General features: G+C 31.5%; 2 protein-coding genes and 1 long non-coding RNA gene across 3 annotated transcripts; 1 reads left to right on the forward strand and 2 right to left on the reverse strand.

Moving 5' to 3' along the window:
* Positions 1–45,928: 45,928 nt before the first annotated feature.
* On the forward strand, positions 45,929–66,009 carry LOC139489110 (somatostatin receptor type 2-like). Its single transcript, XM_071275240.1, has 2 exons — positions 45,929–46,130; positions 63,099–66,009. Exon 2 carries the CDS (start codon positions 63,139–63,141, stop codon positions 64,357–64,359), a length of 1,221 nt encoding a protein of 406 aa, XP_071131341.1. The 5' UTR covers positions 45,929–46,130; positions 63,099–63,138; the 3' UTR covers positions 64,360–66,009.
* A 20,455-nt stretch (positions 66,010–86,464) lies between these two features.
* On the reverse strand, positions 86,465–91,646 carry LOC139489111 (uncharacterized). Its single transcript, XM_071275241.1, has 2 exons — positions 91,469–91,646; positions 86,465–90,914 (listed from the first exon to the last, which is right to left on the reverse strand). The coding sequence occupies exon 2, from the start codon at positions 90,905–90,907 to the stop codon at positions 89,909–89,911; it is 999 nt and encodes a 332-aa protein (XP_071131342.1). The 5' UTR covers positions 90,908–90,914; positions 91,469–91,646; the 3' UTR covers positions 86,465–89,908.
* Positions 91,647–127,009: 35,363 nt separating this feature from the next.
* Positions 127,010–128,885, reverse strand: LOC139490446 (uncharacterized). Its single transcript, XR_011656331.1, has 3 exons — positions 128,499–128,885; positions 128,064–128,142; positions 127,010–127,501 (listed from the first exon to the last, which is right to left on the reverse strand). It is a non-coding gene; the product is annotated as an uncharacterized lncRNA (long non-coding RNA).
* Positions 128,886–144,179: the final 15,294 nt, after the last annotated feature.

A 144,179-nucleotide genomic window follows, 5' to 3' on the forward strand; every position in this document is an offset into this window, starting at 1 on the left:
ATTATACAAGACATACTAAGTACATGTGTTTAAATGCACCTGCATTAACTGAAGTGAAAAGTACTGAAATATAAAATTGTTCTTTCCTTATTGTTTAAACTACTTCACCATTTTTATATTCTTTTATTTCATTTTTCCTGATTTTAAACTATATCAACAAATGCTACCATCAAGATATTAAACTTCAAAATGATAACTGGAAGAGGAAAACTGTTGGTATGGTTAAGAATCTTTTGGTGTTTTGATTTTTAAATGATTCGAAAAAAAAAAACAACATTGTAAATGAGTTATTTATAGAGATTCGTACATTGCACTCATAAACTCATCATAGATACCCGGATTGTAATTTTGTTTATGCGCTGGACGCGCGTTCCGTCTACGAAAAACTCATCAGTGACGCTGAAATAAAAATGATAAAAAGACCAAATAAAGTACGAAGTTGAGGAATATTGATGGTAAAACAATCCTAAAAAAATTTCACAAATACAGCTGAGGTTCCTCAAAAGGAAAAGCCTTAGTATTTCAAAATAGGTCATTTTTAATAATGACCATACCAATGATAATACAAGTCTACATAGAAGTGCTTATTATTTGGCTGGTGTTATATTAATCAGTGACGTTGTCATATAGAGCACGCGCAGTCATTAATGTTAAAATACAGAGGGGAATAAAGTTTGATATTGGAATTCCTTGTGATTGATTTCAGTATAGATTCTTATGAAACATACATGAAATGTATTTTTTTATATTAGAGTTGTCATCGTATTAACTGTTTTCCCAATATCATCTTTATTCCATTACCACTCATATGTACAATGATTTAATAACGTTAATAAATATTAAAAAAATAATACAGTTGAGCTCGTCCCTCTATTTCAAATATTAACTGCTAAGTAAATTAAACATCTCATGAATACGATAAAATGTATACAGGTCTATATATAGCTTGCAATTATTTAGTACATCTAATAACAAACGAATATAGCTTCATCAAATGCCGATGCACAATGAATTATTTACAATACCATTAAATGAATCTACAAAAGGTTTTATATTACTATAAGTTGATAATGCAAGTCTGGATATTTGTTTGTTGCGAAACAACATTAACTATGAATATATATGGAGTTATATGTTAAAGTAATACAAATATCTTCGCACAACAAACGGTCTTCTTAAATTCGTTAATGTCATTTTTTTCTATTTTCAAAATATGTTTATATAATGAGTTATTTGACACTTTTAGTGCAGTTAAAATCCCCAAAACGTAGACCGATTTCTTTAGTCTTGTTGGCTTGGGAAATCATGCATTATTTGAATAATGGCATCATTGGCTACTTAAACTGGTTATGAGGTTGATGGACTCATTAATCTGTACATATGTCGTTTTTAGCTGTCAGTCGAAAAGGCTGTTTTATGCTAGTATAATCTTAGATTTTGATTATTTTGAAATGTTTAATACAATCCATATTATCTAAATTGGCTGCTGGCTGGATATGCTGATACAAACTTTTGTTCTTTTGATCTGTATTTGGAAATTTTCACGAAACCATTTTATATGTATTTCTGTTTGGATTTAGTGTGAACATATACATATATTTCTAAGAAACTCAATCTCAGAAAAAAACCAATCAGACTTAATGTACTAATAACTTTTTTTATTTTTTTTTCAAAATGATCAACCCCCATGTGTTCTGGTAAGATGCCGATATACATGATATACAAACGAATTTCTATTATAATGCACATAACGTGCATTTCATGTAGAAGATTTATTTTTGAAAAAGAAACATACTAAGAAAACGATTTATGAAATACTAGACAAAACACGTAGCAGTATCTAGCTTTGAATGTTTATATCAATACAAGACACAGGTGACAGTACCAAACAACATAGACATTAATCTAAATAACTTACTTATAAGGTTTTGCAGGTGTTATTTGAATATATTCTTTGATTGGTTTAGAAAATAATATATTAGCTCTTCAGTAAATTACTAGGCCTATTGATGTCACATAATTGTGCTGAGTTTGCAATTGCAATCTCTTTTCACTGTAGGTCTCTGATATTATCGACATGGTATCATCAACCAAACGTTATCAATTATTAATGTAATAATTGAAATTAATTCAAATTTGCTAATCTGAAACTAATAAAGATTATTTATAACATAAAACAATGCGGGAATACGATAGATTGTCACACGTGTAGAAACTTTTTATATATTTACAAATTACAAACGAATATATATTCATCGATGTCAATGAGCCAGTATTAACAATAACATATAGTTACAAAAATGTAATATATTACCATTAATTTGATTTTCAGGTGAAAGATTCGTGCAGCATTACTTATATTAAAATATATACGAATAAGATGAAATTCTATTGTATATACTTCGGTAAAAAATGTGATATTTTGTATGCCTACATACAATAGTACGGGTATTATGTGTCCTTTCGACAGTTAAAAGTATTGGTCATACTACTTACCAAGTTGTGATAATTTTAGTTTCATGTAAAGAAAATAGATTTCACATGTATGATACATTTGAACGCTACAGATAATCATGTATTAATTTAAAAATCTAGTAAACATATAAAATAACTGATAGCTGAGAGGGTAAATGAGTCGAATAAATATGGTCAACAGGGGCAAACTCGATGTTGACAATCAATCTTTTTTTGGACTGATACATGAACAAATCTGCTTGATCATATTCTCAGCTATGTGTGTGATCAGGTCATACTGTGATAACTCCTGATTACAAGTCTACCATAACTTCATCTATGTATCTGATGTACTGATCTAATCCACAGGTTTTTTTTATGTGATTCACATTTTATATGAATTGTGTAAAATACAACAAGAAAAATCAACAGTATTCTGTTACTACTTCTTTAAGATGGAACGGTCACATACATTATGAATATCGAACGCAAAATCAAAGACGACTTTCTGTCAGAACAAAACATCAACATACATCATGTACATGTAGTATATAATAATTATCTGTTTAGATGGTAAAATTCAATTGAATTTAGAAAATCATTTCTGAATACTGTAATTGGCAAAACTGTTAGTAATATGTGGACATAAATGTATTGTGTGGTTGTTCCAATGTGGCTAAACATTGTTCAGGTACAAGCGAAAATTTGAAGATTGGTAACTAAGCTTCTACGAAAGCCTATCTACGTGGTTCAGAGTAAGTCTCAGTCGTACATCGATCGTTTTTAGGCTGAAGTTTATAAACATGTCTGTCACTTAATAGTAAATGAGCCACCTGATATTGCAAAGTGTTCCTTTTTATTTAGTCATTCGCAATAAGCTTAAACAAAGGACTGAAGACCATTTGTTTGTTAACGATTCAACTTGAATGAAAACGAAGGACAGAAAGAATTATCCACTATGGTGCACATTTCAGCTTTACTGACCTAATCTTAAGGGGTTGCTTTATAACACCAATTTTCTCAAGCGCATCTATTTGTTGTATCCCGTACTATATTATCTGTTTAATAGCAAATGTTTTTTGGTCAAATAAAATTGAAATTGAATGGGGAATGTGTCAAAGAGACAAAAACCCGACCATAGAACAGACAACAGCAAAGTATTTTTGGCTGGCCTCTTTTTCATAAATAAATCATAAATGTATTTCATAAACAAAGAATCGTAGTTGTACTATTGCAATACAGAGTGTCAGTATTTTTTGGCTTATGTAAATCCTCTTTCGGTATAAGGGGTTTGTAGTAGTTAGAATCATTACCTGTCTTTGTCAAGTCGTTTTAATCTACAAAGTCTATAGAGCAATGCTATTTATATATCAGTATATTCTATATCTATATTTTCTTTTATTGTAGACCTATGCGATTGGTTATTTCTGGTCACATGAAAACGAGACAAATTTGAAAAGTCTCAGTTTGTTGTTTTTTTTCCAATCTTTTTCAGATGTTACAAATTCATTGTACATGTCTTGGTCAGGAAAACTCCAAATATATTTACACTTTGCGATATGATTATTGTTGTTGACTCTATTAAATTGGATATGTCACTCTATGACAGTTGCATACAATTCAATTATATTGACTTCGGTATTCGAACTAATTCAAAACAAACAGATATAATAGATAAAAATGTCAAAAATTATGTTACAACATTGTGTTATAATTTTAAGCACTATAAATCAATTCCTTTTACATTTACCTTATCATTTTTTGCAAAGAAAAAACGCATCCATGACGATCAAGTACACAAACCATACGTCAAAATATTTCAACACTATTTATTGCATTGGCCTATAAGTACTGTTCATATAAACAGATCAAGGGAAAATCATTCGGATAAAGTTACAAAGGTATCAAGTATCGTTTATAAATAGATCTTTGTTAGAACTATTTTCCTATATCTTTTTATTTATTTTTACGTTCCTGTTAGTGCATGAATGATCTCTTTCCCCTCTACGAAATTAAAGAAAAAATCATGCAAGTTTAATATCACAAAAACATGCGTACAATGTACATGTCACGGACTCTCAAAATGAATGTTCAAACAATACGACCTACAAAAATGGAATGTATTCAATAACTTTAAAACGGGAGGAATACTTTTCTGTGCCTAGAACTGAATACCATTATTTTAAAAATTACATCATTTGTCAGACTTTTTAATAATATAGGGTTATTGCATAAATATTCCCCAATGTCCATGCAATAACCCTTTCATTGTATAGCAATATAATATTTGAAAGTAAACATTGGCTTAAACTAAGATTTTGTCGTTCATGACGTCATGAATTTTGAGATTTATTGCACTAGTGCAATATAAGAATTTATTACACGCTAACTTTGGCTATAGTAGGACATGCAAATTACTTATTAAAATATTGCAAGTGTATGAATAAAAGGCACAATAAACAAATAAATATCTTTCCCTTTCGAAAGTCGCAGCGTGATGAAAAATGCAGTTCCGTCAGTATCCGGCAGATATATGCTTTAATTATGGCATAATGAGGCTATGTTACGCAACTTTATAATAAGAACGATATTTACAGCCATTTCTGTCGGAGAAAATTAAGGAAGTATAATTGTAATACGGAAGACTGGCGTTTCATGAAGCTTTTAATTATTGGATTGATGTTTTAGGATGACTTTTATCGTCATTGTAAAAACAAAAACACAGTATTTGATATCGAACAAGGAGTAATACGGAACATGTATTATGAAAACATCTGGAGTCTAATATTGTTTATAAACAGTTAAGAATAAAGGCAGACACGCACAGTCCAAACAGTCTTATATTAATTCGCTTTAGAATTGATCGATTAAATTCAACTGAGATCAAACTTATATTGTTTAGTACCACCCAACTCAACGAAATTGTTTTTTCATTTGACGTTTTGCGTGGTTGAATTCAAATATAGCATGACGTTTTATTTTTATGGATGAAGGTCTCGACGGGGATTACAAAATACAGATTGATTGGACATTTATAGAATTATATAATATAATACAATAGGGCAAAAATAAAATAAAGCATACAGACACGGTCGAATTGATTCCTATCAATTGATGTCAATATTTCTAAGACGTTCAAGTTACATCTAAAATAATGCAAAACCAGTGTTAAGGTTTTACATACCATCTTATTCATGTATTACATGTAATTAAAAATCATTATTTTGAACATAATGGAAACTTTTACTTTTTTTGCAAGTACTAAAGGCAATATCTCCTTCATTGCGAATTTTATATCTAGCTTATCAAAACAATAAAAACAGAGAATGAAAATGGGGAATGTGTCAAAGAGACAACAACCCGACCACAGAGCAGGCAACAGCAGAAGGTCACCAACAGGTCTTCATTGCAGCGAGAATGTTCAAATTCAACAAACAATTCTCCATCAATTAGAACTCAAAACTCTTCTAAAAATATTGAAACTAGATCCCAATTCTGCATGAGAAACAAATAATCGATGTTTTCACTGCTAACAAGTTCATGTTAACAAGATCAAGAAAAGGAAGTATTCTCTTTGTAAGTTGAGTAAGGTGTCAAGTACTGTCTAAAATAAGAAAAGGCTTCCCGAGTAATTATATGTGATTAAATTTCATCGTGTTAGCTTTAACTAAACCATATGTATCTAGTAGACATCCATTAATGTGATTATCAATGTTGTGTTAATGTGGAGCAATAATTGTCAGTCAAATATTGCTATCAAGCTGCAATAACAAACGACGCAGCGAACGCACTGTAATAAAAAACTTATCCAGAGCAAGATTAACTTTTTCGTTATGTCTTATACATGTTATATCTTGCTTGATTAGTATCGCAGAAATGATTTATGACCCTTGTCATTGGATAAATGGAAGACAAGTGGCAAGTTCAATGCTGATTTCAATATATGGTTCTTGACCCTAGACACAATATTGGAAATAAAAAGTCAAATTGATTTATCTAGGGAAACACTTAAAGGTCTACATTATAAAAATCGTACATCCTGTATTATTGCTTTTTCTAGTAGTTACATTGACATTGCGATTGAATAAGCCATTAAAATGTATCAAGTCTCGGGACGAGTAAAGTAATGCAATTTATAAAGATGTAAAGAAAAGTCCTTGTGGTAAACTTAATGATTTAACATAATATTGTATAATGCAGTTTAAATCTAAAACGTATGAAAGAATTTGCGTGCGTTTTCTATGCTTAGCATACCCCTACTTGTGAATCAAAGTATCGGAAAACAGGAAGTAGTTGTATGGCAGATACACACAGAGACGATAAAGGAACGTACAATATGATTAAAACTAATATTACTCCTTAAGTGGGAGTACATTCTTTTCACTGTATTTACAAAATACAGCTATTCAAATCGTAGCTTTTACACAATAACTCAAACTATATCTTTGAATAGCATCGAAACAAGCTTTATAGCTAGCTTTTCGGTGTGAGCCAAGACTTCGTGTTAAAGACCGTACTTTAACCTATGATGGTTTACTTTTATAAATTGTAACTTTGATGGAGATATGCTTATTGGCACTCATACCACATCTTGTTATATCTATTTTACAAAATAATATGATTTGATTACCTAGTTGTTACCTTCCTAGAATCATTAGATCACAAAGCTTTAATCATATTAATAGTAAAAAAGAATGATTCAAAGACATGGTCGTAGTACTGTTCATAAAGTAATGGAATAAAATAAGCATATTATGTTTTTGGAATTGACAAACACATTTTTAGTTAAATAGATAAAAAGTATGACATGAAATAAATTTACATGAACTTTATACTACAAAACCGTACAACTACATACAAATTAACCTTTATCATTCTTGAGGGATTTGAATCAACAAAAATAGATTTTATTTAATCACTGTGCTAAAAATACGGTTAGCAAATGACGCGATATATGATGCCAATTAAAGTACATTTTCTTCGTGTGAGTGACTGAATATGTTCAAAAAGAAGCGTGGCGTTAATAAGATTGAACATAAAGTAAAATGCATCGTAGTAATTAGATTGAACATAAAGTAAAATGCATCGTAGTAATTAGATTGAAAATTAAGTACCTGTATGAAATATACTAAATAGCCAATGTTTCATTTCAGTAATGATCACTTTTAAACCTATTTTAGAAATCTAGGAACTTCTCTAACTACTTGTAGCTATTTAAGTATATGTCTAACTAAACGAGGTAAAAGAGCAATGTTCTTTCACTTTCATAGGGGAATAATGTAATAGCAATATGTACTGTTAGCTATTTCTGAAAAATAATATCCCGTGTCTAGGTTGAAGGACTTGTACCAGCTGAGAAAAGTATGACACCATAACCAAATATATAACGGGTATGGAATTTGAAACATAAAGTAAAACATATAAGGGACTTTTTCCGTAGGAGAACAAGGGCGTAAATACAATTTTGTAATGTTGTTTGGTGGTTATTCTTAGATGATGTAGTTCAAAGATATTATCGTTTCTCGTTTAGATTTAGAATGGCCCGCTAGTATTCCTGTTTAGATTGTTAAAGAATTGTCATTTTGGAACTTTCCATAGCTTGAAGTTCAATGTGATCAAAAGATCAGTGTCAAATGCCGTACATTGAATAATAATTGGCTACTTGTTACACATTGTGTTTTAATGGAGAGTTATTTCACTGTCACTATTATCATATTTTCTTATAACTACGCACGAGGTCTTCCAGTCTATGCCAGTAGCCAGCACTTATATGTTTACTTCGAATATCATTGATATGGTCATATTTATAAATTAACTGATTACACAACTTATATTTTCTTAGCTGTGTATGACAAAACCTTTCGGATTTGTGTGTTCTCAATGCTACTCAGCTTCGTATGATAAGTTGCTTTTAATGTTTTATTAATTGGAGCATCATTGATCATGTTGATGAGTTTTAAAGCCGAAACTTGCGTCTGGCATACACTATCTTATTTCAAATTTATAAAAAAATATCAAAAGCTAGTCCATGCCATCTAAAGTGGCAATACTGTGTTTGTTGTTATAGTAGTAAATACAAGCAGAAACAATGGAAGTCAAACGAGGGTTTATTGGATTGCAGATATTGGCCGTGCCTCTCAATAAAGTCTTTTAGGTTACTCATCTCCTCTATATTCTAAAATTCGACTTAGAAAAGAAAACAAAATACAAAAGTTTAATGAATTGAATTTGTATCATCGTCAAGAGAATGACGTGGTTAGTCTAGTAAGACATTAAAAGTATTTAATTAAGTTGGGCAATCAAATAAAACATTCTGGAAAAGTTGGGAATCTCATATATAGTGATACAGTTAATGACATGTACACCAGTTTAACATTTATATTCCAGTCACGTAAACCATATAGAATTATACTTTAGATTTACTTTGTCTTGGCTACGGAATTTGATTTTTTTTCAAATGTCAAGAGAGTTTATATCAATTCATGATCTAAAACTACAAAAAAATCCTGATTGTTCGAAGATTATGGACGAAAGTAGTTTTTTGTATTTCATATCATCGTAAGCTCTATACTCCAAATTTCGTACAATGACATACATTTATTATATTATTCAACTTTGGTTAAAGTTATAGAGACATGTTAGAATCTAGATGATTATTAATATTCATATTTATATATGATTGTCAAAAATATTGTTTCAATTATCTAAATCATTGTAATACATAACCTTGTCTTTCGTGGGCCATTTGATTTGATTATAAATATCTTACATGTCTTATGTTATGTTATCTTATACGCAAGACAAAACCTTTTGTGTGTCAGACATTTGTGTTATATTTTTATTTCAACCTTTGTACCAGATATATTGAACCGTGTGTGTTTTTCGATATCTTTAATTGCATTTAAGCTGAATATAATTTTTATTTCATATTATGCGCTTTGTTGTTCTTTTTTATGGTCATTATATACAAATAGGTACACCCAAACAGTTTACTTAAAACTAAGGATTGAGAGCAGCGCTTACCGTACTTACACCAGATATAAACCGAGGTCTACCTAAGGAGTATACAGTGCATGCCTTTATAAAGAAACAGGAAAAAATCAATATCATGAAATTTGTATTGCAAGCTCTAATCAGACTTTACCATAGGCAGCTTATGTTTAAATTGAAAAAAAACAATGCTTTAATAAACAACCACTTGCACAAAACCAAACACATCAGGATAATTTTGAAAGTACTCGTATCTACCATCTTTTGTATTGACTATTAGAATGAGAAAATATTAAAACGCACCGTACATATTAAATCAATAACATTTGGTTAAAAGTGGTAATGTTGAATTGCGACTATATCGGCATTACAATTTTCAACGTATTTATTCACAAGCTGTTGACCTCTACCACACATCTTCTTTTATGTATTTTCATTAATTTATCGGATGTTTCAAACTATCAAAATATATATTTAACAAAATTTCATTACAGGCAACATTATGTCAAAAAAGGAAGAAAACGGACAGAAAATACCAAGAGAAATAACAAATTAAATCAAGAGAACCGACAATAGTCTGAAAAAAATTATTATTATTATGTAATACGCTAGACGCGCGTTTAACACTAAAACTACATGTCTTTGCTCTTAGTATCCAGATAAAGAAAAATACCTGTGTAAAGACATCAAGGTCTTTAACGCATACATGTGATACAGAATTAGAATAACTTTGTATGCTATTGAGAAGCTTAGAAACTGTGTATGAAAATGACTTACACAAGCGTACCATTGACCTTTATGAGTTACGTCCCTTGTCTCGAATTCTGCCTCCTTCAATCATTCACCATGTTTTCTTAAATAAATAAACTTAAGGAGCCTGAAATTCAGCGGTTTTTGTTTCTTTATTTGTTACAAATTTGGTTTTCGTTCATTTTTTTATATAAATAAGGCCGTCAGTTTTCTCGTTTAAATTGTTTTACTTTGTCATTTCGGGGCCTTTTGTAGCTGACTATGCGGTATGGACTTTATTCATTGTTGAATGCCGTATGGTGAACTATAGTTGTTAATTTCTGTGTCATTTTTTTTTCTTGTGGACAGTTGTCTAATTGGCAATCACATCTTCCCTTTCTTTTTAATTATATAATAGTAACCCCCCTTTTGGTATGACTGACGCATTTGACTATTTGCCACTGCATTGACGTTTGATACATGAACTTGAAAATAAAAAAAATAAAAAAATGGCTTGTAACATACATTTTGCACATCCTATAGTCTAATTGTTATTATAAGTCAGATAATGACTCCTTAAAGGTGTACATTTTATGGATAAAAATTAAATTTTTCATATACTGAAATTGAAATATTAAGAGATTTAAATGCGCTCTTAATTTTGTTATTGAAAGAAAACATGACAATTAGTTGTTGTTAATCCTAGTGAAGCTACATGAACGATATTGAATGTTTCTTTAGATGTGCAAGAATTGTTTTAAATCATAACAATAGAATTGGTATAAAGTATGTTAATCAATGTTATATATTCGATCCTAAATGTTGGTTTAAAATGCATGATTAATTGGCAAACATTTACATTGGAACTAATCATCCTTCCAGTTAAACAAATTACATCATCGATGCATTGATAATTGTAGTTATAGAAAAAAATGTTATATATAAGCCAAACTGTTTCACTTTGTAAGACATATTAGGTTGAATGTTCTGAAAAATGCATTCATCACATAAAATATCCATCAAATTCTCTTCTACAAGTAAATATGATATAAATGGTTCAAATACGTATTATTTGAATGTGTTTTCTGCATCAGTCTGTAACTAATTTAATTTCCCACATTTTCTTTAATTGATGTTTTTGCAAATAAATAAGAATGGAGTCAATCCCAAAAGTAGTCAATTAAACACTTTCGTTTCTATTTAAATTTCTAATTATTCCATTCACATAGCATGCATATTACTGCAGTAGTAATAAATCTATGTAATTGCTAAAGTTGTGATTTGTTTGCGAATAGAAATTTCCGAACATAAAATAATAAATAAAAGCCGCAATAAATTTGTTATGCAATCCTTGGGTCGTGAAATCATCTTACTAGCAAAACACTATTAAGAGAAACGTGTTAATAGATAAACACAGCCTTTTATTTTGATCTCAGTTCAATATTATTTGTTTGCTAATACTTTCAATACATTTTGTTAGTGTGTGAGAAAACTAGCTATAAACTGTCAATAAAACAACACAACGTTAAACAAGAAAAGAAAAAAAAACATATTAAAAGGATGTATAGTACTAGATGTTTTTTTATTAGGTTTCAGGTATTAAAGTGTAAAGTTATATATTCATACTCACATTTAATACAAAAAAAATCGCTAATGTAAATTTTAAGGTTTAAAATATTTCTTGACTAAGATGACAAATGTATTCAAATAAAGTATAGCATTTGAAAATGAAAATAGTATTGGTTTATTTTTATTTTACAAGGACTTACATTTGTAAATGGAACTTATGTTTTACATTTTTTTTTTGGAGTTCGTAATTTTGTTTAACTTTTTATATCGCTAATTTAACCGAGTGTCATTTTATTTATTCTTTGTGTCAACACCATATGCGAAAATATTATTTTGCAGATCCATGGTGTAGTACACTGCACTGATTTTTTTTATATAATATCTTAGCATGAATTCCATATTTGATACTTTACATATTTTAAAACCGATATTGGACAAGCATCAAAGGTTGAGTTACAAACCTGTTTATCTCCCCATCATTCTTCAATGTGCGTATAAAACATTAGGACCTGTCAGTGGTATAAAAATATAAAGGTTCAATAATTTAGCAGTATCAAAATCATGGGAGACTATGTAAAGAGTGTTTTGTGCAGAAACACTAAATGTAAAGCATAATAAACAAATTATGACTGGAAGAATGTATATACAACGCTTTTAGCCCTTCAATAACAACAGCAACTGAATAAATATACCCTGTATCGTCCTTAACAATAGAAAACAGGTCTGACTGCGATATTACATAGGTCACGTGTTATGCCTTCATTACCGACATTAAAATGTATGAATAGACGGTGTCTAGTCTCTGGCAATATTAAACAACCAATTATTTTGGTTCCTTCATGATGTAGTCATCATTGTTCCATACATCTATTAGCAATTGAAAAAGATTTAATAACAGAAATATAACGTATTGAAATTATTTCGCGTGACTCTCAGATCATATGACGGTTATAACTCGTCCCTTAGAGGAACCGCATCTTTATTGAACACAAAAGAATCATTTTAACTGCAATTCCACATTGACCGAGACGCATTAAACAACAATTGTCTTTTGATTTGTACTACAATGAGTCAATATCGATATCTAGAACATCATTGCCTAGTTTAATTAACCTCTGTGTAATGATGTTCTCATTTCATAGCACTTATCAATGTAATATAAGTTTTGTTATTTTGTAGATATTACATTTAAATAAGTAAAATAACACTCCAAGTTGTCGCATTAAGCACCCTTCTCGTTACATTATCGTGAAGGAATTAAACCGTGTTAAATATATACAATGATATATGTCGGTAGAACTGAATAGTGACGGAAAACATATCGTTATTAATAATTTGAAATTTGTTTTCACAATTCCTATTAATACTAATATAATTTAAACGAGCTCACCTATCATTTTAAACAGTAGACGACTTTAAATAATGGGAAACGTGAAAGGGACAAAAAAGGTAAACAAAATAATTATCAAGTGGACAGTGCTCAACTCAAGCTAAAGAGGGATATCCGTTTGGCTATGCGCGATGTGCGAATGCGCAGCCACGTCCAGTTACTATTGGGACGTTAAATAAACCATTCTTTGCTAGTGGCAGTCCAAAATTTCCTACAAATTATCATTACTTTGAAATTTATGTAATAAAACAATTATTTTTGACGAAACATTTTCATTTAACTCTTCAATTGTACTTACTGTTCAATTGTCACTCCCTAAGGTCCACTTGACCAAACAACGCTTTCAATCATGTTAATAAATCAATTGGTATCCATTTGCCATGAACGCAAGTCATGAGTTTTGAAGTTATATACATATACTCTTGATATAGCTACAACAAAGATAGTTTTATGATGGTGAACTTTTATTTATAATATATTTTCAATATATACATTTTGTTTAGCTTTTAAAACTTGACCCGTAGAAAAAGTTGTCTATCACTAGCCTTTTACTGTTCCGTTAACATCTAACTATTTGACTTTTAGAAAACCAAAAAAAAAGTAAAATAAAAACAAAATAAAAACGGATAGTTCCCAAAAAAATGGCAAAATCAAAAGCTCAAACACATCAAACGTATAAATGACAACGTTCATATCATAAATGATTTACAGCAGCACGTTACCAGCGATGCAATCTTTATAAATTTGAATTTGTAATAATCATTTAGATACATAAATATCAAATTATTCGCCACTCTTTAAGCATTGCAGTCCATCGATTCTTCAAATTAAAGACACACATATTGGTTTGTATTGTTTACGATCTAAATAACAGAGCGAGCAGCAGTCAAACAACTCATTTATTTACAAAAAAAAGTAATTTCATTGTTTACTGTCATGTATAAACAATATCAATATATCCCTTTGGCATTGAATGACGTATGGTCCAATAAAAATAATCTGATCATCAAGTCATGTAGTGCAGTATGAGCACATGTGCCATTATCATCTGTTTTTATGAAAAACAATGCATCAATGTTTCATGATATTGACAACAGCTTTTACGAGTAGTTTGTTTATGTCATAATAAAATAATAATTTTATACATGTTATATGAGTTGCATATCTACAAACAACTGAATTAGATGGGTCCGTTACAATTTTCCATTTGATATACGATTATGTCTAAACTAATTTTGATACTCATGAATAGAATCCTAGTGTTCCTAGAAAACTGAAATTAACAGAAAAATAACTAATATTTTAGGAGGATCATAAGGAGTAAAACATTTTTCCTAGAAGTTATTGATGTCTGAACTGATTAAAACCGTTCACAGTTTACTCAGAATGTATACTTCGTACAAGACGATAATTAGAAATAAATGAAAAACTGAACAAATTTATTAACTATATAACTAGTATGTGTATCTTGTAAATATAGATAAATAATATAAAAATACACTAATAAAGTATTTTATCCAATCTTCATGTGCGTATTCAACATTACATGCATTAGGACTTGTCAGTGGTCTATAAATATTATAGTTCGGTTATTTAAAAGTATCGGGACTATAACATAAATATACCATTAGTGCATATGATTTATGTCCAAAAGAGTTGCAAATTTGGTGCAAACGCGTTTCTCCCCAAATAAAGGTGTACTCGCCATCAGAAGAAGTAAAGCCCACCGAAAGTCACTTAACTTCCTGTTTCTCAAGCTTGTCTTGATAAATACATATCTTCAAATAATTAACTTTTTCTGAATATTTACCGAGCATGATTCAAATTGTTTTCCCTCCTACTCGACTCTTATTATATTCAAACAATCAACATTATCTAAAAAAAAAGTTTCTTCCCAACAACATCGCATAGAATATCATGAATACGATTTAACCTTTCCGACAAAAATCAGGGGGAGTTAAATCCCGGATCAAGTTGCTAACATTGAATTTTTGCAGGAATTATTTGACATGTAATAATTTAGAAGATAAGGAAGTACCAGAGGCTTTTGTTGTCATCGAGTTAAAAATGTTAAAAGTACAATTAATTAGTTTTCCTACCGACCAGTCAATCTGTCTTTTCCGAGATTGTTAGAACAATATCAAATATACAAGATAGCGTAATCCAATATTGATTAATACTATGTTAAACAAGAGGGAGCTAACCTTTTACCGACACTTCTGTCATTCTTAACCAGCGATGTGGAGGCCGGTATCCTTTATATAATAAGTTGATACCTCATCCATCATATTTAATGTCCCGGATGTGGACATAACGCATACATCATGTATATGCCAGAGGAACTCGAGCAGAGAGAACCGACAAATTAACAAAGAGGACAGTTACTTTATTATTCGTTAACCGTAAATACGATGATTTTAATTATCATTAATAACTAATTATGATAGGAATGATCCACTATCAATCTCAAAGCTTGAAAAATTACTGGATTCAGTCCATCACTACACATTGCTTTACCGTAAACGAATTTGTTGACAAGATCCAAGTTTCACATAGCAAATCCAATGGTACAGAATATGATTAATTTATTTACAATGATAGACAAAAGTGATATTTTCTTTCCAAACTAACAGAACGTTTCATTGATGATTCCACGTTCTCTCTAGGACGTTACACAGATGCATAGAATATTAAAAGAAAATACAAACAATGAAATTGATAAAACTCGTCATTTCCTGTTTAAGAATTGAAAATACAATTATAAATAAAGAGAACAGTAGTATACCGATGTTTAATAGTAATAAATAGATTTGGAGAAAACAAATCCGGGTTACAAACTGAAACTGAGGAAAACACATCAACTATAAGAGGAAAACAACGAAAAAACACGAATCATAGAAGTGCAACAAACATAAATGACAATGCAACATACATACAAACGAACTATGTCCTTGGATAGTGTGAACTTCCTACTTACACTACCAAAGGGCTGTAACAACTGCCATACTCTTGCCTTGATACAGAACATTTTAAGAAAAATATGGTAGGTTGATTCTGGTTTTGTGGCTAGCCAAAAATCGCGCTTGATGGCAACGTGAAATATACCGCTAAATGACAACTTTACATGACAGGAAAACACTCTAAATAAGTGCAAGAACACACAGGCCAAGAAATACATACATAAATCATATAATAGTATATTACAACATGATAACCACAAAAAATCAGGGGCGGGGAAAAAACCCAACTAAAAATGGCATGACAAAAATTCGAAAAAAAAGAAGAACAAATGACAGATAGCAGTATACAAAACACAAAACAACCGAGAAAAGTAATAGCTATGCAAAATCAATCACCCAAACTGAAATATGGAGTGATCCCGGGTTGTTCTCCTTTAGGCAGATTCTGCTCTACATGTGGCACCTGTCGTGATGTTCATGCATGTTTAAATCCAATATTAAGTTTGATAAACAAAAATTGCATGATTATTGAAGTTTCGTAGTCGCTAGTAATGTTGAGTTGAAACCTATTAGGTTCATCTTATAATTCAGCGAGACGATATAATGTAGGAACTATGAAGCTTGCCCTAAGTGAAAAAAACGTACACAGCACACAATTTGTAGAAGGAAGAGCTTCCGCGCTTCAAACAATATATGCATCAGTCAACACATTTTCAACTGAACAAAGTTACTTGAATAATCAGAGGAATTTTAAGGACATTTAGTTTACAACGGTATACCTCTGTTGTCTATGTTTACAAGCGACTGTAGAAGACTACAATTAAGTAAACAAAAGATCAACTGTATATATTGCACTTGATTAAACGATTTGTACTAAAGACGAACCGCTAATACCAGAAATAATGATTAGCTATGACAGGACAATGCAATGCCTGTGTTATTGGACACTTCGTTTGCAGCCAGTAGTTCCTGATTAATTGGTGTTTAACAATTATTACCAAATCGCATTAAGAACACATGAATTATCTCAATTTATTGCACGGACATTTGTCATAGTTACGTAATTATAACCAAAAGAAAACAGAGTTCAACTTGATCGTTTGAATAAAAGGCATTTAAAGCCAGTTTCATCACTTTTGTGCTTTTTAGTGGCGGTCAGAGTTTAGTGGTACAGGCAGCGGGAGTGCAAAAATATTGAAAAAATCGTTTTTAAGAACAGCGTAAGAACTCTTACTTGTACCTGATTAGACATTCCAGATGGTATTATCATAAACAAGTTGGTATCAATCTATAATGTGTTAGCTATTTATTTAGCACATGCTTTTGACATAACATCGTATTATTTATGTTGGAGACACATGCAGAGAAATTACACGATTGATTGTTTGTTGTTTAACTGCAGTTGTAAATATCTAACATTTAACTTTTAGTAGTCAATCACGAAAAAATGTTGATGACGTCATGGTTATACATGTACGACTAAAATATGTCTATGATCTTATAAACAACTAAACTTTTAACCAATAAGAAGTCGTGTTCCATCAACAAATAAATTAATTGTTAAGGAATGCTCCGTTTTGAATTTACTTTGGAGTTCTATATGTTTGTTTTTTCACTTTATACTTCATTCTTTAATCAAAATATTCGAACAAAATAACAAAAACACATTAATATACTTATTAACTACAGATTAATGCTAACGACGACATTTTTCATTACATTTTTTTCGTACTGAATTTCCGTTGCGTACACGTCTGGTTAAAGCAATTTTAGAAATGACATATGCATAGTGTGACTAAGAAGGAGCCATTACACCGTATGTTTACCGGCGTAAACAAAGACATTATTCCTTTGGCATGAACGTACTAAAAAATCGAAAAGACAGTCACTTTTCCTTAATTAAGTAAGCACTATTGATATAATAAAGCGAAAAACAACCAACTTTTGGAACCTGAATCAATCTTTCTTTTAGTTAGGAATCCTTACTGTAATAAACCAATATATAACTAGAAGGAAAAAGATGTTAGAACATCACCATGACCTACATTAAATGCCTGAGATCACCACCAGTTTTGGCGGGGTTCGTGTTGCTTAGTCTTCAGTTTTCTATGTTGTGTCTTCTGCACTATTACTTGTCTGTTGGTCTTTTTAGTTTTAGCCATGGCGTTGTCAGTTTATTTGCAATATATGATTTTGGTTGTCACTTTATTATATTTCGTCACTCTTTTTTTTTTACATAGGTGATATTATCGAAAGGCATCCGATTATATTCAAAATAGTGACCAAACATGTCTGAAGTTCAACATTCCATCTTTCATCCTGATCTATTACTGGACATACCTATAGTATCAATTTTATTTTATTGGGTTCTTCTTTAAAGATACTTATCTTATCAGAAATATTTGACGCTGGATAAAACACATGCACCAACAATTAAAAACTAGTATACATATCAAAGACAAAGTTAAGTTAAGCCCATACCGCATAGTCAGCTATAAAAGGCCTCGAAATGACAATGTGAAATATTTCATACGAGAGAACTAACGGCCTAATTTATTTATAAAACATGAACAAAAAACAAATATGTAAATGATGTAACACAGTTTGATTATTCTTGACATATGCTTTATGCGTTTCCAGGACGATAATACATTTCAACAAATTGGATAACTTGGGATAAAACTTGTGAATGTTAATCATGTTAATTGGAAAACATGATAGAACGTGAGGTAAAGGCATGCTATTATTTTCTTGTTTCTGGTCTCTTGTTAAAGTTGTACAATCGTTTAGATGGCACAGAAATCGGTTAAACTGAAAATATGGAGTCTTAATTGGTTGTGAAGTACTCATTCCATTAAAAAAAGGTCTTTACCGTCAGATTGGTAATGTAAAGTGTTCTACATGGATGCATGAAATAACGCTATTAATTTCGTTTACCCGAGCCGCATTTATGATTAAACTCATAAGGAATGCTGAAATTCAAACGTTTGAAAAGATATATACTACCTAAACCAATGAAGAGTTCTAGAACCAAAATGGATCTACAATAGCCAATCAATTGTCTACCAACTTTACCTTAAGTAAGGGTTATTAATGCAAAGAAAATATTGACCTTCTTTGATTTAATTCAAATTCTTACTTCCAAAAACATTGAAGGAATGTTTCAGAAATGATAACAGATCGTTATATATATAGAGATTAATACATGGCCTTTTCCATATCAGCCTGGGTATCATCCCGAGACCCCCATATCAGCCCGAGACGGAGTATATAAATATATTTATCACATACTTAGCATTGATATGACAGCTTTTGCATATGTGTGATAAGCGGAAGCACACAAGCCATGCATAATTACCCATCCGGGCTGATAACCCATATCAGGTGCATCTCGTGCACAAAACCCATAATAGTGCATCTCGTGCAAGTAACTTCTGGTGTTTCCGGTATCGGTTGTTTTCTTTTCCATTGTGACGTCAGATATGTTTTATGACGACGTCAAAATTTACGGGAACTTTTGTGGGGATAGTTTAGTACTTGCTAACAAATCATGCAAATGCCATTGACAATTGTGATTCATTTTATAGTACAACAAACATGGATTACAAATGATCATAAAACTCTTTCAAATTTTCAATGTTTTAAAATGCCTCTTTAAGAAATGTTACCATACATATATATGGAGGTAGTGATGCTGTTGTTGGACAATTATAGTACATTTGATTCATAATTTAACTTCTTTATAAAGTTTTTGACTGTTTTAGTTATTGCATTTGTTTATTTGCCTTACATAAAACAATTGTCGGAAGTATATGATAAAGCGATTAATACATGACCTTTTCCATACCAGCCTGGGTATCATCCCTGGACCCATATCAACACCTCGACACCGTCTCGGGCTGTTATTGGGGTCTCGGGATGATACCCAGGCCGATATGGAAAAGGCCATGTATTAATCTCTATATATATCGGTGAATGCGTGAAATGCTCATTGAGGTGATATTTGGTAAGGCTTTTACTTGTCAAAGTTAATTTTTACCAGCTTTCTTTCAAATATATGCTGTCTTATTAAAACACAACTAATAACTCAATCAAACTATGCAATAAAATTGAGAATGGAAATGGGGAATATGACAACGAGACAACAACCCGACGATAGAAAAAAACAACAGCAGAAGGTCACCAACAGGTCTTCAATGTAGCGAGAAATTCCCGCACCCGGAGGCGTCCTTCAACTGGCCCCTAAACAAATATATACTAGTTCAGTGATAATGAACGCCATACTAATTTCCAAATTGTACACAAGAAACTAAAATTAAAATAATACAAGACTAACAAAGGCCAGAGGCTCCTGACTTGGGACAGGCGCAAAAATGCGGCGGGGTTAAATTTGACAATTGAAATATCTGTTACTTGTTATAAATACTCTGTATCTGGATATACTGTAGAATGCTAGGGTTGTGACGAGAAATGATAGGAAAATTATGGGCATTATATTGTCTGGACTGTGCGTCCGTTTGTCTGTACCTTCGCTCGTCTTTCCGTTCGTTTGTTCATGCGTCTGTTCGGCTTCAGGTTAAATATTTTGATCGAGGTAGTTTTTGATGAAGTTGAAGTCCAATCAACTTGAAACTTAGTACAGATGTTCCCTACAGTCCTTGGATGGTGTAAACTTCCCACTTACACCATACACCATTACACCATACACCATACACCATTACACCATACACCTTGTACCATCACACCATACACGTTACACCTCTGCAACATACACGTTACACATTACACCATACACCATTCCCCATTCTATCTACACGATCCGAAATTACCCATAACGCAATTAAATTTCAAATATTAAGATTATTATTATTGTTTATGTTTACAATCCAAAATATTAAAATAAAAAGAACTTCGTTTTCAACCAATGAAATTTTGTACACCGTTCATTCACACCATTCGTTAAACATGTTACACTATCACACCATTCCTCATACACCATTACGCCATACACCATAGCACCATACACCTTACACCATTGCACCATATATCATACACCATTACACCATATACGTTTTTTTAGGAAGTTTACACCATCCAAGGGCTGTATGATATGATCGTTTTCATTTTAATGCCTAATAAGAGTTTTTACCCCATTTTCACGGTCCACTGAACATGATAGTGCGTATGGTTCTTGCGTGTACTAGGGACACATTCTTCTATAAAGTCTACTAAGCCGGCTTTTTTTCATCAATGTAATGATTTTTCAAAAATAAGAAATTATATTCAAGAACCATTAAAGTTACTTTAAATTCTTTTAATCATCTTTAATATGATGTCCTTGCCAATAAAAAACATTACACTATAACAACAATATTTGTTACATTTGAAAACAACTTTTCATGAGCAAACCGTTGGTGCTGTTAGTTGGACACGAACTCCTGGTCCATTCCAGCTGAGCGTCATTATTTAGTGATGATCAATCGTTAATTGTCTGCTCGAGATTTGTTATTTGATGCTAGTTTTCTCGGTTTGTTATTTCTTGAAATTTTTATTGCAAGACATAGTTTCATTTTTCGTAATACAATAATATTAACAAATTAGTTTTAACAAAAAGATAATGTTTCACAGACGTAAAATATCATTACTGTTATTTATAGAATTACTTTTCAAGTCACCTCTTTACATAATAATGGATAATGACCATAATTTCAAACCTGAAAGATTAAATAATGAAGTTTATGATAGTAAGGAAGAAAGTTATAACAATACACCTGAAACCTTTGTATTCGTTTACTCCTTATTTTAAACTGTTATTGTATTTTTTATAAGTAAGATAGATACTATGTATTGCTCACAAAAAAATATCGCCCTTATCTCCCTTATTGTAATTACATCCCTCCCCTTTTCTCCAAATGTTGAAAGTTCCCCACTCACCTTTCCCCAAAGGTTGACCGTAGATGAATTTTTCTATTATGTCAAGGTTCATTTACGTAATAGTATTACTTTAAAAGAACTTATTTACTCATCCATTGTTTAGTTGTGCGTTTAAATTAAAAACTCGTCCGACCCTCTTGACATTGCGGATTTCTTTTCTAATTATTAAAGAGTAAACTATCAATTTTTATTAGAAGAGGTATAATACTTTTATTAATTTCCTAAATATAGATTTTGAGATTAATTACATGCTTAATAAAACTTAATTATTGATTCATATTTAATTTGCGTGCCGTTATCTTATGTCAATATATTATGTCCTTCAAGAACAGTCTGAAAATCAATCATTAATTTTTTTCGCTATACTCATTATGTTTATATGTACTTTAGATATAATGACTTCATCCCTAAAGCTTGTCATGTCGTTATATCTAGGCAGTGGCTTCCGTTGAAATTTCATTAAATCGTTGTTTCTATAAAACAAAACAAAATACAAGATAGCGTGCATGATACCAAAATAATCATATTTGCATTATAAATTAAACGATTTGAAAGTACAATGCAAAAACTGAATTAAAAAAAAGGTTAGTCCATAAGAACTGTCAAACCAAACGTTTGATTATACTATCATACTAGGCAACTCGAAAACAACTTTTATATGCACGACTTTGTGCAAATATTTTCGGAAGAAAACATGAATGTTGAGTCATTTTTCATTAAAATTCCATGTTATGCCGGTAACTTGTAAATATTACTTAAAATGTACATTGTATGGATCTTGCTTACAGTCGAAGTCTGCAAAGTGGCCTATTATTGCTTACGTCTTTGTATGTTTGTATCGGGTTGGTAGTTGGTCTAATAGACATTCATACCACCTCTCCCAGCGTTATAAGAAACACATGTAAAAGTATGTTGCTCAGAAAATAATCTGAAATCAGGGTTAAGCAAGCACACAAACATGTTTAACCCCGCCAAATTCTTCATGTGCCAGTAGTTCAGTGGTTGGATCTTGCCTATTATAACTGTTGATCGAAAATTGATGTGTTATAAATTAGGCCATTAATTGCCTATAATTGCTTATATACGTTTCATAAGAAAGGAGTAGGTCCAGTAAGGGCCTATTATGGCCTGAAATTTCAAATTCATCTGACGAAAGGTTTTGGACACTTTTTAATCACTTAAGTGTCTACATCAGCTGATTCAATAAGTTTATGTGAAATAATTTTACTGATTTAGTCATTAAAAATGCTCCGATTCAAGCTTAAATATGAAAAATCTATCAAACATGCCACAAAATGTCACTTTTCAGATAGGTTTTGTCAAAAATGAAAGTTGCCGCATCCGTGTTCATCCTCAACCTTTATATATGTTATGTCTTATCATCAAATACAACTTACATTTCAATATTAAAAATGAACACAAATGCGGCCACTTTCATTAAAGACGGAAACCGTCAAAAATTAGCATGAGTAAACGATGCTAGTACCCGATATATGTGCATTATATTGTAAAAAACAGCCCATATTTATGTAGCAGAAGCATTTTACATTCCAATAAATAATATGTGTTTTTTAACAATTTTGTAAAACTGCTATATTTGGGGCCAAAAAGGGGTCTTACTGAACCTTCTCCTTTGGTGGTTAGTTATATCATAGCAATTCGTAATCATTCCACATCTTATTTCTTTTTTATATGTACATTCAACAAATTGTGAACATTGTAGTTTTTGTGTTTGCTATATAATTTGGTTTCTGGTGTTCAATTCAGTATTATACAGATATATTGCTGGCCCAAATGTAATACGGCAGTAATGTAATTCTTCAAATACCGTTGTTGGTCATTATGTAAAAGTTTCCGTTCTTTACGATTAAGTACGAATAAACTCATCATAGATAGAACAGTAGTATAAAATAAAATCACAAAAATACTGAACTCCGAGGAAAATGAAAAACGGAAAGTCAATAATCAAATGGCAAAATTTAATAATAAAACACATCAAATTAAACGAATGGACAACAACTGTCATTTTCCTGATTGGTACACTGTCAGGCATTTTCAAATGTAGAAAATGGTGGATTGAACCTGGTTTGATAGCGCTAATCCTCTCACTTGCATGACAGTCGCATCAAATTCCATTATATTTACAACGATTCGTGAACAAAACAGAAATACATGTAAATGAAAAATAGTCAGAATATGGGTACTGCATATTATACCAATGTTCAAAAGTAAAGGATACCAGGATTAAAGTTGTGCACACTACACGCGGTTTTTGGCTACTAATGATTAGTCAGTAAAAGTCGAAGTATACATCGTCAGTGTTGTTTTATTTTCTAAGGGTTATTAAAATATATCATGTAGTTCCTCAGTTCCTGTGAATATAAGGCTGTTGTTTTACACGTTTCTTCAAATATTAGCCACATGTGAAGCAGGATCTGCTTACCCTTCAGGAGCACCTGAGATCACCCCTATTTTTTGGTGGGGTTCGAGTTGTTTTTTCTATAGTTTTCTATGTTGTGTCATGTGCACTATTGTGTGTCTGTTTGTCTTTTTAAGTTTTAGCCATGGCGTTGTCAGTTTATTTTCGATTTATGAGTTTGACTGTTCCTTTGGTATCTTTCGTCGCTCTTTTATTTGACAGTCTGAAAAATAGGGCGAATATATTATCAGTACTGAAACTACTTATGATCTGTATGACAAAAATCTACAGGGTTAGTTGGTACAAGTAAAATCACTAAAACTATTGATGAAAATTGAAAACGGAAAGTTTCCAATCAAATTGCAAAATCAAAATCTCAAACACATCAAACGAATTGATAACAACTGTCATATTTGTGACTTCGTACATACATTTTCTTATGTAGAAAAAGGTGGATTAGACGTTTTATAGCTGGCTAGACCTCTCACTTGTATGAATGTTGCATTAAATTCATTCCATTATATTGACAACGATGTGTTAACAAAACAAACAGAAGTTATAGGTAAAAATGACAAAAGGGTTACACTTGTTAACATTGTGTTATAAATTTAATCACTAAAAAGAAATGTGTAACAAACATATAATTCCGTGAGGTCAAATCAGTACTGTTCAGGCATTTAACTACTATTATAAAAAAAGAATGAAAATAGAATAAATAGGTATGATAAAAAAAGTAAACTGTTACTCTATAAAAAAGATTTAAACTTAGCTTGGCTAGATGATTTTAATCAGCTCCCAATGGCTCATCTTTAATAACATCCGTCACTAAGTTGAGTATTCGTGAACATAATGTAGAAATAGAAAATAGTAAAAGAAACAAAAATCTAGGGATATTCTAATAAAACTAACGTCGTTGTTCTCCTCTTATGTTTAATGCGTTTCCCTCAGTTTTAGTTTGTTATCCCGATTTTGTTTTTTGTCCATGGATTTATGAGTTTGAACATCGATATACTACTGTTGCCTTTCTTTATCTATTTGTAAATTAATCTCTTACTCATAATTTGTGTCTTTTACTGGTGGACACATGCTTAAAAAAAATAGACAAAAACACTCTATCCTGGAACATGATAAAATAATTAACACCTGTAAGAGAACTGAGGAAAGAAGTAGTATAATGGTTTTGTTTTCATGTGTTCATTTAATAGAATAGTTTTTTGTCGCAAACTAATTATGTTATTATAACAGTAAAGATATATATTGATTAAAGTATTTTCATTAACATTAAGTTAATGAATTCATGACGACTAATTGAAAAACCGAAGGACTAAATACAAGTACAAATGTAATACAGAGCTTGGTAACTGACGACTATATTGGTTCATATCTATAGATATACGGAAATACAATATAATAGCATATTTTTATGAATAACTTTGACGAAAAAACTCCATATGAGTTCTCCTTTGTATTATGATTGGCCCTATCAAATTCGATATATATATGTCTGTCAATATGGAGGAAAAATGATATAGCTACCAGTTATTAGTGTCTCAAAAATTGGAAAAATCATTCATTTTATTAATTTTAGTGATAATTAAACTAATTAAAACAAACCTGAATTTTTGATGCAGAGAGATCAGTTGTGATATCACCATGGCGTCACAAACAGGTCGTAATTGACATACTTTGCATAAGTGTAAACTGGTCATTACATTAAAAGAGGGACGAAAGATACCAAAGGGACGAAAGATACCAAAGGGACAGTCTCACTCATAGATGGAAAATAAACTGACAACGTCATGGCTAAAAATAAAAAGACAGACAAATAATAGTACAGGATACACAACATAGAAAACTAAGGAATAAGCAACACGAATCCCATCAAAAACTGGGGGTGATCTCAGATGCTCCGGAAGTGTAAGCAGATCCTGCTCCACATGTGGAACCCGTCGTGTTGATTATGTTATTATAAATCCGGTAAATAGTCTAACTCGGTAGGTCACATTCGTGAAAAGGTAATGATATTGTAGTAACGACGTACGAAACATATCCGATATCATCTTTGAAACAGTTTGTCCATAACGGTCAACCAATTCGTGATGGCGTCCGTAAAATTTACGAAGGGATAATTTTTACTTCACCATTTGGAACTTTTGGTTTGATAGCTTCCTTGTGAGCAGCAATCCTGTATCAATGAAATCTTGATAAGAATTACAAGCCAGAGAATATCGTATCAACTGGGAGATTTTAATCTCTGTATGCAGGCGCTGCTGGAATGTTGCTTCATAGAAATGGAAAATTCACAAGTAGGAAGCTGAAATGATATTAGGGCAGAGTTTCAATTCGTGTCTGGCAAAATAGATGTAAGCTTTATCAAAAAGTGGATACTAGTTTACACACTCGTACGTCTCGTGTAGCAGACTATCTTTTTTGGTTGATAGTCTTAACTCATATTTAAATATGGATGAAAGGGTTTTGTTTTGGTAGCGTTTACATAATTCAACTACAGATATAAAGGCGATAAGTTTGGATATATAATGCAAATATGAGACAAAACATAAGTATTAAATAAATACTGATATCCGACAAACTACGCTAATGCCTTTTGAATATTTGAATATTTTATTTGGTAGATTCATAATTCAATTTGTAATTGACTATTCAATTCAAATTGGAAAAAGCTATTGCTTATGAATGAATTTATGTTTAACGATTGCATTTCGTTCTTCAATCTATTATCAATATATAAGGTTTTTAACTGTATTTTTTCTATAAATCTATTCATGTGGTCACATAATGATTTTTAATTGTTTTAGTTCGCAGTGAGACTCGTTACAGAATATTCGTTGAGGTAAACGCCACATAAGTAAAAAAACTAATTGACCAACCTAAACGATGACAACATTATTAAATGTCAATGACATTATTCTACTAGTAATTACATGTTAAAGTTTCCAGTGGATTTATTTATTACATGCAAGACAAGTTTAACAGAACACAGATGAATAAAAGAATGCTTTTGGGAATTCAGCACTGAAGGCGATATTTACTTTTATGAAGAAACAGCTAGAACCAATGTAACATTAATTTTACTGACAATCTAAATGAACCTGGGGACAATAGAAGTGATAATGGATCGTAGGAAATAGAAATATATTCAACAATATATGTAATTTAAAGTATGGATGGTCTGGTGTTCGAATACGAGCAATTATGTACATAGGGAGGTACTTAATAGAAGTATGTGCATCAATCCATCACAGCAATCATCATTGAAGTATATATAACAGAAGTCTACCACAACTTGTTTCATAAATCACGTTAAATAGAATGAAGGTCATTATTCCAATATACATAAATTTTTGAATATGGCAATGTTTAATAGAAATCTCTTTAAATTGCTGAACAAAATTGAAATCTTAATAGTCTAAGAGACCTGACAAAATCTGTATAATGGGAATTGCAACTGCTTTGTTATAATCTCAATTGAGTAAAGGCTAAACGATTGCTAGGAGTTATTGCTGTAATGATGTTTGCACTTTTAGTGTACTTTTATACAGCTGCATAATTAGAAATCTGTCTTAACTCGGTGAAGATATAAAAATATGTTGACGAACGTTTGTTGGCATTTCATTAGTTTTTTTTATGAAAAATATATATAAAGCAGAATAAAAGAAAAATTCCATACGATATGTTAAACCGCTTTTTGTTGTTTTATGTTAATATATCCATTTTCGAAGGGATTTGGTACTTAAGAGTCTAGTGCATTATGGGTTATATTTTCAAAAAAGTACAACAAAAAAAAAAAAAAAAAAAGTAACGACTCACTATAACGTCATTAGTAAAGACATTTAAGCAATGGCGTGACGTTTAAATTTCAATTTTAGGGAACAAACACTGATTTGAAATTCTAAAACGACATTTAATAAAATTTTATTTGAAATATGCAAATTTAACACAGATCAGTCGCACATTTGTTTTTTTTTCACAAATTTATCATGGAACATATAATTTGAAAAGACATTTCATTTCAATACGATATACACTTCATATATTGCTTTACGATGTAGGTCTTGAATTTAGTTATATTCCCCTCAATAGTAAGATATTATAACTTGCCGTTTGTATGTGGTGTTTTTCTAATTGCCAGTAAGGTGTTAACTTTGTTCTGTTGTTTTCCTCTTATAGGTTATGTGTTTCCCTCAGTTTATTTCAGTTTCGTCGATTTATGACTTTTGCACAGTGATATACTATCATTGCATTTCTTTCTAAATATAAATATAAAACGCATTTCAAAAAGAATCGACTGAATTAATGGGAGGTGTCTGTTGTGGTTCTGCGGTTTACATGTTGTTATGTACTGTTATATTAAATATGTATGTATTTCTCCGTCCTGAGAGTTCTTGCGTTAGTTTGTACTGTCTTCCTGTGATGTTGTAGTTTCATTTTAGCGGTGTTTTATATTGCCATATAGTTGGGAGGTTGACTAGCCATAAAACCAAGTTCAACCCACCACTTTTCTTGATGCAAAAGATGAGAAATAGTAAATAATGGAATGACATTGCAGCAAAATATAGACTACAAAAACAAATAATAGAGAATAGTCAGATGCTAGTTATAAAATATGAAGAATAGACGAAACTGGGCATCAATTGTTTAATGGCTTAAACAATTAAATAACACGGAATTGAAAGACCCTAATCCAAACCGTCTTGAACTGTTTGACTAAAATGATTGCAGTGTATTTACATATGGATTATAAACAACCTTTTTCTAATAATAATGAATTGGATAGATTCTAAAATCGTGATATGCATGCTTGAAAAAAATGTTGAATCGTAGTATTTGGGAAGTTGGTACAATAAAAGAGTCTCGAATTATGAGATACGTTCAATTTTACCCTTATCCCTGAAAAAAGAGCACTTAAATGTGTTACGTCATCGTTTAAATAATTAAACAATTAACTTGAAAGATTGAAATACCAACATATCATCTGTCGATGACAGTGTAAAGTTGTCACTAAAATAATAAAAAATATTAAGATTACATTCATTGACATCATAGCTAAGTATGTAATTGATAGTATCGCCCTTCAGTTTACGGCTTATATGACATTGTATCAATAATTAAATACATGTAAGCTCTGAAAATTAATTGAAATGACAGGGGTACACGAGACTGTGTACAAGGATTAAATATTTTTCTTATGAGTGTCATGACAACACCTTAATCATGTAATTAATAGAGTTAGAATATTAAGATTACCACTTTAAACTTGTCTTTCCCTGTGTGCACAATTGAACCCAGACCACCATGTGACATTGTGGTACGTAAGCACTAAAGTAAACGAAATCCCGTTTAATATTCCCCCTATTTTTACTGTTATTTCTCAATCAAAGGTAGTTATGCCAATGATGTCAGATTTACATCCGCCTCTCCATTAAGTGGAAACTATAGTTATTTTGTTTTTGTAGATAAAACACTGGATTTTAAGCTACAAAAACTTAATGGTTTGATATACAGCCCGTAACAGAGAAGTGATCGAATTGATGTTTCTTTACCGTCACAATTAGCTACGTTATCGACAAACTTAATTGAGTAGTGACCGAACTATTGGTACTTTAACGTTAAAAAGATTGACAATGCTGACAAATGTTCATGTGTCGATTATCAAGTTTAATACCGATAATATTGAAAATAATTCTAATAATATGAAACAAAATATGTCCATGCACCATTTCGATTGGGCAAAAAGTAGTTATATCTTCAAAGTCAGAACAGAAAAAAAAAGATTTATGGAAGGACGTCTTGAAAGTATTATTTCCTTTACAATTTTACCCAAAATTAAAAGAAATATACTGGTAAACAATTAAAAAGGTGTTTGATAGGAATGAAGTCCTTTATTTTTTCGGACTACAATGTGTACCGTATGTGTGATGGATTTGAATTCAACCAATAACTGTGAAATGTGTTCTCATATGTATACACAAAAGGGAGGACTGGTATTTGTACTTCTGTTAGAATATGTCTTCGTCCGTTTCACATGCCAAACTTTTTTCTAGTACAGTTTAAACGGGAAAATTTTGTTGATAATTTTTTTTAATATGACAAAATAACGAGTAAAACTACTTCTTGCAATGGCACACACAGAGATATTTGTTTTAGTAAAAATCAGTAAAAAAAAAATTCTCCAAAATATACCATGGCCAGGACCTGACAGTTTTTAGCAGTGTAAAAATGAAAATCGTCCGGAAAACTGCGCTTGCTGTCATTTTGAGGGATCATGCAACATTTTACCTATTTCCCATAAACAACATAGGTTCTCAATTACTAAAAAAAGTTCTAAAAGATAATTTCAAATCAGAGTAAACATATTAACTTCCTTATATCCAGTCGAATTTGTCTATAGGTTACACAAATCTTGTTCTTAAAACGTTTGTATCAGGGAAAACATTTTTCTTTCACTTTTAAAACATGTAGGGGAAACGAATTTCCTAACCATTCACATATAATATTCCGTATTTCTGATTTTTTTATGACTACGTGAACTTGTGCAATTTATTTTTGCTGGTCTTTAGAAAGACAATTTACAATTGCAGTGAACGGAGGCACTTATTATAATTCTGTTTGGAAACAAAAATAAATTCACAATATATAAATATACATGTATGAATATACATGTATTATATGTCGTGTACATGATTGGATTTTGTAGATATAACTACCGCACAGAAAAAGTATCATGGATTTCGAGGCTTTCATATTCAAGGTTTTGAATTCTACCCTTGTTTCCATAAATGACAGATGAATCGGGCCAAGTTTAGTAACTTACAGTAAACAGACTACTGTAACATTGACTCACTCGTCGAACTGTTTAAAAGATTTGTGTTTATGACCAACAATTTATATACAACTTCATTTGTAAATTATTGTGAATTTCATAGCGCGTCTTTACAATAATGAAAGTTATAAAAAAAATCTATAATCAGCAGATCTATACTTCTATACAGAAAGTATTCTTGTACAAAAGGGTATTTATTATAAAATGGTCCTAACTATAGAATAGATAGTTTACCACAGAACTCTTAAACGGAAGTTTCGACAATTTTAAACAGAAGAGAGTTGAAAATAAATTTATTTACTGAAATAATTTTAATACCTCGAAGGTGTAAAGAAAAACCAACTATCTCAATCTTTAAAAGTGTTTTCATTGCACTAACCGACGAGTTCATGTTTACAGAAGAACAGTGGATGTGACTCCAATAAATTCATTATCATTGTAGTCATGAATATTTATCGCTTATATTAAATTGATAAAGATTTTATCGGGGTCGCACCAACTGTTCCTAAAGCTACATGTAACATGATCTCGTCTATTCGCACGACGAAGCCATTGTTTATGAAAGAACACACATTCTAGATTATGTATTTTTGATTCCGTCAGTTCGAAAGTATTTGATCATTTCAACTCCTTTGTATTTCATAATATGTGTCATGAACAAAGACATATGTTCGATTAAATAATGATTTCCTCGTAATAAATGATAGAAATTTCGGAGATCCCGTATTTGATCCTTTACCGTTAAAATGAAAATGCCAATGACAGAGGTATATTATAAAACAATGTTTTACTGTGTTAAAAAAAACTTCGACTTAAACAATGAAAACTTACACGTTGGACATGAAATATTTTGTAACAATTATATCGAAAAGTGAAAATCGAGTGCACCTTTTTATGTTAGGGCGTGTTTGAGTTGAATATTTAATCTAGAAATCGTACAAAGCAAGAATATTTAAGACATCATCCCGTTTCAGATTCTATAATTTTTATATATCAAAGCTACAGGTTGACTTTATAACATAACAAAAACCACAGTACTAAAAGCTGAAATACCTGTCTAATAAATCACAAAAACAGAGTAGGTGTGTTCGAATAGCTACTTTTTACTAAAAGTACTTGACGTGATGATGAAAATGCATATCTTCGAAAAAAAAACTATTTTTTAGTGTAATAACTAGGGTTTATAGTCTTCAACCACTAAAAAAATCTAGTCTGCCCTTCCATGAAATAATTAATTAAAATTTTTAAAAATGTTGATCGATTTTCGAAAATTCCACCTGACAACCGATCAGACAATAGTTGTAAGTTGAACCAATGCAGACAAGATCATTGACTGACGCTCATTAGCTAGTAGATACATTTGTCTTTAAAAATACAATTGACATTTAAGGAACGTAATAGTGTTATGGATAAAATTATCGGTTTTCAAGAGCAAAATTGGCAGCGCGTCATCCCTACAATGGCTTCCATTTTTACGATTGTGAAAATAAACTGGCGTTATGGGGAGACAATTTTGACAAAGTAGAATCCTGACTGCCTATAATTTTGAAAAGAACAAAATCATATAAATTATAATATGAGGCAGGCATTACCTGTAAATGGGGACGAAGTCTGTATGAATTATTTTTTTGTAACTTAAATATTTGTTTAAAAAAAAAGAAACGGAAATACCGTAACGTTTCCGATTTTGGTTCTGTTGATAGGGATTTAATTGTGACGTTATTTAAATTATGACGTCATATGCAATGTAAACAAAGAAACGCTATCATCAGGTAACGTTTTTTCATATCAAGGAATTATTAAAAATGAAATTGGTATTGCACGTTCCTTCCTATTTTATACTAGACTGATAAATATATATTCTACTCAAAGTTTCATACAAACGAGACCGGAAAAAGGAAGTGCATTGTACATTTCTGCGCAGGTCCGGGATTTCAAAATACGACAAAAAAAAATTGAACGATTTTGAGTTCATTAGTACAATGAAAAATTCGGGAAATTTTCCCGTATTTTTTTTTTTATTGAATTTTCTACTGTTATTGGGGACTCCGTCCCCGTATTAAGCACACATCAGATAAAAGTGAACAAACAATTAACCAATGCCATTTTAAAAAGTAAAATCGCAACAATACTGAACTCCGAGGAAAATTCCACACGGAAAGTCCCTAATCAAATGGCAAAATCAAAAGCACAAACACATGCATCAACCAAATGGATAACAACTGTCGTAATCCTGACTTGGTACAGGCATTTCCTTATGTAAAACATTGTAGATAGAACCTGGTTTTAAAGTATAGAACGAGGAAGACGAAATTAGAAAATGAAATGTTAAGCAAAAACGGAGTCAAAACTGTAAAACCACAACATTGCACAAAGTATTATTCTAATTATTAAGGACAAAAAATAAAGTTACAATGAGGTGTGGTTTTTACATCAACAAATTGAGGTCTAAACTTCGCAAATTTAATAATCAGGAGATAAATTTGCCAAAAAATCACATCGCATGACTTGAACTTTGCCAAATATTAGTATACCCCCCCCCCCCCCCCAAAAAAAAAAAACCCAACACAATAAAAACATTCTACGAACAGATTATGCCAAGGTTCTAAAAAAACTACTTAACAGTAAATAAGGTAAAGGCAAATATTCCCAAAACGAAGGCCTTGAATATTGACCTTATAACGTACAATGCGGCACCAATTTGGTTTCTTACATAGCAATTTTTCAATAACATAAACGCAAAATAAAAACAAATCTCTTCATTATAGCACTATATAGACTCCCGATAAGGTCAGCACATTTATAAGATATTGTCTGAAAGCTTTAGACGATGGTTGTCGTTTTTGTAACCAAAAACTAAAGGAAAACTTAGACAACACCTACGGATAGAACATGTTCTGTAAACACATATTTCACTGTTTATATTAAATACCTAGACACAATATATAGAAAAAGATGTGGTATGAATGCCAATGAAACAACTCTCTATCCAATTCACAATTTGTAAAAGTAAATCATTATAAGTCAAAAAAACTTTCAAGGTCAGTGGTTTTGGCCAAAGCTGGACAAAACCAGTTATCCAAATAATGCATGACAAAGGGGTAATGCATGTAATATTGTAATTCTTTGTAATGCGATATGCAAAAAAGCGGTTATTTTGTATTAACTGTTATTTCACAACTTTTTCTAGCTAAAATTGTAGAATTTTGGAAGGGTAAAAAAGAAATACTGTGTGCCAATTTGAACCTACTCCAATGTCACATAACGTCCATAGTCGTTTTTTTTCGTTTTTTCCTTTCAAATATTCGGTTTTGAGCTTTCCTGATGAACGGAAATCCGGAAAAGCGCATTGGACGTATACAATTTATAAAAACCTTTTTTTCTCATTTTAACTTTCTGAGTAAACTCTAACTGAAACAAATTGTACTGTATTCGTAGAGAACTGTTTATATTTACTTCAGCTTGGTCAATTTGATTGTTGAACGTTTACAATCGTTCTGTCAAGTGGGCTAAAATTGTGTTAAGATACGAGAAACGACATCTGAATTAAATTTGAAGCACTTAGATTGCCAAACTTATTCAATATAAAACGTAGGGAAGACATTTTGACAAGAATTTCTATGTAAATTGTTAACTAATGATCGCAAAATTACAATAATGCTCAAGAATCAAAAGCTAATTTAGTCTCTCTGATAAAAGTAGGCGTAAATGTTTTATCTCAAACTAACGGAGACGTATTACCACAACATAGGACAACTGATCAATATTTTTCTCTTGTGAGACATGCTGTTTTATTTTTTTAATTTTTATTTACTGTTAGCTAAACATTTCAATACATTGGCAGTGTCAATAATCAACCTGACGATCTATTGACATTTCTAAGTATTAGGCCGGTGACCGAAGTCGGTATAATGAAATTGTAATCGTCAAAAATTGTATACGGCTGTATCATATATCATGTAATTAGAAAATATGTGTACTTTGAGATTATTTTGGTCGTCAAAAGAAAATATGGTGCAGTTTTTTTTAGAAATCAAGTTCTAAGAATAACAAAATTGAATATTTATTTCTAATTTAAATACACTTTTTATAGTAGAATGATTGAAAACTTGAATTCATTCTCTTTCTTTTTAAGAAGTGGAAACCTATCATTAAATGATATTGTTGAGTACACGTATGCGAATTTACAAAAAGGGGGGTAGTTTTCAGTTTAAAACGATGTATTCTGTTCTAGTTATAAGATCAACGACCGTCAAAACTTTACCAAATTTATAGAAAATTATGAACAAATCTGTATTTGTTAATATAACTATCTACTATGCCTCAATGAAAGGGGAAACTTAAGTTTTGGCCATATACGTTGAATTCGGTACATGCAAAACTGTCAACAAAATTTATTTCAAACCAAACTTAAAATTGAGTTTCTACAATGTGATGACGATTTCTATGAAATGGAATGTATTTATAGGAATATAAATCATTGTAAAATAGACTAACAACTTTAAAAGGACATGTTTATTGACAGAACCGCCTTTTATTCGTTTAGAAATGGAGAAAGTTTAGGATATTCAATCCCAAACTTAGTGACGCAAGATAATTTTTTTTTTATCAAGGACAGTTTAACATATCACTAAATATACGTATTACTACATTTAATCAGTACTGTAGTTCAGACCTGAACTAACTTTTGTAATGTGGGAAGGTTATTACGATGTTCTGACCCTTAGCTGGAATACATATGTTCCTACATGGAATGTTTAGCAAATCTCGAGTCAGTATTGGACCCAAGTGTTTAAAGAACAGTACATAATTCGCAAGCCACAAATCCTATAATAATATTGCGAATAATAATGCTAAGCTTTGGACATTAAACCTGTTGTGCCTTGGAGTAGAGTGGTGGTAAAATGTTTGTGTACCACATCATGTTTATATAGCACCATTGGACATTAAATTGAAAATATTTTGTCATTGCAAAATACACTTTGGTCGTATCAGTCTATAAATGGGTGAATATAAAACAACTGTTACATCAGTGCACCTAGAAGACAAATGTCAAACGAACCCTGTCCGGAAAGAAATGGTTTTTCCTGCTGATTGCAACTCTACATATCTCTAAACAAAGGTAAAAGAGCCATATCTGATTGACAGTATACTGTTGCCATGATCACATGACTGTTGTCTGTGGAAATTTTCCATTTTCATGATCATTCTGCCCTACAGTCAGGTCTGTATAATTGATTTGATATCTAAACTAAGGTTATCATTTATATCGCACTGCTGATGTTAAAAAAAACTTGCTTCTGTAAATGTCCTTGTAATTCATGAATAAAGTTTGAATTCAAGTAAAACCTTTACTTGAATATGCTGTTTTAGAGAGTGTTATTCCTTGTCTTGGTTGCAGTTTTATTTTATTACAATAGATTCAAGCACATGAAAGAGAGTCGAAAGATACCGGAGGGGCATTCAAACTCATAAGTCGAATAATAAACTAACAACGCCATGGCCAAAGAAAAAAGAAAAACACTCAAAAACAATAGTACACAAAACACAACCTTTGATATCCGTGACTTCGTTTCTTGACTTTAGCCTGCTGCTATTTTACCTGTTTGTTTCTAAAAAAAAAAAGCATTAGTTTACCGATGTTCATGTTTTTAAAACAAAATCTAAGGGAATTTTAAATATTTCAAAAAAGTTCAGTTCGGTTGTGTCAACAATATGTAACATGTGCGAAAAGATGTTGCTAGTGGGTTGGGTAACGAAAGAGCTTAAAAGATACATTCTTCGTGATATGGTGATTTTAAAAATTCTTTTGTGTCTACCTCAATCGCCAGTTCTTTCTCATAATTCAATACATGTCACCAAATATAAATTTCCACTTTCTACACTCAGGTGTCACAACTGGAACAAAATCTGCTAAACCTTCCATCCGGGGCACACGAAATAATCCCTGCCGGTTTTCAGTTCGTATTGATCTTAAGTTTTCTATGTAGTGTTTTGTAGAATTATGTTTGTCATTACGTCGTTCTTTTACTTTTGCCATGACGTTTTGATATTGTTGCCGACTAATAAGTTTGAATATTCATTTGAAAACTGGGCCTGTACACCCCTGTTCATTTAGTCTGTACTGACTCATCATGCACGAGCATAAAGTATCAATTGAAATATGTGCACATTATACGATGACGCAGAGGATATAGTACTATTGAGATATGGGGAAATTAACTATTGGAAAATTAAAATCGTCCTTTACAAAAGATTATTGTTTGTAGTTAATCTGTGTTAATATCAAAGTAAATGTCAAGATATGAAGCAAACATTCTAATTTCTGCAAATCAACTAACATGTTGGTAAGAGACGGGAAATCGTCAGTATATATTTGAATTTAAAATCAAGAACTAAGCAAAACAAAGGTTTTCTTTAAGTCTGTGAAAAGGTTCTGCATTTCTAATAACAGTGCAAACTGTAAACACTGTTATATTATTTAGACTTATGCATCATTCGTATCCACTTTTAAAATAATCAATTTCCAAGTAAATATAATGATTGATCGAACTAAAGTCACAATCATTCGCGCACTTTCGGGTAAAGTTCATCATTATACCTATTAACCGTGTCAAAATACAACAGTTTACTGTACGAGGTAAACAATATTTCCACTTCTGCATTGAGGAAAATAACAATATTTAAGTGATTAAACTTATTGTTTGCTTCTTTGAAATGTTAAAGCCAAGATTCAACGGACTTTCTAGTTTGTCATCTTGTTGAGATTTTGTCGGATCACTATTTCTTAAATAAACAACTGAAACACTTATTTTTCCTCTAACATAAATAAAACTATATCAACAAAACCTCAAAATAGATAAAAGGACACCCAAATGATTCAACAAAACAATAAAACATCAACAAAATCTAGAAATATCAAGTCCAAAATATTTGATGAAAACTTTGCATTCAGCCCAATCATGGACAGGACACAACTATCCGGAATTGTTTTAAGATAACGTTTGAACAGAATAGATTTTTGAAAGTTTAAAAAATATCGTTTTTTACAATCTTACCTCATAAAAATTTGTGTATATGAATAGAACAAATGCAGTTTTATAACTTTATAGTCTTAACGATATAATCCATTCGTCAACGCTTTATTGTATGATGTTGTAATCAGGTGAAACACAAATTGTAACCGTTTACAGAAATGTTTACCTTCATAATGTATCATCAAAGGGCTTTTAGAATTATCTTTTTTGCCTGATGCATAAAACATTATGTGTGATGTTTGATTAAAACAGAAAGACAGATATTTGATGGCAGGGTTTGAATAAAAAGCCAAACTGCATGCCACTAGTGATTTGCCTTTGAAGTCAAATTTGCTGGCTAAAAACTAAAATAAAAAAAAAACTGCACCATACGACTTTTTGACGACCAATCTTAAATTCAAGTTAAATCATTTTTCTAGGAATGTGCTAATTAATAGCCGTATACCCTGATGTGAAATTAAACTCTTTTAATAATCGACTTTTTCCTATTCCGTCTCCGCATTATATTGACCGTTCTCTCATCTAAGAGTCCTCAGAGTGTTTGTTTATCGTCTGGATTTGCCACGAGTTAAATTCCTAATATTTGTGTTTTTAATTTGAGTTCTTTATTGATATGAAAATATTGACAACAATATAATTACACATATAACAAGAAATGGAACAAACAAGGAACACATGTTTCGTACACATTCACATAATTTTTTTATACATAATAAAACGTCTGTACCAAGTCCGGAATATGACAGTTGTTGTCCATTCGTTTGATGTGTTTGAGCTTTTGATTTTGCTATTCGATTAGGGACTTTCCGTTTAGACTTTTCCTCGGAGTTCAGTATTTTTCTGATTTTACTTTTTTGAATGACACTGTATGACAACCAGATCAACAAATGAAAGGAATATATGTTATACGAATGAGGATCCGAGGCAAAGATTTTATTTATTGGGTTCTTGATTGGAGTGTTCGTATTTATGTATTCTTAAACATTTATGCCATTGTTCTCAGTGTACTAATAAGGCTCCTGAATCTCGAAATTTCTGGCCATAAGAGGGCGCTGTATATATTCGAGCTACAATTGTACTGACAACGCTTACTAACAAGAATGGTGCATTTCCCCGAATTTCATTATACTATTTTTAGAAAAAAAGCAGGTACCTGTCAGCCTGGTTTCAAACTTCTGTGTAAATGTATAATGGCTACCTCTCCCATATTGTAGTATTTCACTTCCAATGTCTATTAAAATGACAAAGTTATAACAGCTATTTATATGCATCTGTACGATCACTCCAATGGTGTTTTTTTTTAATTAGGCAAACTGTGTTGTACTTTAGAAAAGTATCTTAAATCAGATCAAATTATGGTAAATAATGCAATTTAATTTGGAAATTATAGTCAAAAGAATCATAACCTTGATGAATATTCTATTTAAATATTTATAAAGAAAATAAGGAAAAATATTGTACGTCCTAGGGCGAACACTTTGGGAAGATATCTTGTTATTTTGATAAACCAAAAGAAAACTCGTGTCTGACTTTGTTTGGTTTAACCAAAGCTAAACATTTACAAAACAATAGGTCATTCACAAGAACATTTACAGAAATGTTTATTATTATAATACATATTGTAAGTTATAGCTCGAAACATTTATACTTAGATTAATGAAGCAAGTTAGAAACATTGACCCCATTACAATTTAATAATGACAATTATATCAATCCTTTCGCGTGTTTCGCTAATATACATTCAAATATTTTGCTTTGAGCGTTTCTGTTGAAGATAATACATCTAATGTATAAAAAGTACCATATAATGACCCGTATCTTATTCACTTGTTTCCTTTCAGTTGCTCATTTCCTAATTACATCATTTGCAAACAATAGAATACATGAACTGATAGGTTTCATAACGAGTGAGAATTGGATATTGCTTGATATCAACTAGAGTCATTCAATTTCAATATAATTAATATTATTGAATTGAAATACGCGTTGTTTTGCCAATCATCCACCTACACGTAATTTAAAGCCATATGCGGTTATTAACTTTTAATGAAGTGCTTTTACCCTTTTAGGAAAAAATACATTTTTACCTTGTCAATTTATTATTCATGTAACTTTCTTGAATTATTAAACCTTTTTAATATCAATTTTATATTCGTTTGTTATAGCGATGTACATACGTCCTGCAACTAAAGTTCGTATTCATTAAATTAAATCACTAATAAATGATATCGATGTATTACATTTGAAATGCTTTTTACAAATGAAAATAAAACTCAATGAATTTGCTTCATCCGAGGCGCTTTTTAATTTATCTTGAACAGAAACGCTCAAAGCAAAATATTTGAATATATATTAGCGAAATACGCGAAAGTATTGAAAACAGATGTAATTGTCATTATTAAATTGAAATGGACGTGTAAAATGCGGACAGAGAAGTTATCCCAAGTTTAGAAAAGAAATTCTGTATTTTCTTCACAGTAAGTTTCTTTTAAATTAGAAACATTTAAAAAAAAAATGTGTTATTCACTGCCTGTTTCTGTATTGGCTCGGTTATATATTCGAGGTTAGCTGTATTGGAACCGAGACTCGAAAAAATAGCCAGTAACATTATAATATACAGTTAACTCTCGTTGTCTCGAACTCGGTTGACTCGAAATTTCGGATGAGTCGAAGTTTTCACGTGGTCCCGAACTTTATTCTATACAAAAGTATGTAATTCGACTCCTGATGTATAACCTATTGTATATTACCGTAATTATCCGGAATGTATTTGTATACTTTAACCATTAGATGATAACTTGAAAATCTTATAATCGATTAAAAGTTTTGAAATTCTTAAATCTTTCCCAGGTATTTAAAACATTAAAATGCTTTTAAGAATCTCTTACTAAAATATGAGCAGTAAATTTGTAAAATTTTTAATATTGATTTCGTCCAATCTTGACTTTATTTTACAGAATGTCAGGTCCACGTGTGTATCCTGAAGTTCTAGACTGTAAAGATCGCCAAACTCATGAACATATACAAAAAGAAAACAATTATATCAATTATGTTGGTGGTATTTGAATATTTATATAAAAGTTTACATGCAACGTACATCCTAAAACAAAACCAAATTATCTGATACAATTTAATTTGGTTAGCGATGTCCTTCGATGTAAATGTTTACAAAAACATGTTAAAATAGCAAATTGTTTTGACAATTAACGCTGAATAACATTTTGATTTTATTAGAGTATGTAAATTTGCTGAGAGTATTTTTGAGTTTAAGATAATAAACTCTTAATGTTAATGTAATAGACTGAGTATAATTTGGCAATTTTTTTTTTTATAATTTTGACCTTTTGATTCATCAAATACAAGGGACATTGGCCCAACCTCCTAGGTCTAGGTTGTGAATGTAATCCTCTATTACAATGACAAATAATGTTATTTCAGTCTTGTATAAAGCAAATAAAATTCTAAACATCAATGACTAGAAAAGACATAATAGACACATTAGTTTTGTTTTAAATATTACTAGTCGATGACGCATTGTACGACAGGCTATTGACCTTCGCGACTTTTGCGTTGATTCTTGATTATTTTTGTATAGAATAATGTAGCTTTTTATCCTTTCCTACTTTGATGCCCGCTATTTTCTGTTGCTTTATACTTTATTTTTAACAATAGTCTACAAATATTTTAATGGATCACATCAACTGATAAATAATTACGTATGTATACACAATACAGTACAGTAATTGGATTGATACAGATGCAGTGTTCAAGATTTTTTCTTAAATTGCTTTAAAGTCATATGATCCATCAAAGAGATGAATATAACTGAATTAGTGCTTTTTTACTTGAAAAATGCGTGTTCATAAACATTCTACTAATAACAAATCCTTTATTGTATTCAAATATTCAGGAAATGTACGCTTTTGATATATTGTTCCCATACTCTAATTAACAGACAGCTTATCCGTTTGCCTAAATACGACAACTGCAGAAGAGAAAAGTACGCCAAAGAAAACCAACAACAAATTACAAGTTATCTGTAAGGGAGAGTGTGTCAACCGATTCTGTTAGGAAAATGTTTCATTTGATTTCCTAATATTTTTGCCTGGAGAATCACTTAAGGAGACAATTATTGTCCAGGTGTTGTCAGTTTATTTTCGATTTATAAGTTTGACTGTCCCTTTGGTATCTTTCGTCCCTCTTTTATTGTCGAAATACTCATCTGGTGCAGAAAAATTGGCACCGTTAATGTTATTTAACAACAGTTATTACAAGGTTCAACTGAGGTCATTTGAAACGAGTGACTGGTGAAAAATAATGTTTATTCAATTCTTAAACCAATGCATGTATACATCATAAATTTTGACTTCTGTGCACGATTTCATAATTTTTTACGCAAAAGTATTGTATAATCGTCAATTGTTTTGGTCTCTGTCTGTTATGATTTAACAAATATGGCAGCTAACTAATTGCCGTGTTTTGAAGCCGTGATTTACCGATTGTCACCATGGCAAAAAAAAAAAAAAAAAAAAAAAAAAATAAGCTCCCTTATCAAATTTCGGCGCCGAATAACTCAATGTCAATAAGGGGCCAAAGTTTTCTGGCAATAATTAATCAATGAATGAAATATTTTGGGTCGATTTCACGTTATGAATTCGTACAAAATGTAAACAAAATAAGGACGCGCACAGAGGGTTTTGAGTTTGTTGTTTCCATCATGTTATATTATATTATAGACAATTGACTATGACATATTTGCTATCAACACCCGTAACACGAAATAATAAATAATAAGAAACGACAATTATGTACCGGCGAGATCCCTTACGGATGCACATGTAGAGAGGTTAGACTATGTTTTTAAGATCCCAATCTCCATCATCTAGCCTTTGTAAAACCGTTTGAATATTTAAACAAAAAATAAAATTTTGCCTCACTGATAATCAAAGGTCAACGATAGAAATTTGATACATATGACGTGGCTATGTACTTAAACATTCCGCCTTTCTGTTATTGTGTTATGTTACATTTTTTATTCTTGTCTTTAATGTGTAATGTGCTATGGTGTATGGTGTAAGATGAATATATTTATACAATGTATATATATATATGTACATCTTGTGATCAATTTTATTTGGCAATCGCCAGTGGCAGTCAGCAGGGTTAAAGAACATCAGTTGTTCGACCTGTTAGTCAAATGCGTTTTGTTTAAATATACTTTTTCACTTTTTTGGTCTTTTGGAAAATGTTGTTTGTGCTGTTTTTAGACCCTTCTACAACGAAATTTGTTTTACATGCACACGTATAAAAATTGCGGTTTTTATCCAACGCAATCATAGGTTTGAACGTAGTTTTCAATTTAGACTCGTATGGAAGTGTTTAACGACCTTGACTGGCTATACAGCCCTCGCACGGTCGGATCGGTGCCCGAAGGAGATTGACGAGCATTCAAATAATTTGTGCCATCGGTCAGGAACGAGTGGTGGTCGCCATTTTGGAGGTCGCCATCTTGGTTTTGTGAGCTGTTTTGGTTTGGTTTGTTTACTAATTTGATGTTTTATTTTTCACAACGGCTGCTTTCAGGGCCAGTTTGGTCAGCTTGGCAGCCCGCTAACCTCGATGAAGTAGTACTGGTAGATGAGTCTCGGACGTAGTATTATAGATGACAGGATGCGTTATCAGGACCAAAGCCGCGAGGCAATGAAATGAAGGTCAATCACCCAACACCTAGGATACAGCCCTCTGACGTTAATCGGCATAACACTCTCCCATGATACAATAGGTTTTGGAGTGCATGTTAACGCGGGTACGCCTACTACTACGTCTACTCTACGGCTTGGATTGGTTTCTGTCATCTAACGTAGTAAGCGGGTAAAGGAGAGCTGGCCCAGCACGTCCGTTCAGCTGTAATGACTGAGACGTGGTATGATAAAAGAGGAAGGGTGTAATAGTGAATGAGGAATTGCCGGATTGTGTAACGTGTATATAAAGTGTGGTTATCAAAGTTTGTAACTATGCAAAATATTAATAAGAACTGATTTTAATGTTAATATACATTAATTTACATTATTGTGATCAAAATTCGTATTTTTAAATAATTAATCAATTGTGTAGTCGCACGCTTTCTTTGAAATTAAATTGCATTTTGGGTAATTTCTGATGTTGTAGATAGAATTTGTAAGGTGTATGGTGCAAAGATGTCACGTGTATGGTCTAATGGTACAGTATTTATGGTGTAATGGTGTCTTGTGAAAGGTGTAAATTTGTATGGTGTTAGTGGGAAGTTAACTCCATCCTAGGACTGTAATATGCTTTGTCTATATGCCTTTTTGTGCTTATTTTTTTTTTTACATATTTACAAAAAAAAGGATGTGGTATATTTTCAAATGAGACAACTATCAACAAGAGACCAAATTACACAGCAATTAACAACTATAGGTCATCGTACGGCTTTTAACAATGAGCAAAGTCTATACCGAATAGTCAGTTTTTATAGTGAGTAAGATTATAATAAAAAGTAATCGCAAAAATACTGAACGCCGAGGAGAATTCAAAATGGAAAATTCCCAATCAAATGGCAAAATCAAATATTAAAACACATCAAACGAATGGACAACACAATTTTGACTGCTGTACCCTTATTATTGACTCTTTTTCCTATTATGTCTGTTTGTTTTGGTCACACATTGTTGTCAATATAATGGAATTTGATGCAACTGTCATACAAGTGAGAGATTTATATAGCTATAAAACCAGGTTAAATCCACCGTTTTCTACATTAGAAAATGTCTGTTCCAAATCAGGATTATGACAACTGTTCTCCATTCGTTTGATGTGGTTTTAGCTTTTGAAATTGTCTTTTGATTAGGGACCGTCCTTTTTGATTTTTCCCTTGAGTATTGTATTATTGTGATTTTATTTTTGTCCATGATACATATACATTTGTAACTATTACATTTGTTTACAAATTTCATACAGCTTCAGGAATCCAGGATGAACATTGTACAAAAATGTATTTGATTGAATTAACTAAGTAACCACTTCCCCTCTTTCACCATACATTACCAGTATGGTCACTCTGTATGCAACAATGTTAAAACCATCAAGATTAAGAAGTCAAAAAAGTGTTAAGAAGTTGAATAGAAGTAATTGTTAATACAACAATGCCAAGCTCGTAACCTTGCAAAGTCTACAAAAAGTTGTTAACAATACAACATTAATTAAGACTATCAAAAAATGCTGTCACCTACAACATAATTTCCAAAATGACAAAACAGATAGATATAACAAGTGACAACAATGCTCTGGCGAGGTCCATAATCTGCAACAGACGGATGCACACGTAGACATGGTAGAGATATTAGACTTTTTTTTTAAATCCCAATCCACTTTCTCGAGCCTTTTAAAACACGTTTGAATAATTTTTAAAAATTGCAAATTTACTAACAGTTTCCCTAGACGATATTCAAAAGTCATCGGATGAGACGATCAATATTATCTTTATTGTACTGTAGTATCCATATTATGATTGGCGGTCTGATGAAAGCTTACGCGCAATTCAATTACATAAAAATTCGTTTGGGTATAAAATATCTAAGGAAGCCTGTGTAATTATTTCCTAGCTATGATTGTAGGGGAACGATGATTCTTTGTTTTTACAGTAAATTTACATTGTTCAGTTAGTTGTTGATTAGTATTGAATTTATTGGAATTAAGACAAATAAAGATGTTATTAGACTTGACAAAATCAATCTTTGAGCTGTGATAACTTTTACATTCTGTACAATGATATCAGACAACTCACAAGGTAAGACAATTGCTCTCGTTAGTGTTAATTTTAATTATGCTATTTGAAATATTTAATGAAAATTCAAAAGTTAATGAAAAATACATATATAATTAAGTTAATTTATAAAACATTTAAATATTCAACCAATTTGTTGTTAGTGGATATAACTGTAATGTTAACGAAAAAGAACCATACAGTGTGAAATTTATCTATTGCAGTTTAAATAGTGCACTATTTAATTATTGATACATAATAGTTCTTTTGTATTTTTACCTTGCACAAAATTTGGGAAATGCATTAAGAAAATTTGCTTTGAATCTGTTTGAGTCCATTTTTGTGAAAATGATTGAATCGGAGCTTTAAAATTTCATCAGACCTGCTGAAGACGTAAGGAATGAATTACATTTTAAACTGGGAATTATACAACATAAACATATGTTTACTCTTGTTCCTGAAGCTTTCTATATTTTAGATCATAAATGCATTTAAATGTTAACTTTTGACCTACTTGAATAAAGGAGCCATTTACAAAATGATTGTAATTCCAGGAACTTTTAAGCTTGGGTGTTTACTTTGATAAACTAATCGATTTCTATTACTTTTCTGTTGCTATTAAAATGTATCTTCTGTGCGTAGATACTATTCTTACTTAAAATGATATGTTCTAAAAAAGATATACTTTATTTTGCATGAACAATATTAATTTGGGTTTTATTACTTTTATAAGAAATGTATTTGTTATTTTACCAACTATTGTTAAACTGTGCATGACTGTTTTTTTTTATCTGTGTGTAAACTAAATCATTGTAAGTTGAGTTGCAAATATCAAAAAGCTCATGTTTCGCTAGTCTGTTTACTGAAAACCGGCTTTACATACAAATCTGAATTGCATCGTCGTTCGAGCAGAAATCAGTACACATAATTTCAAAAATTGAATCCAAATAGCGAAATATTAAAAACATTGGCAAATACATGTGCATATTATAAATCCATATTCCATTAAAACGCGTTGATCTTCTAGTTGATGTATACTTCTGCTGTCATTGTGCAGGTTCATGAATTGATCTATTCTATGTTGGTGCAATATGCTGTAGGCAAATGCTTTACCTTTTCATCCGTATACCGTTAACTTATTGAAAATCGTTAATAGTTTAATAGCTACATCTACTTAATATTTACAAATGAATATGCACGCACTGAATTATCATGAATTGGAGAATTTGTTTTTCCTGGAATAGAAGGGATGTGTTGAATGGCTCAATTAATGACCCCAAAAAAAAAGCATGCAGTTACATGTAATAAAACAAAATGATCAGAACAGAACTTTTATGGATATTATAAACAACCTACAGAGTCAAACAGACAAGAAAATCATACCTTACCCAACAATTATTGTGGAATACAGAAAACAAACACAACTTTTGAGTTCTTCGAAATTAATATCTTATGATGAGGGCAATAAGTTGAATGAAATTTTCGATTGTCGTTCTTATAGGGAAACAATTGATATAATAGTATTCAAAAAGAATACTACACCGTGACTTTTAAATTATTGTTGGAAATATGCGTTTAGCGTGGCTCGGTACTTATACATCCCGTGCTATTGTGCTATGGAATTTCTTTTTGTATTCTCGTTTGTTTTTTGCTTATGTGCCTTGTCTATATGGCTTTTTTTTTCTTAGTTGACATATTTGTTTGTTTTAAAAGAATTAGGATTATAACACAACGTTGACTGATGAACCCCCTTTTTGACATTTGAACCTGTTATGTCGGTTTATTTATAGTTCACATATTATTGTCAATATACTTACACCTTATGTAAAAATCCTGGGTTTTGATTGGTTGATAGCCAGTGTATTTTTCACAAATTTACTGCTATCCAATGCATATCGTTCATTTTTAACGTTGCCGGGGTTTATGCAAAAAGGATATGCCTTTTTTACCCTCTCTGCCGTGGTATTTGCCAAAAAATACTCTATCCGACTGGACGCTTGTAACGTCACGATCATCAATGCGCTTTACACATTCGGTGTAATTAAACAGATATAGCATGTTCTTGAGGGGTATTTGCGAAAAAATACCAGTCTTGAGAATGAATTTCCCTCGCCTTACGGCTCGCAAAATGTAACATTCTCTTGACTGGTATTTTTCGCAAATACCCCTCCTTAACATGATATATCTGTTCATAATGTAATTTGAGGTAACTGTCATACAAGTGAAAGTTTTTGCAAAATAATCCATTCAAAAGACACGTGTGCCAAAATGTTTATATTTTTTTGGATTATTTTGTTTGACCAAGGGTTAAAGAAATATACTTTTAAATCTTTTATTAAGATATAATACCTGCGTTGATTTCTTTTTATTCTCATAAGACAGGTTTTCCGTGCACATAAAACAGAAGATGTGGTGTGATCGACAATGAGAGAATTCAACTATACACAGGAGACAAAATGACACAGAAATTAGCAAACATATGTCACTGTACGGCCTTCAATAAAAAACAAAGCCCTAGCCGCATAATCGGCTATAAAAGTCCTCGAAATGACAAATGTAAAAGAAATCAAAGGAGAAAAACTGTTAAAAAGAGGAACGTCAAACACATATGTCACACAGCAAAAAACGACAATCGATAAAATAACAGGCTCCTGACTTGTGACAGGCACATACATACAGAATGTGGTGGGGTTAAACATGTTAGTCGGGTCCCAACCCTCCCCTTAACCTTGGACAGTGGTATAACATTACAACATAAGAACAAAGTATAAACATTAGCGGAAAAAGATGGATATAAATAGAATTACTTCTAACAAAAACACAGAGAAGGTGTGGCCGGGTACTTCTACATCCAAACAACAAAAAGACACTAAGTACAGATCTGAGAGTGCTCGCAATTACTGGCAGCTAGTTCAAAGCCACTGACAACTAATATAAAAAATCATGCATCTAAGACTAAATTATCAATTATTACACATCCAACCTTCAATGGTATTAGTGTAAATACGTAATAAACAGTCAGAGAAAAACATTACCTACACGTATTAAGAACGAAATCAAATTAAACTTTCAAAGAAGTAGGTTCTGTAAAGTTAAATGAAGAGCAGGAAATATGGACAACCACTGGTAGACTAAGAAGGTATTTTGGATAGGGTAGATATTGTTATGCTCGCAATATGCTTAGTTGGGGTTCCCTAAAAGAGCTATTACAGTGAAATGTAAAGGAGGGGTGAAAGAGTGTGACACTTCCGGAATACAGACATATAAGACGTCACCACCACGACAAGACATGTGTTTTATGGTTTTAGCAAACATTCTTAAAGCCTTAAATAAATATCTGGTGAAATGTGCGTAATTAAAAACCTGTATGAGCTGCATTAAGACGTTTAAAGACATTTTATTCCAATACAAACTTAAAACAAAGCTATATATTGATTACCAAGTTTGTCTTTTAGCTTTATTTACCTTTGACTTTGTTAGCAGAATGTGACATTTTTTGACATGTTTGATAAAGGTTTTAGTAGTAAAAATTAATAATTTTCCGAATTCATGCAAAAACTCTCTTCTATGTTATCTTTGCGCATCTACTACTAGGTGCGCCTTTCATATCAATAATGTTGATGTTTAACACTTATTTGCTCAGGGGAACATTTTTGTGAACTTGCGTTGTCACAACATATTAGTGAAAATATCCACGTTAAAGGAGTAGGTTCAGTAAGACCCCTTTTTGGCCCAAAAATGTAGCAGTTTTACAAAATTGTTAAAATGTAAATTGTAAGTTATTTATTAGAAAGAAGAATGCTAGTGCTACATACAGTGGAGCTCACTTTTAACCTCTAAGATTTGGTCAGTTCTAGCTAGAACTGTCCAAATCAGTTCTAGGTAGAACTGACCAAATCAGTTCTAGCTAGAACAGTTCTAACCTAGAACTGACTAAAAGGTGTCAGGCTGACAGTTATACATACTGTTCTAGAACAGTTCTCCTGACAGATTCTGACAGAATTTATGAGAGGTTAGAACTGATCTCCACTGTAACTTTGGGCTGTTTTTGACAATACAATGCATATATATCGGGTATGAGTATCATTAACTCATGCTAATTTACTAAAATCTTCACAATTTCAGCATTTTAGTTTTTTTTTTGACGGTTTCCGTCTTAAATGAAAATGGCCGCATTTGCGTTCATTCTCAATATTAAAATGTAAGTTGTATTTGAGGATAATACATAGCATATATAAAGTTTGAAGAAGAACACGGATGCGGCCACTTTCATTTTTGACGAACCATCTGAAAAGTGATATTTTTTGGAATATTTGATAGATTTTTCATATTTAAGCTTGAATCAGAGCGGTTTTAATGACTAAATCAGTTGAAATCTTTCACATAAACTAATTGAATCAACTGAAATAGACACTCAAGTGTTTAAAAAGTGTCCAAAATCTTTCGTCAGATGAACTTAAAATTTGAGGCCATACTCGTCCCTTACCGGGACCTACTCCTTTAAGATAGTAATATATTATTTTTGTTCATGTATATATTGCTGTTTACAATAGTTTAGTACAAATAAATGAAAATATCTCGTCCGAATGTCTTTTCCTTAATTGGAAACTCAAACAGCTAAGGATGAATGAATATTTAAATGCGTGAGAATATGATGTCATATAATTTGCGCGTTAAGTTACATTGTTTAGTTACATCTATAAAAAGTAATGAGCATTTAAGACCGAGAATTCAAAGGATATGAGGAACTTATTTCAATAGCCTGAATGCATTTAAATTATATGTAGAACCTTGAAGTCATCTATTATTTATTGTTTCGGTCAATTGTTATTATGTCTAATTAATCAATGACATTATAAACTGTCCATTTAATGCGAATCCACGTGTTTGATAGTTGGTCATTACTACAGGTTTAATACAGAAACGCCGGTTTATAAAGAATGTTTACTCGAATTTAATACAGGATTTTGCCTTTAAGTTCGAAAAGGTGTTGGATGATGTGTGCATTACGCAAAATATTAGATGTGTTTACATGTTTAATGTTATGGTTGTTTTTATTTGTCATATGTTATACTATTTTATCTTTGAGTATATACTATTATGGATGGCTAAGTGAGAAGTGAGGAACATTTGTAGGGTTGACAATCTTGGAAATGCACCGCTTTGAGTTGACCATATTTGAGGGGGGGGGGGGGGGGGGGGGCTTAGGGGGTCCTGATCCCGAAATCCCGGGCTTAAAAACATGAAATCCCGAGATCCCGAATTGAAAGATATTGAAATATCGACATCCCGAATTTCAAAAAAAGAATTATCGGATCAATCCTAAAATCCCGAGCTTAAAAATAAACCGATCCTGGAGTCCCGATAAAGGTCCTACGCCCCCTCCCTTTTTTGTTTAATTATACCAAAGGGTAATTCAAACCATTGACCATTCATGTTAAGGATACTCTTGAACAAAGTTCGGGGTACACAAGTTCTTATTTTATAATTACAAAATAATGATCCTCTTATTACTTATTGACGTACAATGTACATTGTATAAATAAGGTAAACACCTTTAATTTCCCCTTATACAATAATAGATGAAATATAAGTTCTCTAAAAGATAATTTCCGCTGAATAATGACAGGATATAAGGCAAGAATAGGGATATTGTTCATTTGTCCATTCATGTCATTACAAACTGACATGCATACTTACCTGCGTGTCAGAACCAGATCCTGTTTTCATGTAAGCAACGGGTCAATTGTAATGAGGACAAAACATTTTTGTTAAGCAATGACGCCATAATATGTTTGTCTAGCTTTTTGTTGACATAGCATTTAGATGAAGCGAAATTGCGACGTAATATTTTTTGGCAAACGCAACGGCGACACAATATTTCGGTCAAGCGTAATGACGACATAATACTAGTTTTATGGTCAAGCGCAACGGCGAAAAACTATTTCGGTCATGCGCAACGGCGACATAATATGTTGTTGCTCAAGTGTAATATTAGGATCAAATCTTTTTTTATATCTTGTTGTGCAAACATTATTTACTTCTCAAATGTGTATGTTAAACTTTGACCGTTTGAATAAATGAACTTTAATTTTGTTGTAAGATTACTGATATATGAGACAATCAATTATTGAAGGAAGCTATGTAGTTTCGCTAAAATGGTGAAATCATATTTTGCACATTTAAAATTGAAGGATAATTGATTAAATGATCATTTCACTTCATTAACTTTTTATTAAAACTTTGACAGTTACGAATATTTGGTGTTGATTGGTTTAACATATAAGTATACATGTACCGACAATGTCACCCACATGTCACTTGTTTATACAACTCGTAGTCTAGACAGTAATAGAATGAAGCAAAACTCCCGAGAACATCGAAGGTAATCCAAAAACATAAGTATGCCAACAGAAGCGATATAATGTCCATGTTCTAAACTTGCTACCGGTCGGGTGTGATGCTTGTGGAGTAAAAGTATCATCCATACAATAGCCAATGCTTAGGTTCTAGAAAGATTTAGATAATCATTGTAGTTTACCAGCTCATTTACAGTTCGTGATTTACTAATTATTATAAATTAAGGAATGTATCTCCCTCATGCAAAGCTCTGATTCCTTTCACGGATTTGGCTACTTTTTGGAACTTTTGAATTATAGCTCTACATCTTTTATATAAGCTTTGGATTTTACATATTTTGGCCACGAGCACCACTGAAGAGACATTATTTGCAGAAAAATTGGTACCGTTAATGTTATTACTGGCATGTTATAACAATTTCCGTCAAGCAATGTTGAAATTAGTTGGAATTGACTGCTGTGGGTTTTTTTTTATTTTTTTTTTTGTGCTCCTAATCATCGTTTTCAAAACTTTAGGTCTCGATTTAAAAAAAAACGAAGTTTACAGATTTGTTTTGTCATTTAAAAATGAATCTTTTCTTTAATATCAGTATCTTTGTCATCATTGTTTTATATGGTTAAACTTATACTCTATCTTTCTCCGCATTTGATCGCAGTGTATATGAAATATGTTATCTAAAATCTTCGATAATAAGTACTTGTGTTCCAACATTTAAAAAAAAAACATCTAAAAAAGTAAAACCTTTTAAAATTATATGCGCTTGTAACAAATATAATGATGCTTTCTTGATTTTTTGTACACTTATCAAGAAAACCACATGCTGATGTTTTCTTTTCTTTTTCATCGTTGTATGCTTTTTCGTTGACATTTATATCCCTCACATCAGCTTTTATTCATGTAAACACACATCATAACCAAACAGTTAATAGAGACTTTATTATGTATTCAAATAAACGATATACAATGTAGATACATGTAATCATATTATTGCTCTGACAAAAAATCCCATGAAATGTATTGCAATTCATGTTTCTAAATTACTTTCAGTTCTATGTTTGTATAGATTGCACTGGGAAATAATGGAAACCCTGCATGACATTTATTTATAACTAAATTACCATGTATATTGATTAGATAATAAATCTCTGTTATGCGCTTCAAAGTTCTAAAAGCAAAAGCAATACAGCTTATGGGTATATCAGAAATATTTACATTCAAATTATTACAGACCATTTTGAAATATAATTTCAGACAAGACTATAAAATGGACATAATATTATATAAATAATGTGGAGGATCGTCAAGACAATCTTATACCTTTGACGTAGGTCAAGTAATTTTCTAAATTATGTTACGTATAATACAAGTAATTTTCTAAATTATGTTACGTATAATACAAATGATGTGAAATGTTATGCGTGTGCACCTTGTTTCATTCATTAGAATCGAAGATATTTTAGTGATGGGAAAAAGAAGAGAGACGGGCAAGACGTAGTTAAAACATTGACTATTAAACTAAATAGTTTATACTAGGATCTACAAATCATTTTTTCATGTCTTCGTTTATATGATCGGAAAAATCGCCAAAGAGTTTTAATCAATGCCATTGTAACTAAGTCTAGAACAGCAATCATTGTTTAAACCTGCCTGATTACACAACATAAGTGACGTTTATTGAACGTTTTCGATTGATCAAACACTTCTGAGTTATGATAGGTGATTAACTCTAATATTTATGGCAACCTTATGTCCAACCTCCAGGATCTAGAGGTTTAAAATTTCTTTATCTACAAATGTATATTACCAATCATATGTTTACCGTTATAATAACTTGTTGGTGTAAAATGCAAAATCCATACTAGTAACCTTTTAAAAAAAGGTTACTAAGACTTCCGATGTAAAACTATATAATCATTTTGCGTACTTCAAATTTCTAAATCTTCTTCTGTCCGTCTGGCTGCCCGTTCGCCCAGTATCAGGGAAACTTCTTTGATAAAGGTACTTAACGATGAAGCTGTAGGAAAATAAGCACAAAACAACTATTTTAATGTGATTTTTCTTTTTCTTTAAATCTTATGCAAAATAAAGATGTTGACCAAATTTCCACGGTTAACTGAACATGGAAAGGAGATAATGTTTAACCAATGCATTCCAGTGTGAAAGCTTTTGGTTAAGCTAGTTGACCAATAAGTTGCATTCAAATTGACTCGAAGCTGCGAACTGATGTTCGTTAGGATGTGCAATTTGTTTAAAACATGCCAATTTACGGTTGAAAAACATGGAAAAACATGGAAATGCGATAATGGACATAATTGTGTATTCTGTGTATCATTTTGTGTCTTTCGATTCGAAGAAAGGTTATTCAGTGTCGCTTCGATATCTTCTCCTCGTTTTGTTGTTATTTATAATTTCTTGGCAAAACACAAGGGGTATATGAACTTTCCCAACCACTGAACACATAGACGTGTATTCCGTTTTACTTCACACCTTATAGTATACCTCGACATCTTATCAGTGGCGCATCTAGGGTAGGGGGTGAGATTCCTTTGTATTCTGGGTTGGAACCCCTTTTACAAATGGCTAGCTCCTGCTACAAGAGAAACAATACAATCCCAAGGTAATAGAATTATCTATAGAAAGGATCGGTTAATAAATGCGTTCAAAATGAGAAACAATGATGGCCTACAACATCTTTCGTAAGAAGCCTTGACTGATGAGAAACATGATCCATGCTCAAAATTTGGTTTTAACTCCCAAATGGTAAGCAGTGAATGTTCTTGCTTCACTTGTGGCACTTGCACTTGTATCGAGAACTGGTTATATGGTAGAAACTTTTATTAAGTCTGAGATTGGAATCGTCCATACATTGGTACATGTCTGATAACAGATAGAACTATTAAACGTTTGCTGATGTGAATGACAATAAATTTGATGTCTGATTGTGATAATGATAATCAATAGCAAATGCATTACAACAATTGTATTTCAACCAAGTCTTATATTAATATGACCCATCCATATACTATTATGTATAGACTTCACATGAAATCCACCATTCTACGTCACAATTACGTGCAATTACATTTGTAGTCAATTTATAGAACTAACTTGTCAATATCTCACTGTTACATTTACATATCTAGCAAGAAGTGTCTACCATTTCTTATCTCTTTTCAATTTGTGTTTGTTTTTGAAACAGCTTTCATATTTCAGGTAAAAATAAAATACAAATTTAAAAAAATCACAACTACAAACCGTTGAAATATAAAAACGAACAATCTTTAACTATACACAAAGAAAAAAGTTAAGCACCCCCTGATATATTGCATTATATTTTTTTTTTTAACAAAATGTTAATTTGAATATAAATATAGATTTTAACAAGATCAATGTTCCTTTAAAAAGATGTGACCATACAGGTTTGACCGGTTATTAAGATATCGACGTATCATGCACGTGAACCATTATGCCTCCTATGCAAATAACAAAATGCGGTTTCCCCGCGCTTCAAATTTGAGTATTTAAGTCCGGCGATTTGAAAATTTTATTCACACTCTGTGAACATGGTACGAATATGAATATCGGAGGCTCAAAGATGGCAGATTATCGGCATGCGGTCACCTGGGTTATCTTATAAAGCTATTGGACGTCAGATGGGCTACCATTATACTGCATTCAGCAGGCCTGTGCGGAAACACATCCAAACCAATAACGTTAAAGAGTTGTTGCCAATATCCGGTAGACTATTGGTAACATCGCAGCGTGAAGACATGGTACTGCAACGCCTGATTAGACGAATGCCATTCGCAACAAGTTCTGTTCTTAAAAGAGAATGGTTACCTCATAGACAGCTGTCAACCAGAACCTTGAGGAACTGGTTGAAATCAGCGGGACTGAAGTCAAGAAGGGGTCCCATGTTAACTGGCCGACATCAACAACTGCCTTTGACATGGCTCTTAGCTGGTCGTGGTTGGAACTTGAGGAACTGGCGCAAGGTCCATTGGTCAGACGAGAGCCGGCATGTAAAAGATGGAAGATTGAGATTTTGGAGACATAAAAATACAGCATATACCCCCAAGGAACATCAAAGCAACTGTCCCTTACGATGGAGGCTCTGTAATGGTATGGGGATGCATCTCTCTCATGACTGCAAATTGGACTTGGTCACTATACGAGGACACCTTAATGGTGATCAATACATCATAAACGTTCTTCGACCAGTAGTTGTACCCTTTTTGTGATAACCACCCATTAGCTGCAAGACCTGTGTATGACAACGCTATGCGGCATCGTTCAAGAGAGGTTATCGCAATTCTGCCAGGCGAAGCTGTAACTGTTCTTCAATGGCCTGCCATGAGCCCTGATTTAAATCCGATAGAGCATATTTGGGACACGTTAGGCCGTCGGGTACAGGCAACCAAACCACCTGTACAAAATTTACGTAAGTTGGAAGCAGTGTTGCACCGAAAATGGTGACAAATACCACAGTAGGAAATTCGGCGACTAACTGGAGGGATGAGATGCAGTGTTAAGGCCTGCATCCAATCACGTGGTGGTTTCGTCCGATATTGAATACTGAACTATGGACAACATTAACAGACTTATAATGAACGTTTTCTAAGTGAAATGACATTAGTATCATGCATAACGAACTCAGAAGGTCCAATACTTAAAATGGACACGTTTTTAGTGTTTAAACTGGACTTGTGGTTTTGTGACAATCTATTCATTAAATTATCATTTGTGTTGCAATTTGTTGTGTATTTATTAAGGATATAATATTATGTCCTTGCAGTCTGCAGTACTAATTAGTGCGCCAATTGTCCCAGGATCTCATATCCTTTATCGTAATATTTGTCAATTCGAAAAAAACGTGGGGGTGCTTAACGTTTTTCTTTGTGTATATAATACCGGTACTATCAAGTTGAAGTGCACATATTAAATTTATTATACCGGGGGGTATATACAGATGAAAGGCAACTATCCACAAGAGTCTAAATGATGTCATATGGATTCCAACAATGAGCATAAACTATATACAGATTAGTCCGCAATACATGAACCTGACAAAATGTAAAACAATTCAAACGATTCCATTATAATCTAACAATAAACGAAAAAACAAACAAATACTAGTATTACAAGAGTCAGCTAATGATATCTACAGCCACTGAATTATAAGTTGCAAACCTGGGGGTTACCTGTTTGTGAACCCTCAAACCTATTCAGACTGGGAAATGACAAACAAAAGTGATACAAAACAGCACTATACTATACTGCATTATTAACTACTACTATATTTTCTAGAAATCTAAGTTGTCTGTTATTGGCCTTTGTTTTACGAAAAAAATGGTTTGATTTTATAAAACGTTAGTCAAAAAGTTACCGACAGTAATAGCCCGTCCAAACTTACTTTAAAAACAGCAGATTGGAACAAAACATTTGACTTCTACCGCGCTATTCAGTCATATAATAAAGGAAATTAATTGTTAGTGCTATTCTTGAACTTAGTGTGAATTGAATTAACTATTTCTATCTTCAGCTTTCATCAATTATAAAGTAGAATTCAAACATTAATGAGCGGGAATGTTTATCTCACAGTTATTAATTGTTGCATCATTGTAATGTTTCGAAAGAAGAATAAACAGAACCCGTAATTACTTTTTAATAAGATTCTAATCACGAGGAATGCGTTTTTTGACGGAAACGGATGTTTCAAATAAACAAGTATATACACCAACTGTAACATAGATCACAGAATGATACATTACATATGGTTTGCATTTAATCTTTCTTAAATAGTTTTATTTCAGAAGTACAGATGTATTCCATATGCTTGGGAAATGGTTCTTCATAGTTTGATAAATTTTGATAACCAAACGTTATATATAGATCAACTATCGGATTGAATAAATTCAGATTATGAAACTTAACATTTCTCTCAAAATAAGAATACAAACAGATTTTAGGACGTTAACAGAATATATCCACTTTCGGCAAACATCGTAATTTAAAGTCTGGAAAAACTTTTATTAGCATCTCAAATGGGAACATATCGTTTGTAACGGGAATGTATTATAAAGTCTTAACTGTAAAATATAAAGTGTGTTGGACACAGCTGATATACATGTAACTAAACCAACAACCATTTATTAATAAATAATCGAAAACAATGTAATTCCGCTACATTCTGCATGTGCCTGTCGCATCATGACTCTCCATTGAATTTCATGGTTATCATTTGTTTCTATACATCCTCGTACTTGCTTCGGTCACTTTTTGGTATTTTAACGAGATCGGGACCAATTTCGTACGAACTTACAATTTTCGCATTCGGGTGTCCATCGTATATAAAAATCGGGACAGTGTGACGCGGACATAAATGACCGACCTCTATTAGAGCATTTGCATTATTCATGTATCTGGATACGTGCACGGATCGACGTGGCAGATTTATATAAAATAGTGATTTAGCCACGACAATACCTTTACCGGGACCAACTTGACCTAATTTTTCTTTCATCATATACGTGTTATACTGTTATACGATACGTCGATACGGATACGCCATCAATGCTCTATTACAAAGTTCTAATAAATACATTGTATGTATGTTATGAAAAACTACATTTCCGTCATCATCAGTTGACGTGCGTAATTTTAACATCAAAATTGATTTAATGTTTTAATAATCGCATGCATTGCATCATTAACATGGTAAAGCTAACTTATTTAACAACTTTAAAAACAAAACACCCATCTGGTATCTCCTTTTCTCTGCACAGATATAACTAAATTGTTATGTCATGAAACATTTTAACTCCATTTTATTCAATGCACGGTTGAAACTAAATCAGTTTAATGACTTTTATTACAGTTCATCGATAAATGTGATAAGAATTATATAATTGCAACATTCATACTATATCATATTAGATTATAAAATACTGCAATAGTTTAAATCACGCGAGACTTCAATCTAGTGAAGATTACCACTTGAAATTTCGTGCGTCTGTCTCATAATTTTCTACAGTTTTTTAAATTTGTTTTAGGACCATGTTTTCCAGGACAGTCCATAAGAAAAGCACACACACACACACAAATAAATAGACACACACAAACTGAACAGTAAAATGCCATAATGTAACATAACAAATGTATTACTTGAAGCTAAAGAAAAGTCCTCGCCGACCGGATGGGTAAAGTACTAGTACTTCATCTACAGTGATCTATAGTGAACACTCGAATCCAGCTCATGGCATATGCGTGCGATGGCCTATAATTACTTACATCTACTTTATTTAAACTCTGATGTTTAGTTGTCTCATTCGAAGTCATGCCACATCTCCCTCATTAATATTTAAGCGTTTATATTTACATGTAGGTCTCAGACCATTGAAATCCTAAAAGCAAGCGAGAAAAATTGTAAAAAGCCCGGCGTTGAAATCCAACATATAAAAAGGCAACATTTTTTATATTTTGAGCCAAAGACACAGCCTCGCTGGTCGAATGGTTTAAGTAGATTATCTACAACAATCACTATGCTGTGAACACAGAGGCTGTAATATCGATTCCCACTCGTTGCACGTTTGACTTGAACAGAAGTGCAAGTTATTAAGCAAAAAGATGGTTCTAGTTTCATTTAGAAATTCCGATCGACCTACCTTATTAACTACTAATAAATCTGTTCTCCACCTGAAAATTCATGAACTAGTTGCCACTAGACGTGAATCAAACAATTATTAGTAAATAATTATGTTGCTTGGATTAAATATTTTTTATGTGATAATAAACAATTCCTTATTAAACTTCTTCCTTGTAGTTGATACGGAGATGGAGATAAATATTCTGTTGTCAGACAAACTACTCTGTTTGATGTAAAACTTCTTGGTATTATCAACTCTTTTTTTTTTATTGTTTTCTTATCGTTAGTGGAAAATATTTGATACGTATACTAATGATATTAATGTAATTTTTCAACCGACCTGCTCTTTTTAACAGATGGTGATGATGAGAAATTCTATGTGAACACTGCTGTTTTAAGAATTTCAAGTCAACCCCATATGGTCATATCCATTTACGGATTTTGGAGCATCAATCGGACCTACCATTTATTTGTATTGATAAGTTTGTTTTTTTTTTAAATAAAATACAATAAAAAGAAAAACTGACACTGTCATGGCTTTGTTCGCGTTTCTCTCACAATGATTCTACAACGCTCTATTCTACTTTACCCCATATGGTCATATCCATTTACGAATTTCAAGCATCAATCGGACCTACCATTTATTTGTATTGATAAGTTTTTTCGTAATACAATAAAAAGAAAACAGACACTGTCATGTCTTTGTTAACGTTTCTCTCACAATGATTCTACAACGCTCTATTCTACTTTATCCCATTAATTAGAGACTTGAAAATTTTAGGAGGTAATAATTAAAAAACTATCAAAGATTCTGAAAACAACTTTATGACAGTAACGGAGCCATGGATCAGTGAAATTGTTTGATTTATGATATGGCGGAAATCTTCATCTCTTTTTCTGATTTCATCTCCTTAACACAACTCTCTATATGTTATCAGTGGTTTTAATTATGATTCAAACCATATAAATGTGGCGAGTTTTTGGATATTTTAATAAAAACTTCCGATGCATCTGATAATACAATCAAAACTTGACTTGTTTTGAAAGTTAACCGAAATTGCATTGTAATTTGTCATTCTCTGTTTCAATTATTGGTGAAGTTGTCAATTTAATTAAATTTATCACTTTGAAATTTAATTTGGATCTTTAAATTAAACACGATATTTTCTATTGTCAGTTTAAAACTAAAATGATGTGATTTTGTATGATTAGGTTTTCAATTAAAAAATGAGTAATTGATATTTCGGAATCCATCGTTAGATTGATCACAGTTAGCTTTATTGAAAGTTAGAACGATACAGATTATGGATGAACAATAGTTTTTGTGAGTCAAATCAAATTAAAGGAGACATGTCACACAACCAGAACATATGATAATCTCATTTTATCTTTTATAACAGAGTCAAAGAATACATTAATTTTAAAATCAATCCTTTGTTATGGAGACTCCTTTTGTCACTGTTACATACAAAGGGATTATTCGGTTCTAGTGTGAGTTAAAGTGTGATAAGCCTATGTTCATACGAAATCTTATTGTTAAGAGTGATCATTGTTTGTACTGAAGTTGACTTACGAGCATTGCATTGTGTGTTTTTTGTAATTAAAACTTTTAAGTGAATGTTTTTATACATGTTATACTTCCGGGATTAAAAAAACTGTAAATGATAAAACATGAACTATTAGAATTTAGAATTAATAAAAATGAAAAATAAGATTAAAACTGACAAGTATGTTCTTGCTTAATATAATGTATCTGATAAGATATAAATTAAATATATAAATAACCCCAGCATTGTGGAAGTCAAAATATGGTTTTGAATAGAGACTTCATTTGCAGAGGTCCTACAATAATTTTAGCTTCAATTTGATTATGCTTGTTCTGGAATGAGGCGATACAGTCAATTACATAATTATGTAACTTACTGAATAATAAAATAAAAAAAAACTTATGCATCTGAACACGGAATTTAATCCAAAAGCTTTCTATTATTTTTTTTTTACAAAACATGTCAACCTTTCTTTTGTTCACATGCATTGGAATGATGCCGAATCTCAAAATTGAATGCCATAGAGCAGAATTGTTAAGAATGCAATTCTATTAGTGCGAGAAAATAAAAGAGAGATAACATATAAACTCATAAGTCAAAATCTAACTGACAATGCCATGGTATAAAAAAACGATTAAAAGACAAACAACATACTACAAAACACAACATAGAAAACTAAAAACTTATAAACACGAAACGCTACAAAAAAAAAAAAACACGTAAAAAGTGTACTAGCTACAAATAGTCAAAAAATAGCATAATTAAGGACCTTAGAGCTACGGTTCCGCAGCTAATATAAACTCATAAGTCAATATCTAACTGACAATGCCATGGTATAAAAAAAACGATTAAAAGACACACAACATACTACAAAACACAACATAGAAAACTAAAAACTTATAAACACGAAACGCTACAAAAAAAAAAAACACGATTAAAAGACAGACAACATTCTACAAAACACAACATAGAAAACTAAAAACTTATAAACACGAAACGCTACAAAATAAAAAAACACGTAAAAAGTGTACTAGCTTGACTGTTATCCTCTATTCCGTTTGTTCTATGGTACATATAGTTGTAATGCACTGAAAACCTAAATAATTTAAAGATACCTTTTCGGTCACATTGTAATAAGAAGGCAATATTTGAAGGGTTGCTAGAAGGAATACGCATTGATTTTAATTAACTAGAATTTGATGACATATCGTATTTTGTAATGCTATTATAGCACTCGTTGATCAAATGCTTAACGAAAACATTGACCAGGGGTGACTGTATTTCACGTAGCTGAATCAGAAAGAAGAATTTTGCTTCATTCTACTGAACAACTGCACATTATTATTATTTTAAAAATCACATTAGTTTTTATTTCAGGTGATTGCTTCATTCTACTGAAGTTATTGATATAACACTAACTGAAATTGGTTTTCATTTCAGATAACTGATTCAGGGATAAGAAAATTCACCACATTCCATTATGAATAGTACGGACTACTTCTACGTGTATTGTGATGAAACTGGGAAGAACGAATCCGACAATGATACGGAAACATCGGAAGAGAAGCTTAACAGAACGGCCATAACAACGTTTTTGGTATCATCATATACCATAATTTGTATTGCCGGTCTGATTGGAAATGCGTTAGTTATTTATGTCGTTCTACGTTTTGCGAAAATGAAAACAGTGACAAACTTGTACATATTAAATCTTGCCGTTTCCGATGCGATGTTTCTCATAAGCTTACCATTTCTTATCACAACTACTGTCTTAGAACACTGGATATTTGACACAGCAATGTGTAAGATATATTTTGTATTATACTCTATTAACTTCATAACAAGCGTCCTAACACTGACTGCTTTGAGCGGAGATCGATATCTTGCTGTATGTCATCCCGTATCATCGGGGCGATACCGGACAACTAAAATCGCTTTCTTTGTCTGTCTACTGATCTGGTCACTTTCGTTTTTTGTGATGCTACCAATAATCTTGTATTCAACAACGATTCCAAATTCAAAAGACAATTCACACGACACATGTACTGTGAAATGGCCGGAAGACCAACTGATACCTCCAGAAAAGGCATTCACCTGGTACACTTTCTTACTTGGATTTGCGATACCCGTTTCCTTGATCTTTGTATTTTACTTATCGGTTGTGCTAAACTTGTCCTGCGTCGGTCCAGGCATGCGTACTGCAAACAAAAAACGATCACGACGAAAGGTAACACGCTTAGTGTTTGCAGTTATAGGAGTCTATATTTTATGCTGGTTACCACATTGGGTATTTCAAGTAAATCTTACATTTCAACCACAGGACTATAGACTGAAAGATTGGGAAATATATCTTTTTAATGGTCTTACAGTTTTGACGTACGCTAACAGTATGCTAAATCCTTTACTTTATGCGTTTTTGAGTGATAATTTTCGACGTTGTTTTCGCAAAGCTTTCAAGTGTGCTGAAAATCCTGACGCGGAACGGCGGTTGACAATCGAGAATAGTGTTTTACCAAAGAGTAGTAAGAAGAAAAAAATCAAAAAAGCTGTACCTTCTGTTAAAACCAAAGGAAAATATGAACTTGCGACATTGACAACAGCTATAGGAAGTGCCTTAATTTTACCGAATGATGGCCTTCTTCATCCCTCTCACCAAGAAACAACGAGCCTGTATGTTGATAAAGAAATTCAGACAAGTTAAAGATTCGCTGAATAGGATAGACTTCACTATGTATATATACAAAACGTTCAACTGATAACGAGGACTTAAAATGAATCTGGGTTTTACATTTACACAAAATTATACTGTTACATACAGGCATGTCTAGTGAGGTTTATATTTAAATTGTGTTACTTGTACACACTTGTTGAAGTTCATCCAACTTGTAATATTGATATCGTGTAAGAATGAGTCACATTTAAGTACATTTCTTTGACTTGATTTGCTCAAACAATATAAATAAAGAAAGTTTGAAAGAAAGACCGATGAGTTGTGACGAAAGAATCTCCATGTTGTTATTGTTTATATTAAGCAAACAAGATTTACAAGAGGTACATTATATTTTCACTTTCTTCTAAATTATTATATTCAAAGGGTCAACATCGACAAAAAAGTCAAATCTATTGGAAATGAAATATTCAAGAGTCATGATTGCATGCACTACTACTTGCAGATTTTAAAACATTTTTACACATATCAAATGATTAAAATGTTGCTAGCACTATACACTGTTGTTGTGAACACAGTTTTGATACAGCTTCAAGAAATGTATTAGACCTTTTTCTCATTACTTGGCATTCGTCGACTTCCCTTTAACAAGAAAACTGTTTCCCCTGAAAATGCTGGCCAAATTGGAACCAGGCATTTGTGATTGAAAGGTGTCTTTGGTTTTACCTGCCAACCAACATGCTCGACGAGGCTAAACTAAAACATGAAGAATAAACCAAAAAACTAGGATTGTCCATCTATCTTTCGAGTGTGATGAAGGCCTCAAAATGTTCAACCCTATTTATCATAGACAAATCTTTATTGGACTCATTGCACGTAAAAGGCGATTTGTTCCGTTTTTTCTCTCTCTCTGGATTTTTACTATAATGTGTAAAAATATTAAGATAAAGTAAAAGTAAAAAATATCAGTTAAGCCAAATCTACTCAGACATCATCAAATTCAAAATTTACAATCGACTTTTTGTAGGAGCAATTGACCTCAGATGACGCAATTTTGCCTTTTTTGGGGTTGAATTTCATGTAGCTAGACAAATCTCCGGGACAAACCTTTGGGGAAAAATAAACCAAAGGACTGAAAGCGAAATTCAACACCTTAAAGGACCAATCGGCAATCCTCGGGTGACTCCGCTTCTCTCGTACGGAATCGGCCGAGTTGTGACGATTGCTTAAAGGAGTATACTTTTCATATTTACATATGTTGGCGGGTTTTTTAAATTTCAATATGGAGTTTGTCAGTATATTGACTCAGACCTTAGAATGAGTAATGACATAATCCATATTGAAATACAAGACTTCGTGAAGGTGTAATAATAAATAAAATGTCTGAGGATTCATTTAATCAGCAGGTCGAACAGTTTCATTTATTTTGTTTCATTGTGGGTCCTTTTTTGAAACATTTTTAATGACAGGTCTTTTAATAAAAAAAACAGTTTTTTGTTCTTCATATGAGGAACTTGTTAATGCGTTATACAATGTTTCCTCTGTATTTTGACTAAAATTCGATTTTTCTAGAACAAAATATTCAGTACCCTTTTTAAGGAGAGAAAGAGAAAACATGGACACCTTTTACATATAAAATGATCACATGGCATAGTACATACATTGTTTTGTTATATGTGTATGATTGAGTATTGTAAATTAAAATTTTATTTTGAACCAACGTTTTTTGCTTGTCAAATGAATACCAGGAGCTGTGATTTATATAAAAAATATATACAACAATAATAACTCGAAGACAATAAAAGTATAAAAAAGAAGATGTGGTATGATTGCCAATGAGACAACTATCCACAAAAGACCAATAAAAGGACTACCAACAGTCTTTTACAGCAAATAACACATGTCCATTCCATATGTCATGCCCCAAAATCATGTAAACTCTTAGAATCACGGATAACTAAAGCAAAAACCATAAACGATCTGTATTCAACAAGTAGAATTTGTTTTTTGCTGAACTGACCTGAACAAGAAGTTCAATGTTCCGAATAGATATAACCGGGTATTGCATATGTAAAATGTTACCAATCTGCAATACATATGAAGTTGTACCGTCCTACACTCTTGATTTTGTTGTTGCAATTTATTGACAATATAATGGTTTACTTTTATAAATTGTTATTTGGATGGAGAAACTGACTAATGTAAAACCAGTCAGACAGGAAAACCAACGGTCTTATCTATATAAAATAGAGAAACATTTATGAACCACATCAACAAACAAAATCCACTGAACATCAGGTTCCTGACTTAGGACAGGTTATAACATATGTAGCGGTTTTAAACGTTTAAAAAGGTACCAACCTTCACAACAAAGAAAAGCAAACTATAAAATATTAATTGAAATGGCTTAACTCAACCAATACATATATATTAAGAGGTCAAATTAACACGAAAGTATGCTTTGAGAGTACATGCAGTTACTGACAGCTAGTTAAAAGCCAAAAACAATTTATAATAAAAAAAATGTATGATTTCCTATGAACATTAAGCACTCCTAATAATATAAGTTATTTATAACATTAAGAAACGTCGCACGATACTGGTGTCACCTAACGTTACACACTCAAAGACGTAAGCCAAAATAAAAACGTTGGAATGCATGTTGTTCAGAAGGCTTTTTGCAATAAATTTTAAAGGATTGATTTTTTTCGTAAGAAAGGATTAATTGTTTTTTCTTAGAATAAAGATGTTAAACTTTAGTTTCATTAACAAATTAAAAATAAAAAAGTAACTTGAAATGAAACCATTTGTTTTATGTGCATTTTAATTATAAAGGCAATCGATTACTTTTTTTATGGATAAACTATGCACTGCAAATGCACTCATCTTTGCACTCCAGAATGTCAAGGAGAAAGGACTACGGCATATCTAGCATGTCAGTTCTGCACAAAGATATGCAAGGGAATTAGCGGGAACAGTTTAGTATTGCTGTTTATTATGCCCCACCTACGATAGTAGAGGGGCATTATGTTTTCTGGTCTGTGCGTCCGTTTGTCCGTCTGTCCGTTCGTCCGTCTGTCCCGCTTCAGGTTAAAGTTTTTGGTCAAGGTAGTTTTTGATGAAGCTGAAGTCCAATCAACTTGAAATTAAACTTAGTACATATGTTCCTTATGATATGATCTTTCTAATTTTAAAGACAAATTAAACTTTTTACCCCAATTTCACGGTCCACTGAACATAGAAAATGAAAGTGCGAGTTTCAGGTTAAAGTTTTTGGTCAAGGTAGTTTTTGATGAAGTTGAAGTCCAATCAACTTGAAACTTAGTACAAATGTTCCCTATGATATGATCTTTCTAATTTTAATGCCTAATTATATTTTTTACCCATTTTCACGGTCCATTGGACATGGAAAATAATAGTGCGAGTGGGGCATCCGTGTACTTTGGACACATTCTTGTTTCTATTAATTTGTATTATAGCGGATCCGACTATTATAGTCCGGAAAACACTTCAGTTCCTCGAGAAAATCTCTCCCAACCCCTTCTCTATGAATCGGTAGAGATTTAACATAAAACAATAATTTTAAAGTTTTCTTACTAAGCAACAAAATATAAAAGCCGTATTCCAAGAGTCGTCTGTGAAAACCGCAATAATGACAATTAGACGGAACGTTAGAAGTATATTTTATTAAATAACGTCAAAATCGTATGTAGGGACATTGTGTCGGACATTTTAGTTTTATCTGATATCTCGTATATTAGATTTAATTTATGGGAATTTAATATCAAAATAGAGATAATTTTTTGTACTAACGATTATAATTTTTTTTATGTAGCGAATGGCACTGTATTAAATAAACATCATAAAAAAACAACAGAAAACGTAACCCTACGTTTAATTTGGTTTGAAGGGGACAACATGTCGGACATTGCTATTCAACTCGAATAATAAGAATTTATTTTAAAAATTCCTGATTATTGCATGAGGCGAAAGTGTGATCTTTGTACAAAATACTAGTATAAGAATTATTTATTTTCGACATGGGGATTGCTCTGGAATTCCCTTTTTTGGGACAATTTAACAAAAATTACGGCAACCTTTCGTGCATGGGACACATAATTTGTATCATCTTGATTCCTTTTTTTTTTTTTCATATTTCCATCTTTTCGAGAGAAAAAAATCGACATTACGTCAATGCCCAATTATGAATTGCTTGTTCTAGACAAACTTTTATATCGTTTGGTAATAAAATTTATATGTTTTTTATGGTATTCAGAATTTCACAAAACTAAAATTGTAACGCGGGTCAAGGAAATCATATTGCAAAATAAAGGTTTTATTGAGTTTTAATTAACATGATTAATGAAAATGGTCTGTTACATATACAAAATTGCAATAATCTGAAAGAAGAGTTTAAAAGCTTTAAAATGATATACAACACTTTATAATATCAATTTTTATGTTTAAAAATTAATAAGATGAATGCGTCTTGTCCGTGATTTTACCAAAGTAACACCAGTAGCGTGCGACGTTTCTTATAATAATCGCAATATGACACTTGTTCTTATCAAAATTATATTTATCTCACTTCAGAATGTACTGACGTATATTTCGTGCTTCTAAAAAAACAGGACGTAGAATAAAGCGTCGCGTAAAACCAAACTCATTGAACCAAAACAGCCAAGAACTTTGACAGAAATATAAGGTTTATATCAAGCGTAATTTATAAAATTCAGTTATAATACGTATACAACAAATTTCAAGCGAACTGTATTCATTTTGATATCAACTAATAGTACAGTGACCAGACACAATATTTTTTGATTTAATCGTCAAACATACTATATGACTATATTATATATCATTGGGTTCGGAAAAATGAGTACTTTTGAAATATCGAGAAATATGGGAACAGTTTTGCATAAAATAAGATCAAAGATCAAATTCTTTTTCTTGCAGATTTTCAAAATTTGAAGATATATAATACAACAATTTAGGTTAAATTTCAGAAACAGACATTTTTTCAAATCAATTAGCAATGAATATTTCGAAAATGTAAAAAAAAAAAAAAAAAAAAGAATTAGGAAGTTGATTTATTATGAAAATTGGCGTTTTTCAAACGCTTGTTCTATATATTATACAAGATCAACATATATTCTGTTAAAATAACAGTAGTTACCTTGCAGACTGACATTCAACCTCAGCAATACATGATAAATATCATTTTTACCTGAAGCCTACTATCATGTAAATTAAAAACCACTCAATACCTCTAAACCGTTACAATTAAAAAATGCAATTAAAGAGATCCACACCACATAATTAAGCTAGGAATATCTTCTAGTTCATTTGTTAAGGAATATGATTGGAAATTTCGAAAAAAAATTCTGACCCTTAACAGGAGCAAAGCTCCAAAAATGTAAGGTTTTGTTGTGAACAAACACATGACTTTTTACATTGAGCTTTTCCTTGCATGAAAACACAAGATCCCGCAAGATTTCTGCTGACATATGCCCTTTAAAATACACGGGATGTAATGAATCATTTAACTCTCTCCAACTGTACATGTATTCTAAATGTGACGGAATGGGAGGTTTGATACACTTTGATATTGGACTATACAAACTCATGGTGCATTCGGAGGGTTCATAACAGCAATACCAAGTTCTCCGTCTCTTTTATTGCTGTTTGGTTTTGTTTCCTCGTGTGGATTTGCATTTTTGCAGCAATTTCAGCCCTTTCCAGCATTATACGACTAAAGGATTGTAGAAAATGTCTGTAAAGTTCCATCTTACAAGCGCAGACTTTTGATTTGTTCTACCTACAGTGCTACCTGATCCCCTTGAGGCTTTTATAACTGTCTTTTCTGTTGCCACGTCGGTCCATATACCGTTAAAATATCCAAGTGTCTGTCTAATAGCAAAGTCGCGATCTGTAAAAGGTGATCGAATATTCTCAAAAAGTGGTAGCATATCGAGTATGTAAACTGGAATCAACCTTCAGTAATTGGTGCGGTTGGTTACCAAAAATTAAGGTAATATTTGAGATGACAATCGCAAAGAAGTGACAAATTACCATATCGTTCTGCTCTTACATTTGACAGCAAACTGTCTACGGCTTCAAGGAACATATACCAGTCTTTGAATGTAAGCGATACAGCACACCCCTATTGTTTATATGGATCTATAAGAGGCTGTATATGAGCTTCAAATAGCTCCGTCACATGCGCGTTTTGCTTTATTGCTGAAATAATGAGATAAATGAATTTGATATTACTGATTAATAAAGGTGTAAAATATCATATAAATGTTGATTATTTTACATTTTGCGTAAAAACAAATGATGAAATTGAATTGAAACGTACTCTTTTAAATGCAAATATCTTAAGTGTTAAACTTTTACAAAAACTCTTTAATAACGGATTAATTCTGCTAAACTTTATTTGAAATTATTAAAATTAGGTGTTACACCAATGTATATGATAACAGAAATCATATCACGGATGTTCTTTTACAATGTAGACCTCACAACTTTTAATCGTCGATTTTTCTTTCAAGTAAATAACTAACGTACTTCAAAGCCCATTTTACAAAAATTGCATCGTACGACTTTTTGACGACAGGTCAAAATGTTTAGTTTAACCTTTTAACTACCTATATTTTGATTTATAACCGTATAGTCCGAATGACAATTAAACTTTTTAAATAAGCGACTTTTCCTTACTTGGTGAACGTACTGTAACAATGGGGTGTTCATATACACTTGTAGATATATATCGGTCGTTACCATTGAATATACTGTTAAATATCAATTGAATATTTCAGAAAACGTCGGTCCAATAAATATCTTAATATTTTGTCAGACGGATTGAGAATAAAACACTCTTTATATCAAACGCCTAGTTGAGTAAGCTTCATGTCTGGTGATATTAGTAAATAACATGTCATTTTACGATGACATTCACTTCTGGTCGAATATTGAAAATAAACACCTTCTTATATTGCATCTACCTTGTCTGTTCGTTCGGTCGCCAAATAAATATTTCTGTGACATTTTTCTCAAGTACTACTCAACATAACCACGTCTAATTTAGTCAGCAGCCTGGCAGTAATTAGTTGTAATGTATGAACACTTGACCAATCAGACACCTACTTTCTGTTTTCCGATACATTTAATTTTCTTATATTTGGAATGAACATAACAAATTGTTGTACTTTTCTCCAGTACTATTGAACTGGCCAATTTCATTTATAGTCAGCCGGATATTTGTTGTTGATGAGCTATAACCTGTTAGCACTTTCTGGATCTGTCCGACACTTAATACAAATGTTATTTCAACTGATCGGGCGGAGCTTATGTTTTAATTTGCATAAGGGCAGTCTATTTGAAGATGTGTGTGAAAAGGATGATTGCCGTTATAATACTAATTGATTTCTAATCACTAATCAGTGTCACCAAACGCATTTTCCAAAGAACTGATTATATGATATAGAACGAATAGCTGCACATTTCATTGATGAGCTTATCCCAAAACTCCTGTCTGTAGATGGATTGGTGTTAAATGAGCGAACTTCTTAAACTCCGCCCAGTCATGTGAAATAAATCTAGTAATACTTTCTGTTTTCTGAAGTTTGAATAATGAGTGGGGTATGAATAGCCAAACACATTCCGTCTTATGTTATTATTATTTTTTTTTTGTTTAAATAACTTACACTCCGACTATTTTTCTCCATCGTATTTTTATTCTAATATTTTTAAGATATCTGATAACATTTCTAATCAATAACATATACATCAATTATGATCGGGTTCCCATTTTTTTACACATGTTACTAGTCTACTACCCTTACAGATGATGCACCGTATAATACTGTTAGATAATTGATACAGAAAAGAACCAGCACAGGTGTTCCTTGTAAAGATGGTGTTATTAAATATCAAATTACCCTAGATGAAGCTTAATTGCATCTTCTTTTGGCAAGATGACCTTAAATTCGTCCTTTTTCTTTAAAAAAATCAGCAAAAGATAATAAATCCTTGTTTATCAATATTCAATATCAACTTCAAAAATAAAACACGATGGTCTTATGATATAGATTCTAGGTACTGAAGATGTTTATCATCTCAATTGCGTGTTATGGTGTTTTGGGGTTTGATAAATATATACAAAGCCCAAACACATCAAATGGATGGCTAACAATGTTATATTCATTTTACATGGCTCGGTACCTACACATTTTGTCATTGTGTTATTTTGCTACGATAGTTCTTTGTATTCTTGTCCTTCAGTTTTGCTTAAGTGCCTTTTTGTTTTTCTTTGTTGGCATATTTGTTTGGTTTTTATTGATTAAGATTATAACACAATGCTGACTGTTGTACACCTATTTTGACATTTTTATTTATCAAGTAAATACTTTTATGTCAGTTGGTAAATACTATAATGTCAGTTGGTAAATAATTTTATGTCAGTTGGTATATACTATCATGTCAGTTGGTGAATAATTTTATGTCAGTTGGTAAATAATTTTATGTCATATGGTAACTAATTTTATGTCAGTTTGTAAATAATTTTATGTCAGTTAGGGAATAATTTTGTCAGTTGGAAAATGATTTTATGTCAGTTGGTAAATACTTTTATAGCAGTTGTTAACTAATTTTATATCAGCTGGTAAATACTTTAATGTCAGTTGGTAAATACTATAATGTCTGTTTGATTTGATCACTGAACGCGTGAAATTCGACTGTCGTAGAAATGAGAGGTTTAGCTAGCTATAAAAAACGGTTCTTTCGACCGTTTTCTGGAGCTTGTTTTTAGTAAAGAGTATGGCAAGTGTTATCCATTCGTTTGATACGTTTAATTTGCGACTTTCATTTTAGAAATTTTATCAGGGACCTTTAGTATTGAATTTTCCTCAGAGTTCGATATTTTTTCATACATGTACCTTTTGTTTTCTCTTTTTTTTATTTCACTGTAGTCATGTTCTATGCTTCCGACACTTGCTTACTTGCATTTACTATATACCTTATAACTAATGTTTGCAAGTATAGATGCAATATGAGTTTAGTGTTTGCGATGTGTACGATGTTCTTGGATCAGAAAATTATTATAAAAAGATAAATACTTCACTGTGGGAAATATAAAAAATTATAATGTTGCTAATTCCATTGGTTTTGTTGATTCATGCTTGTTTAGTAATAAATAATTATATAACCACAGTAAACAGAGCTGAAGTTTTATTTACAGTTGATTAACTAAACATCTGCCGAATTTTTTGAATTATTGAAAATATATAAAGAGCACAACGAAAGAGCCAATACAAAGTCCTCAATTTTCGCTAACATCATCGTAAAACAAAATCAATGGGTCGCCCAGTAACCTAGATCGATACTTTTCTATAATAAACTAAAAAAGAGCTAAACTAAAAAAGAGTTAAAGCATTGTTGATCGCTTGATACTCTATTAGCATTTGTCTAATTTCCTATATACATTATTCAATCCTTATAGGGTATGTAATCTATAACAATAATCTCAGCCGCAATATGAGACATAAGCCGATCATAGTTATACTCATCCCATTACTTAACGTACTGCCGTAGGAGTTCATATGTACTTTTAGATAGATGCAATGATCGGTCATTGCCATTGAATGTACTGTTAAATATCAATTATATATTTCAGAAAAAGTCAGTCCAATAAATATCTTACTATCTATACTATTTCAGACGGATTGAGAATAAAATACATGTTATATCCAACTTCTGGTTGAGTTAGCTTCATTTCTGGTGATATTTGTGAATAACATGTCATTTTACGATGAAATTTGCTTCTGGTCGAATATTGCAAAAAGACACCTTCTTATATCGCATCCAAATTATCTGTTCGTTCAGTCGCCCAATAAATATTTTGCTCAAGGGCTACTCAACGTAACCACGTCTTGTTTAGTCAGCAGCTTGGCAGTAATTAGTTTTAATGTATGAACACTTGATGGATCTGACACCTACTTGCTGTTTTCCGATACATTTAATTTTCTTATATTTTGAATGAACTAAACAAATCGTCGTAACTTTCTCCAGTACTTTGGAACTAGCTAATTTCAGATTTTGTTAGCCGGCAGCTTGTTGTTGATGAGTTATAACCTGTAAGCACTTGCCGGATCTGTCAGACACTTACTTCCTGTTTTCCGATGTTTGAATAATGATTAGGGTATGATTAGCTCGACATAAAATTCTTTTTAAAGTCTTTTTTTATTTCAATAAGTTACGCATTAGTAGACACTTTTTCCGAATGGATTAAGGCAGTGAGGTTGTTGATACAAATCAGAATTAAGAAACTGAATGGGTCTAGCAAATAATGCCCATGCTACGTAGAATGTTTGAATGCCTTAAAAAAAATTGCCCATTGACCCCATTTTTCTTTTTACCATTTTTTTGCATGTATAATAATGTAAAAGTCTTATAAAATCTTATTTATTTTTTAATAGTTTTTGAGAACTTTAACTTCTCAATGATAAAGATAAAAATCAAGAGAGAATATTTTCCTGTAAAAATTTCAATGGCTAATATCTCGAAAACAAGCAATATATATATTTTTTAGGGGCCAACTGAAGGACGCCTCCGGGTGCGGGAATTTGTCGCTGCATTGAAGAGCTGTTGGTGACCTTCTCTTATGTCTGTTCTTCTATGGTTGGGTTGTTGTCTCTTTGACACATTCCCCATTTCCATTCTCAACTTTACATTGACCTCTATATATTTTTTTCATTTTTTTGATTCCTTGATTAATCCCCTATCAATATATACTAGTTTTATGAAAAGCTAATTATTTTGAAACTGAGCAGCGAACTCCCTTAAGATTGTGTGTAATCGTTATTTTTGTAATTAAAAAAGAGTACTTCATAAAAAAAAAACATAAATAGTATAAATCGAAAGGGAAAATGCATTATCAATCGGTCACGGTCAAAATTATATTTGAAATGATACTTAACATATCATTTCTGAGCGATCACATCAATCATGATCATCATTTTCAATTCGTTTGTTTATGTTTATATTTATCTTTAAAATGCCATGTTATATAGATACATGTATACGACGATGTGAGATGAAGACAAATTAGATAACATTCTATCCAGGTCACAATTTGTAAAAGTCAACCATTATAAGTCAACTAATGTTACAAACAGTGCATTTTACATGTACAATAGTATTGTATTCTGGATACAGAAATAAAACCCAAGACAAATGCACACTATATAATCGTGTAAATAGAAACATAGTTGCTAAAACAAACTGAATTCCAAATCATTGAGTAAAAACTAAACTTAGACAGCTTTGGCTATTAATACGTTTTTTTTTCGAAATCCGAAGAAAATTTTGTCAAGAAAGTCTCGTAATAGTAGACAAAATCAAAAGCTCAAACAAATCAAATCAATGGAAATGATGTAATATCAATTTAACCTTGCTCGGTACTTATACATTGTATTATTGTTCTAAGTTAAATAAGTGTTTGTGTTTTAATGATTTAGATTATAAGACAATGCTGACTTCTATTTTGACGTTTTAACCTATCAAGTCTGCTTGTTTTGTTCACACATAGCGTTGAAATTGTATTCTACATGACTATTTATTATAGATCATAACAAAACAATTCAAATTATCCTTACATTTTGCTTACATCATCGTAAAACAAAAGCAATGGGTAACCCAGTAACCTTGAAACTAAATAAGTGTTAATGCATTGTTGTCCGCTTGATATTCTACAAGCATTCGTCTGATTTCCTAGGTACATTATTTAATCTTAATAAGGTATGTTATGTAAGTTTTCATCAAATATAACAATCATCTCAGCCGCAATGTGAGACAAATTTCAATCAAAATTATATTGATCCTACTACTGAACGTACTGACGTATTTGTCCATGCCTTGCAAATGCAAAAAAGGAGTTAAATAAAGCGTCGGTTTGAGACAAATGCCTTGACTGAATACAGTTCCATTTTTTTGAGGAAACATAACGGTTAATTTCAAGCGTAATGTTATAATTCAATAGACAACTTTCGAGTTCGATGCATTTCCGTCACATCTCTGATTTTAGTGAACATCATTCGTGCGTTTAGTGGCATCGTCACTTCCTTTCCAATGTTGAGCAAGTGATTGGAAAACTATAATACTCTATTGCACGATTTATTCGGCAAACTTAATTCTCATAATTGACCATCAGCACTGCTGTCATTAGGGAATTGTGATTTAGTACTTACAACACACACATTATTTCTAGTTTATCCTGCACGAAGACGGTCAATTAGACGCTTAATGAACGTTAATAATGCAAAAAGTAAAATCACAAAAATACTGAACTTAGAGGAAAATTAATTCGAAAAGTTCATAATCACAGGGCAAAATCAAATAACAAAACGCATCAAAAACGAATGAACAAGAACTGTCATACTCCTGACTTGGTACAGACATTTTCAAATGTAGAAAATGGTGGATTAAACCTGGTTCTATAGCGCTAACCCTCTCACTTTAATGACAGTCTCATCAATTTCCGATATATTTACATTGATGCGTTAAATAAACAGACACAATAAATAAAATAGTCAAAATATGGGTACATAAGTCATCATCGTATAACAATTTTAAAAGGAACAATAGGGATACAGGCGATGCCCTCTATCTGGTAATTGACGTCACTAAGTCGCGCTTAATTGACGAGTTTTTTTCCGGTGACGGATGAACTCGAAAGTGGTCTATTGTTACGTTAGTACAAACAATTTCCAATACATAGTGTTCATTTGGATAATGAGTTCATATGCATATGGAGAAAGAAGCAAGATCGTTCATTGACATTGAATATGCTGTTAAATATCAGCTGGGTATTTCAGATTACGGCGGTCCAGTTTAAAATGCCAACAAAATAAAACTTTGTTAATAACCAATGTCTGGTGAAGTAAATTTTATTTCAGGTCATATTTAATGAAAAACATGTCATTGGAGTACGATAACATTCGCCTCTAGGTAAACAGTTTTTGTTACACCAACCTTGTCTATTCGTTTGATCGTCCAACATTTCTGTCACAATTTTCTCAAGTACTACTTAACATAACAACTTCTTAATTATTTAGTCAGCAGCATGGCAGTAATCAGTTGTAATGTATGTATACATGATTTATCAGACTACTTGCTGCTTCTATACATTAAATGTTTTTATATTTTGAATAAACTAAACAAATCGTCGTACTTTTCTCCAGTACTATGGAACTGGCTAATTTCATTTTTGTCAGCCGGCAGCTTTTTGTTGATGAGTTATAACCTGTAAGCACTTTCCGGATCTGTCAGACATGGACTTCCTGTTTCCCGTTGTTTAAATAACGAGTCGCGTATAATTAGCCTAACACATTCCATCCCGTTATTATTTTAATAACCAACGTATAAGCGGGATCCTATGTTTCACACCAATGCGACAATTACTGGTCAACTTTAATAGCTTTTCTAAAAAGAATTACAAAGTAAAAGTTACAGCGCAAAAAAAGAAGATCAACAATCGGTTCATGTGTTTCAAAAAAGGCAATTTAACATAGTATATCGATTTTAATAAAAATTTACAAGTTTTTTTCTTAAGTTTACAGGGACTACTAAAAAGCTGCACTTTACATAATTATGTTCCTTCAAAAGAAAAACATGATAACAATGAACGAAGAAAACCAATGAGGGATGATTACTTGGTATAGGTACATTTGTTGACAAACTGTTGACATTCAAAACCTCCTTACATTACATGTTGCAGACTATTCATAAACCTCCAGTCTTGTACAAAATCGTTTATGGACTCTTTTTTTTTAAATCCTCTCACAAAAATAAAATGTTCGTCCCCTGTAGTGGGGTTGAATAAATTAACAGGGTAATAATTTTGTATTTATCTTGTCCTTCGGAATAACAAACGTAACATAGACAATTCACAATTAAAAAATAATAAACCAAATCCCCGACTCTTTGTCCGTGTTGGCTTGATATTTGTCAATATCTTTGTATGTAATTAGTATCACAGAGGACACTTAAATTGTCGAAATGTGCATATATTATTGGTAATATTGATATCGCCAGTGTTATCATGACTTGGTACAAAAGAAGGAAGAAAAAATATCTAAAGTCACTGTATATCAAGGAATCCTCATAGAAATACAATAAATAGGAAACAAAATATCAATCATATACATGAGCAATCAAATCCAAAACGACACACGGATTGCCTCCCGATGAAAAGACAACACTTTTCCACAAACTCTAAACTCTAATCCCAAACATTTATTATTAACAACCCCATTACACACAAAGATATTCGGTATTGGTTTTAGTTATGTATGTACATTTTCTATAATGACAAGCGAATGCGTTCTTTTGTGTTTAAGTAGATAATTTCTATTTAACACTACGATTTTAGGAAATCACATTTAACATGTTTAACGTATTGCCTTGATGAAATATATGATATCAAAATATAAATAAACTATCAAATATCTGACAGAAAAAATAAAGATATGGAAAATGCATAACCTATCGGACATTATTGTTGAAATTATACTTGATAACATAAAATTTCTTAGCAATCAAATCAATTTTGATCGTTTTTCCCCCTGGTTGATATTTTATGTTTTTACAGTTGATGCATCATATAATACTACTAGATAATTGATACAGAGAAAAACCAAAACAGATATTCATTGTTATGATAGTATTACAAATTAAATTACTGGATGAAGCTAAATTTGAAACATCTTAAAGCAAATCTACCTTCGACGGCCTCGGTTATTAGCACATTTTGTTCTCTACCTTATTCTTTTTGTTTCATACTATTCATGAAAAAGGTTTCCGAAACTTACTTATTTGCATTTACTATTTACTTAATAAGTTATGGTATTTTCTACATTTGAAAATGCCTATACCAAGTCAGGAATATGACAGTTTTTGTCCATTCGTTTTTAATGCGTTTTGTTATTTGATTTTGCCATGTGATTATGGACTTTCCCAATTGATCTTTCTCTAAGTTCAGTATTTTTAAGATTTTAGTTTTTTTTTACAAGATTTGAGTCGGTTTACTACACATCATAACACTTATGTATATATTAAGTCATCTGTTTTTGTTCAAATATGCCTATAATATTTTTCGATGGAAGTTAAACATTCATCCATCAGTCATTGATTTATCCATCCATCAAAATAACAAATATAAGAACAGATATATGTTGAAGGGAGCATTTTTCCATGAACAGTGATTAGAACGAAACACAATGTAAAAAGTCTACGGAGGAGAGATTCTCATATATGAACGGACAGAAGGTAAATGGCAAAAAAGCATTTGATCAAAGACAGACATTATACACATGCAGGGTTGGTTCGCCTGTTTATTTGTTATGTGTGTTTTTAACAAACATCAACTTAATCATAAGTAATTAATGGTCAGTCGTTATGTAGAACCATGCACATATACATAAGAGTTATGATGTGTAGTAAACCGACTCGTCGGAAAGGATTAACAAAAAGCTAGGTCTCGATGTTACAGTTGATAGAAAAAAAATTTCTATTTGATCACATTTGTATGAGTACTGACAACCGGTATTTATTTGGTTCAACCAGGAAGGGAACGAGGCCAATGAAGCAGCTCAACTTTTAGATTTACAATAAACAGAACTTTTTTTTTATTTATCTAAATATGATTGTATTTCAGGATATTGAAATTTCCTTGCTCATAACATTTCGATGTATACTCTCCATCGTATTTATATGTACCGCTCAAGTACAATTGTTTACAAAATTATCTTTATCACAACTTCGTCGTCGAATAGTACATGGTGATATTTTCCAAAACAGCAAAACTCTTAAAACCTCCCCTATGTGATAAGTTACATTGACATTTAAAAATAACCAGAAGAACAATACTGTTCATTTGTAAAAGCAAAATATTCAAGCGTGGAATGTAATATTGACAAAGAACACTGTATTATGTAAAGTTTCTCTGACTGTCAAGATACGATCTATCCGATATAGAAGCTATTTTCTAGTTAACATTGACATTTAAGTGGATCGCACTTAATGTGTTTGTTAGGCGGAAGTTATAACGTGGAATTCTACGTAAATTATCTGATATTCGGCAGATAAAAAATAAATAGTTAATCGAAAGGGAAAAGACATAAACAATTGGGTACGTTTACGAAAAACGACTCTTCAAAAGATAACATTTCTAAGTAATCACTTAATCAATTCAAGTTCATTTTTTAAGCTGTTTATTTTTGTACTATCTTCTGTAAAATAACAAAAGTTAGCATGCTATAATTACACATACCCACGTAGTAACGTCTTTTAAAAGTTTGTATAACTGATGCAATTAAATAACGTGAAATTCCTGAGGATTGTAATATGAAGGAATAACCAGAAATACATTAAAATAAATTATATAATTTATAAGAACAATTATTCTTACGTAAATAATTCTGATAAATAATGTGCTTTAACGGTGAACAAACATGTCGACAAAACTCCATAATGCTTTTTAAAACAATTGTTAACGACTGATGAAAAATAGGATGCGCGGGTTTTTAATGAAAAACAACCACAAACGACAAAAAACAATAGACAAAATCTGGAGGTACATGTACACCAGCGACCTTGAACCAAATCATATGACTATATAAACGTATGTTAAGTTTTTATTAAAAGGCATCGAGCAAAATGCTGCAAATAAAAGGTTACTGTTCGGTGTATGTATGATGTAATTGCTTCGGATATTAATTTATCTTACCTCCTATACATTTCCAGGAATATGATTGGTTAAAAGCGTCCGCGTGCAAACCGTGTATATTTGATATTAGGTTAGTAGGGAGGCGGGGCTTATCTCATACACGGTTAGTAGTGGAGTTACGTCCCTTTATATTCCATATTAGGTAAGAAGGGGGCGGGGCTTATTTCATACACGGTTAGTAATGGTGTTATGTCCCTTTATAAAAACAAAACGTTACTGAGAAAAAATCTTAAAAGTTTCAACAGACCAAGAAATTGATGATTAAGATTGAATTAAATTCATAAAACACATTTAAACCTTACAAGTCGTTATTGTTGGCATCTGTTTGTGTAGGATCAATGGAAGTATTTTCTTAATGCTAACAGTATTGAAGAATTGCTCATTTTGAGAATCACTAGTCTTAATTTCACACGTTCAGATAGTCGGTAAGATAAATTCGTTACATAGTGTGCTAGTGACGTAATACGGTATATATGGGGTCAGTAAATTCCATATGGGGATTCGAGCTTCGCTCTCACCCCATATGGAATTTACTGACCCCATATATACCGTATTAGGTCACTAGCACACTATGTAACTAATAATACATATAACACCAAAGGCAAATACAGATATCAAAACGTAAACAATTACATGATTTTTATTGATTGGTGATTCTTTATTAATAAATAATTAAACAGCGACATCATATAGTGCATATTTTTTATTTTTCAGCTAGTTGATTAGCCAAACATCTGTCGACACTTTTGATGTATTGAGTTTGTCAAGAGACTATAATAAAAAGGTCAATGCGAACACCATTCATTAGTAAAAATAACAAACTAATGATCGAAGTCCCTGTTTTAAGCTTACGTCACTGTAAAACAAAATTCATGGTTAACCTAGCAGTCTAGTTAGATTCCTTTATATGATAAACTAGTAGATGATTCAAAAGACAGGATAAAAACGGTGAAATGTCTCACCTGCTTTACTATTAATGAATGACTTAATGTTGAAAGTCTGGGATAAAAGGGAGAAAGATTAAAACTAAATTAAAACTAGTAATGATCAATGAGAATGCATGAAAGAAACCTGATCAGTCAGGCATGACGCTTTCCAAACATTCTGTACACCAACTGTACAGTCATGTAGTTAACATTATACTTATAGTATCTTACAAACAGACCTAACAAACAAGCATGATTTTTTTTATAATGAACCATTAAAATGAGGTCAAGGTCAGAAGAAATCAACCACTCATTCGTATCACTTATAGTATGTCAGAACCATGAAAATAATATATTTTTGTAAGATGAACAAACAAATATTTACAGAGACATATACATTTTTTCTGATGTCTTACGTTTAACTACTTTCAACTTGGTCTTATGATATCTTTTTTGGGTTTTCTTTTTGTCATTTTGTCATGTGGAAGCCTTTTTCTGGATTTTCACAGAAATTAAAAAAAAATGCTTTGTATATAAGAAACACATATCATTTAGGCAGATACATTTTTTAAAGAATACACTTAAACAAAATATACTACCACATTGAACTAAAAGTTACTCTTGTCTAAAGTACATGTTGAATTATTGTCAGCTGTGCATTAAGCATATTTCAATGTACTGTGGATTCATTATTATTCGTTGGATACCAATTTTCGTGGATTTCGTGGGTACCGGGAAACCACGAATTTAAATATTCAACGAATTGCAAATTTTCTAAAGGAATACATTCATACTTTGTCAAAACCACGAAATTAAACATCCACGAATATGCAAGTTTTCCTCAAACCACGAAAATTGGTACCCACGAAAATAAATGAATCCACAGTAATACAATCAGTGATCCTAAAATATACTACGCGTTATGAAAACAAAGAAATTTATAATCTGAAAGGGAAATCTAAGAGTTGATAATTTTCATAAACCATATGTCACGGCAATTGGCAGATGACGCATTGAGAACTAAAATTCGGAAGAACAACATATTTTTGCATGTTTTGTTTGTATAATAGATTGATAAGACATGAATCAGATATGTTTACAAGGATCGAAATCAACTCATCATAGATACTTATGATAGTGCCTACATTCCGGTTGCTCTATATACGTGTGAAATATTCGCCACTGGACGTAACATAAACAGCAGTCAATGAATCAATCATATACCTTTTGCATAGACATATGATATCTTAAGGCTTCCAGAACAATTACTATTTGACATATGTCAGGTGTACCATATTATAATTAGCCTGTTACTTTTGATAACTATGTAAAAAAAAATAAAAAAAATACCAAACTCCCAAAAAACATGGAAAGTTCCTAATCAAATGCAACAATCAAAAGCTTGAAATATATAACACGTAATAAGGATCATAAACAACTATAGTACCTATAATCTATACTTCAAGACCATCGTGTATAAGATGTATAATTTGTGAAGTTGATAAGAACTATTGGTTCATCTGGACTACAATATCATAAATACATGTACATATACATGATATACGGATGAAACCCATGCATAGTGTGCATCCTGCTTTTTTACAAGCATTAAATCCGTGCATAAAAATGAATGTATACTTATTACACAAATATAAGAATAAGAGTTCCAAAATTAGATTCTACGTAACTAGAAAACTGCTAATTGTTTGTGGGGGAAATATATAAGATATTTGAAATAGATAAGATTGAAAATCACATTCTAACTAAAAACAAAAATAATCTAGGAGTATAAAATTAATGGTGAACATTATTATGAAATACACTCTTATATTGTACTGTTATACCACTGTCCCAGGTTAGGGGGAGGATTGGGATCCCTCTAATATGTTTAACCCCGCCACATTATGCATGTATGTGCCTGTCCCAAGTCAAGAGCCTGTAATTCAGTGGTTGTCGTTTGTTTATGTGTTATATATTTGTTTTTGGTTCATTTTTTTTTTACATAAATAGGGCCGTTCGTTCTCTCGTTTGAATGATTTATATTGTCATTTCGGGTCATTTTATATCTGACTACGCGGTATGGGCTTTGCTCATTGTTGAAGGCCGTACGGTGACCTATAGTTGTTAATTTCTGTGTCATTTTGGTGTCTTGTGGAGAGTTGTCTCATTCACAATCATACCATATCTTTTTTTTTATATTTTTATTTACAGTTATTGTGTTCACTTTACACACTATACACTATGTGTCAGATTATAGGATAAAGCATATCAATCTATATAATGTTTTTAGGTCAAAATTTAAAAAAGGATTATAATAACAACTAAAAATGCTAGAAAATATATATGTTATATAATTGTCAATATTGTTATTATTTATGTAATTTACAGAACTCCATGTACTTAAATTGTTTGATAGATTATTTTTTTAATTTTATAATTTCAATGAGTTTTGAAAGTGAAAGTGCCTTTCATTTCTCTCACAAATTCATTGATTATTATTTTAGATTATACGAAAGATATACAAATAATGCTTAATTTATGATATTAAGGTACTAATATATAGGGATCTCCACTGGAAAAGCTGTACCTGTGAAGAAATCTGTTAACAGCATGTGATATATTGTTGTTGAATAAAAGAAAGGCTAATTGTTTGTATAACTGAATTATTTCTTTGGTATCGTATTTAAGATAAGCAAAACAATATTCCTCTTAGGCAAGAACGCATTCATTTCATTATTAGATGTTTTCTTTCTCACCTTTAGATATATTCTGATAACATTGACAGATTTAAAACAGTGAAGATATAAAGCAAACAATATAAATCGTATGTTATTGTTTCCCACTGGTGTAATTATACATGGCAAATATCTATGGTTGAATTTCCCTTAAATTATAAGACGCATGAATTCTGTATCACTAAATATACCTATTTATTATATTTTTTATCCCATGCCTCAACTGTTTCGATTTTTATACATAATTGGATTTAAATAGTCAGATTTGAGCGTTACGGGTGAAGGTAATTCAAGAAAAGATCTTCGGACGCGTATTGTTTTCACTTTTTTTTACAGCGATGGGTCGGTACTTTTATTGGTGGTCTATGAGTCACCGAGGGTATCATCCTCTCAGTATTCAGTACGTAGGTTATGACATTATTCATAGCGAAGCTTTTCTAAGGGTATGCCACATGAGGAGCAGGATCTGCTTACCCTTCCGGAGCACCTGCGATAACCCCTAGTTTTTTGTTGGGGTTCGTGTTGCTTATTCTTTAGTTTTCTATGTTGTGTCATGTGTTCTATTGTTTGTCTGTTTGTCTTTTTCATTTTTAACCAGGTGTTGTCAGTTTATTTTCGATTTATGAGTTTGACTGCCCCTCTGGTATCTTTCGTCCCTCTTTTCTAAACTTTTCAAATTCAAAGTTGACTCTAGATAGATTTGGCTATGTTTTAGTACAGTTTCGTCATACAGCTCTTCAACTGTTTCGATTCTAAATCATTCGTTTCTTTGAAATACTATAAAGTGAGAAATTGTTTCGTGTTTTATTTTATAATGCAACTGGGTGAATAGCGAAGTAGTAACTCACATTTTGATATTTTATACATATATCTGTATTTATTTTTTCCAGCAAATGCAATTACTAAATCTGACATGCTGGTCCTTAAAAAAAACAAAATGCAATAATTTCCGATTCTATTGTTTCGTTAATTATTTGGCATTTTACTATTTGGTGATTTAATTGCTTTACTTTTACGAAGGTTTCTAAGAATATATTGATTAAAACTTAGAATAGTAAGGTCTCTTACCACATAACTGTATAACAATTTATGTCAACTTCCATGTCACTATAGATAAAACAACTGTCATTAAGCGACAGATGTAATTTTAATCATGGGAATTGTGTTATTATTGTTTCTGCATGAAAAAGATACAACATTTACAAGTTATTAAGTATTGAACCATCTGTTATAGATAATCATACATGTATATAAATACGTATCTATGTTGGTTATCTCCACAAATATTCAGTTACTCTTTGGAATATGCAAATGCCGGACATAAAACAGCCAAAAACGTTTCATAAAAACAATACATTCGTTCTTTTCTATTCTGATCATGTTTATTGGTATTTTAGTAAAACGCGACCATCAAATATACAGAGCGCATAAAGAGAACAATTCCCAATATCCATGTATCCTTGTGACCGTTTAAAGTAATCTGTTTGCTTTTTTGACATCTAAGTTCGACAATCAAATACACGGGAATAGTAAGAATTGGTTTGTCCTTCTTCGATTACATTAAATATATGAATGTCAAAGAAATCATGGAAATGGGAAAAGACATTATTTTAATAATAATTACATTGGATGTATGTTTCATTTTAATACGTTATTCTGATTGGCTAACTGCACAATCAACATGAAAAACTACGTTTGAAGTGTAAATGAAGAAATGGATTAATGTTCTAAATTAAATAATAATAAATCAAGTTTATCGGTACTGGTGCAGCCTATAAAGTCCGCCACTAAACAAATTCGAAATTTTCTGTCATAACAGAATGTTTCGAAAATTGTTACCGCCAACCAGTACTATGAAGGTGATTTATTTGAAAATAAAAAACCTGTATGTTAAAGAATCTGACCGCCGTGACTACAAGCTAACAGATTCCCGAAGCCATGGACCTACTTCGCCGTTTTGTGGACAAATTGTATGTGAAAATTTTATAATGTCAAATAAACCTTGCTGTAACCTATACAAAAACAAATTATTTCCGATATCTGATAAATGAACACCGTCTAAAAATAAATCTGGGTTGTCTTCAGATATTTCTGGATATCTAATATAAGCACCGCCATGTTTGATGATATATGTAGCTACTAAACTATTTAATCTAACTCTAGTTCTGTTCAAAGATCTATGTACAATCTCATTCCTGTATTTCAATCTGGGTAAAATTTGAGACCAAACAAATTTTGACTTTGGTAGTAAGACCCGAAGGCAATCAATCACTTTTAAAATATCGTGTCCTAATACACATGACACTTTTTGTCCGATATCATTTCCACCACAGTGAAATACTAATACTTGCGGGGGTTCTTCAAGTGTAAGCAAATGTTTGACTTTGGGTATTATCTCACAAATCCTCATTCCACTTTTTCCTTGCCACCATATTGTAGATTTTATTCGTTCCAAACCTAAGTTTACACCATCGACAGACTTTCTAGCATGTACAAATGCATGTTTGATGATTGAAGAACCCACCAACCAAACACTCTTTTGTTGACCTGAAAGTCTTAAAGTGACGATCAGGCGAGTATTCAAATTTCAAATCAATTATGTACAATATATACAAACAAATAAATGATGACACATATTAAATTTGACTTGCTAACTTTAGCGTTGGTATTCTGATATATGTTTTATAAGCTTTTGATTCCCAACGACCAAAATCCTGAATTTCATCATCAGAAAACCCCATTTTCGAAGACTGAGATGCAGCTCCGATCCTAAAACTATGACTTTGAAAATTATCCGATGTAATATTCGCCACATTCAGAGCTTTCTTTAGAACAGCGTTAAACTGATAACGTGTAACATAGTTTCCACCGAAGTGTATGAATGCAGGACCAATGGTTTTGGGCCTGGCAATGAAATATTTCTTTAATAAATGAACAGGACATACATGAGAATTAATTGAAGGTATAATTATTAAACTACCTTTGCCTAACTGATCAGTTTTTGAAAATTTAAGGTTGATAGAAACGTTATTGTCTGAAAAACTAAAATCATCTAACGACAAAGTGTGAGAATGTGCCAGTGATTTATTGACTACTAATTCCCCTATCCTGAAAAAACCAAAATACGCCAAACTAAACAACCCCGAAAACAATAAGGTCTCATATTGTGAGAGACATACAGATGGTAAAAGTGAAATCAATTTATCTAAAATCTGTGGTGTAATTGGCAATCTTGAATCCACTCGTTTGTCAAGCCTTTCCATTCCAATTAACATTTTCTTAATTATAAAATTGTGAGTGTTATCAGTAATATTTAACATTTTACATTTAAAGGCTATACCAAAAATATAAGACTTGGCAGTAGACGGAGCATAACCTCGCACAGATAAATATGCTATAAAGTTACAGATAACATTAAGTGAGGGTGGCCAAACAATGGCATGTCCGTGTGAAGATCTAAATTGATCAAATGACCTGACAGCAGTTTCATAAGTGTCACTTGTGTTTGGTGAGATTGACGCCGTTAACAACTTGTTGGATTCAAATTTGAGATCACTTGAAGAAAAGACTGTGGGACCTTTTCTGGTTCTTGTAACGCCTCTGGTGACATGCGACGAAACCGTGGCCACTGTTGACGAGAAATTGCATCCGCAATACAGTTTTTGTTTGATGTAATATGCATTGCTTTAAACTGAATATTATAAACCATAGCTTGTAAGACTAAAGGACGAAGAATATGCATTACCCTTCTTGATTTAGACGTTTTAGAATTCAAGATATGAACAAGTGCTTTATTGTCAACGTGTAAGATAATTTTCTTATTCGCAAAGATCGCATACCACAAATGAAAGGCTAAAACAATAGGCAATAACTCTAAAAATGTAATGTCCTTTAATATATCGCAACCTAACCAATATGGCGGCCAAGGAAAGAAAGCCCAATTTGGATGTAAATACGAAGCACATCCACCAAACGCACTCCCAGCACTATCAGTAAATAACTCCATATCAACATTTGATATCCAATCGGAATCAGGAAAATAAAATTTGCCATTAAAACAATCTAAAAATAACGACCACAACCTTATGTCTTCCTTAATTGACGCAGTGAGCCTTATATGGTGCCGAGGATTTGATATTCCTGACATTGCATCATAAAAACGTCTGTTGAATGCCCTACCCGTAGGGATCACTCTCGAACAAAAATTCAAAATGCCTGTAAAAGACTGGAGAACACGTAATGTTGTTCTTTTTTTGCCTAACAAATTTGAAATTATTGTTTTCAATTTCAGCAATTTCTCTTTGGGAATTTTTACAGACATTTCAATTGTATTAATTTCAAGCCCCAAAAAAGTAAGAACATGAGTTGGACCGACGGTCTTGTCATGTGCCAAAGGAACTCCTAAACGATCACATAAACAATCAAATTCACTCATCAGGTTAAGGCAAGTTGAATCGGTCCCCGGGCCTGCAAACAAAAAATCATCTAAGTAGTGTATAACACTTTCCGATCCCGTTTTGTCCTTAAAGATACATTCTAGAAATGTTGAGAATTTCTCAAACGTTGCGCAAGACAGACTACAACCTTGAGGCAAACAGCGGTCCACGAAGTAAAAGTCCAAAAATTTGAAACCCAATAACTCGAAATCATCCGGGTTTACTGGTAAAAGCCTAAATGCCGAGCTGATATCTTTTTTTCCAATTAGGGCGAACTTTCCTTGGCTACCCACCATATCTAGTGCATGGTCAAATGGCGTATAAGTCACAGAACACAAGCCCTTATCAATATAATCATTTACGCTTAAACCGTGTGGGTATGATAAATGCTGTATAAGCCTCCAAGAACCATCCTTTTTAGGACATAAGCCAATCGGAGACAATCTTAGATTAAAAAGTGGTATATTGTTAAATGGACCAGCTATTCTTCCCAAATTAATTTCTTTCAATAATTTTTTTGCAACTTCAACTTCATTGCCAAAAACAGAAACTAGATTTCTACAATCAGTAGTCATCCTAGGTCCAGTATAATTTAGACGAAAACCTTCTAAAAATCCCAAATATAATTCTGAAGCAACTGTTTTATTACTATAATTTTCCAGAAACTTGCAAAGAACATCAAATTTAATTGGCGTATTAGCGATTGAATGAACCGTGGAAAGGTGGTCGCTGGAATCTGACAGCTGCCCTTGGATTAGCACTCGAGCCTCGTTGCGAACTGTTATTTGGTTGTCCAGCAGCGAATCTAGGACCACGCCTAAAATTAAAATTTGTCTGAGCACCATATCGTGTACAGTTTACCGATGGGTGAATACCTGAACAACGTAAACAACTATGTGAATAATGACAGTTAGGCCTAGTACATGATCCATTGTTATAATCATAACATTTATACGCATTAGTTACAGGGTTTGGATTAAGTTGTGTGCTATCATCATACATGAAGAGTAACCAAAGCTCTAAATCAACTGTTCCCCAGTTACAAGACGGCATTCTTATTTTTTTTAAACGGAATTGCTCGTCATACCTCTTCCAGCCTAAACCGGGAACCCTACTAGCTCCCAGTCGTATGTTACTCATGTATTTCAGAAGCCCTCTTGCCTCTCCCAAATGACTTGACAGGTAAATATCAATGAAAATCAGAAATGCATCAGTCCACTGACTAATACTATTAATCTTGACTGTTGATGTTTTTGGTTTAGATTGTAGAACACCATCTTTAATTATTAAAGTATTAGAATTATCATCAATAGGTACTGGGTTCGACAATAAACAACCCAGATCAATATATTCACCATTTAAGATTTTTTGTCTGATATTGCAAGAAACATTATTACCCAAATCATTGCTGATGCTAGCAATTTCATGTACAGAATTAACATTAGATTCAAAATTTTGAAATGTACCTTGTTCATTGATGGTTTGTGAATACGACTCTTCATTATTCGGTAAATCCACTGAACTGTTAAATGTGGTAGATGGTCCTGATGCATTAGATGTTGTAATTTGCGTCCGTGGCGGCACTACATCATGTTCTGTTTGAGACAGTGCAGCTGTCCTGTCATTATCAGTAACACGGGCTGTTCTCCTTTTTTTAACTCCTTTTCCCCTCGCGACAGTTTTTCCCCTAGGCATCGCTAACCTTCCAATAAATAAACACAGTGTAAAATAAAAAATAGTTACCAATCCTAAAATATATGTTTAACTAAATATAAAAGTAAACATGAAATAAACAACGCGATATCTGTGACGGAAAAGAATTGATGATAAATCAATTAATCAAATGTCAATTTAAAGCATTTACCAAATATTTCTTAACGGAAGCATAGTTAAGTATAATTCTCTTAAATAATTTGCGACATCAAATAGCAATTAGGTGTACCATGTATAATTGTATTGTCTAGCCATATTAGATGACTCCCGGCGTGCATCGAATATTAAATATAAATTACATACCTCATAGGAAGTTGCCAAAATAATCTGCATAACAAAATGCAATTAGCGTGGATAGCATCAACATTAGATGCCTCAATAAAAGACAAAGCAATAATGTGAATGAAACTAAAATTAAATTAAATTAAACATCATAATTCGTTATATAGAAATATAATAAACATAAACAAATAAAATCGATTGAATGTATTAAAATTAATATCAAGTAATCATGTGTATAATAAATTAAATCAATAGTCTGACCTTAGATCAATATAAATCCTTGAAGATAGCGTTTGCAATATTTGTGATGAGAATGCAAGAGCAGTTAATTTATATGTAGTGTAATAAATTTAGACATGCGCGTCTGCTTTGACCTGCTAATGAACTATTGCTGGTCTTCCTCTGATAACGCGATTTAATGGTCGAGCCCTTTAAATCGAATTATTCCTTGGTAAATTGCATTACAAAATAAAATTTACCATTCACGACGACACGAGGTCCCATAATAAACTGCAGAGGTGAATTAAATAAAAAAATGATAAAAATCGTGTTTTTATTATCCCAGATAACAAATGTAATTATAAGTATTGAATGCTTCTTTTTGTAACTTCATGGGGTTGTCAAAGCGTTGACCGTGCGCAAAGTAGAATGAAGAGCGGAAATACAAAATGTACTTCGGTCAACGCTTTTACACCCCAATGAAGTTACAAAAAGAAGCATTCAATTCTTTAATGAATGTCATTTCATAGTCTGAATCCGCTTTTGAGCTTGTTTAATTGACGTCTAGTCGACGCTTCAATGATATATACAAGTTGTGCTATGTTTACCGTACTGTAGAATACAAAAACATGAATTGAAAAGATTGTTGTTACAATGATGAATATTCTATGAACAAAGAGAAGTATTTCTCTAACCATCCAATATTGAATTGAAACATTTATCGATTTGTCGCCACAATCTGTGCTTGACCTAAGGAAAGTGTATGTTATATATTTGTTGTCTTCCTTTAATTGTTACATGCCTGTTAGGTTTCATCTGTTACATTGGTTCAAATTTTGAAAGTATTCACACACAACAGAACATTATGTAATGGAATTTAATGATCATTATTAGTGTTCTTTTGTCCGAATACTCTAATTATCTATAAGCTTTAGGCAACTGTTATACATGACAGAAGAAAAGTTTGAATGATTATAACCGTATGTGAATGACTTAACTGACTTTCTCGTTCTAATTTAATATAATTGTTAAACTGGCATAACGAATCTCTACGGTTTTTATAATTAAATGACAGAAGATAGCTGAAAGATATCTAGCTTTTTTGTACTTATAAATATTTCTTTTTAGATTACAACTTCTCCGTTAAGAAGAACATGCTAATATCGACGAAAACATTTCCAAAAACAGGTTTGTCGACGCTCTGGCCTTTGTTAGTCTTGTATGATTTTTTATTTCAGTTCAATTATATATTTTGGAGGTTAAAATGACGTCCATTTTTTTGAATGAAGTTGTACATTTTTTTTTGTTAAAGAGCCAGTTGAAGTTGCCAGGAATTTTCTCGCTGTGTAAAGACCCATTGTTGGACTTCGGCTGTCTTCTTCTCTTTTGTCGGGTTGTTGTCTCTGTGACACATTCCCCAATTCTATTTTAAATTTATTTAAGGTTCATAGAGCGTGACAATCACTTTCCATGAAACACCACATTCGGTCTCCATAATTATTAAATGTTATTCATAGTATGTACCCGAGTAAACCCTTATGTGAGATTGTTTATTAATCACTAGACATACGTATTCATGGTGCTTCGTATTGTCACATGTTGTATGTACATACGGATGCTGTTCTATTCAAAATAGGTTGTTATACAATAACGACATAATTTTTCATTAAGGAATGTATCATCTTGCTCGTACATAGATTTGAATAAATATCCGGTTCTGTCTTTATGTTTGTATACTTTCTTGTTTAGTAGCTTTCAACGTTTGTTATCGGTTTTGGACTATCAAATATTTTGACCTCGACCATCACTGAATAGAAATGTGCATCGGGTGCAATAAAACCACCTTTGTGCCTAATATTAATGTATCTATCACTAGCACGTACATATATTATATGTCTCTAAATAGTGGGAAATCAATACACTAGTATATTTTAACTCTTGGTTTTGTTGTGTTAAATAGCAATTAGTGAGCACTTTACTTTTCAATCCATGAAATCACCATCATTTTCTTATAGTTTCAAACTAAACGAAATCCCGAGATACCTAGTATATCATATACCAATGTCAGGTTAATAATCACAAAAGTAGACTATATGACTTATACATACTATTTATACAATAAATAATCATTACCATTAGCAAGTCAGATGAACGAGAAAACTTGAACTAGGATATATGACTTTTATTGTACTCACTAAACAAAATGAATAGCATTATCGATCTCTCAAGCAATTTTGCACAAAGATTAACGATAAAGGAGGCAACTATTGTATATGTGATTTTTTTAATTTTCAAAATTATATTCATGATTACGAATGGTATCATCTTTCTTCTATTTATGTTAATCTGATTATACCATCATTATCTGTTTGAACTACGTCAGGAACGACTTCATCGTATCCAGTATTAGTAAAGGTGCGAAAGATACCAGAGGGACAGTCAAACTCGTATATCGAAAATAAACTGACAACGCCAGGGCTAAAAAAGAAAAAGACAAACAGGCAAATGATAGTAAACAAGACATAAAATAGAAATTTAAAAACTAAGCAACACGAACCACCCCAAAATATCGGGATAATCTTAGGTGCTCGGGAAGGGTAAACAGGTCCTGCTCCACATGTGGCACCCGTCGTGTGCCTCATTATTTAACAAACACGGAAAATAGTTTAATTCGGTAGGCCACATTCGTGACATGGCAAGAAGATTGTAGTTACGAAATAAGGAACATATCCGATATCATCTAATGACTATAAACTGCAAGTAAATGTAAGCTTCTTTTCTCAAATGTTTAAAAGTGATTACGTGTGAACTAGGCAGCCAGTAATTTCAACTACAAGCGTGTCTGGCCATCCTGAATATAATTATCAACTACAATGTAGTAGCTTTTATTATGATTTTATAATAAAGTAATATCAATACATAACAATAAATATAAGTTGTCAATAAGAAGCACATGAACACGATTTGACACCTGACACATGTACTTTAAAATCGTAAGGTTTCTGCACTCTTACAGACGAAACTAGAGTATCAAATTTCCCAGTGGGGTTCGTGTTGCTTAGTCTTTAGTTCTATATATGTGTACTTTTATTTGTCTTTTTCTTTTTTAGTCATGGCGTTTTCAGTTAATTTTCGAACTATGAGTTTCACTGTCCCTTTGGCATCTTTCGCCTCTTCTTCCAAACACATATCCTGCATTATTTGTACCAAGTCAATTCGCTTGATATGGTTGAGCTTTCGATTTTGCATTTTATAAAGGGACTTTCTGTTTTGAATTTTCCTCGGAAATCAGTATTTTTGTTATTTTACTTTTTTCTTTGTATTTACGGAACGATTGCAATGTTTGGCTGGACAAGTACCACTAATTGAACTGCGATATACATTAAGATAAAGATGCATATAGAGTGACAATACTTCGGCCATGTTCTTCTGTAAGATAATAAGACTCAATTCCGAATTAATTTATTTTCGATCATCTGAAAGATCCTAAATGACATATTAAAAGCAGAAATTATGCAAATGGTGATACATATACAATATTTGGTCAATATCAGGAAAATATAAACTTGTATGAGACCTTCCCCAGTTTGGTCCGAGTACAAAAAGGTTAATATTTTCATGACATTGACCTAATATTGCACCTTAAAAAAGATTGATTTTGGAAAACATAACAAAATTTATAATGGATTGTTGCAGATGTTTACAGAAAGCCACAATTGCTAATTCATGCACACCTGTATGAGCAAAACAACTAACAAAGGTAGATTCTTGAATATTTTGTATAGAAAGTACAAATCGTTACACCTGTCTGTAGTTTATGTTAACAAATTGTCAGCTGTGCATTTAAAACATTCCAATGTAATGCGATATGTTATTCCTATAACTTTATTATGCGTTATGTAAACACAGAAATTTGTAATCAGAAAGTGAAATATAAGTGTTTATAAATTTTATTAAACATACCTCATCATGCTCATATCATTTGGCAGATGACGTATTGAGATTTATTATCCGGAAGAAACATGATCGTGCGGGTTTTGTTTTTATAAGAAACTGATAAAATATGTAGTAGATCTGTAAACAAGGGTCTAAATAAACTCATCATAGATACTTATTATCGTGCTTACATTCTTGTTGTCCTATAAACGTATGAAACATTTGCCACTGGATTTAAAGCAAATAGCATTCAACCGACCAATCATATATCTTTTACATAAATATTTAGAGATAATAAAATATGCCGTGGAATTTCATTTTACCTGTAAAAGTATCATACCAAAGTTTAGCAACTACAAATTTTGACTGATGCTACATTGTAACAACTATGGTAACTTGAAATCCTCATGACTGGCCATTGAACATGGATTGTAAGTGTGTCAGTTTGGCTGCATTTTTCGTATGGAAATAAAGGCAACAGTAGTATACTGCTGTTCGAAATTCATATATCGATTGAGAAAAAAAAACAATTCGGGTTACAAACTAAAACTGAGAGAATCGCATCAAATATAAGAGGAGAACTCGGACACAACAGAAACACAAAATGAAAATGTGACACACACAGAAATGAACCATAATATAACTATGATAACAATGGCCATTTTCCTGAATGGGTACAGGGCAATTTAAGAAAGAAAAAAATGGTGGGTTGAACCTGGTTTTGCGGCATGTCAAACCACCCGCTTGTAACTGTTTTCAAAACCAAAATGCGAATCATGTTAATCCGTTCAGATTTAATTTAAAAGTAAATTATATATTTGGTCAAATAACAAAATTATAAAATAAATCTCGACAAGGGCATAAACATATGGTTACGTTCTCCAACTTGAAAAATTGTAAATCTATAGCAAACTCATACAAAGCCTTCTGTTGTTATAAAGAAATAATATGTACGATACTCTTAATGAAAATATAATGAAATAATTAAAGTTATTAACTGTCGCATTCTTAAACTTTCGGTGTTTTATTCAGTTTGTGAGTAAATTGGTCCACAATACACACAAAGGGGAAATCTTAAAAATTGTTCTTAATCTTGAATAGACAGATCAACATTCGTTACGTTCTTATAGCTTGTGGTTGTCGATTGTTATTTTCTGCCATATTTGTTTATCGTCTATTGTTTAACCATGAGTAAGGCCGCTGATGATCTCGTCGGAATTGCCTTACATATTGTCATAACTAAAACGTTACCCGTACCGTTTGTGCATCTTATGCGATCATCTGTATTTTACCTTCACAAGGAATGCTCAAACCCATAAAAAGGTTAAAGCAATCAATAAATGAACATATGTAAAATAAAATAATTAAATGGAAAATGGAAATAGGGAATGTGTCAAAGAGACAACAACCCGACCCTATACGATCACACACTTCGCAGTACAGGGAAAATATTTGCTCTACATGTTTTTCTTTTCAGAATACCTATGCATTCTGTTCATCTGCAAAACAATATGAATACAAAATAAAACATTTATTCTTTGAATTCTAACTAGAATCGGTACAGCATACACACCGTGACTCTGCTGAATGCAAATATTACGAATCAAAATCAAGTTTTATAACATCAAATGAAGTCAGAAATAAGTAATTGTTTGTAAAGCTAATGTATTTCTTTCAGATAGGCAGAATCATTCTCATGTTAGATAAGAACAAATTTATTTAGTTATACAGGTTATATGATGTTTCCTTTCTCACCCTTTAATAGAATATGATAACATTGAAGGATGGAAATCAGTCAAGATGTTGAAGCAACTACAAATATTTGTATGCACCTGTTTTTCAGCTTATGACAACGCCATGGCTAAAAACGAAAAAGATAAACAGACAAATCATAATACACAAGAAACAACATAGAAAACTAAAGTCTGATCAACACGAACCCCACAAAAAACTGGGGGTGACTAAAGTGATCTATACCTGAGATAAGACATTCCGTAGTATTTGGAATAATTGTTACTTTGCAAACAATTAATATGATAAAATAAAAGAGCATATCATTGATAATCATGTCAACACCGAAATGCTGACTATATTATTTAGTGAAAACATGTTGATAAAAGTTTAGAATTGTGAGGTCTATTGTAACATCTGTATAATAATATATTTGTTTCATAACACAAGTATTATTCTGACCCTGTATTGTAAATGCGACTATCAAATGTCCAGAGCTCATTAAAATCAACTATTATAGTTTGACTGTTATAATAATCTTTATCTGCAATTTCATTATCCAAGTTCGATGATATAATGATACGTCACTGGTAATAGTAATTAGTTTGTTTTTTCCTCACTTCGTTGCATCGATTTCATTTTACAAGTTACTAACTACTTCCATGTGAAATAAATAAAACGAAATACATTCAATGAATGTCTACTCAAAGCCTGATTTATATAATTAGCTTTAAGTATATATAATTGACGTCTAGTCACCGCTATTACAGACTTGACCGTACTCCGGAAATGCAACAACCTAAATCAAATGCATGGTTGTTACAATGCTGAATATTTAATGTACAAGGATAAGTTATTTTTCATTCACACGGTACATAATTCAACATTTTTTTCTTCTCCAGTCTGTATGTGCTTTTCTAAATGTAGTTGCCGTTTATTAATCTGTTGTTGTTAGTTGCTTTCTTTCGTTTATCGTTTTAGTGTACAAATTGAAACACCATTACTTTTTTTCTAATAACTATTTTCTATAGAATAAAATTTTGCCATTCCCGTGTCAAAAGTTACTTACACCCTCGGGTGCTCGTTGCATTTATTTAATACCCATTAGTGGATACTGAACTCCGTGGAAAATTCAAAAAGGAAAGGCCTTAATTACTTCAGATAAATATAGATTATTACATTGATACAAGTCCTCGGCGAGGACTTTAAAATTTATAATTTAACTATCGAGATTGAATAAATTCGATAATCCACGCGTTACTATGTAATAATCTGTTTCTCTAATGATTAAAAGAAATTTTGTTCTAAACCAAAATACCTTTCGAGTGCCTTCAATTTTCCACGAAATTAGTTGTCAATTTCATTAACACCTGTTAGAACATTTTGATCATTTGAGGGAGCTGAGAAAGGTTATGACCATTTGACCCTGCCAATCATCTTCTGAGATCACCGGCAACCACACGTTGATTAAATGTTTTGATACAATGGGTTCGGAAAGGGGTATATTTCCATAGAGTTAGAGAAAATATATTATTGTTCCAAACAGGCGTTGGCTACAAAAGTATAATAATTAATCATGGTGTTGTGACATGCCAAAATATAGTTATTGATATATTTAAGTACCATGAATGTTCAGATGTATATCACTGACAACAAAAATTATATGATACCAATACACGCAATAATCTAAGATTTAATTAGGTTAAATTAGGTTAAATGGTAACGTTTTGGAACACATTTGTTGCTTAGTCTCTAGTTGTCTACATAGTGTCGTCAGTACTTTTATTTTTTTTCGTTCTTACTCATGTCGCTGTCAGTTTAGTTTCGATTAATGAGTTTGAATGTCACTCTGGTATCTTTCGCAAGTCTTTTTTTAGGATTGATAAGTTTCTGTTCCTAAATTTCCATGATCGGTTAACAAGATTCTCATAAAATGTATGTGCTTTTAATAATTATACATCCAGGTGTTGCCATCTAGCAAAAACAACATGGACGAATTCGAAACTAATTTGTTGTTCCGAATGAATTAATAATTGCAGTTATAAAGGAAATACGATTATTAAATCTAGTCCGTCCACTTCAGTTATGGGCATGTACCATTAAAACGTTTAATCCCGCTGCAAATGTTTGCACCTGTCCTAAGTCTGTAATCTGATGTACAGTAGTTGTCGTTTATTTATGTAATTTATACGTGTTTCTCGTTTCTCGTTTTTTTATAGATTAGACCGTTGGTTTTCCCCTTTGAATTGTTTTACGCTAGTAATTTTGGGGACCTTTATAGCTTGTTGTTAGGTGTGAGCCAATAATCCGTGTTGAAGGCCGTATATTGACCTATAATGGTTTACTTTTATAAATTATTATTTGGATGGAGGGTTGTCTCATTGGCACTCACACTACATCTTCCTATATCTATAGAAAAAAACAGTTGTGAAATATAAACATCGTACGATTTTGTCGACGAAAGATTAAATCTGCACAAGATAAATAACAATCAGAACAGAAGAATTGTCCATTTTGTCGTATATGTTTTGATAGCGATATTCCGTTATTCGTGAACAACTGAAATCTCCTAATCTAGAATTAATTATTTTAGTAGCATGTGTAAACTTCATCCTAACCAGCTGTGTAGAGTTTTACATAACATTTAGCAGTTATGCAAATTAAGTACTGTAACAGTGTACTAAAGACCTGAATTTTGATTAAAAAAACCATTTTGTTTTAAATCGATCTTTGCGTTATGCAACTTGATCATCTAAGATAATTATCAGTGTTCTTTATATCAATCTTTTGTCTGAAAACTCTAATTATAAAAAAGAAGCTTCACGCCACGTTTTTTTAACCACTGACAGAGAGCTTTAGAATAATTACTCTATGTAGATATATTTAGTAGCTTCCTCATTCTTATTAGATATAATTGTTAAACTGGCATTGCGAATCTCATCGGTTAAACTAATTTAAATGCAGAAGATAGCTGAAAGACTTATAGCTTTTTGAGATAGAAAAAAAGTTGTTTTACAGCATTGAAATATTTAAATCATGAGGCACTTGTCAACATCTATGGAAAGTATTTGGATTTAATTTATCGTTGTAAATCAATAATACAATAACTGTAAATTTTTGTTTTCAAATGAGTATAGCTTAGCTTGCATATTAACTTAGCAGCCAGTTACTTCGACTACATACTTCATCCTGTCTATTATTAATAACTAATAGTTTCATCGGAAGGTGTTTATTAATTCTGTTATAAAAAGAAGTGTCAATTAACTTCAATAAATATTAATGTCAAAAATAGAGCACATGAACTCCATCTGACACCTGACACATCATTTACTTTATCATCGTAGGGTTTGAGCGCTTGATTTTAAAATCAATTATGATTCGTACAATTCTTTGGTTGACATTCAACGAACGAGACAACACAGTCGCTTCCTTTCATGCATCAGTTTTTTTTATATATAGATATAGATCATGAGCATCTGATTGTATTGGCGGAATGATTGTAATTTCTTTCTGAATAGGCACCACAAAAGGGATTCCGATATATAATTATATATTACTATAAAGGTACAAGTGGTCCGGAGTGACACGCTTATGGCAACGTCTTTCTGTAAAATAAAAAGGCCCATTTGTATGATTTCTTTCGACTAAAAAATACAATTAGGATTCTTATACTTATTTTGTTATGGTAAAATTATGTTTTCCCGATTTGCACTTAACCATTTACATATATGTAGTTGGATTTTTATTCTATTCCGTGTATTATATTATAAACTTCTCCGACCAGCTTTGCATACTTGACGTCCTTGTCATAATAATTCAACAGATTTGGTGAGTGCATGTTCAAAGAGAGAATGCATATCGTATTTAACTCGATCCTTATTTCATTTCAAACAGCTTTCTGCTTTTGTTTCTCCAAAAGTCACATGTAGTAAACAATGCATATCCCTGACGTCTTATTTGTATGTTTGCGTCCATCATACATTGCTTAATTGTTGCAATTAATTGCACTGATATTAAATATTAAAGATAGATACTTCCGGTTTAACATGGAATATATTAATGATATTTACAGTCCTTTCTTAAACAAAACCAATAGAAATTCTCAAAAATATAAGCCCCGTTTAGAAAACTAAAAATCAATTGATGAGATCAAATCAAACATGATGCAGTTGACCTAAATGATATCTTATTAGAAAACCAACCGGAATATAATAACATGATTGCAGAATTATCCTTACATGTTTTGTTCTCCTCATTATATTTCAATTACACAATCGTTGTTCGCAGTAATTAAGAGACTTATTAGTTATTTAATTGTTTTGTAGCATGTTTTCATTTGTGTGAAATAGAGCACAAAACAACTGTATTGAATCCCAGTTGATTTTCTAGTGATTGACTGGTATGACGACTTCCTCCTTTATTGATAACTTTATACATTCTTAAAATTGACTTAAACAGACTTCATCATTATTTGTTAATGAAAATGAGATATTGGTCCAATAAACGATATAATTGTATAATCACTTGCTGTAAATTATATACCTGTTATTCAATAATCTGTAATTTATAGAAAAAACTCAGTTGTTATTATTTGAAATTAATTAGAATACTCTGACGTAGGAACCTAGTTGGTATTTAATAAAGTACAAACAACTTTGATTTTTTTACAGCCTAAATTTTTCACCTCGCCTTATAATTTGCTTAATTTAGAATTAACGAATAAAACTGTAGAGAACTAATATAGTAAACAAAGTGCAAATAAGGTAATTTTGGGATGTACGGGAAATAAAACATACATAATTATTATAGATTATCAGTGCATAGAGTTGAATATACGCTTACAGTATTAAATGTCTTTCCAACGAATTTCAACTAATGATCAGAAATTTTGGATAAAAAACAGACTGCCTGGTTTTAAATTCATGTATTTGGTCTGATGTTATATTTGTTATTCTCATCGGATTTTGTGTAATCCTTAATTCGTTTCTGTGTGTGTTACATTTTAATGTTGTGTCGTTGTTCTCTTATATTTAATGCGTTTACCTCACTTTTAGTTTGTAACCCATATTTGATTTTTTTCTATCGATTTATGAGTTTCGAACAGCGGTATACTACTGTTGCCTTTATTTAAATGATATCTGATCACACACTTATTTTGAAAATTAAATGTTTTATGCACTTCATAGAGAAAATAAGCCACTTCAAGTTACACCAAAGTCACTTCCTAATAATAGCCTACATTATGCTGAATTCACAAATATATAGTTTATATGAGTTTCCTTAAACTAATGGAGACCAGTTTCTACTTCTAAACCGAAAATAGAAACTTGTCTCCCTTATTTTAAGGAAACTAATATTGTCACCTTTGGTTGACATTTTAAAGGATATATGTATAAACGAGTATGATACGATTGCCAATGACACAACTCTCAAAAAGAGACCAACATGACAAAAAAATATCAGCTTTATGTCACTGTATTTCACGTTACAATGATCAAAGCCCATACCACATAGTAAGCTATAAAAGGCCACGAAATCACAATATTTTAACGAAAAGACTAATGTCCTAATTGATGTACAAAAAAAATTACGATAAATAAATTAGTATATGTCACACAGCAACACATGAAAACCCATGAATAACAGGCTTCTGACTAGAGACAGGCACATACATACGTAATGTAGCAGGATTAAGCATGTTATCCTAACCCAAGCCCTCCATCGCCCTTCATTGTAACCTCTCTTAGAAAATTCCATCTGTATGCAAGTGAAAGTTCAGATAAAGAGATTACCAAAATAAATGGAACAAAATACCATTTCAGACTGTTCTGAATGTTTATTTAAATTCACACATTCTACATGTACACACATATATTAAAACAGCTTAAAACAGAAAAAAAACATGTAAATCTAACAGTGGATTGAAGTTCATGTTAGCTCATTGTCAGCTGTGCATTTCAAACATTCGAAAGAAATAAAGTCTGTGATTCCGAACGATTTTCCTCGTTATTTAAACAACTGATAATTAGAAAGTTAAAACTACTTGTTTATCAATCATAAACCTAATGTCATAACATAAGGTCATAACATATGGCAGATGATGTAATAAAAATAATAATCAGAAAGAAAAAAATGTTCTTGCATGTAAGATAAGGTTAACGAGGCTCTTAATAAACTCATCATAGTAACGTTGGTGATAATATTCCTGATGATCTATACACACATGATATGTTTCCCAATGGAGGTAACGCAGGGAATTAACAATCATTCAATATACCATAAAAAAAATTACATTCATATATCTGTGGATTCATAGGTTTAGTTGAAACAGATGAACCACAAATTTAAATGTTCAACACATGAAAAATGTATTAAAGGCTCAACGCAGACTTTGTCAAAACTACGAAATCACATGTCCACGAAAATCTAAGTGTTCCTAAATCTACGAAAATATGTTTCCTCGAAAAGGAATGGATCCACAGTAGGATAGTTTCGTTTGACAATTAAATCGAGAAGTCAAATAATGATTTGTGAAGGTTAAGCATCTCCGACAGCTGACTATTTTATAGACATATAGTTACAATTGATTCGTTGAACAGAGAAATTGCCAATATATACCAACTTATTCAAAGCTTTATCATGTTTATTCTTTTAATTTTAAATATGCTCGATACTATTACTAAAATATTACGAAATGGTTTCAACTATTAATAATCTACTTCACAATATCTATGAACGTTTGGACATTTATTCCATTTGTCGGTAAATCGGTCCAGATTGCAACACCATAATGCTCCTATCCAAAGAGGTTAGCCTGTAGTTGCTGTTTGTTATTGTATATATGTTTGTATCCTTTATCATGTTTACTGTATTACCATAACCTAGGCTGTAGGATTTCTCTATGGAATGGTTTTTCATCATTTGATCATTCTATCGTGAATAAACCTTATATATCTTACTATGTCATGAGTTTTGCTCATTGTTGAACCTCTAGGGTGACTTATAGATTTTCAGCATCCTCGTTTTTTATTCTCTCATGAATGATTATCTTGTGTGTAATCATACCATATATCCTTACTTGTATGTTTAAGTATTGAAAATACATGAGTCTTGATGACTAGGCGTTAAACAAATATTTACTATTCAAACAAACTAATAAATATACATGATATATCCGATATCTCGGTCTTTTAAATGTATGAAATGCAATTGTTAGCCTGCTGAAATACAACCAATCTGTTTTGATCGTTACTGCGTGTGGTTTAACAGAATATGGTAATAGAAAATATAATGTGGTGAATCTGAAATTAACATTAAAGTTAAGCCTCTCATCTGTGAGTGACTCTGAATCAATTACGACATACGTCAAAGCGAAATCAAACCGTATACCTTTAAATGGTGTACGTCCTACTATGTTTTCTGAAAATAACCTTCATAAGATGCGTTCAAAGCCATTGATGCATAAAGGCTTCATTAATTGAACATGTTTAATGGAAGAGTTCCAAATCATATTCTTCGCAGTAAAGAAAACGATTCCGGTAAACGATCCTCTTAGCATAGAACCCATACATTTCGTACAACTGTACCGCTTATTGTTTGTGTTTCTTTAGAATCTTATTTCCAAAAAGCAAAACCATGCTCATATTTATTATAACATTGAGAGATAGAAAGTAGTGAAGATGTAAAAGCAAAGAATAAAAATCTAACAGATGTAAATGTGTTTAGACAATACTTTTGACTTAATGACTTATATATCATAAAAAGGATCACTGTATCATTATGTCTATATATTATATTTTACAAAATACAACTGTGAGAAGGTATCACCTTTTAAATGGTCTGCTAGCCCGTACAAACACGGTCTTTTTAATGTTATAAGACGTCTTCAACGGGTTTTACTTCAGAAATAAGAAGTACGTTTGCTTTGTTTGGCTAAATCTTTCAGAATTTTGATCCACAATGGTCTTCATCTTCGCTTTTCTTTTTGCGTTTTACCTTTTTACTTATGGCAGCATCGTATGTATATGAATAACACGACTAAAATACACAACTATAAGTATGCTACAATTGCCGATATTTTAAAACCGCTGGTTTTTTCTCTGACGGTATAAACGTCTTAGTAGTCAGCACTACTGTTTCATTGGTTTGGCACAAATTATAAATTGAATATTTACACTAATTTGAATTGTTTCATTACCGTAAAATGTCAATCCACATGGATAAATTATGTTGCTAAATTTTTGCTAAAACTATTTGGTCATCAATGCACTTCAAGTTCGTTTTTTGTATTTTGTTTTTACTTTTTAGTATATGCACGTCGCTGTTGAGTTTTTTTAAGGCAAAACGCGCGTCCTTATTTTAAAATGTTGGTACATGTAGGTATCAGTTTTGCAATAATGGCTTCGCCAATGAACTAATTTAAAGCAAATGTGTTCTTAAATATTTTGTTGACTCGTAATACAAGTATATTATTTTTCAAATAAGGTTATTACATCCTCATGTAAAGTTGTACGAAGTTTGTTTTGACCGTCTTTGTAATGCCCCCCCCCCCCCTTTAATCATAAACCTAACCTTATCTCAATTTTATTCTGAACATTTTAGTTGGGATGAATAGAAAATAGCTATGAATGCACCAAAGTGTAAACGTTATTTTTTTAGAATTGAAAAATGATATTATGTTCAGTCACCGATGCCCTTGAAACACGTTATTACATCTGTATCATAGTAACATTTTCCGTATACCATACACAACTAGTTGTCTACTGGTTGTTTTAAAAACAAATACTTACTTGTGATTTAATTGCTCTATTTTTACGAAGGTTGCTAGGATGTGGTGATTAAATATTGATTAAAACTAAGCATTGTTAGGTCTCTTATCGCATATCTGTATAAAACAATAATTGTCATCTTCCTTCTAAAACAGAAAAAAACTGTCATTATGCGACTGATAAAACTTTACCCATGGGAATTAAGTTATGAATGTCATTATGCGACTGATAAAACGTTACCCATGGGAATTAAGTTATAAATGTCATTTCGACTAAAGTATTTGACCTACTTGTATATATACCAGTAAATTAATACTTTATCATGTCTTTTTTCCATAATTTAAGTGTGCTTACGGAATATGCTTATACCCGACAGGGAACAAAATCATATGTTGCAGAACACACACATACGTACTATTCTGATGATGTTTATTGGCATGTTGGTAGAACACGACTAAAAAATCCTCAGGGCTCATAACAGAATCAATTCATATCAAAATATAACTGTTTTTCTTTATATGGTTTTGCGGTTGCAATATCAAAGTCCAATGATTTAATAAAGCAAGACCTGTAACAATAATAGGTTTGTCTTCTCTGATTTAATAGTTGTAATGATTATATATTACATATAAATAGCTCCCTCTATGTCAATGAAATAAAAAAATATAAATTTCTCAATGGATGGTTATTATTTGTATGATTTTGCTCAATGTTTTTTTCAATGTTATCTCGTCACAACTATTGCCGACATGTTAATTGTGTGATATGTTTTACTACACTGTAGACATATAACCACATAATTAACATATTGTTACAATGTTGAATTATGCTCCAATAATAAGGATTTGTTTCAATACGCATATTATTAGAAGTTCGTTTTCATATTTGTTCATAAATAAAAAGTAAAATAACAAAAATGCCGAACTGTGAGAAAAATTCAAAACAGAAATTCCACAATCAAATGGCAAAATCAATAGCTAAATAAACTCATCATAGATACCAGAATTTAATTTTGTATTAACGCCAGACGTTCGTACTGTCTACAAAACTTCACCACTTACAAACACATCAAACAAATGGGTAAACGCTGTCATATTCCTGACTTGGTACAGGTATAGTAAATGGTGGATAAAACCAGGTTTTAAAGCTAGCTAAACATCTGATTTGTATGACAGTCGCATAAAATTTCATTATATTGACAACAATATGTAAACAAACAAACAGATAATGTATAATGATTTTGATTACTATGAAAATAAACAAATATGTCATCAAAGAAAAACAAAGAAATAAAATAGACATTCATGTATCGACACAGCACACCAGCTAAAACGAAAGACAAGATTACAAAAATATACCATAACACAATAAAATATTGACTGGATGTAAATGTACCAAGACACGTCAAATGTATATACATATAACCAAAAAAAGAGACTAAACAGGTAAAGTAATAGTTTAAAAAGATGAAACAAACCCACTAAAACACGTGTGTAAGACGATAAACACTTCAGCAGTACCTTTAATCTTTTATTCAAAACCATCGTGTATCATTTTAGATGTTGATACCAAATATTAATCGACAAATTCTTGATATTTTTCGATAAACTTGTATAGAAAGAGGACGACACGTTCATCAACGTTCTGAGTAGCAGGTACACACTATACTTTGTAAATTTAGAACCGTACAATACAAGAATTCAATTGAATCTAGTAATGCCGGTTTCGTTACTTATACATCTTCGGATTTCAAATGTTTGGCTTTGAACGTTCCTGATGAAGATAAATCCAGAAAAGCGCTTCGAATGCATAGAATGATCAAACGTGTTGTTTTCAATCTTTTAATGATCGACTCTAGGTGTGTAGTGAAAATCAATAATCTTCGTCCTAATCAGCTGTATATATTTATATATTTAAATCAACTTATCAGGTTATAAATAATGTACTGTAACAGTGTACTAATGACCAGGATATAAAAGAAAAAAAACCATAGCATAACGTAATGCAACTTGATTATCTGAGATAATTATCAGGTTTCCTTTTATCAAGCTTTTGTCTGAAGACTCAAATTATTAAATAAGCTTAAAGCCAATTGTATAACTAAAAGAACGAAAGCTTTTGAATGTTTACTTTCTGTGAATGTCTTCACTGACTTTTTCATTCTAATTAGATATAATTGTCAAACTGGCATTAGAATCTCATTCGTTATTCTAATTTAATTGAAAAAGATAGCTGAAAGACACAAAGCTTTTCAAGCTAAAAAGATATGGTTTCAAAGAAGTACAAGATTCATGAATGAGGAACATGCCTACATGAATGACACATGTCGATTTCCGATTCTGGAGCAAACAACAATTGTATCGTTATTGTTATTACTACTACTATGTCAAAACGTCTGCCAAAAGAGGGATGAAAGATACAAGATAGAAAGTCATACTCATTGATCGTAATTAAACTGACAACGCCATGGCTATAAAATAAAAAGACAAACAGACAAATAGTACACAATACACATAAAACTAAAGAATATGCAACACGAACCCCACCAAAAACTTGGGGCGATCTCATGTGTTCCGGGAAAGTAGACATATCTTTCTCCACATCTTGCACCCATCATGTTGCTCATGTTATTACAAACCTGGTAAATAGACGGTTACTCCCCGAGGATTTCAGGAACCCAGTAGCTTTGGTTCTTGACTAAACTGAATGTGCTGTGTTCATTATTTAAGGCTGTAAGGTTTATAATAGTTCTAAATATATGTGTCAATTGGTCTCTTGTCAAGAGTTGTTTAAATTGGCAATCAAACCACGTCTTTTTTTATATTCGGTTCAAAGTATATGGCAACGCCCCGCTCTACTTTCAGTTTGAAATTCCTTTCGGGATCTTTCTGTTTTTGTTAGGTTAATACACACCTTCAAATTCAAAAAGCCGAAATTTCATTAGCTGATGTAATAATTATCAGAAAAGAAAGTTAAACAAAGTATTGTCTGATCCAAGTAAGCACAGCTTGAATAAACAAAAAATGAAAACAGATTAGGACTCCCGCATCACAGAATACACAGTAATTGTCGAAATGCGTATATTGTACAATACATTTGTTATCATTAACTTTATATATGGTAAATGATACGGCCTACTTTATTGTCTTTAGCATCAATCTGCTGAGAATAGGTAATTACTTGTAATTATATAATTCGTGCTAATTTATTCCGAGTAATACGAATTCAGATAAATTCGACGACTTGATTATATGACATTAAGGTACTCACAATAAACATATTTTCATAAGCAAAATAGTAATAAAAGATGAACGTGAAAAGCGGCGACTAGTTTATACCTGAATTATCGAATCTTTATTAATAGTTCAATAATGAAAAATGTGATGATTTGTGTCCTATTTCTGTTAATGTTTGTCTTCATAATCGGTTTTGCCAAAGACAAATCCAAGTCTAGTAATTGTTCGACATCTTCTTTTTATCAAGAATTAACTTTAATCTTAATATCTGCCTTTTACGAGCTGATTATCGTAAAGATAAGCTGATAGGGCAATAAGGTCATGCATTCATCTTCATCAAATTTCATTAATGAAAAACAGACTTCAATATTATATATGTTAAAGCTACATGTGTATCAAAGTGATATTGTATTTAGACACATAAAGTATGTATTCGGATCTCTCGTCACATGATTAGTTGCACTCCCGTAATGCGTAAGAAGCAGTGCATAGTTATAAAAAAACCTTTGATAAATAAATATATGGGAGCAAGAAAGAAATGTCGGACATATTTGCATAGTAACACCCTACAATGTTTCTGTTGTGCTGTTTTTTTTTCCTCTTATAGTTTATGTGTTTCCCTTGGTTTTAGTTTGTAACCCGGTTTTGTTTTCTCTAAATCGATTTATGACTTTTGAACAGCGGCGTACGTTAGTTGTCCATGTTGTGTTTTGTGTACTATTATTTATCTGTTTGTAATTTTTATTTTTAGCCATGACCTTGTCAGTTGATTGTCGATTTATGAGTTTGAATATCCATTTTGGTATATTGCGTTCCTCTTTTATGTTGCCTTTATTTTGGTCTTCTTTAAAAACATTGTGTGAATTTTCAAAAATAGTGAAAGGCAGAAGAAATACATTTCAATTTATAAACTAAAATAAAATATATCTCTATTGGATTACAAAAAACCATCTGTTTCACTATGAATAAGTTTTTGTCCTTTGTTATTTTCTAACTGTTTGATGTTGCTGAGAATCAATAATACAACAACAACCGTAAGCTACTGTTTAAACATGCATAAAATCGTAAAATTTAGACTGCATATTAACTAAGCAGCCGGTTACTTCGACTACGCGTTGTTCATCGTTTTTATAATTGACAACAATTTTCAATAAGTAGCACATGAACTCGAGTTGACACTTGACTAACAGGAACTTTCCTATTGTAGCTCTGAAAGTGAAGATTATTCGAAATGCGGACAATCCGTTGATGGTTGTTAGACAGACGAGTCATTTGAACCCCATCATTTAGCGCTCTGGGATACATTTGACGCCAAATTATGTGGCCATTGTTTTAGAACAAATGCAGTGTCCAAGTAAACAGGCGCAACACATTTGTGTGTGAGATATTTTAAAACATTTTAGGTACAGATAAAAAGCCTTTGTTTTCAGGACAATAATGAAACCAATTTCAAATGCATCTTAGTATTGAACAAAGAACTTGGTTATGAAAAAGAATAACTTATTTCACAACTAAGAAAAATACGCAAATTACAACACATTGGACAACAATATAAAAGTTAATATACTTTCCATTCCCGTATAGGTTGATATCCTTTTACTGTGCATCCAAGAATTGCTTTTTAATATATTTAACACTGATTTATTGACTGTAATAATTATTTAAATGACTTTTAACATGCTTGTGAGCAAAATAAAGCTCAAATCAACCTAATTTTCCTCTGGTTTAATATAAAGTGGTTGACTGGAATTACCGGTATAAACATGTTCCTTTCATTAACTTTCTAATTAGAGTCGAAAACATAACATGTCGTTATTTGTTAATTAAGATGATGTATTGGTCAAATAAACGGTATGAATCTATTAGCAAATGTTGTAAATTATACATAAAATGTAATTTAGAAAAAACCCAAATCATCTTAGATTTATTAGAATTTAATGACGCACGAACCTATTTGGAATTCAATAAAGCACCTATTTTTTTAATTTTTCACGCAACCGAAATTGTAATCTTACACTTCGCCTTATAAATTTACCCTTTTTTTCATAAAATTAAATGTACCGAAACTTGTAACGGATCTGCACTTGTAGTGCAATAAGTATTTGTGGAAAATGTTGGTTTTTTATTGGTGAGTGACTGATTTGCATGTTTATAACATGTGCAACTGAATTATTTCTTCACGTTCATTGGCAATAAAATAGCCGTTTGCAATGCAAAACTAAAACACATATTTCAGCCAACATTCAACATCAAAAATCTAGTTAGAATTATTTCAAAGGGGTTTTAATTACAATTTGGCACGAGTTAATTAAATGTCATATACACACAATTCGTGAAACGGGTGGAAACGCTTACAACCATTCATTGCTTAGGACGTAAATGAACGCTTTTTTGTACTTATAAAAAAAGACTGAGCAACATAAACCTTTTTTGTTCCTTTAGTGTTATACCTCTTCATTTTTTTCTAAATAAGTTCAAAATTTTCCTATTACTTAGTTTCAAAGAGATCATTGACGTCATCATGCGTATCTGGTGCACACACATTCGTTTCGTTAATTCTGTTTCTCATGTAGTCATTTCGATACTTTTGCTGATTATACCATATTGGTTTTGTTTGTTGCGCTTTACAGGTTTGTGTGGTTTCTGAAATTATCTTATATTTTTTATGTTGTTTAAGTTTTAATTGGTGACCATAACGCATCTGCTATTTTTATAACAAGAATATGCGAGATATGTTTTGCGAAGAGACATTTTCATTTACTTATTTTAGATACTAGTAACAATTTACCATTACTTTATAGTAATTTTTTTAGGAGGAAAATGATTGCGCTCGTGTAATAGCATAAATGTTAAATCATATGCTGACCTGAATGTGAAATCATAGCATTTATGTATTTGTAACAGATAATCCGGTTTTTATTCATGGACTTAAAAAAGAAGATGGTATTGATACTGCAATACATCAAATAATATATCCGCTGTTTTATGACAGTTATATTACTCATGTAGGGATAAGATAAAGCTCTATACAGGATTAGATAATATTTGTCTACCGCTTGGGGCTTTGGTGATGTTAAATATACCACTTTTTTAGTTTTAACAATTTGGTTAAGCTTGCTTGTTTGTTTGAGATTAAATCGACATAGTCTCTATCATGGCGGATAAATCGTATTTGGAAAGTTAGTTGGTGTGTAATGTATAAACCCTCTGTTTAGCATCATTATTGTTATAATTGATATCGAGTACCCATCAACACGAGCGGGGCCTAACTTGCAACGTTTGAGTTAAAAAAAAACTGTGGATCACTGTTGATGAATTATTTAACAAGTAGTTCTTCTCAGGCCTTTAGTTTCCCGGTTAGTATTGAATATAGATGTCTGCTGTTGTGTTTGCCAAAACTTGTGTGATCTTTGCAAATCGACAGATTTTCAAATCAGATATATTGGTAAGCTATACAACGGTACACGAGTTTGCACTCGTCACTTTTGTGCAACATGAGCTGATAACAAAAACCGTTCGGGTTACCACATATATATAAATGACTAGTGTATTGTCTTATCAATGATATGTATACAAGAAATTTGTTTTCTCTCAGTAACAGCTTTTTGATATTTGCCACTAAGTTAAATGTTGGATTGATATTATGCATATCTGCTTTCACGTTGTTTGGTAACGCATTATCTTTGGTTCAAACATAAATGCGATTAAGAAAAATTTCGAGAAGTTAATAATCAAGTTAACATACAAAAGCTGAGAGAATCTCACAATTTGAAAAGAAGCTAGACTGAGTGCGTCCAACTTATTGTCGTCCCCTTTTATGCATTCATTATTATTCGTGCAAAATCATTATTGCACGAGGATTCAATCGGTAACATTACATATAATACTACTTTGTTAAACTTGTATCTAAATATGTACAAGTCCGAAATACTAGGGTTTTAAAAATAATAGACAATTAACACATGTTTTCCTTTTCTAAGCCTTTCAACCAATTTTATTGAATGTCAGATTGATTGGACACATTTTTAAACAAGATGCCAAATGGACGATTGTATCCAAGGTTGCTTCAGTTATCACTGCAGTTTCATAGACGATAGTCGTAAAGGTAAACGAAGTACAAAGTCTATATCAACACAAACAACAGAACATTCAAGACGAGATTGCAGGTCCTATTGACTCCAATCGTGTTATTCATAATATGTCTTTCTTCTGAAATTTTTTCTGAAATACATTTGACCAAGGATACATGCTTGGAATTCCAAATATAATATGGGTCCTTGCAAAAGACAAAACAAAGACTTGTTCTAAATGTAATTGTTGCTGACAATATTAAATAATTTCCAACGTTTTGTTTCTGCATGTTCTAATAACACAAAATCCGAAATTCATGCCAGTACCGAAGTACTAGCTACTGGACTGATATATACTCGGTACCCAACAGTACAAAAATATTTAACTCATAAGATCAAAAAGTATTACTTTTATTATAAAAACAATTATAAAACAAACAGTGCCAAACATGAGCCGAATGCACAATTCCACCAACACAAACTGTAAAGCATTTGCCTAAAGAGGGACGAAAGATACCAAAGGCACAGTCAAACTCATAAATTGAAATTAAACTGACAACGCCATGGCTAAATATGAAACAACAAAGGCACTAAAAGTATATCAGCACTCTTAATGTTTCCCTGTCTGGTTCATTATTTAAATTCCGGGAATCGCATAAAATAGTTATTTAATGACTTGTGTGGTTATTACGTTGCTTTTAAATTTTTATTTTGCTATTAAGAAATAAAGTACATTAAACCTTATTGCCCTCTGGTTAATCGATCATAACGTGAGTTTCCATAACAATTATTATAAAGTTGGTGTACTCTAACAATCGAGATTTAACATTTGGTAATAAAGATTCTATATTTTTCACATAAATGATATAATTTTATAAGCAAGGGATATGAATTTTACATAAATCTGTCATATATAGAGAAAGACAAATGTAATCATTTGGAAACAAAATTGAAATTTGGTGACCAAAATCTTGTAGATCGTAAACCAAATTTTAATGAGTATTAACATTTAATATTAAAGATCACATAAATGGTTTAAATCTATAAGCAGAGAATGTAAAATTTTACATAAAACTGTCAAATATAGAAAAACAATTAGAATGTAATCATTTGAAAATAATTAGATTTAAAGACGAATCAATCTTCTTGGCTGAAGATCCTAAACGAAGATTATTTATATTCCAAGAATAAAAAAAAATGACAATTCTTAACAAACTGTCGTTTGTAGATTTAACAAATTTGTATTCTAAAAAAATAAAACTAGTCATTAACTTTTTGAAAAACAATATATTGATGGGCGAGGTGTAATTATTGTTTGTAAAAAAATTTTCATTAAACTTATTTTTTTGGTGCTCGTTTCAAAACAAGTTTTTACAAAATTTCATAAATACGATCTCAGAAATATTTTGTCATCATAATGAGTCGTTTCGGAATTAATTATTAAAAGTTATATGAAAAAAAAAATTGTGTTCCTAGCAAATACATAAGGTTGTGCGTTTCTTTCATTTCAAGGCATATATATTTTTGTTCGCTGTCAACAAATTATTAAAAAATTAAAAGTAAATACATCCATGAGTATACAATTTTATCCTTTTTTTTTAACTCAAACATATGATAAAAGAATACAACAAAGCAATTTATTCTTTACTAATTACAGTATTTTAAAGAAATTTAACAATATAGTGAAATATTACTATTCCCACAATCAATTAACTAGACATGTATTTTTGAGAGGTATCATCATTATATAAGTTGTACATATATCGATGCTAGTTTGTTATGTTTGGTAAGGTACACGTGGTAATGCAATTTATAGAAAGGTCTGTTTCATTGGATATATAAAGTATGCGGGTAGAATTTCATGCACGAGTGGTTTGAAATTTATAGTTATTCGAGTCATTGCAGTCAAGTACTCTAGATTCTTTTTTCCAAATAAATAATTATTTACAGGTTGATAGTCCAAGATGAGTCAAAATATTGACATGGCAGTGCTAGTTAGAGACAGACAATTCTCATAATTCTTATTAATTTAAAAAGAATTACATGTACTTTTTACCTGAATAAAAATGCACTTGACTTTTGCAAGTGGCTACTCCCATGTGAAAGTTTTGTATTATATTGATAAATATTTTATGTTCGGTTAAGGTTACTAATTAGAACATAAGCGTAACATCCACATCACATATTTAGATCTGTCAATACTTTACTGATAAAACAGCAACGTAAGAAAGTAAAGTTTTTTTTTGAAAAAAAACCATATGAATGCCATTCTTTTCCTTATTCCAGAATTCCCAAAACGTCAAATGTAACATTATCATGACAAGGTTGACTTACATGTTTTGAATCATCGGATCGTTCAATAGACATATGCAGCATTTAATTCGATTGCAAAGACCTAATTAACGTCAAAGACAGTTTAAATGAAGATAACCATATGTTTCCTTAACTTAAAGTACAGCTTTGTATGGTTTCTTGTTATCAGTTAAGAAATGTTCAATTTGCAAACCAAAGAGCTGACTTACAAAAATTAACGTTGTAGCCTGTTCACAAATGGAGGTAAAGTGCAACTCGTTCGGCATGTTTAACATTCGTTAACGTGTATTTATATGGACTGTCCTTATCCACCATACCACTGGTGAAAAATAACTTTATTCCAATTCTTGAACCAATGCATACAAACATCATAAACTTAGTCTTCTATGTATCATTTTTAAGGCATACATTTCGTAAATTTGTAATTTTTTTTTTCAATCGGTCAGTGTTGTGAAAATATGTCAGGTAATTAATGTTCGTGTTTTGAAGCCGAAGTTTAACGAATGTAACCTGTTTGTAAACACAAACAACCAAAAAGCATGGACATTGAGCACGTGCTTAACATGTTCAATCAGATAGCTTTTTATTTTAAGGACATCCATACGTATTGCGATCACCAGATTTTTACGAGATAGGTCACACTGAGGTCACTTTGCAAACGGAAAATATGTCGGGGAATTGCTTTCTGGAAGGAAGCAATTAAAATAAAGTAAATGTCTTCTAAATATGAACAAATTAAAGAATTTTCTTCAGAAAAAAGTATATTTTCATAAGTTTTATAATGAAAACTATCCATTGAGTTATAAAAAAAAACATATGCATTATTTTTTTTACTTTGAGGTTTCTTATGACTTTAAAGCTGAAATGATAACACAGGCAACCAAATAAAAAGATATTATCATTAAATAAACGATATTTTGCAATATGTATTTAATTTCAATCGCACCATATTGGATCAATAGGGGTTGTTTGATATGTAATAGCATCCTGTAAAAATCAGGTAAATATATATTTGTTGTGTAATGAATACATTGTAGTTCAGATTGTAAAGCAGATAAAAGTGCTTTTTTAAGAGCAAATAATTTAAAAATCGCATAGGGAATCTCATTTTTCTAATTGGACTTGGCAACAAAACCAGAGAGAAGGATATATGTCAGGATATAATACGGCATTCAAAAACATATCAAGTTTGCAAAAATCGACCGTATTAACATAACATGTGTTTAAAGTCTTCTTGGCCGTACTTTATTAACACCATCCATAAATGTACAAATTGTTTGGTTCTTACACACCATCCTTGATCTTAAAACCTTTGGCTTGGACGTATTTGGCACAACTTCGGGAATTTTGGTTCCTCAATTTTTTCAACTTTATACTTGTTTCGCTTTATAACTATTTTGAACTAAGCGTCACTGATGAGTCTTATATACGCGAAACGCATGTCTGGCGTATTAAATTATAAGTCTGGTACTTTTGATAACTATTTAGATCGTTCCTAATGAAGGTTGGTCCCCAAAAGCGTTTATTAAGAGTTGTTTTAGAGTGTCATAATAAAAAATAGGATAAAACAACCCGTTAAAGTATATCAAAATATACCTTGGCATATGTAATAAAAATAAAATCATTCACAATTTTGTTACTCACAGTTAACACCAAGGTTGGACAAGATAAACGACAGTGAATACATAAACCGACTTGCTAAAAAAATACCACTTATTAATTTTGAGCTACTGCAGTTTTATTAATTTATCATTAATTTGGAGCACTGATTCACAATACAAGTATTAAAAATGCATGATTCTTTGATATGACTCTACAATTTTACCATGAATGACTTACATATATTAAATAATGATAGTATATAGTTATATCAAAGGTACTCGTTTTGTTTTAAAAGGACAACAAATAAACTAATTCGCTTTTGGCCAACCAGCACACACTTTCAACAAAATTTAGCGTTCTTAGTTTAAACATACTCCCATATTCCAAATCCACCGAACTGTTAATCTTAAGAAAAATAAGATGTGGTATGATTGCCAATGAGACAAATCTTCACAAGAGACTAATGTCACAAAAATGATTAACAATTGGTCACCGTACGGCCTTCAACAATAAGCATATTCAATAGTCAGATATAAAAGACCCCCAAATGACATTTGAAAAACAATTAAAACGACAAAATTAACGGCATAATTCATGTACGAATCGGGCTGAATACTTTTGCCGTATACTGTTTTTCATTTCCTATTTAAGTTTCTCCTCAATCTAAATATCAAAATGAGTATAAATCAGATGAATAAAAGGTGAAAACTTACAATAACTATCTGTTTTTGTGGTGCTAGTTCTGCTGATGATTTTGCATTATATTTACTTTTTTAAGATAAAACATAATAAGCAAAACACGACACTTTGGTCAACATTTTCATTTCATTGCATTTACTTCTATAGATCAGGAGTTGTCTGACAATTTCGGTCGACATACTCTACATTTAAATTTTGACGATCTGCACATTTTGCCCTTTTTTCTATTTTAACGGACTTCTATAAATAATATATACTCTCACTTTTTGTGTCCTTTTATTTATCTGAGTCTTGGTAGCCATGTCAGTTGGATAATAAGTTCATTGGATAATGTCGTTTAAACTAAATTGGTGAGTGTGACCACGTTTGATTCAGTTTTAGAGAAAATGTTCGTAAAGATAAAGGGACAACGACAGACGACGGACTCCCAAGTAAATCATTTGAATTATTCACGTATTTGCTGTCGTATCGTATAAGACGTATATGAGAATAGTTTAATTCAGTCAAGTTGTCCGCTGACGATATAAAGCATTTAATTTCGATTTAGTTTTAATTGAAGTCGGGGCTTAATCATTGTTTTATGAAATATTCTCGTACGTATACGTCGATCAGTACACGCAATCAGACACATGAATAACGCAAATCTTTTATTGATAACAAAGAGCTCACATTTGCACCTTTGGTCAGGTGAGCTAAAAAGACGAACAGACAATACTCTACATATAAATCAACAAAATCACCTAGGAAGGAGCTATCTGCAGGGCTTGCTACAACACCGACTCTAATCGTGATATTCATAATGTTTATTTCTAAGTGATATGAAACAATTTTAGCAAGGATTTTTGTCCAGAATACAAAGAACAATATGCATCATTGATAAATATAAAAAGGCTTTTTTCTATATATACCTTTTGCAGTTTTGGAATAATTAAAAAAATACCTATTTTTTGCAATAATGCGGAGTGATAATATTTATTGAAACTTTTGCAAGTTTAGTAATCAAAAACAATCTTTATATGAAAAGTTCAAATAGAAGAACCTGCAATCATTAACTCAAAAATTTAAAATGCAACATTTTTAGAACACATTACCCCAACGAAAAATCACAAAAATACTGTACTCCGGGGAATATTCAAAACGGAAAGTCCCCAATCAAATGGCAAAATTAAATAATAAAACACTTCAAACGAATGGACAACAACTGTTGTATTCCTGACTTGGTACAGGAATTTTCAAATGTAGAAAATGGTGGATTGAACCTGGTTAAATAGCGCTAAACCTGTCACTTGTACGACATTCGCATCAAACTTTATAATATTGATAATGATGCGTGAACAAAACACGATAAGTAAAAATGTCATAAATAGGGGAAAATAGTCTTTTTCGGTAGGTCACATTTGTAAAAAGGGAATGGGATTGAAGTAACGACATGAGGAACATATCCGATATCATCTACATACATTTGTAACATATAACAGATATTTCACAACGGTCAACCAACTCGTGATGGCGTCCGTAAAATTTACGAAGTGATGATTTCAACTTCACTAAACTCTTGGTTTAAAATTGAACAGGTCACAATGATGCCACCGACACATACTAAAAAACATGTGCTTACAACATCACAGTTACTAATAATAGTAATAGTAAAAATTTCTATAGCGCCCTATATAACAATAAAATCACTCTAAGGCGCTTTACATATATACATGTATACAGTTATGTATACATGATAAAAATATATTAAGTTAACCACAAAACAAAATGAAATAAAAAATGTTATGTTTAAAAGAACTAAAAACGTATATATGAAAGATATATGAACATAAATAATTATATTGATAGAAATATAATAGAATTAAAATCAATAATAAGTACAAAAAAAAAAAAAAAAAAAAAAAAAATAGAAAGCGAACATATAAAAGTATATCAGCACTTTAAAGATTCTCCTGATTGTTTTTATCTTTTCAATCATTAAAATTCTAAGAATCGTTTACAAAACTGATTTAATGACCTCTGTGGTTTTTCTAATTGGTTCTGATTTTTTTTTGCTTATGATTGATATAAAGTACAAAAACCCTTATTGCCCTCCGGTTGATAATGAAAATGATGTTTTGACCTTATTTGTCCTTCATAATAAGCTTATTATTCGAGTATTAACATTTAGTATTAAAGATCACATAAATGGTTTAAATCTATAAGCAGAGAATGTAACATTTTACATTAAACTGTCAAATATAGAAAAAAATAAAATGTAATCATCGGAAAATAATTAAAATTTAAAGACGAATCAATATTCTTTGCTGAAGATCCCAAACGAAGATTATTTATATTCCAAGAGTCGGAAATTTTACCATTCTGAACAAATAGGTTTTTTTTTTAGAGTCATTAAATTTGAACGCACTGAAATCAAATACTTTAGTACTAATAAAATAAAACCTGACTGTAGCACGTATATCAAAAAAATCTGAACAATGGTTCATGTTTGACAAAACAGGAAGTTGATATTTTTCTCTGTTTTTTTTACATTTGAAGAAGATTTAGACTCATAAAGTTGAAGTTGACAAAAACAATCACAATATATCATTATATTACAAAAATGCATACACAAGTGTGTAGATTGACAATTTTGACATTAGTCCATTTCAAACTGGTGATTACAATACATTAGTTGTAAAACTTAGCTTGTCATTGTCGTTGTTTTCAGAAAAAAGTTACGTGAGACTTAAGTTTTCCCAAATATGACAACAGTTTTTCTTCAAAATAAGGTTGAAGTTCGAAATTGAAAACTTACAAACCGTGATTTTTTAACAAAATGTCTGTTTTAGGAATTAAGAAATTTTGTGTCAGAATAGTGACTTATTCTTTAGTGTTTTTAAAAGATATTCAGGCAAAAGAATTGTAACTCAAAACAAATTAACAGAGGTTTTGGGTTTCTTTAGCTGCCAGACATATATTGATAGACATGATATAGGATCAGAAACAAGTGTTACTGAATATTTGAGAACTAAAGAAATTCCATTATACGGAACTCATACGTCTATTGAACTTGTCATCTTTTGTAATAAAAAAGAAGACGTGTTATAAATCATATATATTGTGTTAAAACTGGCAAATGCATACCATTTAACTTATGATTGAGCGTTTTAATATGCAAAGCCAAACAACGAGCATAGAATGATGTTCTTTCAAAATTGAACTCGGTGACGAAAAAAGGTAGTGATAAAAGAAATTACAGAATTAGGATAATTGTTTTATCTATAACTTAGAAATATCACCATGTCTATCATACATTTTAAACAAGTATTAGGTTTTAAAAAAAACTTAAACCGTAAGAGGCAGCTTTTATTGAAAAACAACATGTTATATAGTTGCTGTAGAAGTTGATAACAAGGATATTGCCTAAATGTGTATTTTGCAGTTCTAGCTTGTGCTTGTTTTATACATGTATCATAACTTAGACTATTTATCATTTTCATTATTTTCACTCTGTGTTTATATTTTTTTAAAGCAGCTTTTTATTGAAAGTTTACAGTGACAGAAACATTACTTTACTGTGAAATTTGCAGTTTTTTGTTTCAGCTGTATCACTTCTTAGGCCTGTTCAAATATTACTTATCACATTCAGTATAGTCACTGTTAGTTATAAAATACTACTTATTTCATACATTTGAAAAGATGCTCATCAAGGTCAATAACTTAACAAATTGATAATGAGCAAAATACCCATAAACTATATACATTGAACACTGATGAAAAGTTTTACTTATAAAATAAGAATATTGATCTTTAATGGTACAAATGTATCAGAGATATATTGAGTATAAAACATCTCTGCCTTCTTAAATAGACATAGGATTATATAAATCTGTGTATTTGACTTTGGAGTTTTAATACATAAATACAAAGGACAAACATAGAAATTCCAATATCTACATGTAGTCAATTGAACAACTCTGACAGTCTTGAAATATTGTACATAATAAGCTTATTTAGAATGCATCTAATAGTTCATTTAACTAAAACTGTTTTTCAAAATGAATGAACGCGTTATAAAGACAACATCTTATGATAAAAATATTGACAAATCTGACTGGATCAGATTTGAAGGCAGAACAATGGACATTTGTATACTTGTGCTTCTTGTGTGATCTTTTCTTTTTTGCCATAACCACATATAATGGAAAAGTATCTGTGTGTGTTCGAAAGAATGACAGTAAGAAAATTAAATGTAATATGAAATTATAGGAATGAAATAATCTTTCAAAATATGTACATAACATGAACTATACAGATATTCACTGTTGGGTGCTCAAATTAAATTTCCATCTGAATCCAATGTATTTATTGAAATTTCTTCTGAGTTATCTCCCATAGACCATTTAGAGTGACTATCCTATACAACAACAGTGAATGTCTCAGAGTGCAAATTTAGTATTTGATTTTAATGTTGGACTTTGTCTTGCTATTGTATTTTATGTTTTCTTATATATGTATTTATTGTAAATTACAAATATGTCTTAAGGTTTCACAGATCTGGAAAAACTATACAGTTTTAAAGGAAAAGAACTTTAAAAGTCCCTTGATTTCACAAATTTCATGGTATATTTATGTATACTCACTAATCATTAGAGTTATAAATATTGATAAAGCTAAACGCATGCATGAAGGGTGATATTCTTAAAATAATTTCTTATAATTGTCAAGGTCTGTATACAAAGGAGAAACGGAGAGATGTTTTGAACTATTTAAAGTCGAAGAATTTTAATGTATATTGTCTTCAGGACACACATTTTACAGAACAAGATGAATTAAATATTAAAAATCAGTGGAAGGGAGAATGCCTTTTCAATTCATTTACATCCAATCAGAGAGGGGTGGCCATCTTTTTTAATGAAAACTTTGATCTTCAAATTCACAAAGTTAAAAAAGATGAGGGTGGAAATCTTCTTGGATTGGACATTACAATTGAAGAACAAAGAATTACTTTAGTAAATATTTATGGGCCAAATGTAGACACTCCTTGCTTTTATCAAAAGGTGGCTGACATTATTGAGGAATTTGATAACCAATCTTGTATTCTTTGTGGAGATTTTAACCTCATTCAAAGTTTTAATCTTGATACCCATAATTATGTTAATATCAACAACCCAAAGTCTAGAGAAAAAGTATTACAGCTAATGGAAGACTTTAATCTAGTTGATCCATTTAGAGAATTATACCCCAATCTGAAAAGATTTACTTGGAGGAAAAAAAAACCCTTTAAACAATCTCGTTTAGATTTTTTTCTGATTTCTGATAATATTTTTCACTTTGTTAATGATGTTAAAATTGATAATAGTTACAGGTCTGATCATTCACCTGTGGTCTTTTCTTTCAAGATTAATGAATTTATAAAAGGCAGAGGCCTTTGGAAGTTTAATAATTCTCTTCTTCATGATACTGACTATGTTAAAGAGATAAAAAACCTCATAAATATAGTAAAAGAACAATATGCTGTCAAGATATATAGAGATGAAATTTTACAAAATATTGACAACTCTGAAATTGAATTTACTGTTGATGACCAGTTATTTTTAGAAACTCTACTCACAGAAATACGTGGCAAAACTATTTCATATGCCTCTTATAAAAAAAAGGCGGGTATAAAAATTGAAAATGAAATTATTTCAAAATTAAAACAATTAGAAGAAAATGCTCTAACAGTAGAAAATCTGGAAGAGATTGATCAGAAAAAAGCAGAACTTAAAATGTATAGACAAAAGAAGGTTCAGGGACAATATGTTAGGTCAAGAAGTCAGTGGATTGAAGAAGGAGAAAAACCTACTAATTTTTTTTTAAATCTAGAGACTAGAAATTATATTAATAAGACTATTCAAAAACTTACTTTAGAAAATGGTGTTATAGTGGAGGAACAAAAAGAAATCTTAAATCAGACAAAGGTGTTTTATGAAAAACTTTATAGAAAACAAGATTGTTTAAAAAAGGTTGATTTAACACGGGAATGTTGTTATGACGAGATACCAAAGCTTAGCGAGGATGAAAAGCAATTATTGGAGGGAAATATTAATTTTTCTGAATTAACTGCAGCATTAAAGAGGATGAAAAATAACAAAAGTCCTGGATCTGATGGTTACACTGCAGAATTTTTTAAAATTTTTTGGATTGATATTGGTAAATTTGTCCTTAGATCTATAAATTTTGGGTATGGGAAGGGCCAAATGTCTGTCACCCAGAGGCAGGGAGTGATTACATGTATTCCAAAAGATGGTAAACCAAAACAATTTCTTAAAAATTGGAGACCTATTACTTTACTTAATTCTACATATAAATTGGCATCAAGCTGTATAGCAGAGAGAATAAAATCTGTTTTGTCAAAATTAATAAGCTCGGATCAAACTGGTTTTGTTCCAGGTAGATATATAGGCGAAAATTGTCGATTGATATATGATATTCTACATTTTACTGAAGAAAATAATATTCCAGGAATTCTCCTGCTGATTGATTTTGAGAAGGCATTTGATTCCATATCTTGGTCATTTCTTTATGATACATTAAGATATTTTAATTTTGGTGAATCTGTTATATCCTGGGTTAAAACCTTCTATAACAATATAACAGCTGCGGTGACACAAAACTGCTGTCTGTCAGAATTCTTCACTATAGAGAGAGGCTGTAGACAGGGAGATCCTTTATCCCCTTATATTTTCTTGCTATGTGCAGAAATATTAGGCATTTTGGTAAGAAATAGTAGGGAGATAAAGGGTATTACTATAGATGATACAGAGTTTGTACTTTCTCAATATGCAGATGATACATCCTTGATATTAGATGGCTCGCCAGAATCGCTCGATGCATCTCTTCGTGTTCTCCAATTGTATGCTGAAATCTCGGGACTTAAGATAAATATAGAAAAAACAAGTGTTATTTGGATAGGTAGCAAAAAACATAGTCAGGATCAAATTTGTGTAAAGTGGGGATTGAAATGGGGCTCCAGTACATTTAAACTACTTGGAATTACTTTTTCAGTCGACCTAGATAGAATGATTAATTTAAATTATAGGCCAGTTTTAGATAATATAGACAACACTTTGAAAAAATGGTCAAAACAGTATCTCACCCCCTTTGGAAAGATTACCATTTTAAAAACTTTGGTCATAGCTAAATTAAATCATCTGTTTCTATCTATCCCTAGTCCAGATGAGAATATGTTACTTAATTTAACAAATAAAATGTATGCTTTTATCTGGGATAATAAACCAGATAAGGTCAAGCGAGATCTTTTATGTCAAGATTATTATAAGGGTGGTTTAAAAATGCTAAATTTAAAAGCATTTATACAGGGACTAAAACTTACATGGGTGAGACGTTTGTATAATTCGAATTCAAAGTGGGTGAGATTAGTCTCTATTGTGGAGCAAATAAATTTTATTGAAATAAGTTATATTGGGCCTATTAAAAGGTCATCAAATAAATTTTGGCAAGAAGTTTTTGATGCTTGGAAAACCCTTAATCAAATTAGAAAACCAAGATGTATTGATGAAATTCTATCTTATTCTTTATGGGAGGTAGAAAACTTTAAAATTGGTGGTTCAAGAGTCTACTATAAAAACTGGGCAAATGCGGGAATTTGGACAGTGCAAGATTTGTTAGATGACCAGGGCAAAGTTATGTCATTTCAAAATTTCCAACAATTATATCAATTTAGGCCAAATATTTTACATTATTATGGAATAGCACACTCGCTTAATGAGTGGTTAAACACGATAAATATTGAAGTAAACGAGAGAAGAATTCATGCAATAATACCTTTTAACATAAGTATCTTTTTTGAATCAAAAAAAGGTTCAAAAGACATGTACAACATATTGAATGAAAAATATATTACATTTGCTGCAAAGGAAAAATGGGAGAACCATCTTAATATGACTGGTATTAACTGGAAAAAAATACACACTTCGTGTACAAAATATAGTAAAAGCACTAAGCTTAGCTGGTTCCAATATAGAATTATCCATAGAATTTTGGGAACTAATTCACTACTTTACAAGATGAAAATAAATAGTAACAACATGTGTACATTTTGTAAAGAAGGACCAGAGACCATAGAACATTTATTTTGGAGCTGTCCGATGGTCGCCAGTCCCTGGCATGCACTAAACATTTGGATTTTTGAAATGACAAATATTGAACTGCCTTTGAATATTATGATTATTTTATTTGGTATCTTAGAAAATGTTAAATTGAATTTTGTTAAAAATAAGATTATTCTTTTTTCAAAATACTACATCTACCGAACAAAACTACAAGAAGTTTTGCCAAATTTAAATGCTTTAAAAAACTATTTAAAGGAACACTTGAATTTAGAAAAATACATTTCATTTAAAAACCTCTCTGTAGAGGAATATAACAAATACTGGAGTCCCTGGGCCCCTATCATAGAATAAATAATAAATGTTAAAATTTGATTGAAACACCACTTATGCATATCGCAAGAACAAGTAAGACTTCAATGTTATAAGATATTTATTTATTTTCAAGCTACTATTGCACCACCATATATATTCAATTGTTGTTTTATTATATAATACTTCTTTTGTGTTAAAATGCCATTCTGTACACCTTTGTTCATACATGTTGTGCTAGTCTATTTGTTACAATAAAGAAAATTCATTATAAAAAAAAAAAATAAGAATTTGAATATTTCATTCTGCTTACGAAATATATTTTTTAATTGCATTTGAATAGTATCAACAACTTCGAATATATTTTAAAAGTTTTATTCAATATTCACGTACGAAATATTCACGTACGAAATATAACTTTTGAAATTGGCTGAACTTAAATTGGATTAATAACATATAGCTGTAATACCACCATTGATTTTTCCCTATTAGTCTTTGTTAAATTGGCACTTTTAAAAAAATCGTACAGTATTTACCTTTATTTCAACCAAAGAAATACTTTGCATGTGTAAAGTTCAATCCTTTCCAGTGATACAGTGAAAATTTCACACTACATTTCATTGCATATAAGAAAGGAACCACCGCCGAGGGTAGACAACCCAATTTTTACACTGTTATTTACTGGTTACCTGCTTTGGTAACTATGTAACCGTAACGTTCCAAAATATTTTATAAGACCATCAAATAAAAAAACAATGATGCTTTCAGACACCCAACATACATATTTACGACTCAGAAAATTTAAGTGCATTGAAATGCAGGGTTAATTTTCTACAACTGTCAAATTCAAGGGAATATTTTTTTAGGCCTACTTTCGTATGCAACCGGATGTGACGTACCATGATTTGGTGGTATTACACCTAAAGAACACCTAAATGTCAAATAAACTTAATGCAATTTTTTCCCCTCCAATTGCAAGTTATTTCAAGCATAACTGTCAAGTTTTGTCTCAGTCAGAACTATAGTTTCAGAGAAAATCACTATAATGTAAGGCCATATCCTACGGCAATTTCAGTCCAATTTCTTCGAAAAATCCTAATTTCAGTGTATCATTATAAAATGCAGTGTTGACTAATATCTGATCATAAACTCATGATATATGCATTCAAACAATTAAATAGAATACAAAAGACAACTTTAAGATGATAAACAATTTTATTGCACCTTTTAGAGTTCATTTGAAGGTCTGTTTTGGTCTGTTTTAGTCCATTTTCCCTCCTTCCTTCCTTTTTCATCAAAACTTGATATCTTGTGTCTGAAAAATAAAAAAAATGTGATTATTTTCCCACAAAAATGATATAAATGTAATGTTAAATCAATAATTAAAGTGTTTTAGCTGAAAGAACTGTCTCTATAAATGTTAACAGTCTACACGGAGGTTTCTATAAGCCCTTATGTGTAACTTGAGTTTTTGGTCTGTTCCCCTAGTGTGAGAAATAACGGTTCCCTTTCAGTCAATCATTTATTGCTACTGGTATCAAAGTCTTTTTATTTACTCATAACAGTATATTTCTAATAGATTTACACAAAAAGTCCACTTTCTTGTATTTTACATTAGAAAATGGGGAGAAAGAGTAATAAAAAAATACCTCAAAATGTTTTTAAAAAGGGTTATGTCCCTTGGAATGCTGGTACAAAAAATAATTGGTAAGAATTATAAAGTTTAAGTATGTGAGACTGGATTGTGATGTGTATAAATCCAGGACAAATAAGTGTTTAGATGAGTTATTGTCTGTGCAAAATGTAGACGGCACAATGGCAAATTGTAAACTTTTGCGGCCAAAACAAAAAAAAACATGATGATAGTTGATACATACTTTAATGCTGAAGTGTCATCTGCAGACCAATTCACATATAAGATTTTTCAACAGAATGCTCTTCAGAACATGGTTAACACTGAAATAAAAAAATCACATGTTGTATAAACAAAACAAAAACTGTAAGGGTAATTTAAAATTTAACATAGTAATCTAAATACAGCTTCGTCTGTCCACCCATTTGACTAAGAAAACACCCGTAAACCCCCATTTCAATGCAATTTTACCTCGAACGTACTTTCTGTGTCTAAATCCATTCCGAATAGTCAATGTTTACAATGTATGAACTGGTTTATTAATAACTTTTAAAAATGAAAGTACAATAGGGTCACGAGTGCACATTTAGTTTCCCTAAATAGGTGTAATACCACCATTGATTTTTCCCTATTAGTCTTTGTTAAATTGGCACTTTTAAAAAAATCGTACAGTATTTACCTTTATTTCAACCAAAGAAATACTTTGCATGTGTAAAGTTCAATCCTTTCCAGTGATACAGTGAAAATTTCACACTACATTTCATTGCATATAAGAAAGTAACCACCGCCGAGGGTAGACAACCCAATTTTTACACTGTTATTTACTGGTTACCTGCTTTGGTAACTATGTAACCGTAACGTTCCAAAATATTTTATAAGACCATCAAATAAAAAAACAATGATGCTTTCAGACACCCAACATACATATTTACGACTCAGAAAAATTTAAGTGCATTGAAATGCAGGGTTAATTTTCTACAACTGTCAAATTCAAGGGAATATTTTTTTAGGCCTACTTTCGTATGCAACCGGATGTGACGTACCATGATTTGGTGGTATTACACCTAAATAAGAAAAAAATAAATTAAAAAAATACTGAACTCTAAAAACAATTCTAAACGGAAAGTCAATAAGTAAATAGCAAAATCAAAAGACCAAACACATCAAGCGAATGGATAACAACTGTTAAATTCCTGACTTGAAGCAGGCATTTTCTTGTGCAGTAGATTTAACATTACTTAATAGCTACATGTAGCTAAACCTCTCACTTATATGCCAAAGCATAACATTATATTATTGAAATAGCTATGTAGATATTATAAAAAGGAAGATGTGGTATGATTGCAATGATACAACTATCCACAAAAGACCAAAATGACACAGACATTAACAACTATAGGTCACCGTACGGCCTTCAACAATGAGCAAAACCCATACCGCATAGTCATGTTTCAACGTAATTTACACTTTATAAAGCACGAATTACCAAGATGTCAAAGACATAATCATTTTGCTACTTGATAAGATAATTTATGATTTGAACTTCCTTGGAACTCGGTATTTGTTTTTATTTGACTTTTAAAATAACAGTTACACTACAGTCGTGACTTTCAATTTTGTATTGTGTTATTGAAATTGAACCTTCACAGAGTTGTATCATCAAAGTGCATTTTCCTCAATAGCATTTACCTTAACTTGAAAAAAATTAATATTCATATATTTCTTGTAAAACATTTAAAAATTATAGATGTTAAAAAACGAGATTCAGTACATAATTAAGTTATTATAATATAAGCTAAATAAGAATAGTAAAAGGGTATATACGAGAGTTTTTATCTATTGGCTTATCAGAAATATTGTTTGGAACCCTTTATTGAGCTATTGATGCTAACAGCAACTCTTTTTGATGGATCGTCGTCCAAGTGCAATCATACCACACATTTTATTTCAAGATTACGCATAGTGTTTACGCTGTCATCTTTGCAGAACCATATATGACTTACTTCCCTTGGATCGATGATGCAAAATCCGTTAAAGATAGCAACGGGTTTGTTTTTCTGCAATGCACTTTTACGTCTTCCTTTATTTTTTCATCAACATTTCATATTCATTAGTAACGGATGAGTAGACAAAAAGCGCGGTTTGTGTAAAGAAACAAATTATAAGTTGGTTATCTTTGATGAGTGTATTCAGAAACGTGAATGTTACTCGGAAAATACATTTCTACTTCTCCTCGACAATATGAAACAGTTTTTTTTGGTGTCATGTAAAATGATTATGCTAAAAAAAAGCTCTGGTGTCCTATACACAAATACACTATAGCGTGAGGCAAATATTAATCAAAAACAGGTGATGGAACCAATGATCTCCATAATCGAAAGTACGCTAATACAAGACCATTGAGCCCTTTTTTTTTTTTTTTTAGTTTTGTAATAAAATTGATGAGACATGAAACAATCAAGCAAATAAGTTATAATTTAAAACATAAATTTTAGTTTCGCAAAGATTCATGTTTTGGTAGTAATATATATATAACAGAAATTTTATTTTCGAATTGTAGGAATATAAAATATCTTCTACTTTCTTTTAAGTGTACACTTGAAGCATGTAGGAAGGTTAATTTGCACTTCATTATGCTATGTTTTCCTTTAAATCTTGCAAAGCCACAGGAAAGGTTTCTACTGCGCAGTGAATGTAATCTTGTCAATTTGCTTTTGTTACAAGACAGCTGTTATACATTACCATTAATGATGAATTAATACATCGTTTGCAATCCAGTAAAAGACATGTAAGATGCATTAAATGTTTTTAAGGAAAGTCAGGATCTAAAAGTGTTTGACTTCGTTCATTGAAAGCATGTTCACGTTTTCGTTTCCTTTGTTATAACGGGAACTAACAAAATAGTTCTTTGAAACTTTATAAAAAATACACTGAAATATCTTAGTAAATAGAATCAAAAGAGTAAATGATACCACAAAGTAAGTGTCGACATAATATTGTAATAAAATAATATTCGATGTCTTACAAATTTTTATCTTTTTAAATAGTCAGTGGATTTTTATTGAAAAACTAAATGAATAACACACAGTATATAAAGTTCATTCATAATACATTATACATAAGTGACTCGTTTTCATCGTTTGATCGTATTTGTAGCCCGCCAACGATAAAGGTTATTATCAAACAAACAGGTAAAGTCATAATTAACGTTGATTTTGATACATTTGATATAACTATAAATGTAATGCAGGATAGTCAAGTAGAAACATAAATTTCGTATGAAGGCCTATTTTTTTAATTAAATGCATTAAAATGCAGTTATACAGCAATTATTAACATACAATATTGATTATAGCACATGGCGATTTGAATAAATAAAGAAACTTGTTTTAGTCACGATAAAAAAGGAGTGGTACAAATTTTGTTTTTTAGAAAGACAAGTCAGCTCTAGTATACATTTAGTATCAGTATAACCTATATATAATTATGTGGCAAGTAGTAGGTAAACAGCCGTCTTTTGATCTTTTGAGGTCAACACATAATTGATTTTTTAATTCAATGGATATTTGTCGCGATGTTTTTTTTTGCAATTTACTTGATAAAATCTGTCTGGATTTGTTAAATATAGTTCGTGAAATGTGTAAATAGATGCATGAACTCCATAGGAAGAATAAATAAAGCTAGCATTATACTTTGATGTCATTTTCTGCTCTCAGATTAACTACTAGTCTTAGACTAGCATGTTTGTCACCAAATAAATAGATACATTTACATGTGTAAGGTTTGATGTACCAAGTCAGGAATATAACAGTTTATATCAAATAGTCCGTTTCTGTGTATATCATTATTTGTTTCTGTTGCACATTAGTGCTTCTGTTGTTCAGTTGCATTCCTCTAATAGTTGATGTATTTCCCTAGGTCTATAACCCGGAATTGTTTTCTTACAATTGATTTATAATTTTCAAACAGCAAAATACTACCGTTGACTTTATTTCGTAAACCAACACCCAGGTTTAATCCCTCATTTTCTACAAAAGAAATGCTTGAATCAAGTCAGCAATATCACAGTTGTATTCCATTCGATTGATGTGTTTGAGCTCTTGATTGTCTCATTGGAAAAGAAACTTGCCGATTAGAAATTTCCTTGTAGCTCTTTTTTTTGTTATTTTTGTCAGCCTGTGGTTTTAAAAGTACCGCAACAATAGTGATTTCTAGAGAGTGCATGTAGACAGTCTAAACCGTCATCCCTAATTCGAGGGAAACAACAATGTAAGCATTAACTTTCACCATTGTCAATGTTTGGGTATTGTGTCATCGATAAGACTTCTTATCAAATATTTCAAATTTCAATAACTATGCAGTCCAAGATGATAAGAATATATGTGTTTGGTAGCAGTGGGTTGTTCACCAATAAAAGGACAACCGTAACATGGGTTATATAATAATGAATAATAAAAATAAAACTTATTCAATGTAGGCGTTTTAAGGTATAACACAATAGCATTCGCAAAAATATTAGATCAAAGTTATAAGAAGACATAGCTACATATACATTTTCTAAAGTTTATTAGTTGTTGTCGGGGTTTTTTTTACGTCCTGAGACAAAATGATGACGATTATAAATCAACAATCATTGCAAAGATAGATTTCAGATAGGGTCAAATATTTGGGCTTGCAACTTATAATAAGACAACATCTTTTATGGCGATTTGTTGCAAAAATATTGTTACTGTAAATTGATAGTAGACCTTACTCTTAATAACGCAATGACAAAAAAAACTTGCATTCAGTGATGCTGCAGTGATGTATTTATTGTTTATTTAAAATTCAACTTTAAACAACACAAAAATAAAGATAACAACTATTTGGAACAGGTATACACTGAATAAAAATAATTATGTAACAGATATATAAATAAATCCGGTCCGGGCGTTATCATGTCCATTGTGTGACATATTAACACAATTTTTTTTAACGTTAATGCACTTGTTCAAAAACTGTATCGCAAACTAATTTAGAATTAAGTTAAGCAAATTGTTTACAAAGACATGGTACAATATTTCAATGAAGTATTGCTATTTGTTCCTATCAATATTCTTCGCACAGTTCCAGTATGGTATGTCTTTAATGAGGACTTCCGATTTATTATACATGTTGAAGTAGATAAAGCAGTTCTTAAGTTCCTTGATACAATCGATGATCACTTTGCCTTAGACAGAATTATTCAAGCATAGATAGAACCTGTACAATTAGAGCCTCTAGTCCCATTACTCCATTTCCTGTGCATCATGCTACTTCCGTCACAAACATTTCGTAGTTTGTGTGTTGCATATCAAATCTTCCCCATCATTGCTTTGATTGATTTGTAAAACAAAACTATATCATTGTAGAAGAAGAATAATGCTACTGAGTACGTGCATGTGATTTGTTTCTCTGTGCAAATATGTGTTTGCAACAGTTTAGATAAACAAGGACAGCAATTACAAAACAAAGCCTGAAGTCAACTTTACCCGAAGTGAAACATTTTTTCTTCTGAATTTTGAATAGTACAAGCGTACCAAAAAAGACGAATATAAACAGTACATTCGTATGGTATGGTCTGTTACATGCGTTAAGTTTGTCAATTGGGAAGAAGACGAGTTAATTTTGACTGCAACTGATACGCATTTTAAATAATTTGGAGCAGTGCAAAACTTTCCGTTTAAACATACCTTGGATATTCCAGTGGGACGGGTTTGCCCATGCGGTATCAATTGTCCATATAAATCAACCGTGAGTGTTTATATATGTATACCATCAATCGGAAAACCTGTTTTTTTTAAACCATACATGACCAGTCTAGCTGACTATCATTTTGATATCCCAGTTGAGTTCTAAATTTATTTTAAAGAAAATACTGTGTAAATAATATTAACAGATGACTTACAGGCCAATAGAAATTCGACAGTTCTTGTGCATTTAAAGTGAATATTTGTCTATGATCATTGTTGATTGGATTCTTTGCCAAAACACCACAAATACACAAGACTGCAATTCCCATATGGCCTGAAATGTGTGGTTTTGTTTTTAATTTTAAAGGTCACGGGTTCAACATGAATGAATGGGAAGGAATGTACCAAATATAGGAATTGACAACTGCTAGAATTGCTTACTAGATAGAAAACACGTTACGATATAACCTTAAGTTACTTAAGTATCTGACATGTTTTGCATGCAAACATATAGATGTGATTTTTATTTATTTTCTTATGTACTGTTCGAATAACCGACATGTTGCTTTGGAGTTTTTTTTCGACACATGACCTACTCTGCGGTAGGACATTCTCGTATTCGGTGGAGTAAGAGCAGCGTAAAGAAGTCAAACCAAGCTGACAATATTTTACACTCATTATAAATGATCAAGTGTCATCGCCTTTTATAAATGAGCTACTATGAACTCACTATATATGCAATGTCAAAAAGCTGTTAATGTTGTTTCTAAAGACAAAATTCATCATTGAAGATACAAAAGAAAAAGATCAAATAAAGAACAAACGTAAAAAGCATTGGCGACGTAAAGTTCCTTAAGGTTTTGCCAAATATACAGCTAAGGGAAATACTTAGTACAGTTGTAAAAAGTTACCTATGATGCCTGTGTTCACAACTTGTTTGGTTGGTATGCAAACATATGTTTTGATCTTCGGATTGACAAATATTCCTTGAAATAAAACGTTTGAGAAAAAGTATCTGAGCATATTACAACATAGTTTTTATTCATACAAATTTATGTAACGACCATAATACAACGTGCAATATTGATTAAATGTAATGAACATATATTGAAATAAGTCAGATATCATATGTTTTATAACAATTTAAACAAAACATGGATTAATCAGAAATATAGTTCAATTATCTATGATGCATTATAGTGGCTAGGTACTTTGTAATATTGGATAGGATATAATGTATGTAATAATATATAATATTCCCGTTTGTTTAATACTGTTTTTAACACCTTACTTCCAATAATGTCAATCATATCTATGTCTTTAGCTGACTAAATGTACTAGATGTACTATCTGCGAGGACGAACCATACGTTGCTTTTAAATGTTTTACTATGGCTATCAAACTATGTATGATTTTGTTGTCGACATTTAAAAAAATATATTACGTTAAGGTGCTGCGAATTATATGCTAAACATAAAACTATTATTTCATAGGATAAAAACATTGTAGATGTCGTCAGTAAATGAGTAAAATGAGGACAACACAGGAAATACAAATGATTTCGAAGTATACAATAGCGTATATCAAACAAGGAGTGAAAAATTACTTTTGCAACATTAGTTAGTAAAACTTTTAATATCTTATAATCGAAAGTATCACATACACAAAAACCTATGAATCACGACAACACTTCAAATGTCAGAATTCCACAGGAGGTTCAAATATATTGAACAACGATTATGAAATTTTTAAAACGATTGATTCTAATACAGCTTTTTTTAAACATACATAAAAATGTTTTTTTCCTAATTATCTGCTTAAAATGATTGCCACCTCAATTCTGATAAAATATCGTAAATGCAACATATCGTCCGCCAGTATATCACACCTAAGACGACACGCAGACAAGATTGGACGAGAAGAACCAAAACCAAATAAAACATCACTAAAATATAATGACTTATACTCGAAAGTATCACATACACAACATCTGTCTATCGCTTCAAAAATTTGCATTGTCATACGTTGACGAATTGGTACAGTCATGTTCGAAACTTTGATGCTTTGTACTTTTAATGGCTTTAAAGCAAATGAAATACGCTGCATACGTAAGTACAAATGCTTATTCTTTTCAATAAATTTGACTTGAAATAGGTATTATGGCACAGAAAAAACAGACAAACAGATAACAGGTGAAAACCACCAATGGGTCGTCAAGCAGCGAGAAAATCCCACAACCGTTGGTGGGATTCAGCTGGTCCCTAAATAAAAATGTGTATTATTTCATTGAAAATTGATGTCATTCTAAACTCCAAAACATTCAAAGTTCAGAGGCTCCGGACTTGAGACAGGCGCAAAAATGGAGTGGGGTTAATCATGTGTGAGATCTCAACCCTTCCTCTATATCAATATCCAATGTAAAATAAAGAAACACAGTTATAACGAAAACGATTAAAACTCAGTTTAAAAGAAGTCCGAGTCCGATGTCAGAAAAGGTAAAAAAACAAACTAAGGAAAATGACAATGATATCTAAATAAAGAAAGGACCACGATCAGTTACTGATATGTCAGCTCCAGAGCTCAATTAAACTAATTTTGTGCTTTCGGGATGCCAAAAAAAAAATGCAATATTGCGATTGTTGAAGAAAAGACACAAATGCATGATTAATTATTTTAGATTAAGGGAACGCTGATAGCAAATAGTCCTTTCAAAATTCAACATGCAAGTTTAACAAATATTTAAACATGTAAACATAAACCTGTCCCGCATATTTGCAAGAGGGGCGACAGATATCAGAGGAACAGTCAAACTCATAGACACAAGTAAGGAAACTTCAAAGATGGTAATTTCGTATACAAAATCCCAAAGGTCGAAATTATTTTAGCTATTTGTTTACCTGTATTTCTCCCATTCACTTTTGAAACACACGGGCACCCGTTCGTCTAATTTTGATGGATTTATTAATTTCGTTTGCCCCATAGTCTTCTTTCTCTCTTCTCGCGTTGTGAGATCCTGAATTACCGCTACATTCGTTCATTAAGAATAAAAAGGCTACCATTGCCTCCTGTCGGAATTGTGTTTTTTTAACATGGTGATACATGTAATCCCTCATAACAAATCTTGGGTGGTTTTTTGTGTGGCCCATTTCAAAGCAAAACCTCATCCTTTATCTATCTACTCTCTGCGATAAAACAAGTTTCCAATATTCATACGAGTCAATTCACTGTTTAGAATCAACCAACTTGAAATACTATGATGTGTTCAGGGCCTGAATTTGTGTAATAAAAGGATGCCAAATTATAAAGCCGATATTTGAAAGAAGCGTAATGTTTTATCCAATTTCCCTTGTCATATTCCAGATAACAGTTCGATCATTCATAGAATATTTTACTGCAAATTACAAGTAAAATATTCTAACTGTTACTGACCTTCTGGCCCTAGTTGTCACTTTGATGAGTTAGGCAAAAACGTTGAGTGACGGAACGACTGAAAGTGGTATAAAACCATGATTGATATAATGCACTACATTAATCTGCAATAAACACTATCTTGAAAGACATCATTTATAAATTGCAAACCTATATAGATATTACAAAGCTATATGAGAAATACATGTTTACAGTTTAGATTAACGTCAGTTTTATGATGTAAATCATTTATATTCATTTGATTAGATTTACTGTTTGCAATAGCATAAATTGTTCTATATAATAAGGATGTTCTAATCACAAGCAGAACATCCTAGCCGTATTTGGCACAACCTTTTTCAACTTTTGATCCTCAGAGCTGTACAACTTTGTACGCCTTCTCTTTTTCTGACTTTCGAACTTTATATCTGGGCGTCACTGGTAATTCTTGTTTGGACGAGGCGCGTTTTTGACGTAATGAATTTTAAACCTCATGCCTTTTGTTATCTGGTGTTCTTGTGTTTCTAATACGTTCTCCTATTTGTTTGTATTGTGGTCTTGTATTATTATGCTGTCATTTTGATGTTTTATTTAACAATGCCATCAAAGTGCGAGGTTTGGCATGCCACAAAACCAGGTTCAACCCACCATTGTTTTCTTTAAAAATGTCCTGTACAAAGTCAGGAAAATGGCCATTGTTATATCATAGTTCTTTTCTGTGTGTGTAACATTTTTACGTTGTGTTTCCGTTGTGTCGGTTTTTTTTTCTCCTATATTTGAATGTGAATTCACATTACTATAAGACGTGTCACGGTACTTTTCTAACCCAAATTCATGTATTTGGTTTTGATGTTATATTGGTTATTCTCATCGGATTTTGTATAATGCTTAGTCCGTTGCTGTGTGTGTTACATTTTAATGTTGTGTCGTTGTTCCCATCTATTATTTAATGCGTTTCCCTCAGTTTTAGTTTGTTACCCCAAATTTGTTTTTTGTCCATAGATTTATGAGTTTTGAACAGCGGTAAACCACTGTTGCTTTATTTACATATTAACGCAAATTTTGATCATTCAGGCGCAGAATTAATAAATGATGTTGCTAACCCTGTATAACCATATGCTATCCGATAGATCATGTTTAAAATAAAGAAATGTGTCACTTATTCAAACGCAAATAAGTCTTATGCATATTCTTAAGTTGTTTTTTTTTAAATATTTATGGTTACGGTGTTGTTCTTTATCATATCAAACACATCTGTATGTTATGAAAATAAAATGTGTTACTGCATCAATCGTGATACAATATGTGTCGAGACATATTATTTTCTAATTTTGATACGCAAGGATTGCCAAAGCTTTTCAAATATTTCAAATTCATAGCTGATATTAGAGAATTATCGTAGTGCACGACATTCACTGATAAATTTTTTTTTTTTTTTATAGATTTTTTTGTAGATATGTAATCTTTTGTTTCACCGATCTGCAAAAAGATGCTTTTGTTTCACCGATCTGCAAAAAGATGCATTCCATATATATCTATATATATATAAGTTACGTCATCAGGTATGGCAGCCTTATTCATAACGTCACAGTTTGATATTTAGAGGACACCAAGATCATTTGTTGTCATAATTGAATTTTGACTAATATAGGACTTAAGAGACAAATGAAACACACATTCATGTTTACAAAATAATCAAATTGTCAGGAAAAGTATAAATCGAGTAAGAACGGGGGACAAAAAAATGACAAATACGTTTTCCTTAAACTTATAGTATTCTAAAGAATCCGTAATACAAACAGTTTGTACATCAAAATTGTATCCTAGCAAGATTATTTAAACAAAATCAACATTGTTCGAATTTTGTAGAATATTAGAACATTTTTCACAAGGAAATATCAAAACGCATTTCAAACTTAATTTTTAGCGAGTATTGTTCATTCGATTTAAAAGATTAACAAATATTGTCACAGAGATCACTAATTTTGAAGTTTGGTTGTTTTAAATACAAATCATCATGCTTTCTCTGTGTGAAAACGTATTTTGGTATTGATGGTAAGTAGTTATTGCAACCACTCAGCTAATTAATCATTCTCTTCTACATTACTAACCACATACCATTAAACGTGTGTCGTGCTACTTTCATTATCATGACTGTATGTGCATATTTTGTCATTTTTAAGATATGCCTTTGAATTGGATATATCTAGAGTATAATATATTTTCAGTTAAGTACAATGGTATGTAACTAAGTGTCTGATACTTCGAGTTCATATTTTTGACATGATTTCGATTTACTTTTAACCATTGCCAACTAATGTGCTTTTTATTAGAATTGTTCTGTGAAAACATATGTTTTATTACAATTGTGTTGTGAAAATGTATGTTTTATTCGATTTTAATTGATTGCAAATCATCTCATCATAGATACCAGGACTAAATTTAGTATATACGCCAGACGCGCGTTTCGTCTACAAATGACTCATCAGTGACGCTTGAATCCAAAAAAGGTTAAAAAGGCCAAATAAACGTCAATTAACTTGTTGCATACAATTACTGATGTGCCCTTATATAAAAAAATAAATAAAACAAGAATGTGTGTTTTTACTTTTGATGCAATCTAAAGAATTAACTCATACCACATCTACTTTTTTTTATATCATCATAGATAACTTGGTTCAAATTGGAATGTTCTTATTTTGTTTCAGTGTACTATTTAAGTTACCGTACTTATACTACATTTAAAAGCTCAATAATTTTAGTTTCTGAAATTAAAAAAAAAATGATTATAAAAATGTCTTAATGCATATCTGACAGAAGAGAATACGCATCAATTCTATTAATTTACCTAGTCTCGATTACCCAGACGCATATTTAAATATAGCGTCTGGGGTGATTAACCGGACTGGTAAAAAATTTATAGGGGGCGTAACAAATAATTAAATATAGAACATATCTATAAATAGCACTTCCGTTATCCCCAATATAATTTTAAAAAAACCAACAGTAAATGTAAATGACATTCTTGTAGCGCACTCTATGTTGGCCAACTTGCTGATGTGAAATTTTAAAAAACAATTTCACACGTATTTCTTTTCTCAGAGTTCCGTTGTCTGAAACTGAGTGAGGTATAAACTAGAGTCAAAAGTAAGCTTTAATTGGCCGCGTACTTTATATTCAGATTTCGGATATTTTTTTCGTTGATCAAAAGTACTTTATATAAGTTTTACTCTTTTTTTGTCATGGTTTTTATCGGTACCCAAATGCCTGCCTCGTTTTATTCTGAGGCCTAGTTACGGCCCTGTGTAAATATTATAGCACTCGTCATAGGCGGATCCACCCCACACCCCATTTTTTTCGTAGGAAAAACGTGGTTGATTATGTAGGGAAACTCTGCAGCATGAGTGACCGTAGTTCCCCTCCCTAATAACAGGTTCTGGATCCGCCACGTGTATAGAGAATACCACGCTCTCTGCACGCTCAAGTAGGTGTCCGTAGGTGGACCGTTATACGGCTTAAATCTATATTTCTGCTTCTATACAATATTGTTTAGTGAGTCATAATTTCTCCAACCTGTATCCCAAACGGGCTATACATTAGGACCTCCTTTTTACAATTATTATTATTTCTATTCGTCCTGAACATTACTATTATTTACCACAAGACGATGAAAAAGCAACCCAAAATCAAACTATCAGTCTTATATTATTGCACACCTGTCCACTTTATTTTCTTATCTTCATACTATAAAATACCACTATTTTCTATTCTTTGTATTGTATCACATCGTCCTAAACATGCATGAACTATTTTTCACTGGACGTTAATCAACCAACCATCAGTATATTGTGTCACCGTTATTCTCTATTCTTTAATTTTTTTATCCAATTTTCCTTGTTTTGTCTCATTATTCTCATTTCTATAAATTCCTGTAATAATTTATGCCGTCTTATTTTTTTTATATATCTGATGCACTTACATTACAAAAAAGCACACATCAAATTACGTCTATGTAAAGAAAAACATCTCATACAAATACTAAGATTGCATATGTAGAAAAAGTTCCTTAACAAGTTTAACTGGCAGTTTAGCGAGATCACACAATGAGCCAACTCAATTTTCATTTACAAAATTAACTGATCTTAAAACTGCAAACGACAGAAGTCTGAATGTTTCTTAGCTGTTACACCAATAATCGCCTAATCCTTTTGGGAAGAACATTTTTAGGAACCAACCTTCACACAAAACCACTTTGACAATGTAGCCCGTGTCCATGGAGAAAGATAGAAACCAACCGTCAGTCATGAACCTCAATACTCTTTGAATGCATGTTTGAATCATGCACTTGGAAAAGATGGAATGGGATTTATCCCATATTGCATAGTAACTTGTGAAAAACATAAGAACTCAAAAGAGTATTCTAATTCTCCAACTCTTATAAATTCCATCATGTATTAGCATGCAATAAAGGACAGCTTCGCAAGAACAATAACTTCTCCTGTGAACCTTTATTATAAAAATAAGGAATTTGGTATGATTGCTACATGTTGTAACGAGGCAACAACACAGCAGAGTTCAAATGACATGGATATTATACGCAAATGTGATCACTGCATGGCCTTCAATATTAATAAACTTCCTACCATATACAATGTAGTCAACTATAAGATGGCTCGACATGAAAATAAGATGCAATTCAACAATAAAAACTAACTGTTTAATTGTTCATACGTTTTTTAGTTTGTTAATACAAATCTAATTTCACTAACATATCTGACAACAATGTGTTTTTTGATATTTGTTTCATTTAATCAATATACGTCTGTGTATTTTTTTTTCTCGCTTTGTGGCGGCTGTCAAAATAATATATGTATGCCCAACATTTTTGGTTCTGTGATCTATTTATACTGATTGATGCATCAGTAATTAAAAAAAATCTTTCAGTTTGAATCTTGTTCTAATAAAATTGAAGCAACTTTATGATGAAATCAAAATCCTTAATATTACATTTTTGTTTTAATTCTTCACATTTTACACATACAATATGTGTCCATAAATCATTTTTGGTTTGTCTACAAAAGAAAGTAAATATTAAAATCATATCAATTTTTAGTCACCAGCATAACATATATATGAAAAACAAATTGTTTAAAAAACCCATCATAGAAATATATTTTATAAATTATTGTCCTGGTTCAAGTTAAATCCCACTTCAGGGTGCAAGATTATCTTGTTTTGTTGAAGACCCGACCCATTGGTGGCATTGGGCTGTTTACTGCTGTTTGGTCGGGTTATCCAGTGTCTCTTTTACATATTCCCTATTTGTATTCTCTATCCAAACCATGCATGGATGTTTCTCATTTTTGAAGGCTGCTCATATCCAATTCATTTGAACTTGGGTGAATAGTTCTCATTGGTATTCATACCACATCTCTTAATTTGTGAAATGTTGAGCTTTTGGCAATTTTATCTTCACTTTTCGTTTTAGTCTAGATGATAATCTCTTAATCATGATGATGTCTACGTTTGGTAATTTATGTCATTCGGTTCACTGGTTGCTGCCGCAGTCATTGTAAAAATTACATCTTCTTTGAATGTGTACAACATTGTGTATCTCTCCACCCCCCTCTTTTTTTTACACATGATGCAGGCTCCTTTATTTAGATATATACAACAAAATTATCTTGGATGAAGGTGCTATTTCGGCGTAATAGAAGTTTTACATCAAGTATTTATAAAGTTAACGATACTACACATCAACCCAAAATGTATGTATAACGTATACAACTGTTCGAGTTGTCCCAGTCAACTTAATTGTATAATTATAAACTCGTTTTCGTTGCACGGACATGCATGAAAGAATATAACTACTCGGTGTATCAGGTTGCATATGCAATGTATGTTACAGTGTGTGTTGTTATAACATCTTACCAAGGTTGTAAGTGCTGGTTTTTCCTTCGCGTCCATGCCCATGTAAGCCATGCTGTATGGTGTTTTCCATGAATTGTATGTCGTCACAAAAATATATAAATAGCTTTAAACAACAATCGGTTCACTCGGGCTTTTCAATAATATTATCGTAATGTCATTTCTTCCGAAGTCAATAACCAACTTCTTGGTTATTCGTCTTGGACATTATCTTTGACAACAGGCTAAAAAAGCCGATACTATTCCGAAGATCATAAATTACCATTTTTATATCACTTGTCATCCAGACGCTCTACTTTGAAAAATAAAGCGGCTGGATGATCGAGACTATTAATTTACCCTGCTCTGTACAAGATTCATCACGTCATGGCGAATTAAAGAAAGGAATGATTGATTGTTGTTTAAACTGGTATACAATTAAATAGATACAACATATAGATATTTTTGGTCGTCGCTATAGATCCATTCTATTTATTTATTCGTCTCTAAATATCTAATTTTGAGCATTCCCGATGACGGATATTCAAACAGGTAAGACATTCAAAGATATAGTATTGCAATACATTAAGCAGTCTTTGAGATTGAGCTTCAAAAACAGAAATTAGGAGAATTGTCTATTTTGTATGAACAAAAAAACTCTATTTTTTTTTCTGCTGGTGTTCATGACTTACAAATAAACTCATCATAGATATAGTAGATACAATATTTATTTATTTTGTATGCCATATGCGCGTTTCGTATACAAAGGAATCAACACTTTCTCTCGAAACAAACAATTTGCTTTCAGTTTGTAGCTTGCGTCCTCTAAACATAAGATAAAAATACACCGTTAAATACAGTTGTGCAGTGCAAAGTCAATTGCTTCTACGTACATGATGTATTTTATAGAAGTAAGTTCGGTAAAGGCAATCACTTTTGGCCCCGATTATAAAGTTCAATGTTTGAAGATAACAAAAATGTTTTACGTTGACCTCAAGACATGTGATTAAGTTAAATAGAACTATTGTTGTCAAAATGTTATTCTAAAGCGTCTAACTAGATTTTCACATCCTAAATAGGTAAATATAAGCGATTTTGGCGAAATTTGACAAAATTGACTAAATTTCAACCAAATGTAGGACCAGAAAAAATTTACCGAACCAACTCCTTTGATTTCCAGGATTATTAATCAAAAGGTGGGTAATTGGTTTTGAGTTCAGGTCTTTCTAAAAGGTATTGTCATACCTACTTTGTTTTCAATAACATTTTAAATTTCTTGATTTTAATATATGCAACAATAAAACCATTTTATTATTCTCTTCAATATTATAACA

Source organism: Mytilus edulis, chromosome 9, assembly GCF_963676685.1.
Source record: "Mytilus edulis chromosome 9, xbMytEdul2.2, whole genome shotgun sequence".
NCBI classification, from domain to species: Eukaryota; Metazoa; Mollusca; class Bivalvia; order Mytilida; family Mytilidae; genus Mytilus; species Mytilus edulis.

Bases quoted from the DNA above. Each gene is read 5' to 3' on its own strand.
- LOC139489110 (XM_071275240.1), top strand. From the start codon at position 63,139: ATGAATAGTACGGACTACTTCTACGTGTATTGTGATGAAACTGGGAAG.
- LOC139489111 (XM_071275241.1), bottom strand. From the start codon at position 90,907: ATGCCTAGGGGAAAAACTGTCGCGAGGGGAAAAGGAGTTAAAAAAAGG.